Source organism: Nycticebus coucang, chromosome X (assembly GCF_027406575.1).
Source record: "Nycticebus coucang isolate mNycCou1 chromosome X, mNycCou1.pri, whole genome shotgun sequence".
NCBI classification, from domain to species: Eukaryota; Metazoa; Chordata; class Mammalia; order Primates; family Lorisidae; genus Nycticebus; species Nycticebus coucang.
Genome location: NC_069804.1, coordinates 23,373,012 through 23,517,190, shown reverse-complemented (window position 1 = coordinate 23,517,190; position 144,179 = coordinate 23,373,012). Strand labels below are relative to the sequence as shown.

The following is a 144,179-nucleotide window of genomic DNA, read 5'->3' as shown; positions in this document are numbered from 1 at the left end:
TATGCCGGAGGTGGCAGGTTCAAACCCAGCCCCGGCCAAAAACCACAAAAAAAAAAAAAAAAACAATGAAAACACATTGCAGCATTAGGAAGGTTGAGAACCCCTGCAGATGTTACCCTATAAACGCTGCTGGAACGCTAACAGGAATCATGTGTTCGGAAGGATGGAAAGAAGACTTTTAGACCCTGTCTCCAGCTTCCTCCCCTGGACTCACAGGAACAGGAGTCTTTACAGAGCGAGGAGATTGCTGAGAACTAACATTCACTGTCCTCTATTGGGCAGGGTATGTGTCATTCTACACACATAGCCCAGGCGCTCTGCAACCTACTAATTGCCATTTTCTCCTCCATTTCCTGCTCTCATGCCCTAATCTTACCAAGCAGGGACTCTCTACCATCTACCCCAATTGCAGCCCCCTTCCCTGCAGAAGAAGCCTTCAAATGTCCATGCTGAAAACTACGTGGGTAAAAAAGGCCATCTAAGTCCTGAGGCCAACATTAGGAGAGGGGAGACCTGGCCGCATACTGCCAGTAAATCCCACTTTACTAAGGAGCTATTCTACTCCGGTAACAGAACACCTGCTTTTGGCTCATTCCTCTGAACGTACTCTTCGCAGCCAGAACCGGAAGGGTAAAAGAGGCAAGTGACAGCAAACCCCACCCTGAGCTCCCCAAAGCAGTGGAACACCACTGCAAGTCTTGCTTTCAACTGGTGAAAAGTGTGAAGTAAACCACAAACAGGTGACCTAGATATTGATTCCCCAGCACAATTTTAGTGAGAAATAAGAAATAGTTGGTCAACACGGTTAACATGGGTTAATTAACAGATTCCGCATGGAGTGACAGAATTAACACTAGCTACAGAGCCAGGGAAGGTAGGTCCTATCGGAATGATTCCATCCCCTGCTTACATGGCCTCCAACAGTGACTTCACTCTCTCATCCTCAGTTTCCTCACCTAAAAAGGCTTTTTTAGCTTTGACTCTCTAACTTTTCTTCCAACTCTAGGGTTTCAAAGTACATGTTTAAAGTCATATGAGCTAACTTTCTTTGAAAGGAAGCACCTCTTTTGGGAGGACAATACTTACTATCCATTTTTTCTGCCTATTTTCTTTTTTAATTTCAGGTTAACACAAAGGTACGAACAACCAGGTCAAAATATTTGAATTTGGCAGGTAGAGTCCCTCTTATACTTACATCCCGCACCCAAAAGGTGATTCAAACACCCCATACCAAGCCCATTCATTGGGAGAGCACACAACATAATATTTACCATTTTAACCATTCGTAAGTATACAATACAGTGGTGTTAAATATATTTGCACTGTTGTGGAACCATCACCACTATCTATACCCAAAATTTGTCATCATCCACAACAAAAACTCTGTATTCATTACCTAACTCCTGCTTCGTCCTCATCCCAGCCCCTAGTAAACTCTATTCCACTTTCTGTGTAGATAAATTTGCCTATTCTGGGTACCTCATCTAAGTAGAATCATATATTATTTGTCCTTCTGTGTCTGGCTTACTTCACCAAGCATAACATTTTCAAGGTTCCTCCGTGTTGTAGCATATATCCAGATATCATTCCTCTCTACGGCTGAATCATTATCCACTGAATACATATGCCATCTTCTGTTTGTCCACTCATCTGCTGATGAGCATGTTTTGACCTTTTGGCTATTATGGATAACGTACGTTACAAACATCTGTATGAATCCCTGCTTTCAACCATTTTGAATTGAAAATACCTTGGAGCAAGGGGTGTTGCCTGTGGCTCAAGGTGTAGGGTGCCGGTCCCATATGCCGGAGGTGGCTGGTTCAAACCCAGCCCCGGCCAAAAAAACACAAAAAAAAGAAAATACCTTGGAGTATGGGGGCAGTGCCTGTGGCTCAGTGAGTAGGGCGCCGGCCCCATATGCCGAAGGTGGCAGGTTCAAACCCAGCCCCGGCCAAACTGCAACAAAAAAATAGCCAGGCGTTGTGGCGGGCGCCTGTAGTCCCAGCTGCTCGGGAGGCTGAGGCAGGAGAATCGCAGAAGCCCAAGAGTTAGAGTTTGTTGTGAGCCATGTGACGCCACGGCACTCTACCCGAGGGCAGTACAGTGAGACTCTGTCTCTACAAAAAAAAAAAAGAAAGAAAGAAAATACCTTGGAGCAGAATTGTGGAATTATATGGTAATTCTATGTTGTATCTTTTTTTTTTTTTTTTTTGAGACAGAGTCTCACTATGTCACCCTGGGTAGAGTACCATGGCATCACAGCTCACAGCAACCTCCAACTCTTGGGCTTAAGGGATTCTCTTGCCTCCACCTCCCAGGTAGCTGGGACTACAGGCACCTGCCACAATGCCTGACTATTTTTTGGTTGTAGTTGTCATGGTTGTTTGGCAGGCCCGGGCTGGATTTGAACCCACCAGCTCTGGTGTATGTGGCTGGCGCCTTAGCTGCTTGAGTTACCGGCACTGAGCCTATGTTGTATCTTTTGAGAAATCACTAAACTATTTCCCATAGCAGCTGCACCATTTTACATTACTACCAGCAATGAACAAGGATTTCAATTTCTCCACATCCTTGCCAACACTGTCATTTTTCTTTTGTCCCTCCCTTACTATAGTCATTGTAGCAGGTGTAAAGCGGCATCTTATTTTGGTTTGAGGGAAAACATCTCTAGACTTATCAGTTAGAGAAACGTTGTATATTTCATGTGTCTTGTTTTCAACAAGGGTTTGACATCCTTTTGGACAAGAGGCAGACGTGTAATTGGATGTTTCCTTCTTCCCTCCACCTCCACCTTTCCAAAAGGATTACTTCTTCCTGAGTGACTCTTTCCTGGCCTCCTTTAGCCCCCAAATCAACAGGCCCTTTCTTCTGTTTCCAGCTGCCCTGGAGTTCAATACAATCATCAGTTATATTAACAGGAAGAAAGTGGAACTCAAAGAAAGTTTGCCTAATTTGTAAAGTAAAATGAGTTTCGATCCCAGTTGCTTATGTATTATTCTTGTGAGATCATCTTTTCTATGCCAGTCAAGTGTGGAATATGGTGAAGTGAAAAATGTAACTGTGTAGACATAAAAAATTGCATCTCGATAACCATCATCGGGACACTTTTCTCAAGATGCTATCTCTGTGTCCTTCAGAGCAATAATGGTATCAATTGAGAATGTACCAGGGCGACTTCAGTGTTCTGCCTCGTTTACTTCTGGTAAGCCTAATGCACCACAGAGCTATTGCTCATGACCTAAGTTTCTCTCAGAGAGGCTGGAAATGCTTCAAGACCATTAAAAGAAAATGCCAGCCATTCCTGCTGTTCAAATATTCTTCAACTTCTAATTTAAGGCACCAACACCTAAGAATGTCATTGTGTTATTCTCTCTGATAGCTGGAATCTATCTAAGCCAAATGCCTGGGAATTATGCACTATTGGGGCTACGGGAGTCCAGAAGACAAATGAGGTAGATAAAACATGTTATTTTGTACCGGCACGTTCAACGTTTGTGCTCCCTTATCATTTATGTGTTAAAATGTATTCAAAGACTAAAGTGCCTTAAGTGTCGTTCCTCGGCTGCATTGAAGAAGAGGTTGGGAAAATGCATAAACCTTCTCAGGATCTAAACTTAGAAATCTGAAAGAGAGAGAAAGACTTACACACCTGGACTCAGAATTCTGTTCCACCCTAAATCTTCTCTAGAGTCGATTGTCCATTTTTGAATCAGAAGTTGTCATCTGGATAAAGCAGTCCTCCCATAACTCACACTTCTCTCCCTGATGAGCAAGGAAGACCACAGTTTGATAAAAGGCATGCTGGATCAGAAAAGGGCAATTTTAAAAGCAAACGCTGTGAAAGGTGACGCATCCCTGTCACACGGGGAAATGATTTCTGTTTAATGCCTGCCTTGAGAGGGATACACTTTAGGTTCAGGGACCTCATTGGCACATCAGGGCTGTGACTGGGACACAGTGCCAATTCAAACTGTCACATAGTACGGGGAGGGAAAAAAGCCCAAATCAGTTTCTATTCTTTAATAGAAAGCAATACTGTAGTTTAAATTAGCAAGGCGCTGCTGAACCGCTATTTAAAAAGCGTTTGCACTGACACTCCAAGAAAGGATTTTTTTTTTCTTGTTTAATTGCACTGTCAGTGTGGAACGCTTTCACTTAAAACCATTCTGAGGTAGACCTTTTAATAGAAAGTGACAATTTAAATTGCCATGATAGCAGCGTAAATGGTGCTTAAAGTCATTACTAAACTGATGTCGCAGTTGGCTCCAGACCAGTTTGTTAAAGCTGAAGAAAAGGTGTTAGGGGAAGGGAGGAAAGTAACTAAATGGCGAATCATTAATTCCTTTTATATTCATTGTAATAACATTAGCTGTGATGAAGTCATCTAGCTCCCAATGGATGTAATGTACATTTCTATTGAATTCCACATTATTCCATTCTAGCATTGCTCTGATTAATGCTTATTACTGTGGAACGGTACCAGTCACAGGCATCTATTTCTCTGCAGTTACTTTGTTTTCTTGTCTTCACTCCCATGATCCAAAGAGAGGGACTATAGCTTCCATTTGCTGGTTTGAGTCTAAAACTCAAGTACTAGATTTATCCACACCCTTTCTTTACTCTTGCTGAAATAAGTTAGATTCTCCAGGCAGCCCTACAGAAATGACTTTCTCTAGCTTTCATGAAGAACTGGACATGCCATGTGGAATGAAGTCAAGGCCACCAGAGTGGCGCCATTGCTCAAACCTGATCGGTTTAAACAGCCCCATTGGTGTGCTAAATCAGCATGGCAGCATCTCAAGGCCCAGTGGGTGGGGGCACCATAAAATCTCAGGAGGTACGGGATCTGTGAACCTGAAAAGGAGCTCCTTGGTGGATTAAGGTTGAGTTTGAAGCGTTGGGGACAGTGGGAGGATTGTGGCTGTGAGTTAGGGCCCACTCAGTCACCTTCACAATCTCCCACTCGTTTGTCTTGGTTCTAAAACATACCCCCTTAAAAGTAACTTAATCATAAGGTGTTTCAGGAGCAATAGGTAAACTAGTTTATTATAGGATTACCATTTTAAAACACGCGACACACTCCTTTTCATTATGAAAAAATTACCTCAAAGAGCCAACAATTGTAGTTGGGCTCACAGTAGGGAGAGTTCATACTTCACATTTTAAACTTAAAACATTATATTTAGGATGGAGTTTCTGAATAGTCTCCTGAGGCTATACAATTTAAGAGCTCTGGGAACAACTCTACACTCTTCAAATTTTCCCTACATCAGACATTACAATTTCTGAAATTTTCACTATTCAAAATCCAAGGCAACCATGGTGATCATCTGGGGGGTGACATTAAGGTCTTAATTTGGGGTCTGGGAATGAGTTGCAGAGAGGCCATTAAGAACTCGAGTTTTGTATATACGTGTAGAGGTACACAACTGAGCAGAGAAAGCTCATTTCTTTCACCAGGTTTGTAAAGGAGTTTGAAAACCAAAATAGTTAAGAATTACTAGTCCAATCTTGCTTTACTAAAAGATTAGTAATTTCTAATTACTTAGAAAATCAAAGCCCAAACAGATGGTTGACTTACCAAAGTCATGCTGATAGCTATTAGCCAGTCTACAGAATCCTGGCCTCTAGTTCTTGGTCCCAAACAGCCTTTTCAATTTTTTACATTCTTCCTTCTGCAAAACAATAGATATTGCAATGTTGTACTTTTCTGAAAGCCACTCTCCCGGCAACCTCAACTCCCTCGGACACAACTCTCCCTGATGGAAGCAAAAGAGCCACCAAAATTACTGTCACGACATTCACGTATGCAGCAGCCATGGGAGATCGGTGTTCTCTATGACGCTGGGAAGCATCAAGAACCAACTGCAGCAATGCCAGCACCAGGTGACAGTCATTTGGGATCTTCCACTTAGACTGTGTAAGGCCCACAGTGTTCTCAGAGGAGAATGGAGGAGCCTGAGAGGTTGATGTTGGCATCGGTCATGTGTGGGCCTAAATCCAATTTAACTAAACTTGGAAAAATGAAAAGAGATGTGACCTGGCTGGGGGCCTGTAGCACAGTGATTAGGGCGCCGGCCACATGCTCTGGAGTTGGTGGGTTCGAACCCGGCCCAGGCTTGCTAAACAAAAAAAAAGGCCAGGTGTTGTGGCGGGCACCTGTAGTCCCAGCTACTTGGAAGGCTGAGGCAAGAGAATTGCTTGAGCCCAGGAGTTTGAGGTTGCTGTGAGCTGTGATGCCACAGCACTCCACCAAGGGAGACATAATGAGACTCTGTCTCAATTAAGAAAAAAAAAGAGAGAGAGAGATGTGACCTGGCTATACCCTGAAGTTTGTGGAAAAGTTCATGCTGGTTACAATGAGCCTGAAAAGCTGTGCAGAACTTGGAATTTACGAAGTATTTTCAAAGCTTTGCCTCATGTGGTCCTCATGGAAGTCCGTGAGATAGGTATATGGGTAACACTATTCTCCCCCTTTACCAGATGAAAAAATTGAGGCTTTTTGAAGCCAAATGAATTGCTCCAAATCACATCATTAATAAATAGTGAGGCTCTGGCTAGCAATCAGACATTTTGACCTTAGTCCAATGGCCTCCTATTATACCGTGATACCTGTCAAATATGGTGGAAGAGATCCTTTTGTGGTTCATAATTGTGATGATTGGTTTCTACTCTAGTACATGAAATACACCCCCCTTAAACCTTGTCATGATACCAGCACAGTGCCCATCCAACAGGAAAAAAGGGGGGAAAGTCAGGGATATGTGAACCCCTAAGAAAATTTCAGAATTCTCCGTAACACCAGAATGGAAAGAATGATACAGTCCAGGGCTCTATTCCTAAATAAGTTCAGCTTGGCCCTAGCTGTTTTTCTTGCATTAATCCAGGACTGTCACTCAAAGAAAGCCTCCCTCCACACACCTGGGCTGTCCAGCTGCTCCTGAGTAAGGTGGGCCCAGCCCACGCCTGGATCACTGGCACCCTGACCAAGCCTGCCACCTCCACATCCCACATCGATTGCTTCTGAGCACACCACTTCACGTCAAAGTGGATGCTAAGCTTGATTCATTGGAAGGGCTCCAATATTACCACTGTCTTGCACCACGAGTTATCAGGGTCATTGGTGTAGATTTTGTCTTCCCGACTACAGTGGAAGCTCCTTGAGGTCAGGGGCCTTGTTTCACTCGCCTTTGATTCTCTATGGTGTCTAGGGCCAGTAAACCGCGTCCAATAAATGTTTGTTCTCAGCAAATATTTAGTTGTCTGATTGGCAAATGTCCTATTCTGTAATCAAGTCCTTGTGCCCCCCCCCAAAAAAATCAAAACTTCTCAGTGCCTCTGCCCACCCTGACCGTGACTCTGACAGACTTATTTTCTCAGCCAGTGACACACAGTTGATACCTTCTCCCTACAGTCAAGAGCAGGGGCCCTGGGGTGCCTTAGTTCAATCCTATATTGGCTGAGTGCACTCAGGCAAGCATTCTCCTCTTGTTTCCTACCTGTGAATCGGGGATGATGAGGACAGTAATAATTCTTGTTGCTTTGGGGTGCTATGGGGATGGTGAGTAAACTGCCAGAGCACATAGATCGTGCTAGATAAGGACAAACTGCTATGGCTACAAGTTTAGGATCACAACTGCCTGTGGAAATGTGATGTCCCGTCCACAAACACCACGGGCTTTCCTCTCTCCCCTCAGTTGAGTTGAAAAGATACAAAAAGCAGATTCTAAAAATCACCTCTCAAAAAGAGGAAATCAGGTTTTAACAATTGTTTTTCTCTGGCTTTCTAAAGCGCTAGCCACATACACCTGAGCTGGTGGGTTGGAATCCAGCCCAGGCCCGCCAAACAACAATGACGGCTGCAACCAAAATATAGTCGGGCATTGTGGCGGGCACCTGTAGTCCCAGCTACTTTGAAGACCAAGGCAGGAGAATCTCTTGAGCCCAGGAGTTGGAGGTTGCTGTGAGCTGTGAAGCCACGGTACTCTACCCAGGGTGACAACTTGAGGCTCCGCCTCAAAAAAAAAAAAAAAAGAAATTGTTTTTCTGGAAACATTTTCCTTCCTCTTTAAGATGGGTCTTTAAGAAGGCGATATTCGGTGACTCAGTTGAGCTGTTAGAGGCACAAGTTGTGCCGTATTTCACTCAGTGGCAGCAAGTCATCTTAGTCCAGCCACTGCACTGAGAATTTTCTGATGCCTGGTTCAAACTGTCAAGAACTTGGGAGGCTTGGGCAGGTGTCGTTTGGGGGACCACTTCACCATCATTCATCCACTCATCAATCACTCATACATTGATTTATTCATTTATTCATTCATTTGTTTAACAAATATGTAGTGACTACTATGTGTTAGACATGATAAAATGTAACTGCTGGCTTGGCGCCTGTAGCTCAGCAGCTAAGGCGCCAGCCACATACACCAAAGCTGGCAGGTTTGAATCCGGCCTGGGTCTGCCAAACAACAATGACAACTACAACCAAAAAATAGCCGGGCATTGTGGCGGGCGCCTGTAGTCCCAGCTACTTGGGAGGCGGAGGCAAGAGAATCGCTTATGCCCAAGAGTTTGAGGTTGCTGTGAGCTGTGACAGTACAGCACTCTACAGAGGGCAACATGAGACTTTGTCTCAAAAAATATACATATATCACTGCTATTTTCGTTATCTACCCTTGGTCTTCTGGGATCCCTAAGTGGATAAATTTTCTAAGAGCTTACATTTTAGCCACTTACGAACAATAAACAAGACAAGTGAGTAAGATATGCAGTATTTTAGGTAGTGATATGTGCTAAGAAGAAAAAATAAAGCAAGAAAGGGAACATGGAATATTAAGGGATGGATATTAGAATTCTAGATAAGTTGGCCACAGAACCAAAACCTGTATTAGTCGGGGTTCTCCAGAGAAACAGAACCAATAGGATGAAGAGAGAAAGAAAGAGAGAGAGGGAGAGATTAAAATCTGCAGGGCAGGCCAGCAGGCTGAAGACCTAGGGAAGAGTTGATATTTCAGCTCAAGTCCAAAGGCAGTGTGGAGGCAGAATTCTTTCTTCCTAGAGGGACTTCAGTCTTTTTTTCCTCAAGGCCTTCAACTGATTGAATAAGGCCCACCCCCATTCTTCTTTGCTCAAAGTCTACTGAGAAGGTGACTTTTGAGCAAAAAAAAAAAATCTATAGAAAATGAGGAAGTGAGTCATGCAAATAAATATCTGGGAAAAAGAAATCCAGGTAGAGTGAGAAGCAAGTGCAAAGGCCCTGAGGTAGAGGTGCACCAGACATGTCACTGGAGGAGAGGAAAATCAGGTGGAATCTAATGGAGAAGAGATCAGAAGTCCAGGGGGCAGGTCACCTGGGACTTTGTAGGTATTAATAAGGACTTGGATGTTATTATGTGTAAAATAGAGGGGAGTATTGGAACCAAGGAATAACATGATCTGACTTATGTTTTAACGAGTGTACTGGCCACTGTGTTGAGAAGAGCACGAAGGTGAGCAAGGACAGAAGCAGAGAGACCAGGTGAGAGACGATGGTAGTTTAGGTTTTGGTAACAGTCAGAAGTAGGCAGAAAGGTCAAGGGAAACAGTTGAATTCTGTTTATAGCGTCTGAAGATGTACCAAGAATATTCACGGCCAGACTGGATATGGGTTATGAGAGAAAGAAAGGAATCAAGGATGACACCAAGCTCCTGAAACAGTGAAGCTGCCATTACCTGCAGTGGGGAAGTTTCGCGTAGCAGCTGGGCATGCCAGAGAGTACATATCACAGACTCGGTTTGGGACAAGTGAGGTGCCTAACACATATCCAAGTGGAGAAGTCAATAAGGCATATTTGGAGGAGCACAGATCCAGGCTGGAGATGTAAAGTGGGGAGTTATCAACATATCGATGGAATTTAAAGCCCTGAGACATTCAATGAGATCACCTAGAAAGTGAGGGAAGATACAAACAAGGTTGAAGGACTAAACTTTGGGGCACTTCAACACTTGGAATTTGGGGAATAAGGAGGAACCAGCAAATGGGACAAGAAAGAGTAATCAAAAAGAGAAGACAGGGCAGTGCCCATAACTCAGTGAGTAGGGCACCGGCCACACACACCAGGGCTGGCGGGTTCGAACCCAGCCCAGGCCTGCTAAACAACAATGACGACTGCAACCAAAAAATAGCTGGGCATTGTGGTGGGCGCCTATACTCCCAGCTACTTGGGAGGCTGAGACAAGAGAATGGCTTGAGCCCAACAGTTGGAGGTTGCTGTGAGCTGTGACGCCACAGCACTCTACAGAGGGCGACATAGTGAGACTTTGTCTCAAAAAAAAAAAAAGAGAGAGAGAGAGAAGACAGTCAGGCACAGTGGTGCATGCCTGTAGTCCCAGCTACATGGGAGGCTGAGACAGGAGGATGGCTTGACCCTGGGCGTTCAAAGCTACATCAAGCTGTGATCACTACTGTGAATAGCCACTACTCTCCAGCCCGATGACATAGCAAGACCCTGTATCTAAATAAAATAAATAAGTACAAGACAAAAGAGGCGAAAGACGTGTTGTGGGAGCCAAGGAACAAAGCATTTCAAGGAGAAAGTGGTTTAACATCAAATGCTGCCACCGAGGACTGAGAAGTAACCACCAGACTTAGCAATGTGGAGGTCTTTGCAACTAGGACAGTTTCAGAAAAGAGATGGGGACAAAATCTGGTTGGGTGGGTTCATGGGAGAATAGAAGCAGAGAAATTAGAGACAGTGCACAGAAGCAACTCTTATTTAATATAGAAGAAATAACAGCACATGTGTGTGCTAATGAGAATGAGCCAGTAAATAAGAGAAAATCAGTGATGCAGTAGAGGGGAGAACTGCCACAGCCATGTCCTTGAGAGGGGATGGAATACAATGCACAGGTGAGGAGACTGTCATTGGCCAGGAGCATAAATAAGTCATTTATCTCATTGGAGAGGAAGTGGAGGATCCTGGTCTAATGCATGTGGGAGGGTAGTTGCTGTGCTGGGAACTTGTGGGTGTTCTGATTATTTCCATTTTCTTCCTGGAGTAGGAAGCAAGGTCAAGCTCAGCTGAGAGAGTGAAGATATGGGAGGGGAGGTTGGCGGTTTGAAGAGAGAGTTTAAAAATATCCAGTACACAATTTTGCTTGAATTTCTGTGAATTGAAAGCAAGTTCGTTATTCAGTAGTTAGAGCACAAGTACCAAAGCACAGGAGGGAGCTAACTCAAAGGCTTAAGTTCAAGGTAAGCGCAGTGTTTATACAGAATGTAGGGAAGGGATAGAGCTCAACAGATGCCAAGATGCCTGCAGCCAGACGGGAGGTACCCCAAAGTGGACAAAAAGCATACCAGGTGAGAATTTGGGATACCAGTAATTTACTATGTTGGCCAGAGGTACATCCTGTTGTGAGGTCTGCCACTGGCTCCAGGGAGTGATAAATGAAGAACATTCTCTCCATCCACCCCATTTGCTACCTTCAAAAGGAAGAGAGGATATAGAGGGTCAAGGAGGCTGAGAAAAAACATTTGTTTAGAGGGCTCCCCATCTCTGAGTGGTTGGCCCAGTTCTTCCATTAACACAGAGTGAACATGGCAGTGGTTGGGCCAGGGGGATGCTATGTGGAAGAAGAAAAGAATGACCTGCATTTCCAGGAGCTCCTTGTGCAAAAAGGCTGTGATTCTCAAGTGTGATCTCCAACCAGCCCTGCTGGTTTCACCTGGGAAGTTGTTAGAAATGCAGATGCTTAGGCCCCATCCAAAACCTACTGCTATATACTTAATACTAATATGAATCTAGTAGACAATCTAATATATCCCACGTAATAGAAAAACTCAAATCAATTCGGGGGTGGGGTGGGAGAATGACAGCAGGGAGGAGGAAAGGAGGTGTGCTCCCACTTAATGGGCACAATGTTAGGGTGTATAGCACATCTCTTGGAGGCAGGACACAATTATAAGAGGGACTCTACCTAACAAATGCAATCAGTGTAACCTAATTCTTTGTACCCTCAAATTAACCTGAAACAACAGTAATAAAAAAAAAGACTACCAAAAAAAAAAAAACAAACACACACACACACACAACCTATTGCTATGATTTGAAGGTGCCCCTGGCAAAACACATGTTGAGACTTAATCCCTATTGTGGTGCCTGTGGCTCAAGGAGTAGGGTGCCGGCCACATATACTGGAGGTGGCGGGTTCAAACCTGGCTCCAGCCAAAAAAAAAAAAAAAAAATCGGGCAGTGCCTGTGGCTCAAAGGAGTAGGGTGCTGGCCCCATATGCCAGAGGTGGTGGGTTCAAACCCAGCCCTGGCCAGAAACTGCAAAAAAAAAAAAAAAAAAAATCCCCATTGTGGTGTTATTAAGAGGTGGGGTCTTTAAGAAGTGATTAAGCTATAAAGGTTCTGCCCTCATGAACCAATTAATGCCTTATAAAAGGAGTGAAGGGAAGAAACTAGTTTTTATGCCCTTTTTGCTCCTCTACTTTCTGCCATTTAAAGATGCTGTCAGGAAAAGATGTCATTGATGGAGCAGCCCTCACCAGACACTGAACCCATTGGTGCCTTGATCTTGGACTTCCCAGCCTCCAGAACTGTGAGAGATAAACGTCTGTACTTCATAAATTACCCAGTCTCAGATATTTTGTTACAGCAGCACTGACGGACTAAGACACTCACTAAATCAGAGACTGGAAGTGTAGGACCCAGCAAGCCGTATTTTTAACAAGGTCATTGTTAAAAACACACAAGTTTGCGGAACACTGGCTAAAGGCAGCCTGGTGAAGTTTCTGTCTGCTCTTATCCAGTACTGCCACCTATTGGGCAAGCTCTTCAGACACTGCAAGGTTAATAGAAACACCTGAAAAATTAAAAAGGCATTTCCTTTTCTTTTTCAATATTAAACAACTTTATAAATCAAAAGCAAAGAAAAACCTCCTTATGACCCTTTGAATTATATAAATACTAATTTTACATGATTGTGATTACTATATTTAGACTTATTTTAGTTTTTTCATAAAATATTTTATACCCACTTTCCATATATTAGCCTAGTAAAATATATACCCATTATTTTTATTATGACATTCCATCATAACAAAATTATGTAGTCATAGTGACCACATTTTTCAAGGTCAACTGAATACATGATCGTGCATATGCAGATAAAGACATGTAACCTAATATTTGGAATTAATGCCATCCCAGGAAATATTAGAAGTTTGTTATCATATCACAAATAAGTCAGTTGTTTCATGGTTTTATATGCTTGAGCTATTTCCAGTTTTCAGTGGTTATAATTAATAAAGCAGTAAGTACCATTGTACTATAGACTGGGGAAAAGGGGGGTTATTTCTTTAGGATTATAATCTCTAAAATAAAATTTCTAGCTCAGAAGGTATAATAACATCACAGAATTATTTCAAGTAAGTTTTTCAAAAACTAGCCTGGCATGGTGCCTCTTGTCTGTAATCCTAGCAATTTGGGAGGCTGAAATGGGATAATTGCTTGAGGCTAAGAGTTTGAGATCAGCCTGAGCAAAAGTGAGACCTTGTCTCTACAAAAAATTGGAAAATTAGCCAGGTGTCATGGTGGGCTCCTGTAGTCTCAGCTACTCAGGAGGCTGAGGCGGGAGAATCACTTGAGCCCAGGAGCTCAAGGTTGTACTGAGCTATGATTGTGCCACTGCACTTCAGCCTGGGCAACAGAGACCCTGTCTCAATTTTTTTTTTTTTTTTGTGGAGACAGAGTCTCACTGTACCGCCCTCGGGTAGAGTGCCGTGGCGTCACACGGCTCACAGCAACCTCTAACTCTTGGGCTTAAGCGATTCTCTTGCCTCAGCCTCCCAAGCAGCTGGGACTACAGGCGCCCACCACAACGCCCGGCTATTTTTTTTTGTTGCAGTTTGGCCGGGGCTGGGTTTGAACCCGCCACCCTCGGCATATGGGGCCGGCGCCCTACTCACTGAGCCACAGGCGCCGCCCCCTGTCTCAATTTTTTAAATAAAGTGTTTTAAAAAATTAAAAATACTCCAGATGTATTAATGAAAGAATTAGTAAAGTTATCATGGGTTATTCTGCAGCCATCATAAATTATGTTTACATTAAAAGGAAATTCTAAGGTACCTGTACTGAGTCATCCTGTATGAAAAAGAACGTCAAGCTTGTTAAAATACGTAACAAAAATGTACTTTGATTTGTATTTCAGAAACTAAAAAATAAAATGTTGAAAGTAAAAAAATTAAAATAAAAGATAAATAAATTATGTTTATAACAAGCTTATAACAACATATGGCCAGGGAATTTTGTCAAGTTTCCTAGCTTCCTAGACTCTTTGGAATACCCTTTCTTAGTCCTGCCTCCCCAGTAGGAGCCAGAAAACTTTCTTTCTCAGTTTCCCTTGCAGATAGTATCACACATGACCTCGGCCTCATCCATCAGACATCCCAAGGTCAGACTGATTCAGAAGTGAGCAACGTCAAGCAAGAAGCAAGAAACACATGGAATCAACTTTCTGGTGAGAATGGCATTGGGATCCAGCATTAAGAGATCCTAGAATCCAGTTCTCAGACTCATAGGTGCAAATCGTGGGGCCTGTCCAGTGGTCTTCACTGATCATCCAATGGTATGATTCGATCATTACTCTTGGCTGAGTAGCTGCCGCGCCCACGGCATTACCGCGGCAAGTAGCCATTAAGCCCAACACTCTGGTCCTCTCTGAGATCTGCAAACTATCTAATTTTCTTTAATAAACTCCTTCTCTGCCTGCATGCTTGTTCCAGTACTTTTGCTGTGTAACAAATCACCCTAAAACTTAGTGGATTATGTGGCTTAAAGTAGGGCTTCTCAGCCTCAGCATAACTGACATTTGGGGCTAAATAATTCTTTGTTATGTGGGGCTGACTTGTGTCCCATAGGGATGTTTAGCAGCAGCCCTGGTCTCTACTCATCAGATGCAGGTTCCACTCCTTCCCAAGTTATGACAATAAAAAATAGCATCTCTGGACATTACAACACGTCCCCAATAAAATCTCCCTCCATTGAAAACTATTGGCTTAAAACAACTTTCAAGTATTAGGGAATGTATCAGCTGGAAGGTCTTGGCTTAGGCCAGTGGTTCTCAACCTGTGGGTCACGACCCACAGTAACTGTATCAAAGGGCCACGGCCTTAGGAAGGTTGAAAACCACTGGCTTAGGGTGATTCAGCCAGTTGTTGTCAAATGGTGGTTAGAGCTGGGACAGTGGGAGACCAGAGCAGCCAGGGGATGACTAGGAATCTTTCTTTTCTCATGTAGTCTCAAGGCCTATCCTCATGGTCTCTTTGTATAAGCCTGTTTGAGCTTTTTCACAGCATGGTGACCTCAAGTTAACTACTTACATGAAGTTCATGAAGTTCTCAAAAACCTGGGTATCACCTTCTACAACCCAGCCTCAGAGGTCCCATGTAACCACTTCTACCATAATCACAAGATTCAAGGGGAGGGGACACAGACTCCACCTCTCCATGGAATGAGTGTCATAATTCTGCTGTAAGGTCATGTGAGATGGGAAATGTTGAGACTTTCTTGGAAAATCTCATCTGTCACAGTGAAGAGCATCGCTGCTCATCAGGGAAATGCAAATTAAAGCCATGAGACACACTACACAGCCCCAGAATGGCTAAAAATAAAGACTTACAGCAGTGGGTATTGACAAGGATGCGGAACAACTGGAACTCTTCGTACACTGCTGATGGGAATGTAAACTGGTACAACCACTCTGGAAAAACTGCTCATATCTACTAAAGCTAAACACATGCCCGTTCTATGACCCAACAGTCTCTTCCCTAGGTCTGTACCCAAGGGAAATGAATGCATACGTACATGACTGAGAATGTTCATAAAAGTTTTTTGTTTTTTTTTTTTTTTGAGACAGAGCCTCAGGCTGTTGCCCCGGGTAGAGTGCTATGGCATCACAGCTCACAGCAACCTCCAACTCCTGGGCTCAAGTGATTCTCCTGCCTCCGCCTCCCGAGTAGCTGGGACAACAGGCACCCACCACAACACCCAGCTATTTTTTAGTTGCAGCCATCATTGTTGTTTGGCGGGCCCAGGCTGGATTCGAACCCGCCAGCTCAGGTGTATGTGGCTGGCGCCTTAGCGGCTTGAGTCACAGGCGCCGAGCCCATAAAAGTTTTATTTAGCATAATGGCTGAGTATGTGGCACATGCCCATAATCCCAGAACTCTGGGAGGCTGAGGCAGGTGGATTGCTTGAGCTCAGGAGTTCAAGACCAGCCTAAGCATGAGAGAGACCCCCATCTCTAAGAACAGCCAGGCGTTGTGGCAGGCGCCTGTAGTCCCAGCGACTTGGGAGGCTGAGGCAAGAGGATCACTTGAGCCCCAGAGTTTGAGATTGCTGTGAACTACTTGAGGCCATGGCACTCTACCAAGGGCGAAAGTGAGACTCTGTCTCAAAATAAATAAATAAATAAAAAGTTTTAAAAAATTTTAGTCATTGGCTCAGCACCTGTAGCTCAGCAGCTAAGGTGCCAGCCACTAAACCAGAGCTGGCGGGTTCTAATGCAGCCCGGGCCTGCCAAACGACAATGACAATTACAACAACAACAAAAATAGCGGGGCATTGTGGCAGGTGCCTGTAGTCCCAGCTACTTGGGAGGCTGGAGCAAGAGAATCGCTTAAGCCCAAGAGTTTGAGGCTGCTGTGAGCTGTGACACCACAGCACTCTACCCAGGGTGACAGCTTGAGACTCTGTCTCAAAAATAAATTAATAAATAAATACAAGTTTTAGTCAGCATCAATAAAAACTGAGAAAGAACCAAACCTCCTATCAAAAGGAGAATGAATATGTAAATTGTGATCCCTTCATCCAACAGAAATGACACACAGCCGTACAAAGGAACAACAGTACACACAGCAAGAAGGGTGACTCTCATAGCTGCTGTGTTCAGCAAAAGACTTCAGACACGCACATACGGTGTAATTCCATGTATATAATGCTTAAAAACAGGAAAACTAATCAATAGGAGAGAAATGGTTACTTACAATGAGGGGAGGGGGCGGCGCCTGTGGCTCAAGGAGTAGGGCGCCAGTCCCATATGCCGGAGGTGGCAGGTTCAAACCCAGCCCCGGCCAAAAATCACAAAAAAAAAAAAAAAAACAATGAGGGGAGGGGATGAATACTGACTGTGAAGAAGCAAAAAGAACTTCTAGAAGGCTGGGGATAATCTACGTTTTGATCTGGGTGGCGATTTCCTACGTAAAAGTTGATCAAGGCATATAATGTATTAGTGCCACTTAAGCACTAATATTATTTATTGCACTAATTCCACTAATATTATTTATTCCACTCCTCAATAAAATGTAGACATAAAATTCTTTTTCTGTTGAAAGGAGCTAGTGGGTTCTATTAGTTAAACTATGATTCTCATCTAAGGAAGATGGGAGCCCTCTTCCCTGGAAGGCCCAGCTCACATGGCAGCTACAATGCTTTTCTTGACCAACTTCTCTGCCAGTGAGGTTCACTGGAAAGCCATCTCTGCCTGGACACCCAAGAGAATTTTCCTGGAAGAGAGATGTACACCACAATCAAGCGCTGTAACCACAAAATATTAAAAGCTTAAGAATGTATCAGTGAATAGCTGACTATGTACAGCTGAAAGATAAGTTAGGAAGATGAAAGTTTACGTTAAGAAATTTTCCCAGAACACAGCACAGAGATAAAGGGATGAAAAGAATGAAAAAAAATTTCAGTGACGCATGGAGGGAAGATTTCTCTAAAAGGATTTTCAGAAGGAGATAATTGAGGCAATATTTGAAAAAATAGTCAACAAATTCTCAGAACTGAACCAAACCAGAATCCTTAGATTAAGAGAGACCTCAGAATGCTAAACAGGATTAAAAAAGAAAAAAAAAAAAAAAACATGTCTAGACACTGCGGTAAACTTTCAAAACAAGGAGGATGAAGAGTTACCTAAAAATTACTCGAACAAAAAAAACTGGAAAAAAATGAAAATGAAATTGATGTGAGAGTTCCCATCAGCAAATTGCAAAAATATTGATAATTGCTGATGTGAATAAGGGGTACTTGGGGGTTCGTTGTATTATTCCCTTTACTTTTCTGTAAAATTTTAAATTTTCATAATAAGAAGTTTTCTTTTTTGTTTTTGTTTTTATGCATATGAGAAGATCATGGAGTCATAGATTCAAAGTGCTGAGGGAGAATATCTTTGAACTTCCAATTCTGTACGCATTAATATTGTCCTTCTAGAATGAAGGCAAAATAAAGATATTTTCAAATTACGAAGACTCAGAAATTTTATCACACCAGATGTTCCAAGAACACTTCAACAAGAGAAAAATGAAACTACAAGAAGTAATAGGAGGCGGCACCTGTAGGTCAACGGGTAGTGTACCAGCCACACACACCAAGGCTGGAGGGTTTGAACCTGACCTGGGCCAGCTAAAAACAACAATGACAACTGCAACAAAAAAATAGCTGGGCATTGTGGCAGGCGCCTGTGGTCTCAGCTACTTGGGAAGCTGAGGCAAGAGAATTGCTTAAGCCCAAGAGGTGGTTGAGGTTGCTGTGAGCTGTGACACCACGGCACTCTACCCAGGGTGACAGCTTGAGACTGTGTCTAAAAAAAAAAAAAAAAAAGAAGAAGAAAAAGTAATAGGAGGCAGGAAGCAATGGAGAGCAAAAAAATCAATAACGTATGTGGTAAATCTGAATTATTATTGCTGATAAACATCATTGTCTTTAATACCAAACTGTAACTAAAATTCAGGATATAACAACCTGGGAAAGTAGGAGAGGGAGAAGGGAAATAAATGCTTTCTAAGGCTCTTATTTTTTTTTTTTTAAACTTTTCTCTTTTTTCATTTATTTATTTTTTTTTTTTTTGTAGAGACAGAGTCTCACTGTACCGCCCTCGGGTAGAGTGCCGTGGCGTCACACGGCTCACAGCAACCTCTAACTCTTGGGCCTACGTGATTCTCTTGCCTCAAACTCCCGAGCAGCTGGGACTACAGGTGCCCGCCACAACGCCCGGCTATTTTTTGGTTGCAGTTTGGCCACGGCTGGGTTTGAACCCACCACCCTCGGCATATGGGGTCGGCGCCCTACTCACTGAGCCACAGGCGCCGCCCTCTAAGGCTCTTATTTTGTTCAGGTTGGTTATACAGAAACTGTCCCTAGATGACTGTTCCTCAAAACTTTAATAAGTATACAAATCAACTGGGGATTTTTGTTAAAAAGCAGCTTCTGATTCAGTAGGTATCAGATAGGCCTGAGATTCTACATTTAAAACAAACTCCACAGACCACACTTTGAGTAGCAAGACTTATATTGACTCAGGGGGTGTATATGATAAGCTTTTCTCACTCTGTCTCACTCTGTTTCAAAAATGTAAAAGTGAAAGTGTTTGAGGAAATGCTCACAAACATGATTTTTTAAAATCACAGGCCAGAAACTTAATGGAAATTCATAGTTGTAAGTGGGAGCTTAATGCATGGACCCAAAGAGCCCGGGAGCTGACACGAACAGCAAAGCCTGGAATTTCAAGTCCAACTAAAGAATAAGGAACCTCGCTACTTGGGAGGCAGAGGCAAGAGAATCGCTTAAGCCCAAGAGTTTGAAGTTGCTGTGGGCTGTGACGCCACGGCACTCTACCAAGGGTGACAGCTTGAGACTCTGTCTCAAAAAAAAAAAAAAAAGGAACCCCGACACCCCTTTCACAGTGGGGAAACTGAGGTACTGACCTCATGCTCCACCAGCTATATTTGAAAAATCCCCACCTAGCTGCTAGGGAGTGCAGTGAGAAAGAAACTTCTTGCCTGTAATAGAAAAAGCAGAGATATTTGCACAACATCCACCAGGTACACACGTCATGTGAGCTCCTGCTTTGGAATTATGATATACCCACAGGGCAACTGTCCTGAGCCACTGAATTCTGTCTACAGGACCCTGGGCTTAAAGCAATCATAAGACCATTTTCTAGGGAAAGTGAATGGGAGAGGGAAAAAAAAAGGGCGGTGCCTGTGGCTCAAGGAGTAGGGCGCCGGTCCCATATGCCGGAGGTGGCAGGTTCAAACCCAGCCCCGGCCAAAAAAAAAAACCACAAAAAAAAAAAAAAAAAACTCCATGTAAGATGAGCACTCAAAAAAAAAAAAAAAATTACATGGGTGGCACCTGTGGCTCAAAAGGATAGGGCGCCAGCCCCATATGCCGGAGGTGACAGGTTCAAACCCAGCCCCGGCCAAAAACTGCAAAAAAAAAAAAAAAAAATTACAAAGGCTAAGTGAAATCCAACACCACAGAAGGAATCTAACAAACCCAACATATAGGAGGATTCATATAAAAGAAAATAGAAATAATAGAGCAATCTGGAACTGATTTTCAAATCAATTCATTTAAAATCAACAACTGAAAGCAGGTGGTTATGAATCAGAAACAGATGAAACTCTTGAGAATTTCTTAAAAGCCAATGAAATCAGTTTTACATGTGATATCAGTCAGGGTCCAGCTAGGGAAAGAAAAATCTCTCTAGATCAGCGGTTCTCAACCTGTGGGTCGCGACCCACACAAACTCTATTAAAGGGCCAGGGCCTTAGGAAGGTTGAGAACCACTGCTCTAGATAGTATCAATAGAGGGAATTTCATACACAGGGCAGAGAGGGACTGAGAAGCTAAGAGGGGCTGGTGAGATTCAAAACAGGAAGCTGCTACCACTCCTGTGGCTGAAGAGACAACAGGAGGCTGTGTTACGTGGGTCATTATGAAAATTTTGAGATACACAAAAATCAAGAAAAGTCCACATGGATGGAAACAAACGAAGCCCTCCTAGCAACAGTGATAATAAGCCCAGCAAATTGAAACTTCAGAAAGGATGCTGTCGACTGTGTTTCTTGGCACAACACAGTCTGTCTCAAAACTTTCGTAAGGACCCAAGGACCAGAACCCAGCAGTTAGAGCCATCTGATGGGGGCTAGCACCACAGCAGGAGCTGGGACCATGGAAGATGCAGCTATCTGGCAGGAGATGGGGGCACAGAAGAGACACGGTCTCTTGCAGAGACACTGCCCAAAGCAGAGACAGAGGCAGAAAAACACCCTTGTTCCCCTTGGCACTCTTCCGCATCCTCTACCAATACTCCCCACTGGCCAAACCTACCCAGAAAGAAGCTGGGGCATAGCGTTCCTTCTAATCTGAGAACAAACTGACACAAACAAGTGCCCGGCGTCATGGGATACACAAGAGAATGGGCACAACGTGAGTTCATGGTTTGGAAGGCTGAGTGGAGGAAGTCATTCGGATGCAGCACAGTGGGAAAGAGATGAAAAATAAGAAAAAGTAATTAAGAGCTAGAGGGACAGAGAGGCACTAAAATATGTTTAATGAAAGTTCCGGAGAGAGAGAAGCTAAAAAGAATCAGGAATTAGCAATATTTATGGAGATAATGTCCGAGCATTTGCCAGAACTGAAAAAAAAAGAAAAAACAGATTGGAAAAGCTATTTGTAGGAAAGATGGGCTGTATTATTTACCAGTCATTCCACTGAAAACAACTAAATGCGTGAATAAGAGAATTTTAAATCTTAAGATTTAAAGGGCAGCACCTGTGGCTCAGTGAGCAGGGCGCCGGCCCCATATACTGAGGGTGGTGGGTTCAAATCCAACCCTGGCCAAACTGCAACCAAAAAATAGCCGGGCATTGTGGCAGGCGCCTGTAGTCCCAGCTGCTCAGGAGGCTGAGGCAAGAGAATCACCTAAACCCAGGAGTTGGAAGTTGCTGTGAGCTGTGATGCCATAGCACTCTACCGAGGGTGATAAAGTGAGACTCTGTCTCTAAAAAAAAAAAAAGCATTAAAAATAAGTAAATACCAGGCTAACAGTTAGCCAAGTTAACCAAGAGAAAGCAGGAGCCTACAGGAAAAAAAAAACAGTATGTCCATCAGGTGGGAAGAGTGGAGACAGAAGGTCAAAACGGAATAGCAATTACTTTCATCAATGATAATGCAAAAAGACTCTTCTGGGATATTGCAAAAAGAATAAAATCTACAGGATCCATTCTTCCCCCTTATTAAATTCTCTTACCTTAATGACCAGAAGAGAAAGGAACAGCAGGAAGATAAACAGGTACAGAATGGTCTGGTTACAGGAGCTAATCTGATGGACATTATTAGAAAACATGATAAAAGCAATTCTCAAAAATGATTTGTTATGCCACTTTGAATCAGGTTTTATTGTGTATCGTCAACAAAATTGCTGCAAATTACTACTGGGTGGTTTGAGTAAATGTACATGAAACAAAAAATATTTAAAATATGATTTTTTAATTTAATAATATTTATACAGCAATATCATTAAAACAAACCAGAAAAAAGCACAAATCCCCTTTACCCCAAGGTAATTGGCTAATAAGGAACAGTTGTGCTTCAACTTTAGTGGCTTAGTGTCATAATGAGGAAATCTGGAAATAAAATAATTGAAGAGCTGGGGACGGTGACTCAGGCCCATAATCCTAGCACTTTGGAAGGCCAAGGTGGGAGGATCACTTGAAGCCAGGAGTTTGAGGCCAGCCTGGGCAACATAGCAAAACCCCCTTTCTACAAAAAGAAAAAAAAAAATACCAGGTGTGGTGGCACACCCCTGTGGTCCCATCTATTTGAGGAGGGAGGAATACTTGAGCCCAGGAAGTTGAGGTTACAGTGAGCTATGATCACACCACCACCTCCAGCCTGGGCAACAGAGCAAAATCTTATCCCCAAACAAACAAACAATATGCCAGAGCCTGCCAAAGGTGGAGAAAGTAATACAAGACCTTCCCCACGTTAAACTGGTTAAGTTGGGATTGTACTGGTTTGGTGACATTTGGAGAAGGGGGAAAAAGGAAAGGACAAAACAATCTTGTGACCAGGATGCATGAATTTGCAGCTCGGGTTCACACCATCTGGGCAGTTCAGAGATATTAAAATTGTGTTCCTGGCCCAAGGTAGTCCCAGGTTAGGAGTACCCCAAGAAGAAAAAGCAAATGCAAAACAAACAGCTTCAGGTTACTCTCCAATGCCAGTACAATGCCAATGCCACTATAAAGTAAAAAAGAAAAAATCAAACATACAGGAGAACGAGGCATCATGAGTAGGAATCAGTTGAAACAACAAACCACAGAAACAGATTAACCAATACTTCAGATGGACATTAGTTTTTTAAATGTTTACTTTACCTAAAGAAGTAAAAGATATGATTAAAAATATTGACAAGATGAAAAAGCTATAAAAAGTGACTTTTCTGGGAAGCGCCTGTGGCTCAAGGAGTAGGGCGCCGGCCCCACATACTGGAGGTGGTGGGTTCAAACCCCGCCCTGGCCAAAAACTGCAAAAAAAAAAAAAAAAAAGAAAAGAAAAAGTGACTTTTCTGGGTTTCTACTTCCATTCTCCAATAAAAGAACCAAGATCCCTTGGAGAATTGGCTAATTCTAAAACTGGGGCAGGAAAATACAAGGTGAATCTGGAGCACCTTGAAGTGCCAGAAAGTAAGGAAGGGTTCAAAAAACAAAATAACGGGCTTTGTCAAAGGGATACAGGAGAGAGCCTGAGGTAGCTTCCAATGGCCACGGCTGGAACAATTTGGACAAGGTAAACAAAATTTAAAATATAGTACTGAATTATAATGTGAAGTATAAAATAAATATCCATGAGTCTATACAAATATAAACAACGGAAAAAAATGATGGGGGAGAAGACAAATCTCCCATGCAGAAGAATTCCGCATAATTTATGTAGATACAACCCCTTAAGGAGGTGAAGCTTAAATCCCCGCCCCTCAAGTATGAGCTATGCTTAGAGTCTTGTATCCAATCAGTACAGCTAAAAAGGAGAAAAAAGTGGGCAGTGCCTATGGCTCAAAAGGATAGGGCGCTGGCCCCACATGGTGGCGGGTTCAAACCCAGCCCTGGCCAAAAACTGCAAAATAAATAAATAATAATTTAAAAAAAGAAGAAGAAGAAAAGAAAGGCTTTTTAAAAAAGGAGAAAAAAGTAATTTTATAGTGGAGAAACCTGGCAAGCATCCCCTTGCCCAGGTGATCAAGGTTAACACCATTAGGGATAATTCACATTGGTAGGATAATGCGATAATGAGAGCACTTCACTTCTGTGGTCTTCCTAAAAACCCATAGCCTTAGTCTAACCATGAGAAAAATATCAAGACAAACTTAATTTGTGGAATAGTCTACAAAATCAGCACTCCTCAAAGTAGTTAAGGCCACCAAAAATAAGCCTGAGAAACTCACAGTGCAGACGAGGCTAAGAAGACATGATGACTACATGTCACATGATATCAGGGATGGGATCCTGGAACAGAGAAAAGATATTGGGGGAAACTAATTAAATATGAATAAAGTAGGATGTTCAGTTAACAATATCAATATTGGTTCCTCAGTTGTAACAAAGGTACCATAATAATACATGTAGTGAGATGTTAACAACAGGCTAGACTGCAGACAGGGAACTCTCTGTATTATCTTTGCAACATTTCTGTAAATCTAAAACTATTCTAAAATCAAAAGTTTACTTTAGGGCGGCGCCTGTGGCTCAAGGAGTAGGGCGCTGGTCCCATATGCCAGAGGTGGCGGGTTCAAACCCAGCCCCGGCCAAAAACCACAAAAAAAAAAAAAAAAAAAAAGTTTACTTTATTAAAAAAAAAAAAAGAGGTTACCCAAAGTCTTTGGAAAAGAGCAAAATAGAACTTCTAAAAATAAAAAAAATACTAAGTAAGTAAAACTGAAAATTCAGGTTTGGCTCCTGTAGCTCAATGAATGCAGGTTCGGGCCCAGCCTGGGCCTGCTAAGCAACAATGACGACTGCAATCAAAAAATAGCCAGGTGTTGTGGTGGGCGCCTGTAGTCCCAGCTACTTGGGAGGCTGAGGCAAGAGAATCGCTTAAACCCAAGAGTTTAAGAAAATGCCAGGAAGGCCATATTAACCAGTGTGATGAAAATGTGTCAAACTGTTTATAAAACCAATGTATGATGCCCCATGATCGCATTAATGTACACAGCTATGATTTAAAATTAATAAAAAAAAAAAACAAGAGTTGGAGGTTGCTGTGAGCTGTGACATCATATCACTCTACCCACGGTGACAGCTTAAGGCTCTGTCTCAAAAAAAATATTTATTTGAAAATTCAATGGAGAGATTTAACAGTAGGCAACTTACGTGAAGAAAGAATGAGCCAATTGGAAGATTTCAAAAAGCATTATCCAGAATTTAACATACAGACAAAACAAAATACAAAAGAGAAGTTAACATAGGAAATGTAAGAAATCTAACATATGTTTCCTTCGAATTCCAGAAGGAAAAGAGAGAGCAAGAATTAGGTAGAGGCGGGTGGCGCCTGTGGCTCAACGGGTAGGGCGCCGGTCCCATATGCCGGAGGTGGGGGGTTCAAGCCCAGCCCCGGCCAAAAATAAAAAAAAAAATGAAAAAAAAAAAAAAAGAATTAGGTAGAGGCATATTTGTAAGTGATACAAACTGAAATGAAAGACATTAATCACAGATTCCAGAAGCCCAACACATCCCAAGAAGATTTTTTTTTAAAGAAATCCATATCTAACACATCACACATTAAAATTGCAGAAAAAAATCTTTTAAAGTAAAAATTCATAAACAGTCATAAAAAAAAAATGTTACCTCCAAAGAAGCAGCAGACTGACAGAGGACTTTTCAACAAAAAACAAAATGAGAAGATAAATTCAATGAACTGAAAGAAAATAATCACCCTAACAATCTGTATTCAATCACAGTATTGTCAAGAATAAAGGAAAAATAAAAAGGAAGAAAACTAAACCATAGAAATAGAACCACGGAAGAGCCAGACAATGAAGTTATTAGATCCCAATTTAAAAATAACTACGGTTAATATGTTCAAAGAATTAAAAGAAAAGATTTTAAATTTCAGTAAAAAAAAATCAGAAACTGAAAAGAATTAAATGGGACCCTAGAACAAAAAATATAGCACTTGAAATTAATAACTTCATTGGATGGGTTTAACAGTACATTATACACAGCTAAAGAGATAATTAGTGAAGTGTTAAGATAGGTCAGGGAGAAATAATCCACGACCAAGTGCAGAAGACAAAAAAAATGAAAGAAAGTTGGGCAGCGCCTGTGGCTCAGTCGGTAGGGCGCCGGCCCCATATACCGAGGGTGGCGGGTTCAAACCCAGCCCCAGCTGAACTGCAACCAAAAAATAGCTGGGTGTTGTGGTGGGCGCCTGTAGTCCCAGCTACTCAGGAGGCTGAGGCAAGAGAATCGCTTAAGCCCAGGAGTTGGAGGTTGCTGTGAGCTGTGTGATGCCATGGCACTCTACCGAGGGCCATAAAGTGAGACTCTGTCTCTACAAAACAAAAAAAAAAGAAAGTACAAGAAGCAGTGTAAGAAACATGGGTTCCAATGACCAGATCCAACAAAAAGGTCATCAGAGTTCCAGAAGGAAAGAAAAGACCATATGGAATAAAAAGCAATATTTGAGGAGATAGTAATGACTGGCAATTCTGTAAAACGCATGAAGCCCATAAGCCATATGTTGAAGAATCACTATTAATCTGAAGCAGAATAAAAACAAATAAAATCACCTAGGCACAGGTGGTGCCTGTGGGTCAAAGGGGTAGAGCGTTGGCCCCATATGCTGGTGGTGGCAGGTTCAAACCCAGCCTTGGCCAAACACTGCAAAAAAACAAAAAAATCACACCTAGGTACATCATAGTCAAACTGCTGAAAACAAAGGAAAATGAAAGAAATCCTTACAGAAGATACACAAAAAGGCCATTGCCTTCAAAGGAGCAGTAAGACTGATAGCTAATCTGCCAACAGAACAAGTCAGGAGAAAACAAAACAATATTGGGTGGCGCCTGTAGCTCAAAGGGGTAGAGCGCTGGTCCCATATGCTGGAGGTGGCAGGTTCAAACCCAGCCCCGGCCATAAACTGCAAAAAAAAAGGAAAGAAAACAAAACAGTATCTTCAAAGTGTTGGGAGACAATAACTGTGCATCCCAAATTACATATTTGATTAAAAAAAATCCTTCAAGGGTGGCGCCTGTGGCTCAAAGGAGTAGGGCGCTAGCCCCATATACCGGAGGTGGTGGGTTCAAACCCAGCCCCAGCCAAAAACCGCAAAAAAAAAAAAAAATCCTTCAAAAATGAAGGTAAAATAAAAATATTTTCAGGCAAAACACTCATGGAATTCATCACCAGTAGAATTTCCTTTAAGAAAATACTAAAAGGTGTAGGCTCAGCGCCTGTGGCTCAAGTGGCTAAGGCGCCAGCCACATACACCTGAGCTGGCAGGTTCGAATCCAGGCCTGGCCTGCCAAACAACAATGATGGCTGCAACCAAAAAATAGCCAGGCGTTGTGGCAGGCGCCTGTAGTCCCAGCTACTGGGAAGGCTGAGGCAAGAGAACTGCCTAAACCCAGGAGTTGGAGGTTGCTGTGAGCTGTGATGTCATAGCACTCTACCAAGGGTGATAAAGTGAGACTCTGTCTCTAAAAAATAATAATAATAATAATAATATCCTCCAAGGTATAAAAGACATGACTCCAATGGCATATAGGTCAGGAGAGGGTATAAATGGAATGTTCTAAGGTCCCTGCATTGTCTGGAATGTAGGTAAAAATGCCAATTAACATTAGACCTTAATAAATAAAAAATAAAAACTGGGTGTTTTAATCTCTATTACAACTACAATCCAGCTACTTCTCTCCCAGGTATGTGACCAAGAGAAATGTGTGAACATGTACAAGAATGTTCTTAGCAGCGGTATTTGAGATCACCCCAAATATCAATAGAGAAAAATAAATTGGAGTATATTCATCAATGGAACCAAATAGAATCAGAGACTTCCGAAGAGTCTCTGCAAACTGGGGTAGCTTGACAGTCTTTCCCAGCACTGCCTCTGGAATGAATAGACTTGCTTCACTCTGTTTAGGATTAAAGGATTAAAAGTTCCAGAAGAGTGAGTCACCCTCACATACTTTAGGCTATATGCAGGCACCTTGGTTCCACTCAGAGATTAGAAGAAGAATCTGGCAGATGGTGCCTTCAGGGACCACTTTAGTTTCTGTAGTGGGAGTTCTGCCAGATTCTGGATTTATCTATCATTCCACCAAGACTGTATTCACCTAGGGAATTGCCCAGAGGTAACCATGTGGGCTGTCAGGAAGGATGAGTGTTGGGTGATACCCCCTACCCCCAACAAAACAGTCCACCCTTTGGACTTATCTTCCCATATACACACTTCCAAAAATTCTATTGCCTAAACAAATGTGATTCCCCCTCCTTACAATGTAAAGTGTACTCACACTTCCCAAAGAAAGATATTTCAAAGTCTCAGTTTCTTTTCTTTTCTTTTTGGGAGGGGGAACAGAGTCTCACTATGTCACCCTCAGTAGAGTGCTGTCGCATCACAGCTCACAGCAACCTCAAACCTTTGGGCTTAAGCGATTCTCTTGCCTCAGCCTCCCAAGTAGCTGGGCATACAGGTGCCCATCACAACACCCGGCTATTGCAGTTGTCAGTGTTGTTTAGCTGGCCCTGGCCAGGTTCGAACCCGCCAGCCTCAGTGTATTTGGCCAACACCCTACCCACCGAGCGACCGGCTCCTCCACTTTCTTTCTTTTTTTTTTTTTTTTTAATTAAATCAAGTTAATATAAGGGTACAATTTTTAGGTTACATTGTTCTCACTTCCAGGGTAAAGTTCTATTTATAGAAGAGCCCCTCATAGCGGGGCATGTTATACCCCGTCACAATGTGCACCAAAGTCTCAGTTTCTGCATCCAACCCCAGGATAAAGATCTTTGGAGTAGACCCATGCCTCTGCTGATTCCATCACAATCACATCTTCATCTATATTGAGAAGAAAGAGCCAAAGAGATGGAAACAGTTTAAAATACAGGGTGTCCATAGAAGTTCATGTGTGATTGAAAATCTAATACTATTTCAAATTGAAAATTTAAAACTGGGGCGGCGCCTGTGGCTCAGTGAGCAGGGCGCCAGCCCCATATACCGAGGGTGGAGGGTTCAAACCCAGCCCCGGCCAAACTGCAACAAAAAAAAATAGCCGGGCGTTGTGGCGGGCGCCTGTAGTCCCAGCTACTCGGGAGGCTGAGGCAGGAGAATCGCTTAAGCCCAGGAGTTGGAGGTTGCTGTGAGCTGTGGGATGCCACGGCACTTTACCGAGGGCATTAAAGTGAAACTCTGTCTCTACAAAAAAAAAAAAAAGAAAAAGAAAATTTAAAACTGAGGCTGTGCCTGTGGCTCAAGGAGTAGGGTGCCCACCCCATATACCGGAGATGGTGGGTTCAAACCCCACCCTGGCCAAAAACTGCAACAACCACAAAAAATTTTAAACTGGCTCAGGGGCTAGGGCACCAGCCACACACACTGGTAGGTTCAAACCGGCGCCGGGTCTGCCAAACAACAATGACAACTACTACAACAATAAAAAGCTGGGCATTGTGGCAGGCACCTGTAGTCCCAGCTACTTGGGAGGCTGAGGCAAGAGAATCGCTTAAGCCCAAGAGTTTGAGGTTGCTGTGAGCTGTGAGGCCACCGCACTCTACCGAGGGCGACACAGTAAGACTCTTAGCTCAAAAAAAAAAAAAAAAAGAAAAGAAAAGAAAAGAAAATTTAGGGCGGTGCCTGTGGCTCAGTGAGTAGGGCGCCGGCCCCATATGCTGAGGGTGGCGGGTTCAAACCCAGCCCCGGCCAAACTGCAACAACAACAAAAAAAAAAAAAAAAGAAAATTTAAAACTATTTAAAATTGCACACGTACTTTTATGGACACCCTGTATATAAACATACGCATTTAACAAGGAAGAAAATTCGACAATCAGCAATGGTCTTTGTATTTGCAAATAGTTATGAGGCTTCCGTCCCTCATATAATCGCAATTCTTATTGCCTTGCTGGTGTGAGGGATCCCAAACTGAAATTCCCGATGACCCATGCCCTTGTTACTCCTGCCTATTTAGGCATCCCGGGGTCTTCCCTTCACCTTTACCCTGGGGAGCCCCCCGGGTTCCAACCCTCTGCCCTGCCTCCACGGTGCAGCAGCAGCTTGCTTTGCATTGGTCAGAGGCAAGACTATGTCCCAGCCCCCTCATCTTTGCTTTCACACGGTAGTGTTGTGAAGAGGCAAGCAGTTTGTGTACTGTGTGACCCCGCCGCCCCCACCCCGCCCCGGGGCTCTCTCAAGATTAGTGACCTCGCTGAAACCAATGGCCCTTTCTTACCCAGAGGGAGAGGCTCTACGTGATCTCATTTTCTCACAAGCTCTCCCAGTGCCATGAGCAAGGGCAGCTGATGTTCTCAGAACTGATATGCATCTTTCTCCCCGCCCCCCGAGTAGTTGACGCCAAGGCTCCAATCCACTGCCCGCCTCCCACGCTCCCACCCCCCATCCCCCTTCCCGCACGCACAGACACACAAAACTCCTCTCCAGGGAGCCCGAAACAAATGGAGAGGACCTCCCAACAGATACATGTGAACATTTTCACCAGCGCTAATAGGCAAGGGAATGCAAAGTGCAACAATTCATCATTTTTCACCTACCAGACTGGAAAATATGACCTTTGGCAAGGTTTAAGGCAAACAGGCACTTTCGTTACTGCAGGAAGTGTAAATTGGCACAGCCATTTTGGTGAGCAATTTGGCAGTGTCTCTAAGACTTTAAAATGTGCGTACTACCTCCCTTCTCCAGCACTTCACCTTCTAGGTGTCTGCCCTAGAAAATCACTCTGGGCTCAGCGCCCGTCGCACAGTGGTTATGGCGCCGGCCACATACACCAAAGCTGGCGGGTTCGAACCCAGCCCGGGCCAGCTAAGCAACGATGGCAACTGCAACAGAAAAATAGCCGGGTGCCTGAAAAATCACACTCTGGCAGAGACAAGTAGTTCAGGCCGGGCGCGGTGGCTCATGCCTATAATCCCAGCACTCTGGGAGGCCGAGGCACGGTGGTTTGCTTGAACTCCTGGCCTGAGCAAGAGAGAGACTTGTCTCTAAAAACAGAAAAACGAGCCAGACGTGGTGGCAGGTGCCTGTATTCCCAGTCACTGGGGAGATGGAGGCAAGAGGATCGCTTGAGTCCAGGAGTTTGAGGTTGCTGTGAGCTATGACACCACCGCACTCTACCCGGGGCGACAAAGTGAGACTCTGTCTCAAAAAAAAAAAAAAAAGAAAGAAGGAAAGAAGACTCTGCGGCCGTAGCAGGGTGGTTAGGGCGCCAGCCACATACACCGAGGCTGGTGGGTTCGAACCCGCCCAGTCTGCTAAACAATGACGACTGCAACAAAAAATAGCCTGGTATTGTGGTGGGCACCTGTAGTCCCAGCTACTTGGGAGGCGGAGGCAAGACAATCACTTAAGCCCAAGAGTTTGAGGTTGCTGTGAGCTGTGACGCTACAGCACTCTATCCAGAGCAACATAGTCAGACTCTATCTCAAAACAAGAACAAGTTCACTGCAGTGAAAATCTGGAAACAGCCTAAAGGCCATCAGTAGGAAAACAGATAAACAAAATGCAGTGTTTTCATTCTATAGCTAAGAATGAACTAGAGTCACATGTACCGACAGGGATTTCAAAACTGGGTGAGATAGTTGAGTGGAAAAAAAGCAAGGAGTGGGAAAAAGTGAATAATATGGCAGGAGAGCATCATTTTTGCAAAAACAAATGCATGGGTGGTGGCGCCTGTGGCTCAAAGGGGTAGGGCGCCAGCCCCATATGCTGGAGGTGGCAGGTTCAAACCCAGTCCTGGCCAAAAACTGCAAAAAATAAAAAAATAAAAAACACACACGCATGTTTAGTTGTTGGTATGTTTTTTTTTTTTGTTTGTTTGTTTGTTTGTTTTTCTGTCTGGAAGGATTTACTCCAAACGAGGTGGAGAGGAAAGAAACCTAGATTGGATGACAGAGGACTCTATTTACAATGTACTTATTTTCACAAGAAGAATGCGTTCATGTTATATTCCTCCAACTGAAAATTAATAATAAATAATGCATGTTATTCTGGAAAGTATAGTTAATCTTCAAATGCTCACTCAGGTCATAAATAATAAAGATATGCCTCTCCTGAGCTCTTCTTGCAGGACTACAGATTGAGTGGCCCCAGAAACTTCCAGGAGTACTCCCCTAAGAACTCAAGGTCTAACAGGTTATATAGGCAGACACTGTAGAAAGTCTTTACCCAGGCTTAATAGGCCAAATTCAAAGAGGAAACTTCTAAACCCTTTGAAAATCCATCAAATTTATTGAGTTTTGGCTCCTGAATTACATTATCTACTGCTGCATAACAAATTATTCCTCAAAACAACACATTTATTTCCTCACGGTTTTGTGGGGCAGGAATCAGTGTCTCTCCCAGAGCTTCCATCTCATCTGAACGCTTCACAGGGGAAGGGTCTGCTTCCAAATTTACTCACGTGGTTATTGCCATGATTCCATTCCTCACAAGCTGTTGACTAAGGGCCTTGTTTCTCCTGAGGGCCTCATACTTTCAATGGTTGTTGGCCAGAGGCTGCTCTTGGTTCCTTGCCCCATGGACCTCTCCATGGGGTACCTGACAACATGGCCGCTGGCTTCATCAGAACAAGCAAGCAAGAAGCACCAGAAAAAGAGAGTTTGGGATCAAGACAGAAGGCACCTAATCTCAGAAGGGACATCCTGTCATTTTTGTCATATGCTGTTCATTAGAAACAAGTCACTAATGCAGCTCACACGCAAAAGGATCCAGCTCAGAAGCAGCCTGCCACAGCTCCATGGGAGTTCTGTTCTCTGTTTATGCTCTGTTTATTTATCTTTTTTCAAAACTAGAAATATATATTTATTAAGTGCCAAGTCCGCATTCCAAAACCCAGCTTAATACACAATACAAATGAACTTCAGGTTGACAGAAAAATGGATAGACATTAAATGTAATCAAATTTACAGTATATTGTCTTGATGTGAGTTCTATTCTCTGTTTATGCTCTGTTTAAATGGGACCAGTGGGATGGGGCGAATGTCCCAGGAATGGAGGAAATATTAATATACAAGAGTCCTAAAGGGAATTGCTGGTGATGTTAAAGAGAATATTAGTAAATGCAGTAGGTAGCACCCATCATTATGAGCAAGAGCACTCACCCCTGAGAACAGCACCTGACACCACAGACCCTGGAAATAAAGAGACATAAGTAGCCCATTAAATATTCTTGTTAATAGGAAATTATCACTATGCCATATTGACGAGTAAATTTCAAAGAACAATAATACAATTCTGCTACCATCCTAAGTGATTTCTGTATGTTGCAGATTTTGACATGTATGGCGGTAAATTATATCCTAACATTTAAGTTTTGCATGTAAGCCAGGATCTAAGTTTTTTTAGGAGTGCAGTCACTTTAAATTAAGGGTCCCTCAGCTGGTATGGTTGCTCGCATCTGTAATCCCAGCCAATCAAGAGTCCGAGGCAGGAGGATCGCTTGAAACCACTGGTTCAAGATCAGCTTAGGCAACATAGCAAAACCCCATCTCTAAAAGATGAAAAAAAATAATAGCAAGCATAGTGGCACGGGCCTGTACTCCCAGTTACTTGGGAAGCTGAGGCAGGAGGATCACTTGAGCCCAGAAGTTTGAGGCTGCAGCCACTGCACTCCAGCAGAGCGAGACTCCTTCTCTACAAGTGAATGAATAAATTAATAATAAATAAAAAACTGGGTGGCGCCTGTGGCTCAAGGAGTAGGGCGCCAATCCCATGTGCCGGAGGTGGTGGGTTCAAACCTAGCCCCGGCCAAAAACCAAAAAAAATAAAATAAATAAATAAATAAATAACTAAGAGTCCTGCGCGGCGCCTGTGGCTCAGTGAGTAGGGTGCCGTCCCCATACACTGAGGATGGTGGGTTCAAACCCAGCCCTGGACAAATTGCAACAAAAAAATAGCCGGGCATTGTGGCAGGCACCTGTAGTCCCAGCTACTTGGGAGGCTGAGGCAAGAGAATCGCCTAAACCCAGGAATTGGAGGTTTCTGTGAGCTGTGATGCCATGGCACTCTACCGAGGGTGATAAAGTGAAACTCTGTCTCAAAAATAAAAAAAAAACTAAGAGTCCCTGAAGTCAGCATCACAACTGATAAATTCAAATAACATGTGCCTTAGAAATATTGCACTTCAGCTCACCCCTGTAATCGTAGCATTCTGGGAGGCCGAGGCAGGTGGATCGCCTGAGCTCAGGAGTTCAGAGACCAGCCTGAGAAAGAGTGAGACCCTGTCTCTACTAAAAATAGAAAAACTAGCTGGGTATTGTGCGGGCACCTGTAGTCCCAACTACTCAGGAGGATGAGGCAAGAGGAGCTCTTGAGCCCAATAGTTTGAGATTGCTGTAACACCAGGGCACCCTACCCAGGGCAACCAAGTGAGACACTGTCTCAAAGAAAGAGAAGAGGAGGGGAGAAGGAGGGGAGGGAAGGAGAGGGGAGGGTAGAAGAAGGGAGGTGGGGGAGAGAAGAAATACTGCACTTCAAAAAAATGGGCTGGGCTGGGCACCTGTAGCTCAGCGGCTAGGGCGCCAGCCGTATACACTGGAGCTGGCAGGTTCGAATCCAGCCCAGGCCTGCCAAACAACAATGACAATTACAACTAAAAAACAGCTGGGTGTAGTGGTGGGCGCCTGTAGTCCCATCTACTTGGGAAGCTGAGGCAAGAGAATCACTTAAGCCCAAGAATTTGAAGTTGCTGTGAGCTGTGACATCACAGCACTCTACCCAGAGCGACAGCTTGAGACTCTGTCTCAAAAAATAATAAATAAATAAAAAGTCTGTATCATTCATAATGCATCAATTGCTGTTAAATCTTTTTTCATACTGTTAAAGTATATGGGTTCTGTAATCCTAGCACTTGGGGAGGCCAAAGCAGGAGAATCATTTGAGGCCAGGAGTTTGAGACCAGCCTGAGAAATAGCAAGACCCTATCTCGCCAAAAAAATTAAAAAGTTAGTTGGGCATGGTGGTGTATACCTGTAGTCCCAGCTACTTAGGAGGCTGAGGCAGGAGGATCACTTGAGCCCAGGAGTCAGAGGTTGCAATCAGCTATGCTGATGCTACTACACTCTAGCCTGGGCAACAGAGCAAGACCTTGTCTCATAAAAAGAAAAGTCTAGATTATTATACATATTAAAAGCCAGGGAAAATATTAAGGGTCATCTATCAGTGCTTTTCAACCTATAGCATGTGACATATTAATCGTGAAATCAACTTAGTGGATTATACTCAGTAAATTTTTCATATCACAATTTTTCTTGTGGTAAAATACACATAACATAAAATTTATCAATTTAACCATTCTAAGTGTACAATTCAGTGGCATGATGTATATTTAAAATGTAGTTTAACCATAACCACTATCTGTTTCCAGAACCTTTTCACCATCCCAAACAGAAACTGCAGTTCAGGCAATAACTTCCCATTCCCTCTCCCCTCCTCCAGCTTCTGATTACCTCTCGTCTACTTTCTGTCTCTAGATGTTTCATATAACTGGAATAATATACTATTTGTCCTCTTACATCTGGCTTGTTTCACTGAGCACAACGTTTTTGAAGTTCATTTATGTTGTAGCATGTACCAGAACTTCAGTTCCTCTTTTCAGTTCTTTGGGGTATAGACCTAAGATTGGAATTATCAGATCGTATGATAAATCTATGTTTAATTTTTGAGAACTGCCAAACTGTTTTCTATTTTGCATTCCTACTGGCCATGTACAAGGGTTCCAGTTTTTCCACATCCTCCCAACACTTGCTAGTTCCCATTTTTTTGATAATAGCCAACCTGGTGGGTATGAAGTGGTATCTCTTTGTGGTGTTTTTTATTTGCATTTCCCTGACGACTCCAGGTGTTAAGCTTCTTTTTGTGTGCTTGTTAGTGAAGGGAAGTCCCAGGGAAACTGGCCCTTTTCCCCTAGGTTGGTTTGCTGAAAAGATCAACTCACAGTTATGGTAGATTAATAAGAGAAAGGTTTATTTCCAACTCCCAAGCACATGGGGGAACCACAAGAATGATATCCCAAAGTTTCAGTGATAGTCAGAGGCTCTTAAAGATGCCTTTTAGAAGGGGGGGAGGAGAGAGAAACTAGAAAGTATCCACGCAGCAAGTGGTTGCTAAGCGGGGATAAGTAGATGGAGGGAAACCAATTGATTAGTAAATTAACCTAAGAGACAGGTATTGTGCTTCAAATGAGCTTAGGGCCAGGTCTATTAGCATGTGAAAAGGAGTCTAGCAGCCCTTTAAGATTTTAGGCAGAGAAAGGAAACTCTTCCTTTTGGGTTTCCTGATTATGAATAGCCTTTAATTCAAAATAATCTTTATACCACGGAATCATATTTTAGGGTGAAATTTTCTTAGCTCCTTCCTTCGCCATTTGTCTATCTTCTTCGGAAAAATGTCTATTTAAGTCCTTGGCCCATTTTAAAATTAGGTTGGTTGTTTGCTGTTGAGTGTAGGAGTTCTTTTTACATTTTGGACATTAAACCCTCATCAGATATATGATTTGCAAATATTGTCTCCCATTTTAGGGTTGTCATTTCATTTCTCTTGATAGTGTTGCTTAACACATAAATTTTTTTCTAATTTTGATGAAGTCCAATTTATCTATTTTTTTCTTTGGTTTCCTGTGCTTTGGGTGCCATTTTTTGTGTGTTTTTGTTTTTTGTTTTTTTGCAGTTTTTGGCCGGGGCTGGGTTTGAACCCGCCACCTCCGGCATATGGGGCCAGCGCCCTACTCCTTTGAGCCACAGGCACTGCCCCTAGGAGCCATATTTAGATAAATAAATGTCTTTAACTATTTTCTTTTCTTTCTTTTTTTTTTTTTTTGTAGAGACAGAGTCTCACTGTACCGCCCTCCGGTAGAGTGCCGTGGCATCACACGGCTCACAGCAACCTCCAACTCCTGGGCCTAACGCGATTCTCTTGCCTCAGCCTCCCGAGCAGCTGGGACTATAGGCGCCCGCCACAACGCCCGGCTATTTTTTTGTTGCAGTTTGGCCGGGGCTGGATTCAAACCCGCCACCCTCGGCATATGGGGCCGGCACCCTACTCACAGAGCCACAGGCGCCGCCCAATAAATGTCTTAATGAAATACAATAGAAAAACCATAATTCAGGGTGGCGCCTGTGGCTCAAGGGGTAGGGCGCCAGTCCCATATGCCGGAGGTGGCGGATTCAAACCCAGCCCCGGCCAAAAAAAAAAAAAAAAAAATAGAAAAACCATAATTCAACATATAGAGGACAAACATTGTGTATTGAAACTTTTGGTAAGTTATATGTATATATGATGTGTGCATCGTGAATGAATTTCTGTATAAATAGTATTTCTTCTGGCCGGGTGCAGTGGCCTAGCACCCTGGGAGAATGAGGCGGGAGAATCCCTTGAACTCAGGAGTTTGAGACCACCCTGAGCAAGAGCAAGACCCCCAACTCTACTAAAAACAGAAAAATTAGCTGGGCATTGTGGTGGGCCCCTGTAGTCCCAGCTATGTAGGAGGCTGAGGCCAGAGGATTAGTGGAACCCAGGAGTTTGAGGTTGCTGTGAACTATGACACCATAGCATTCTAGCCTGGGCAACAGAGTGAGACTCTGTCTCAAAGAAATAAAAAAAATATGTATTTTTTTGATATATATATATTTTTTGAGACAATGTCTCACTATGTCACCCTCGGTAGTGTGCCATGGTGTCACAGCTCACAGCAACCTCCAACTCCTGGGCTTAAGTGATTCTCTTGCCTCAGTCTCCCAAGTAGCTGGAACTACAGGTGCCCACCACAATGCCCAGCTATTTTTTTTGTTGCAGTTGTCATTGTTGTCGAACCCGCCAGCTTCGGCATATGTGGCCGGCACCCTACCCACTGAGCTACCAGCGTCACCAAAAAATATGTATTTTAAAATGTATTTCTTATAGGTTACAGTCAAAAACATTTTTTTTTTTTTTTTGGCCGGGGCTGGGCTTGAACCCGCCACCTCCGGCATATGGGACCAGCACCCTACCCGTTGAGCCACAGGCGCTGCCCAGTCAAAAACATTTTTATTTTTATTTATTTATTTTGCAGTTTTGGGCCAGGGCTGGGTTTGAACCCGCCATCTCCAGTATATGGGGCCAGCACCCTACCCCTTTGAGCCACAGGCACTGCCCAAAAACATTTTTAAAAATCACAGAGTTGGGTGGCGCCTGTGGCTCAGTGAGTAGGGCGCCGGCCCCATATACCGAGGGTGGAGGGTTCAAACCCGGCTCCGGCCAAACTGCAACAAAAAAAAAAAATAGCTGGGCGTTGTGGCCGGCGCCTGTGGTCCCAGCTACTCATGAGGCTGAGGCAAGAGAATCACCTAAGCCCAAGAGTTGGAGGCTGCTGTGAGCTGTGACGCCACAGCACTCTACCGAGGGCTAAGAAAAAAAAAAAAAAAAAACACAGAGTCATGGCCCAGTGCCTGTGGCTCAAGCAGCTAAGGTGCCAGCCACATACACCTGAGCTGGCGGGTTCAAATCCAGCCTGGGCCTGCCAAACAATGACGGCTGCAACCAAAAAATAGCCGGGGGTTGTGGCAGGCGCTTGTAGTCCCAGCTACTTGGGAGGTGGAGGGAGGAGAATCGCTTGAGCCCAGTAATTGGAGGTTGCTGTGAGCTTTGATGAACCCAGGGCGACAGCTTGAGGCTCTGTCTCAAAAAAAAAAAAAATCCCAAGAATCATTCCCTATCACATACTTGAATACTCTCTGTCTCTTCTCTGCTTAAACATAAAAGCCTGTAATGATGGGGCACTTACTCCCTTCCTAGGCAGCCTCCTGGCATTTAGATAAAATTGCAAACTGATCACACGCACCTAAATCTTTTACAAACGTTTGAAATGACAAAAAAAAAATTTTTTTTTAATTATTTATGAATGACACCACCAGAAAGCCAAACACTGCAAACCAGAAATTCTGAGGAACTCTTGAAGGAAAAGCAGAAGGGGGGATCAAATTTGTGACCCAAACAAACCCAGGAGAGGACCGAGGGCGGGGACTAGAAAAATTTGGAAGCTCACTCAGGAGGCTGAGGCAAGAGAATCGCCTAAACGCAGGAGCTGGAAGTTGCTATGAGCTGTGACGCCACAGCACTCTACCGAGGGTGATAAAGTGAGACTCTGTCTCTAAAAATTAAATTAAATTAAATTAAAAAATGTGGAAGCCCTGGATATAAGGAATGTGAGCCATAGAACAATCTTCTGGGTGGTTAATATGGAGTTTCTCTCTCTCTCTTTGTCAAACAGCAACTTGTGCACACATACAAAAAATCACAGAACATCTGAGGCAATCCATTGTCATCAAAGGCAGGCACCAAGGTCAACAAACACAAGAAATATCAGCATTTCCTCTGGCATTTATGGAGGGATAGGGTGTGTGTGTGTGTGTGTGTGTGTGTGTGTTTTCTTTCCACACCAGTTTGAAGAGCCTGCCGCATCTCAAGGCCGAGATAACAGGAGATGCTTTTTTTAAAAAAAAAAAGAAAGATCAGTGTAACCTGGCTTATTGTACCCTCAATGAATCCCCAACAATAAAAAAAAAAGAAAGAAAGAAAGAAAGAAAAGAAATGTATTAGGCGGGGTGCAGTGGCTTGCGCCAGTAGTCCCAGCAACTTGGGAGGCTGAGTCAGCAGTGTCATGTGGGCCCAGGCATTCAAGACAAACCTGGGCAACATAGCAAAACTCCTGTGTCTAAAAAAGTAAAATAAAAAGGTATTACGTACTGCAAAAGGGACGTGAACTCTCAGCAAAACTAGGTTCAAAATATACAAAATGTCTGATTGCTTTGCAACTATTTCACACAGACGCCAAGCACCATGATGAACACTGTCCACTTCCACCTTCAGGACCTAGCACTTTCTCCCCCATCCAAGAAGAGGGGAAGTGGATGGAGTATAATGTAACCGACAGCCCATGACAGAAGACAAGACAGGAACATGGAGGGGGAATCAAAGGTAATAAAAAGACCAAGGAATATAGGGAAGAGGGGAAAATGGAAGGGAAATGGCTCACGAGTCTTTTCTCTGCTAGCTGAAGGACCAGACACAGGTGTGTGAATTGAATGGCGGAGAGACAACCTTCCCAGATCTTCTTCAGACTCCATATGGCGTAGATAATTAAGTAAAGAATTGACTTTGTGCGTTTGCTTGGCTATGGGTGTGCTATACATTTTACCTCTCCAATCACCCACAAAACTTTGCTTTTTCCCGGGCGGCGCCTGTGGCTCAGTGAGTAGGGCGCCGGCCCCATATGCCGAGGGTGGCGGGTTCAAACCCAGCCCCAGCCAAACTGCAACAACAACAACAAAAAAAAAATAGCCGGGCGTTGTGGCTATTTGTTGTGGCGGGCGCCTGTAGTCCCAGCTGCTCGGGAGGCTGAGGCAAGAGAATCACGTAAGCCCAAGAGTTAGAGGTTGCTGTGAGCCATGTGACGCCACGGCACTCTACCCAAGGGCGGTACAGTGAGACTCTGTCTCTACAAAAAAAAAAAAAAAAACTTTGCTTTTTCCCAAGTACAAAACAAAAAGAGGAATTGGCCATGCATGTGATAGTTACTCACTGTCCTGTCCCTTCCCCCAAGAAAGCAAGGGACATAGGGCCTAATTTATACATGGACTATTAGCCCTCTCAGGGTTTTAAGATGTGATATTTGGTTGGACTTCAGATTAAAACTTCATGCTAAATCTGAACCAGGAAACATTTTCACCGTAAACGTCAGACTATCAGAGCAATGATATCAAAGAACAAGAGTTGCCTAGGTCCAAGCCATGACAGACCTGACATTGACCTGAGATAGTTCATGAAGTCTGAAGTCAGAGTGGTAAATTTGGGGAAAATATGCTGTTAGAACTCTATATACCAAAGACAAAAACCACACACCCATGATACCATGTAAGTCTGCCAAATTGAGAAAAGATAAAGTTGTAAATTAGATGTCCTTTAAAACTTGATCTCCATACATGCCCAGTTTCTTAAGAAATTGAAGATGTTCCTGGATGGGGACAGGGGATCTGTGACCAACATGTTTGCATTCACTCAGAGCCTTCCTAAGCTCCACTAGTGCCATCAACTCCCTGGGACTTTGCAGCCTCTGTGAGGCTTGTGACAATATAGGCTCACCAAAAACCAAATGAATTTGTGAGAAATACTTCTTAACGTACCAGATCAAAGGACTTTGGTCTGGGATTAGAAATGCGAATAATAAACAAATAGAAGCCCCAAGGCATCAATTAAGTTGTTCCCATACATGAACTTTAGGTCACCAAAATGGCTTTTTGTTTTTGTTTTTTAGGGTTGCATCACAGCCCTAGAGAGAAGAGCAGAATGCCATCTGCTGCAATTCGTAGGCCCAATTTATTAGAACATGTTGGTGAGAAGGAGGAAATGACATTCCCTATTTCTTCAGACTGTAGCAACTATCACAGCAAGTTTCTAAGGGGAAAGAAGCCAGAAGCACCAGGAGCAGAGGTTCTCAACCTTGGGTGCACAGAGTCACCCGGGAAGCTTTTTATACTGATGCTTGGCCCCCCTCCTTCACATATTCATATTCAGCTGGCCTAGCCTAAGTCCCGCACGGGATAATCGCATGTGAACCTAATATGCAGCTAGAACTGAGCACCTCTGATCTAGATTAAGGGCCTATAATCCTAATTTATAGTAAAGATGTACTCAATCTTCTTGAACTTCATCATGATCTTCAGAATTCTCACTGTTGGTGCAGCTAATCTGAGGAAGAGGAAACATTTACCCTATCTGTTCTCCAAAAGCAAGATTAAATAATAAAGCTCACATGGAGGAGCCTGGTGGAAATTTAAGGAAGAGAAATGATTCAAAATACGAACTGGCCCCAAGATGAGCAAGATCCCAGTGATCTGAGAAACCAAGTTCTGAAACCTGAGCAGGACCCCCCTCCCAGGAGTTCATTTGGAAGACTGAACCCACTAATTTGATTTCAGTTGGGCAGGATGAGTTGGAAGGGGAGTGGCACGGAGTTTTTGGCCACTCGTACCCTGGCAAGTTGGAAACCAGACAAATGGTAAACGAAAACTAAAGTGCTACCTCCAAACATTGGGAGGTTCTGAGTGCTCTGGGTTTGCTTCAAGTTGGTCAAGGTGATCAAGGTCAAGAAGGTAATCCAGCAGCAGCCTGGCAAACATGAAGATGATTACTTGGTGAGCACATCCTCATTTTTACATTACACGAGACAGAAACTGTGTTGTGCCTACCGCTCCCTGACTCTGAACTCTGTGAGAAGAAATCATGATGCATTTGGTCAGGCTCGGCATGGCAGGGACTTCAGGATGCCAACAAAGTAATTCACCTCACCCTAAAAGGAGAAAAAGAGAGGTGGAACTGACTGGGGTAGAACTGCAGGAGAAGTAGTCTCTGGCACCACCATCAAACACCAGGATTCTATTTAGAGAGACTTTCAATGACTTCCTTGGGAAAAGTGTAACGGGGACAAAGATTTTGTAATATGAGTATTCACAACCTTCCCTCACTGTATTCAGTTTCTAAGGGAGAAAGATTCTTCATGTTACAGCTCCGGGGTTTCCTTTGTTGTGGAGAATCCACAGGAGAATCCACGGGAAGAGTGTTTTTGTTTTTGTTTTTGTTTTTTTTTAATTTTTTTTATTAAATCATAACTGTATACAATGATATGATTATGGGGCATCATACACTCACTTCATAAACCATTTGACATATTTTTATCACAGTGGTTTACATAGCTTTTCCGGCGTTATCTCAGTTACTGTGCCAAAACATTTACATTCTACATTTACCAAGTTTCGCAAATACCCCTATAATATGCACCACAGGTGTGATCCCACCGATTCCCCTCCCTCTACCAAGAATGGAAGAAAAAATACCCAATGTACACAGCCCTACTATGAAACTAATTTGGGACTCTCACATGAAAGCTATAACCCAGCTACAACTTAACAATAGGGGGAAGTGTTTTTGTTTTTTTAAGTACATAACCTGGATATTCCAAGTTGGAAGAAGTTAGGTGAAGAGGGGAAAATGAAGCTGTATGGACTAGATACTAGAGGACACGTGGGGAGGGTTGGAAAATGCTAGTGGATAAGATTTTCAGAGCCCTATTGCCAGCAATGTAGTGTATTGGGGAGAAGGAATATTTAAGATGTTAGGCAGGCATTAAAAATGCATTTCCTCTTTGGCTCTTCTCAAGAAACAAAATAGAGCTGCAAATTACTTGTCATGAATTTTAGCTGCTGACCTAGATTTCTTTGGATGGATGCCTTGAAATAAATGAATCGCATAAGGCCTTGACTTACATTAAAATTATTCAGAGTACCGAATAGAAGATGACTTAAAATTAATTACAATTAATATCCAGAGAAAGATTAGAGAGGCTGTCACCTTCATAAAACAAGAATTGGCTGTTAAGAAACAAACCAATTAAAGATTGGAAAATAAAAATTTGAATATCGTAGAACTCTAGCTTGAGAACAAGTTCTCTGAGTGATTTTGTTTTTAGAACACAGGGCAAAGGAGAGAACAAAAGAGATAAAAATGCAAAAGAAAAGTTAAGAGAACAAGGACAGATCCAGAAGTAGCAGCACTGATCTAATGAAAGTTCCAAAGGATATAAAGAAAATAAAGGGGGAGAAAATAAGTTTTAAAATGGGATAAAAATTTCCCAGAGGTGAACAAAAAAAAAAGATACCAGTTTTCATATTTAAAGAGTGACTTAAATCCAAGGAAGATAAATTTTTAAATACATATCTGGACCTATTGTTCACCAAGAATAAAGAAAAAATATCGGGCGGCCCCTGCGGCTCAAGGAGTAGGGCGCTGGTCCCATATGCCGGAGGTGGCGGGTTCAAACCCAGCCCCGGCCAAATAAAAAAAAAAAGAAAAAATATCCTTAAGTTTTCCAAACAAGAAAACATACACTTCAAAAGTAGAATAAGTTTGTCCTTAAGGTTCTCATCAGAATCTCTAAATGCTATAAGAAAGGGAATAACATAGCTTCAATTATCAAGAATGAGAATAGAAAAAAGACATATTCAGACATGCAATGACTTAAAGTTTACCTCCCCAAACCCTTTTCAGGAATTTAGAGGATGTGTTCCAGCACGTGAATGTGTAAGCCTGGGAAGAGAAAGACATAATACTAAAGAAATGGTAAATATAATCAGGAAAGTAAGAAGTAATTCAAGGACAGCAGCTGCACAAATAAACCTGGAAAGAAATCAAGCCGGTTAGAACAGAGGAAGGAAGGTCCCAGAGAAAAATTTTGATGAATAAAATCCAACCAACCAAATGCTGAATCAAAACAAATAGCTAAAAAATAAAATAGCACTGCCATGGTGAACTGACCAGTGGTGAACACTGCAGCTATGTAAGTTTAGAGCTAACCCTAATCAACTGTGGAAATGATGATTAGAGTACAGGATGCAAATTTCAAACACATTGACAGAGTAAAAAAGTAACCAACAAAAAAATAGAAGGTAGTTTCTATTTCTAGCAAAAGTGGACTAACTTCTCGCTGCTAAGTCCAACCAGAAAAATTAGGTAAAATTCTATTTAAAATTATATGGAGGTAGCAGAGAGCTATGAATGCAATGAGGATTTGAGAGCCAAGATAAAAAAGACGTGAGAATCACACAAAGATGAGACCAACATTCAATGTTGCTTTTCCCTTCAAGGAATTTATTGATTTTAAAGGAGTAGATGAAAGGCTGAGAAACTTAACAGAAAGTGATGATTCATGGACCGAAGAGCTGGGCAATTCTTCCAATAATCTCAAAGGGATAGACAGGAAATTAGAGTTTAGGTTTCACCAAGGAAAAGAGACCATGATAAACACTTCATGCTTTCACCTGGAATCTCTGAAGAGCCATAGATTAGGGAAAAGGGTGAATCAAAAATGAATAAGCCCTCAAAAAGACTTATTCCCAGCTTCAAATCAGTTGAATCCCTGATTGGGTTAAAAACTGCCCCACTTTCAGCTGTCAGCCAGAAGCTGAAGTAAAACTGTTCTTTAAGAAAATAACTTTGCACAAAGAATCAAATGATCTCTATTGTTTTTCATATGCAATATCAAACATTCAATCAAAAATTAGGATTCTAGCCAAGGTGGACTAAAAGGGCTGAATCTTCCCAACTGAGACAACCAAAAAGATGGAAAAAATAAATGAAATAATGGGTCACAAGACACTGGACATTAAGCAACAAATGGGAGTGATAGGGAGAGCTGGGAAACAAAGTAAGCCCTGATTCCCCCACATCACTGTCTCAAGAGTTTCCAGGTTGTGGTGCAGGGAAGGCGAACTCAAACACAGCCTGACACACTCCCTGAGTCAAGGAGACAAAGCAGAGAATCTGGGCAGACAATGCACCTAGAATCTGCAGGAATAAGTACCAGAGAAGAGAAAACTGCAGAGAGAGAGAACTCCAGATATCTGCAGAGGGTACCCCTCGAGTATTCAGCAGCTACTAATCAGTGCAAGCATGTCAGGAAACTACCCAAGGCCAGGAAACAAACTGAAGAGATCAGAGGGAACAGAATTCAGAGCTTACACAGGACCAAGAATACTGACTATTCCCACTAACCAGACAGGAAAACCTCCAAATTCAAAGGGACTTTGGTAGGGTACTCAGAAGAATCTTGGGTCCCGGGTGGCGCCTGTGGCGCAGTGAGTAGGGCGCCGGCCCCATATACCGAAGGTGGCGGGTTCAAACCCAGCCCCGGCTGAATTGCAACCAAAAAATAGCCGGGCGTTGTGGCGGGCGCCTGTAGTCCCAGCTGCTCGGGAGGCTGAGGCAGGAGAATCGCTGAAGCCCAAGAGCTAGAGGTTGCTGTGAGTCCTGTGACATCATGGCACTCTACTGAAGGCGGTAAAATGAGACTCTGTCTCTATAAAAAAAAAAAAAAAAAAAAAGAATCTTGGGTCCCTTGGGGGGAATAAGGAATCCTAGACTAAACACTCTTCTGGTCCTGCCTAATGGATTTTAAATGCAGGATCTGAAAGGATCAAACTCTTTTCAAGTAATTTAACTGTGTCCCAGAATGAAGCTAAAGAATGTTTATAGGAATACAAAATTATCCTGAATTCAACATGGTAAAATTCATAATGTCTGGTATCCCAGTCAAAAATTATTAGGCATGGAAAGAAGCAGGAAAATACAACCCAAAAGTCGGGGGGAGGGAGAATAAATCAAAACCAACCCCCAAATGAACAGCTGTTACAAGACAAGAATATTAAAAGAATTATAACAGGGGCGGCGCCTGTGGCTCAGTGAGTAGGGCGCCGGCCCCATATGCCGAGGGTGGTGGGTTCAAACCCAGTCCCGGCCAAGCTGCAACAAAAAAATGGCCGGGTGCTGTGGTAGGCGCCTGTAGTCCCAGCTACTCGGGAGGCTGAGGCAAGAGAATCGCTTAAGCCCAGGAGCTGGAGGTTGCTGTGAGCTGTGTGAGGCCATGGCACTCTACCGAGGGGCATAAAGTGAGACTCTGTCTCTACAAAAAAAAAAAAAAAAAAAAAGAATTATAACAGTACTTCATATGTTAAAAATGTTAAGACATGGAAGACATAAAGAAAAAAGACCCCCAAAAGAACTTTAAGAGATGGGCGGCACTTGTGGCTCAGTGAGTAGGGAGCCGGCCCCATATACCGAGGGTGGCGGGTTCAAACCCGACCCCAGTCAAACTGCAACAAAAACTAACCGGGCATTGTGACTGGCACCTGTAGTCCCAGCTACTTGGGAGGCTGAGGCAGGAGAATCGCCTAAGCCCAAGAGCTGGAGGTTGCTGTGAGCTGTGACAGCACAGCACTCTACTGAGGGCAACAAAGTAAAACTCTGTCTCAAAAAAAAAAAAAAGAACTTCAAAAGATGAAAATTACAATATCTGAGATAAGATGAAATGATACTGGATAGGTTTCATAGTAGATTAATAATAGCCAACACTTTTCCAGGGTAAAGACTAGTAGAACATATTTGGAAATCACATACCCAACCAAAGATTTGAATACAGAATATATAAAGAAACTCATAACTCAACAATTTTGTTTAAAAAACTCACTAAAAATGGGCAAAATGCATTAACTAAACCAAAGAGGATCTATGGATGGTAAACGAGTGTATGAAAAGATGCTCAACATTAGTAGTAACTAAGGAGATGCACATTAAAACCACCAGGAGATAGCATTGCACACCTATTAGAATGGCTAAAAAAGAAAAGACAACTGACCATACCAAGTGCTAACAAGGTTGCAGAACAACCGGAACTCACACGTATTTTCTGCTCCAACTACAATATGGGACAGTCACTCCTGGAAATAACTTGACAGTTTCTTTTTTTTTTTTTTGTAGAGACAGAGCGTCACTTTATGGCCCTCAGGTAGAGTGCCCATATGGCATCACATAGCTCACAGCAACCTCCAACTCCTGGGCTTAAGCAATTCTCTTGCCTCAGCCTCCTGAATAGCTGAGACTACAGGCGCCCGCCACAACGCCCAGCTATTTTTTTTTTGGTTGCAGTTCAGCCGGGGCCGGGTTTGAACCCGCCACCCTCGGTATATGGGGCTGGCGCCTTACCGACTGAGCCACAGGCGCCGCCCAACTTGACAGTTTCTTATAGAGTTGAGCACACACTTGCCACATTACCCACAGTCCCTCTTCTAGGTATTTAACATAAATGAAAATGTATGTTCACAAAAACCTTTACGTGAAGTTTTTAGCAGTTCAAATTGTAATTGCAAAAAAACACGAAATTCCAAATGTCTTTCAATGGCTGAATGAATAAACAATTGTGGTATTACCTTGTAATGGAATTGTACTGTACACTATAAGAAACAAACTATTGGGCAGCGCCTGTGGCTCAAAGGGGTGGGGCACCGGCCCCATATACCGGAGATGGCAGGTTCAAACCCAGCCTCAGCCAAAAACTGCAAACAAAAAAAAAAAAGAAAAGAAACAAACTATTGATAGACATAACACCACAATGAATCTCAAAGGCCCTACGCTGAGTGAAAGAAGCCACTCTCAAAGATTACATACTGTATGATTCTATTATATGACATTCTGGAAAAGAGAAAACTATAGTGATGAAAGAGATGAAGAATGATGACTGGTTGCCAGGGCTTAGAGGTAGGATGAGGATGTGATTACAAGAAGCAACCTAAGGGAGATTTGGGGAATTCACTATATCCAGTTTGTAGTGGAGATTATACAAATACATACTTTTTTTTTTTTTTTTGGCATTTTTTTTTTTTTTTTGGCCTGGGCTGGGTTTGAACCTACTACCTCCCGTATATGGGGCTGGCGCCCTACTCCTTTGAGCCACAGGCGCCACCCCTACATTTTTAAAAACTCATAGAACTTTACACCAAAAACACAGTCAATTGTATTATATGTTAATTTCTGGGGTGGTGCCTTTAGCTCAATCAGCAAGGGCACTGGCTACATACACCTAGGGTGGCGAATTTGAACCCGGCCCAGGCCTGCTAAGCAACAGTGATAACTGCAACCAAAAAACATAGCCAGGCGTTGTGGCAGGCACCTGTAGTCCCAACTACTTGAGAGGCTGAGGCAAGAGAATCGCTTGAGCCCAAGAGTTTGAGGTTGCTGTGAGCTGTGACGCCACAGTACTCTACCGAGGGGGACAAAGTGAGACTCTATCTCAAAAAAAAAAAAATTCTAAATGCTCATTGACTGTACACCAAAAAAATCTCAATTTTATTGTATATTATTTATAAGTAAAATAAAAAGAGAAAAGACACAAGATATCATTACATACCCACTATAATGGCTAAAATTTTAAAAAGACTGACCATAATAAGTGCTGGTGAGAATGCAGAACTACTAGAACTCATAACACTGTCAGTGGAATTGTAAAATGGAAAAAAACATTTTTCCTATATTTCCTACACCTTTCTTCCTACATTGGAAAAAAAGTTTGGCTGTGTCTAAAAATGTTAAACAAACCAGTCATTTCACTTACCCAAAAATAATTGAAAATGTATGTCCCCACAAATGCATAAATGTTTGTGGCAGTTTTATTTGTAATAGCCTAAAACTATGAACAATCCAAATGTCCATCAACAAGGTGAACGTACAAATTGTGGAATAACACTCAGCAATTAAAGGGAATAAACTATTGATATAGCAGCAATATAGAAGAATCTGAAAAAAAATCATGCTCAGTGAAAGAAACAAGACTGAGAAGGAAAAAAAAAAGGAGTAGTAGAGTTAAGAGATTATATGCAGTCCATACTGAAATTACTGAACTGGAAGTTAGGTCAAAAGAAATTATCCAGAATGGAGTATGGAGAGGCATAAAGATGGAAAATATGTTTTCCAGGCCAGGCCCGGTGGCTCACGCCTGTAATCCTAGCACTCTGGAAGGCCGAGGTGAGTGGATTGCCTGAGCTTACGGGTTCAAGACCACCTGAGCCAGAACAAGACCCTGTCTCTAAAAATACCCGGATGTTGGGGCTGGTGCCTGAAGTCCCAGCTACCCAGGAGGCTGAGGCAATAGAATCGCTTAAACCCAAGAGTATGAGGCTGCTTTGAGTTATGACGCCACGGCACTCTACCAAAGGCAACATAAGGAGATTCTGTCTCAAAAAAAGAAAGAAAGAAAGAAAGAAAATATGTTTTCCGAAGTGTAAGAGCTGAGACAAGAGGATCACTTCAGGCCAGAAGTTCAAGACCAGCCTGAGCAAGAGTGAGACCCCTGTCTCTATGAAAAATAGAAAAATTAGCCAGGTGTGGTGGTACACGCCTATAGTCCCAGGTACTTGAGAGGCTAAGACAGGAGGACTGCTCCAGCTTAGGAGTTTGAGGTTGCAGTAAGCTATGACGATGCCACTGCTCTTTAACTTGGGTGACAGAGCAAGGCCCTGTCTCCAAAAAGAGTGTAAGAGACATCAAGAATACAATATGGGGCAGCACCTGTGGCTCAGTGACTAGGCACCACCAGCCCCATATACAGAGGGTGGCGGGTTCAAACCCAGCCAAACTGCAACCAAAAAAAATAGCCGGGCATTATGGCGGGCACCTATAGTCCCAGCTACTTGGGAGGTGAGGCAAGAAAATCGCCTAAGCCCAAGAACTGGAGGTTGCTGTGAGCTGTGATGTGACAGCACTCTACCGAGGGTGACAAAGTGAGACTCTGTCTCTAAAAAAAAAAAAGAATACAATATGAAGGCCTAACAAATATTTCAGTGGACTCCCAAAAGGAGAGGAGAGAGATGACAGGGAAGAAGCAACTTTTAAAAAGATAACAGAAGATATTAATATCTGGATTCAAGAAGCCTGACAAAACCCACACAGGTAAATAAAAAGACATTCACACCTAGAGCCATCATAAGTGAAATTGTATTAGGGGAAAGCAAGCACGTAGAAGAAGGAAGTTTTTCTTTCTTTTTTTTGTAGAGACAGTCTCACTTTACCACCCTTGGTAGAGTGCCATGATGTCACAGGACTCACAGCAACCTCTAGCTCTTGGGCTTCAGCGATTCTCCTGCCTCAGCCTCCCGAGCAGCTGGGACTACAGGCACCTGCCACAATGCCCGGCTATTTTTTGGTTGCAGTTCAGCTGGGGCTGGGTTTGAACCCGCCACCCTCGGTATATGGGGCCGGCGCCCTACAAACTGAGCCACAGGCGCCACCCGGGAAGGAAGTTTTTCACACTCCTGGTTACTTTTCTTTCTTTCTTTCTTCTTTGTAGTTTTTTTTTTTTTTTTGCTGGGGCTGGGTTTGAACCCGCCACCTCCGGCATATGGGGCCAGCGCCCTGCTCTGTTGAGCCATGGGTGCCGCCCACTTTTCTTTCTTTCTATCCTCCCTCCCTTCCTTCCGTCCTTCCTTCCTTCCTTCTTTCTTTTCTTTTGACAGTCTCACTCTGTGCCCTGGGTAGAGCGCTGTGGCCTCCTAGGTCACAGCAACCTCAAATTCTTGGGCTCAACAGATCCCCTTGCCTCACTCCTAATTACTTTTCTTTTCTTTTTTTGTTTTTTTTTAAGAGACAGAGGTTCACTTTGCCACCCTCGGTAGAGTGCTGTGGCATCACAGCTCACAGCAACCTCCAGCTCCTGGGCTTAGGTGATTCTCTTGCCTCAGCCTCCCGAGTAGCTGGGACTACAGACGCCCGTCATAACGCCCAGCTATTTTTTGTTGCAGTTTGGCCAGGGCTGGGTTCAAACCCGCCACCCTTGGTATATGGGGCCGGCGCCCTACCCACTGAGCCACAGGCACTGCCACTCCTGATTACTTTTCTTTTTTTTTTTTTTGTAGAGACAGAGTCTCACTGTACCGCCACTCGGGTAGAGTGCCGTGGCGTCACACGGCTCACAGCAACCTCTAACTCTTGGGCTTATGCGATTCTCTTGCCTCAGCCTCCCGAGCAGCTGGGACTACAGGCGCCCGCCACAACGCCCGGCTATTTTTTTGTTGCAGTTTGGCCGGGGCCGGCTTTGAACCTGCCACCCTCGGCATATGGGGCCGGCGCCCTACTCACTGAGCCACAGGCGCCGCCCCTCACTCCTGATTACTTTTCAAGGAGCAAGAATTGGAGGGCGGCGCCTGTGGCTCAGTGAGTAGGGCGCCGGCCCCATGTGCCGAGGGTGGCGGGTTCAAACCCGGCCCCGGCCAAACTGCAACAACAACGAAAAAAAAATAGCCGGGTGTTGTGGCGGGCGCCTGTAGTCCCAGCTATTCGGGAGGCTGAGGCAAGAGAATCGCATAAGCCCAAGAGTTAGAGGTTGCTGTGAGCTGTGTGACGCCAGGGCACTCTACCCGAGGGCGGTACAGTGAGACTCTGTCTCTACAAAAAAAAAGAATTAGAGCAGGGCGGCGCCTGTGGCTCAAAGGAGTAGGGCACCCGCCCCATATGCCGGAGGTAGCGGGTTCAAGCCCAGCCCTGGCCAAAAGCTGCAAAAAAAGAGTTAGAGCAATAGCTGACTTCTCATTAGCAACAATGGAATCCAGAAAACAACATAATAAAAATAACTGCCAATGAAAAGTCTGTATCGAGCAACAATATCATTCAAGATTAAAGAATAAAGATGACACAAAACCTTTTTTTTGTTTTTTAGAGATTGGGGGTCTCACTCTGTTACCCAGACTGGAGTGCAAAAGCACAATGATAGCTCAGTGCAGCCTTAGCCTGGACTCAAGCAATCCTCCGGCCTCAGCCTCCCAAGTCCCTGGGGTTACAGGTATGAGCCACCATGTTTGGCTATGACACAAAGACACTTTCAGACAAAAGAAAAACCTGAGCAAATTTTCTACCAGTAGGCTTATAGTAAAGGAAACTATAAAGCATATTCTTTTGGCAGAACAAAAATGATTACAGAGGAAAGATCAGAGATGCAAGAAAAACAGCATGAATATGGGCAAAAATGAACTCATATATTAAAAATAATGTCTGGGCGGTGCCTGTGGCTCACTGGGTAGGGCACTGGCCCCATATACAGAGGGTAGTGGGTTCAAACCCAGCCCCGGCCAAACTGCAACAAAAAATAGCCGGGTGCTGTGGCGGGTGCCTGTAGTCCCAGCTACTTGGGAGGCTGAGGCAAGAGAATTGCCTAAGCCCAGGAGTTGGAGGTTGCTGTGAGCTGTGTGATACCACAGCACTCTCCCAAGGCTGTCTCTACAAAAAAAAAAAAAAAAAGTATATATATATATAGCACTTAAGTCATAGGGCTAGTGTAGTTAAGGTGTTCCAAGGTGTTGTGCTTCTCAGAAAAGCATAAAAGCATGAATGAACATTTGACTTTGGTAAGTTAAGAAACCACACTACAGGCTCGGCACCCATAGCACAGTGATTATGGAGCCAGCCACATACACGGAGGGTGGTGGGTTCAAACTTGGCCCGGGCCAGCTAATCAACTGCAACAAAAAAATAGCCGGGAGTTGTGGTGGGTGCCTGTAGTCCCAGCTACTTGGGAGGCTGAGGCAAGAGAATTGCTTAAGCCCAAGAGTTGGAGGTTGCTGTGAGCTGTGATGCTACAGCACTCTACAGAGGGTGACACAGTGAGACTTTGTCTCAATTAAAAAAGAAAAAAGAAAAAAAAAAACGACGCTATAATGACCAGAGAAATCATTATTGAAATATTGAAAGAAACGTCTTTTAACTTTTAGACTAACAGAAGGGAAAAATAGAACAATAAAAAAATCCAAAATAAAGCAAATGAGTAAACGAAAGTTATATATCAACATACCTCAATTTATCAACACTCTTAGCATCACTGAAAGTAGGAAAACCAGATCTTATGCCTCGTGGTGTGATAACAACATGAAGAATGCACAGCACCACCTATAAAGTTGTCTTACCAAAAGAATTGAACTTGAATCTAAACAGGGCTGCACATCTAACTACTTATTTACAGGAAATCTGAGCAATAGAACAAGTTAAATGACCTCATGAAGAAGCAAGCAGCCAGATATAGTCTGTGAGACATTTTGCATGACAAATACCTGGTCTCTCTGAAAAATCAATGCACAAAAAAGGGTGAGTGCGTGGATGAAGAATAAAACAGTCAATCTGAGAAAACTGAATATGGCTTGGATAATGTATAATATCAAGTAATCAATGCAAACATTTATAGATCTGATGATGATATGGTAGTTATATTTTTAATGTCACCTATTTGAGAAACATACTTAAGCATTTATTGATGTAACAACATAATATCTAGGATTTGCTTTAAAACACTATAGCATAGGGCGGCGCCTGTGGCTCAAAGGAGTAGGGCACCAGCCCCATATGCCGAAGGTGGTTGGTTCAAACCCAGCCCTGGCCAAAACTGCAAAAATAAAAAAAAGAAATTAAAAAACAACAACACTATGGCATAAAAATGGGGGTGCAGATGAAAGGAGATCAGCAAGAATGTTGATAATTACTGAATCTGGATGATGGATAAACAGAGGTCTAGTATCCTAGTCTGCTTTCGTTTATGCTTGAAATATTTGGGGAATAAAATGTAAAAAGATACATGCCCTGTTTCCCCGAAAATAGACAGTGTCTTATTTTAAGGTGTGCTCCCAAAGATGCGCTAGGTCTTATTTTCAGAGGACGTCTTATCTTTCCTGTAAGTAGGTCTTATTTTCGGAGGATGTCTTATTTTCGGGAAAACAGGGTAGCAAAGTGGATAAATATAAAATGTATCAGTGATTCTATTAAAAACAATTATGATCAAAAGCTGAAGATTATTGCCTTGAACTTTTAAAATTTCTCCATATCTTTACAAGAAATTGATCCAGTCCTGGCACTGGCTCACGCCTGTAATCCTAGGACTCTGGGAGGCCGAGGCAGGTGGCTTGCCTGAGCTTAGGGTTAGAGACCAGCCTGAGCAAGAGCAAGACCCTGTCTTTAAAAATAATAATAATAATAATAGTTTGAGGTTGCTGTGAGCTATGATGCCAAAGCACTTACTGAAGGTGACAGAGTCTTACGGTCTCAAATAAATAAATAAATAAATAAATAAAATAAAAAGGAAAATGTTCAGAATGATACATTCATAAGCACATGATAAGTCCCCAAGATACATATGGAAATTACAAAGGATTGAGAAAGCCAAGACACCCTTGAAGAACAGCAAAATTGGTGGACTTGCCCTAAGAAATATAAGAATTATTTTAAATCTATGTTAATTCCTAATTCGACTAAATAATAATAAGACAGATAAACCAATTTTAAATGGGCAAAGGATTTAATAGGCATTTCCCCAAAGAAGATATACAAATGGCCAAACAAGCACATGAAAAATGCTCAACATCATTAGTCATGCAAATATGCTAATCAAAACTGCAATGAGATGCCACTTCACACACACTAGGATGGAGATAATAAAATGACAGGTAATAACAAATACTGGTAAGAATGTGAAAGAATTGGCACCTTCATACCTTGGTGGTGGAAATGTAAAATAATGCAGCTTCAGGCTCGGTGCCTGTAGCTCAGTGGCTAGGGCACCAGCCACATACACTGGAGCTGCCAGATTTGAATCCAGCCCAGGCCTGCCAAACAACAATGACAACTACAACCAAAAAGTAGCGGGACAGGGTGACGCCTGTGGCTCAAAGGGAGCCCCATACGCTGGAGGTGGAGGGTTCAAACCCAGCTCCGGCCAAAAACTGCAACAATAACAACAACAACAAAAAAGTAGCTGGGAGTTGTGGTGGGAGCCTGCCATCCCAGCTGCTAGGGAGGCTGAGGCAAGAGAATCGCCTAAGCCCAGGAGTTGGAGGTTGCTGTGAGTTGTGACTCTACCAAGGGCGATAAAGTGAGACTCTGTCTCTAAAAAAAAAAAAAAGAAGAAAAGAAAAGGAGTGAAATACTAATACACGCTACAACATGGATGATGCTTGAAAACACATGCTAAGTGAGAAAAGCCACTCAGAAAGAATACATAGGCTCGGCGCCTGTGGCTCAAGCAGCTAAGGCACCAGCCACATACACCTGAGTTGGCGGGTTCAAATCCAGCCCAGGCCTGCCAAACAACAATGACGGCTGCAACAACAACAAAAATAGCCGGGGGTTGTGGCGGGCACCTGTAGTCCCAGCTACTTGGGAGGTGGAAGCAGGAGAATCACTTGAGCCCAGGAGTTGGAGGTTGCTGTGGGCTGTGATATCACAGCACTCTACCCAGAGCGACAGCTTGAGGCTCTGTCTCAAAAAAAAGTACATAATAGCAAATCTACAGAGAGTGAAAGTAAACTAGTGGTTTCCAGGAGCTGGGAGGATGGGAGTGAGGGGTGACAGGTGGGGAGGAGTGACTATTTATGGGTACAGGATTTCTTCAGGGGGTTATGAAATAGTCCAAACTTAGATCATGTTGATGGTTGCACAATTCTGTGAATATACTAAAATTTAATTGTACACTTTAAATGGTTGATTTTTTTTGTTTTTTGAGACAGAATCTCACTCTGTTGCTCTTAGTAAAGGGCTATGTCATCATAGCTCACAGCAACCTCAAACTCTTGGGCTCAAGCAATCCCCTTGCCTCAGCCTCCAGAGTAGCTGGGACTACAGACGCCCACTGCAACACCTGGCTAATTTTTCTTTTTCTTTCTTCTTTTTTTTTTTTTTTCAGTTTTTGGCCGGGGTTGGGTTTCAACCTGCCACCTCCGGCATATGGGCCAGCGCCCTACTCCTCTGAGCCACAGGCACTGCCCTAATTTTTCTATTTTTAGTAGAGACAGGTCTCACTCTTGCTCAGGCTGATCTCAAACTCCTAAAGGATACACCCACCTAGGCCTCCCAGAGTGCTGTTGGCTCGGTGCCTGTAGCTCAAGCAGCTAGGATGCCAGCCACATACACCAGAGCTGGCGAGTTCGAATCCAGCCCCCGTCCACCAAACAACAATGACAACTGCAACAAAAAATAGCCAGGCCTTGTGGCAGGCACCTGTAGTCCCAGCTACTTGGGAGGCTGAGGCAAGAGAATCGCTTAAGCCCGGAGTTTGAGGTTGCCATGAGTTGTGACGCCACAGCACTCTACCCAAGGTGACAGCTAGAGACTGTGTCTCAAAAATAAAATAAAATAAAGATGTTTATTTTAAAAACTACAGTAATTCAGGGGCGGCGCCTGTGGCTCAGCGGGTAGGGTGCCGGTCCCATATGCCGGAGGTGGTGGGTTCAAACCCAGCCCCGGCCAAATTAAAAAAAAAAAAAAAAAACTACAGTAATTCAAATAGTGTGGTACAGGGCGGCGCCTGTGGCTCAGTCGGTAGGGCGCCGGCCCCATATACCGAGGGTGGCAGGTTCAAACCCGGCCCCGGCCAAACTGCAACCAAAAAATAGCCGGGCGTTGTGGCGGGTGCCTGTAGTCCCAGCTACTCGGGAGGCTGAGGCAAGAGAATCGCTTAAGCCCAGGAGTTGGAGGTTGCTGTGAGCTGTGTGAGGCCACGGCACTCTACCGAGGGCCATAAAGTGAGACTCTGTCTCTACAAAAAAAAAAAAAAAAAAAAAAACAAATAGTGTGGTACATTTGCAACAACAAATGACAAATGGAATAAAACAGAGATTCTAGAAACAGGCACACATACATAGGAATATTTTACATAACACCAAGCTTGCTCTGCAAATTAGTTGAGGGAAGTATTTTATTCAATAAAGAGTTGAACTGTATCAAATTGAAGTTGAAAAACTTAAATTGGATGCCTGATTCATACTACATGCTAAAACCGATGCTATGTGAGTTAAAGACATAAATGTGAAAAGTCCAAGTATAGAGCTTTTTTTAAGAAGGTAATATCAGAGAATATCATCATTACTATAGGGAAAGGCAGGATTTCTTAAGATACATAAAGTGCTAATCGTAATGAAAAGTTTTCAGTTTTGCTATGTTAAAACGATGAACTTCTGTTCATCAAAAGGCACAAGAAAAAGAGTAAGATGGCAAACCACAAAGCAAGAGAAGATATTTGCAGGGATTTTAAAATTACAGATAACTGACAAAGGACTAATATCAAGAATAAAAAATGTGGCCAGGTGCGGTGACTCACGCCTGTAATCCTAGCACTCTGGGAGGCCGAGGCAGGTGGATAGCTTGAGCTCACAAGTTCAAGATCAGCCTGAGCAAGAGCAAGGCCCTGTCTCTACTAAAAATAGAAAACCTGAGGCAAGAGGATTGCTTGAGCCCAAGAGTTTGAGGTTGCTGTGAGCTATGACACCATGGTACTCTAACCGGGGTGACAGCTTGAGACTCTGTCTCAAAAAAAAAAAGAATAAAGAATGTTTATGGAACAATAAGAAAAAGGCAAGCAATCTAATAGAATATGGGCAAAAAAATATCTATTCAGCCATGTCACAAAAGAGGAAACGAATAATCAATAAATATGTGAAAAGATGCTCAATATTATTTATAATTAGGAATACATTAATCAAAGCATCAATGTAATCTTTTTATGTGCACAAAAATTGGCAAAACTTAAAGGTATGACAATATTCTCATATATTGCTGCATAATCTCACTAAAACTGTTTTCCAATTATGCTGGTAAGAGTGTAAATCGGGCCATTGAAACAAAGCTTAGAGTTGCATGTTAAATTTGAATAACATGAGGAAAAACATTCAGGAACAATGGTGATGTCTGCTATAACGCTCTCATTTTTGCTAATGTAACAAGATTTGTAATATGCAAGGGAAGGAAGAGGTGGGAAACTGTTATCCAGCACTATTATGTGCTAAGACTTTTTTTTTAGCAGTTTTTGGCCGGGGCGAGGTTTGAACCCAGCACCTCCGGTATATGGGGCCGGCGCCCTACTCCTTGGAACCACAGGAGCCGCCCAAACATTAAGACTTTTTTGCATATTTCTTTATTTGAATTTGAGGCAAAGAAGGTACCCCAAATGTTTCTTATGAAAGGAAACTTTTGGCTGAAGTTTCTCCTACTAGGGAGAAGTAACTCAGGAGCACTGTTACTCCACCGCTCTCTTGATTTTTTTCTTCAAGGGTCATCAATTTCAAACATTTTAATTTTTCAGTACAATAATGATCACACGCTAGGGTGTGGGATTGAAGTGTCATTTTATGACAACAGGACGAATCCAGGAGATCTCCTATGTTAATAATAGGAACACCCAAAGATACAACATACCAGTCAGAGAAGTAATAATTATACGCAAAATGTAAGCAAACTTCCTTCGGCTGAAGAGAGACTTGACTTGTCAGAAAGAAAGGGATCAACAAATAACAAATTCTGGACATAATTTAAATAAAATACAAACCCTGGGTCCTCGTGAACTTTCTGATTTTCAAAAATAAAAATATTATATAAACATCAGGAAACAAAGGAAGAGGCATCAGACTTTTCATAACACTGAAGGTGAAAAACAGTGAAATGTCTATAAACCGTGAAAGAAAAGAAACTGTGACCAAACGTTTATACCTCCCAACTAAGATCATTTGTCAAGGCAAAAGCAGATGTTTGGGAGTAGTCGAGGCCTAGAAAGAATATACACCCACATACCAGATATGAAGGAACAAACATAAGGCATGCATCAATTGAATGAAAATTTATTCAGCACAGAGATGTCAAATGGGGGAAAATGAAATAGACAAGTAACAGCAGGAGCAAAATGTCCTGCAGTATACATTTATGTCTAAACAGATTATGGTAACACAACAGAGAATTTGTAATACAAGAGAGAAGTCTTGTTGAGACACAAAACACATATCAGACAAAGCAAAATTCAAGACCAAATATGTAAAAAGAGAACAAAAAATAAATACCCTATAAAAGATGCAGTCATGAAGATCTTTCAAACAACTATATGACAAAAACCTATAGAAGCCAAATGCATAAAGCAAAGTTTGAAAGGCAAGGGAGCTGCATAAAACACACTGAAGGTAGGTTTTCCAAGAACTAAAAAGTAGTCAAAAAAATAGAGAATTTGAATAATAAAATCAAAAGTTTCCCGAAAAGAAAACTTCAAAAATTTCAAAAAGTGTAGAGGTTATACAGGCCATATTTTGAACCCAAACCAATAAGACAAGAGATCAACATTAAAGAGATTAATAAAAATGTTTACTAGCTGGAAGTTAAACACAACTGTAAAGAGGAAATTAAAACTGATAGGTAAAACTATCTAGAGAGTTATGAAAAAGAACAATTCATACGCAATGGCATACAGCTAAAGTTGTATACCAAAGGAAATGTACAGCTTTCAAGGATTTCCTTTAAAAAGAAACAAAAATTAATGAAGTGTGAAACATAAGACATTTTAATTTGATAACAAAGTAAACCAGAAGAAAATAGGAAGAGAAAATTAAGTAGAAAACCAAAAACTATAAAGAATAGACGAAAATAAAAGCAGTTTCTCTGATACTACCTATGAAATAGCAAAACATCTGAAAGGCTGTTTAAAGACATATGAGAGATAACAAAACATACAATATTTAAATGAGAAAGGAGACACAGCCAGAAATATAAGAAAATGAGACTACTAAATAATAAATAAGAGAATATTGTATACATCTCCACGGCAATACATTGAAAATCTAGAAGAGTGGTTCTCATTCCTGGCTACACACTGCAATCACTTCAGAAGCTTGAAAAATTATGTCTGAGATCCATTCTAATTTGATTGGCCTGGGGTGTGGCCTGGACACTGGGAAGTTCAAAGGCTCTGTTTAAAAAAAAAAAAAAAAAAGGCTCTGTTTTGTATGATTATGTTGTTCAACCAAAATTGAGAACCACTGAATTCTTTTTTTTGTTTTTTTTTATTTTGGCCGGGGCTAGGTTTGAACCCGCCACCTCCGGCATATGGGACGGGCGCCCTACTCCTTGAGCCACAGGCGCCGCCCACTTTTTTTATTTTTTTTAATTTTAATTTTTTTTTTATTAAATCATAGCTGTGTACATCAATGCGATCATGGGGCACCATACACTGGTTTTATAGACCATTTGACATATTTTCATCACACTGGTTAGAGAATCACTGAATTCTTGAAGGGTTTGAACCATGTGGTCTATGGACGCATCACCAGAGAGCTTCCAATAAATGCAGAATCCAGACCCACTTAATCATAATGAAATTTTCACAGCATTCCCCACGTGACATGTATGCACATTAATAAATGAGAAGTACTGATCCAGAGAAAATGGACATTTCCAAGGGAAATATAGATACTAAAATTTAAGAAAAACTGATGGATCAACCAATGTAGAAGAGATCAGAAAAGTAAAGATTTATACAGAGGCATCAGGCCCAAATGCTTTTACAACTGAGTTCTCTCTAATCTTTAAAAATTAGATAATGCCTCTAGTTTTTAAACTCATGGAGATTAAAGTCTCCAAGCTTATCATATAGAGCTAGTGTTACATTAAAACTGAGTTTTTAATATTATTACTTTTGAATAATTACTATTCAAACCTGGTAACAATAGTACAAAATGGGAAAACATTGGAATTATGAGCATAGATACAAAAATTCTAAATAAAATGTTATCCAGTTTAAGCAACAATATATTTAAAGAATAATAAAAATTGCTGAAGTAGGGTACTTTTATCCTAGAAATGTGGCAAGTTTAACTTTAGAAAATCTATCAGTGTATCAATGAATCCCCAACAATAAAAAAAAAAAAGGAAAAGAAGAAAAAAAAAAAGAAAATCTATCAGTGTAATTCAATGTACTTTACCTACATCAACAAACAGAAAAGGAAAACCAAGTAATTATTTCAATAGCTAGTAAAAGACAAATTATATTAGTCATTCCTGATAAAATCGCTAAGTAAAATAATAATGGAAGGAAAGTATCTAACTTTGCTAAATGCTATTTTCCAAAACCAATATTATATCAAATGGTTAAATACTGAAGTACTTTCATTAAAATCAGAAGTAACACAAAAATGCCTGCTATTATGCAGCATTGTTTTAGAAGTTCTGGCTAATATAAGACACAACAAGAAAATAATTGGCATCTTTTGCCACACATAGAAGTTTAAGACTCCTAAAACACAATTAGAATTGGGAAGATAATGTGGTAGATTAACTGGGTATATGGAAAATATATAAAAGTCAAAAGCTTTTCTCTATAATCTAGAAGTATCTAGGTAGCTACAAAAAGTATAATGTACTTGTGGAAAGTATGGAACCTATATGAAGAAAGCAATAATATTTTATGGAAGAATGTAAAACAAAACCAGACTAAATGGAGGAACATGGATGTGAAGACAATATGATGAAAATGTCAGTCTCAATTTAATATTAAAAATTCTCAGGTGGCGCCTGTGGCTCAAAGGAGTAGGGCGCCGGCCCCATATACCAGAGGTGGTGGGTTCAAACCCAGCCCCAGCCAAAAACTGCAAAAAAAAAAAAAAAATTCTTGCAATTGGAATCAAAAATCCCAATGGGGCTTTTAAGGGCAACTGGGTAAAATGATTTCTTTCTCTTTTTTTTTGTAGAAACAAGAGTCTCACTTTATCACCCTCGGTAGAGTGCCGTGGCGTCACAGCTCACAGCAACCTCCAACTCCTGGGCTTAGGTGATTCTCTTGCCTCAGCTTCCCGAGTAGCTGGGACTACAGGCACCCGCCACAGCGTCCAGCTATTTTTCCAGTGCAGTTTGGCCGGGGACGAGTTTGAACCCACCACCCTCGGTATATGGGGCGGGTGCCCTACCCATTGAGTCACAGGTGCTGCCCGATTTTTTTTTTTTTTTAAGAGACGGAGTCTCACTTTATCACCCTCGGTAGAGTACCAGGGCGTCACAGCTCACAGCAACCTCCAAATCCTGGGTTTAGGCAATTCTCTTGCCTCAGCCTCCCGAGTAGGTGGAACTACAGGTGCCTGCCACAATGCCCGGCTATTTTTTTGTTGCAGTTTGGTCGGGGCTGGGTTTGAACCCACCACCCTCGGTATATGGGGCCGGCACCCTACTCACCGAGCCACAGGCGCTGTCCTGGGTAAAATGATTTTTTTTTTTTTTTGTGGAGACAGAGTTTCACTTTATGGCCCTCCGTAAAGTGCAGTGGCTTCACACAGCTCACAGCAACCTCCAACTCCTGGGCCCAAGTGATTCTCTTGCCTCAGCCTCTAGAGTAGCTGGGACTACAAGCACCCACCACAACGCCCGGCTATTTTTTGGTTGCAGTTTGGCCGGGGCCGGGCTTGAACCCGCCACCCTCGGCATATGGGGCCAGCGCCTTACCGACTGAGCCACAGGCGCCGCCCCGGTAAAATGATTTTAATATTTCTGTGGAAGAATAAATGTCAAGAAAACGATGAAAAAGAATAGAACTAAAGAAGGGTTTGCCTGCCTCCAAGTTCACCAGACTGCCGTGAGAAAAACAATATGGCATCAGTACAAGAAAAACAGATCATTAAAATAAAATAGATTTCAGAAAGAAATCCAAGGATATATATGATTACCACATAAGGTGTCATTTCAGTTCATGGGAGTAAAGAATGACTGACTGGGGTGGCGCCTGTGGCTCAAAGGGATGGGGCGCTAGCCCCATATGCAGGAGGTGGTGGGTTCAAACCCAGCCCCTGCCAAACTGCAACAAAAAAATAGCCAGGTGTTGTGGCAGGTGCCTGTAGTCCCAGCTACTCGGGAGGCGGAGGCAAGAGAATCACCTAGGAATTGGAGGTTGCTGTGAGCTGTGATGCTATCGCACTCTACCGAGGGTGATAAAGTGAGACTCCGTCTCTTAAAAAAAAAAAATCCAAACAAAATTAAAACAATCAAAATATCAAAAGATATATACTTGATAGAACTTTAGGATAGAAAAGACCTTGTTTTTTTTTTTCTTGTTGCAGTTGTCATTGCTGTTTTAGCTGGCCGGGGTCAGGTTCGAACCCGCCACCCTCTGTATATGGGGCTGGCGCCCTACCCACTGGGCCACAGGCACTGCCCAAAAAGACCTTTTTATGCAGGACAGGAAACTCCCAGAATCATAAAGGAAAAACAAATAAATATTTGCTTTTTTTTTGCAGTTTTTGGCTGGGGCTGGGTTTGAACCCACCACCTCCAGCATATGGGGCTGGCGCCCTACTCCTTTGAGCCACAGGCACTGCCCAACAAATAAATATTTGATCACACAAATATTAAAGATTTCCATGTATCAAAACATTATATAAATAAGAAGATAAATTATAGACCATAAAATGGTACAGCAAATGTATTACAAAGTTAATAGGCTTAGTGTAGAAAGGACTCCAAATGGAAAACGGGGCACAGGATTTGAATAGGTAATTTATCAGTGTGAGAATTCAAAGGGCTATTAGATGTATTGAAGTATTAAACTCCACTGCAGTTCAGTCAAAGCAATGGAAACAATGATATATTCTTTTATTTTTGAACTTGTGAGATTAACTATAAGACTCACTGTTTAAAGATAAAGGGAATGGCTGAGAGGAACAGACTCTCCCATATATAGTTATGGGAGTATGAATTGCTACAATCCTGCAAACTTCACCATGCAAGAAATATTTCTTCAGCATCACTGTGTGCTGCTGTATTCTAGGTGAACAATGAATAGAACAGACACAAATCCCTGCATTCTTGGAATTTGCATTATAGCAGAAAATAATTTGATAATATCTGATAACTTTTTTTTGAGACAAAGTCTCAAGCTGTTTCCCTGGGTATAGTGCTGTGGCATCATAGCTCACAGCAACCCCAAACTCTTGGACTGAAGTGATCCTCTTGCCTCAGTTTTTCTATTTTTAGTAAAGACGGGGTATCACTTTTTGCTCAAGCTGGTCTCTAACTCATGAGCTCAAGCAATCCACCTGCCTCGGCCTCCCAGAGTGCTAGGATTACATATCTGGTAACATTTTTAAAATAGCGTATCTTGAGAGAATTCATTCTATATAAATCACATTACAGTATCTAAGAATTATATAGCAAGGATAGTTACTCCAGCATTCTCGTAGCAGGCAGAAAACTGGAAACAACCTAAATGCCCATCAAAAGGGAATGGTTGACTAAACAATGGTAGGCTCCATCTATGAAATGTTATTGAAGGCTGGGTGTAGTGGATCATGCCTGTAATCCGAGCACTTTGGGAGGCCAAGGTGGGAGGACTGCTTGAGGCCAGGAATTTGAGACCAGCCCAGGCAACGTAGGGAGACCCTATCGCTATAAAAAAAATTTAAAAATTAGGCTCGGCGCCTGTGGCTCAAGCGGCTAAGGCACCAGCCACATACACCAGAGCTGGCAGGTTTGAATCCAGCCAGGGCCTGCCAAACAACAATGACAACTGCAACCAAAAAATAGCCGGGCATTGTGGTGGGCACCTGTGGTCCCAGCTACTTAGGAGGCTGAGGCAAGAGAATAGCTTAAGCCCAGGAGTTAGAGGTTGCTGTGAGCTGTGATGCCACAGCACTCTACCCAGGGGGACAGCTTGAGGCTCTGTCTCAAAAAAAAAAAAAAATTAAAAATTAGGTTTGGTGGTGGACACATGTAGTCCCAGCTACCCAGGAAGCTCAATCAGGAGGATTGCTTGAACCCAAGAATTTGAGGTTGCTGTGAGCTCTGATGATGCCACTGCACTCTGTCCCAGGTGACAGAGACCTTGTCTCAAAAAAAAAAAAAGACAGAGAGAGAGAGAATGGGATAGAGCTTGGTTTACTGTCCCAGAGGGATAGACATATTAAGTGAATGTGTAAAGATATGTAATCTTTATTTTGGTCAAAACCCCTGAAATCTCCCAAGCCTCTTCTAGCTTTCTTTACATATCTATCTTTGTACAAGTTACATGACCTCTCAGGAAAGGTGTGTAGTCTGTTACCTATGATTAAAAGGAAACTAGCTTAGAGGAAATATGGGAGTGAGATCATTAATTTTTTATTTATTTTGTATTGTACATTTGTTACAATACCATGTACTTTGCAATTGAAAAAATCTAATAAAAATTAAAACTCAGTATAAAAAGGATAATACTGTTCCACATAATGGGATTGAGACGGGGGTGGGGTAGGGGAAGGCACTTTACTTTCTTCTTTGTACCATTCTGAATTTTCCATATTCTTTCCAAGAAGAATGTGCATTTTAAAACATGTTTAAAGGCAGGCTAATAGATATGGAAACACACTTGATCTTTGAAAAGCAAATCGCTGAACCCAGAATAAAATCAATGCTGTGATTACAAGATGGATAAAAGATTTATGTGTATAGGCTAAGATCAGAAGAGAACAAAGACGAGCAATCCCTTTAATAAAGAAGTTGGCAATGAGGGTGATCATTTCCTAATTTTTGTTACAAAAGCATGTCATAAAAACAACTTGCAAGATTTCCATCTTTGTATAAGTAATTTGGCCTTTAAAAATCCTTCTTCTAAAGAACTAAAGCGTGCTGCCTTGGGAGAAACAGGAACTAAGCCTTTGAAAGTCTGCCACAATCGCCACTTCAAGAGGGAACAGTAAAAATCAATAGAAGAAAAATGGACACAAATATGGAAGGCTAAAGGGAAAACCCTCACATTTTGCTAGTGTGCTAATGCTAGAGGACAATCCAGAATTGAACTAACCTTTATTAGGATGGCATAACAGATCCTTCTCCCCTTTTCCCTGTATCCCAGCCTGGGAGGGCTGGGGAAGATACTTCTTTGGTGGGAGACCAACTAGTCTCTCTAGCTCACAGAGGAGTGGAAGATAGGCCCCATGCCTTCAAGTAACTGGCTGCATCAGTCAAGGCCTAGATTGGAGGCAGACTCATCTCAGCTTCTGGGTCTCCAATCCAGCTTTACTAGAGTAAGTCTCACACTCGGTTGGTGGTTTCTTGTGTCTATTCTCAGCAGAATTAGAACCCACAAGGGAGGAAGGGTATGATTAGAACCTCCAAAACTCCAACAGATGGCTTTGTGATACTTCCTCTATTTCAAAGAATCTCAAGCAAAAGGAAATGGGTTCTGCACTTAATAGTCAAATACAAGCAGAAACTAGGTCTAGTAAACGATCCTGTAGTCTTAGTGTGCTTAGATATTTCTGTGGTAGTTCACATAGCTAAATGACATCTAAATTCTTAGGTGTTAGCAGTGAAGTCTCCTAGTGGCTTTACATTATCAGCAGTTCAATATAATGCCAAATCCTTTGTGTTTACCAATACCAGCAATACAAGTAACACAGGAGAGTAACTGAACAGGTAAAACCAAGTAAAGAGAAATAATTCTTGATGTTGACCTCAAACTTGATGAACTAAGTATTTCCATCTCGGAGGTCAGAAAATGATTTGAAAATCCAAGTAGGTACAGATGCTATGCCTATATGCAACAGTGATTCATCCCTTGGTGTCAGAACTAATGAGGGGGTCACATCACTTCCAGCTTGGAAAGAGCTGGGGATTTAAAACTGTGCTTTAAGTCTCATTTCCGTGTGTGTAACTTGTCTACAGCCAACACTCCACTAGGGTAACTTAAAACAAAATAGGAATTTATTTACAATAGCAAAGATGTCAAAAATAACAGGAACAATATATAACAAATCCAAGAATTATTTTATGAAAAAGGCAAACAATATATACACGAAACAAAAGATCAAACAAAATCCATAGGGCAAACTTAATTTTGATCTTATCTAAACAGCTGCAGAATGTGGTAAAATGATTTTTTGAATATGAATTACTTATGTAACCCCAGGCCAATTAAACACACATGCACACACACAAGTTTTGTCAGCCTTCTCTTTTACTTGCTGCATCATCCTCTGAACTGTTTACCTTTGAGGAATGTAACTATGGGAAGCCATAAAAGATTTAGAAAGTGTAGGCTATTTTTTACACGTGCACTAAAGGACATACTTATTGACAGGCAGGCTCACACTTCAAAAGGACAAACTGAAGGTATAAACTGTCTGGGTCTTACTTTTATTTTCACTGCCCAATTCTGGTTTTTAGTTTCATTTTTGTGATCTCATCTACCACACATGTTGCACCAGTAATTGAGCTCTTCAAGTGCCCTAGAAATGTTTCCTAAACCTGAGCATCCATTTGAATTACTTGGAAAACGTTAAAACAAAGATGGCTGTCCCACATCCTGCTTCCCAATTAGTGGGGATGGAGTGAGACTGAGAATTTGCATCTTTTAAAAAGCCCCAGGTGATTATGCTGCCAGGCCACACTTTGAAAACCACTGCTCTGAAATATCACCCTTTTTAAGGTATTCATTGGCCATGCTTTTCCTTACATGAACCTTAGCAATTTTGGAAAATGCAATTGGTAATACTAAGATTCCAGAGAACAGAGCAGCAGATTATCTGACTGGCTAAGATCATGGACTGGTTGGATGTCATTGGTGGGACTTTCTGTTGTAACTTAGGTTTTTCAGCATGCTACAGTTTTCTGATTTTATGGGTCTGGACAGTGACATTCACCACATTCTCTTGATCATTTACCTCAAATTTTGATTATTTACTATCTCAACTATCAAGCAAACACTTGTTTATTCAGTTAAACTGCATAATCTCACCTTTAAAATCAAAGATAGCAGAATTTGTTCTCTTTTGACTCTGGGTAACTTCTACCTAACTTCTGATGTTTATGATAGCAATGACCATTCTCTTAATATGTTAGCATCAACTAGAGACCTCCAAACTGGGCACAAAGGGGTAACCTGAGGACAGGGCTTCTGCTGTGGAGGAAGTGACGGTCCCCACTGATGTACTGTGAATTGATCCTGAAATGAACTTTAAGTGCTCTCAAAAACCACTTTATGCATGGGTAATTTATCTCAGGAGAATTGGAAATGCTAATAAAACAAATCCTTTATGAAGATAAAAGAAAAAAATAAATTTCAAGGACATGCTCATCAAAGAACTCACCAATCACCTCTTAACTTCTCTGAAATATTACTTGCAAATTCACAGGACTGAAATATCAGTATTTGCATCTGAGTCACAAAATTCAAAGCAATCAAGCATTTTGCATTCCGCTGCTGCATAAAAGGAATTAAAACTGGGGGGATGAAAATAATTCACTGCTTTTGATGTTTATTAGGTTTACAAAAACTGTACATTTCTTTTTCTTAAGAAAAAGCATTAACTTAGTACTGGTATCAAATAGACTAAACATTCATTAACAGGAAAATATTCTGATTTTTATTTTTGCACGTTATTCTCAAGTACACAATTACAATAATGTCACACATCCCTATATGATCTTTTTATGTATTTTACTTTTTTTACAAAGTGTACAGAGGGCGGGACATACAATATTTAATAGGATATTTCTACAGAACAATAACTTATATTATGTCCTTGTAAAAATCTGTACCTCTTTAAAACATTTAACTGAAACATCCATTTTTTTTAGCTTTGCTAATCAAAATTGTTTTAAGAATTAAAACTAGGTTGTAACTAATGTCAGTACATAACAGTGACTACAATTTCATTTTCTCTTTATACAGACAAATACATTTCATCATATTCACTTGACCAAACCCTTAAATACCTTTTAAAGGTTTCAATATTGTGCTTTAAAAAGAAAAGAACTGTGTATGATTCCAGAGTATGTACGAGAAATATAAAGTGTGTAAAGTGTTGTGTTCTTTATCTTTCAGCTCATTTAAAAAAATATAGTTAAATGACCCAATCATTTATATTTTCTGTACTAATTTTATAGGATGTTTTAAAATGCATAAATTTCCACTTTCATTTAGATGTTTTACATTCTTTTGGGGAAAAATAAAAATTAAGGGAGATTTTAAAAGTTAAAAAACAAATATGAACAGAGCTTTCAAGAATACCAGGGCAATGTATCACATAATGTTAAGTTACTTTAAAGGGAAAAAAAGAAGCATGTTACAGGGGCCAAGAAGATACGGGAATTCTGTATGGGATAGGCTAGGAAAACCCATGCCTTGGCTTTGACTGGTAGTTAGGCTGGAGTTCATCACACCAGCCTAAAGCACTTGATTTAGAACTAGACTAAATCAATCTAGCACTCCAAAGGGTTGCCAAACACTGAATATTTCATTTACTAACCCTAAAAATATAACTCTCGAGTACAAATATCGGTGGCAAAGAAAAAGATGAAAGGTAAAAACCTAACAGCCCAAAGGGGATGGAGCACCATAATGCAGTGGCAAGGCAGCTATCAAGTGGGAAGCCAATTTAAGGGACCCCCAAAATTGTATTGTTCCCCAAGATTCAACTTAACACAACCAAATTCTAATTAATCAAGTTCCTTTTATGAATTTATGACTCTGATTTAGACCTGTTAAAATATGCCTACTCTGAAAGAAAGAACTATGAAAAGCTTGGTGATATTCCAAATAAGGCCTCAGACTTTCCGTATGCACTTACAACATCATGCCTTTATCCTGTAATGAAAGCCAACTTGAGGTTAAGTTTTTAAAAGTTTGCTAACTGTAACTAAGAAATAACAGAGCAGGCTGAACTTGCCAAGTGTAAGTCATAATTAGCACCCATTCTCTGGTCCACAGAGAGCCACTGTTTCCTCTCTGTCCCCCTCACTTGGTGAGACAGAGTTGTCTCAGAGAGAGCTGTGAGAGTTATGTCTGGATACTCATTAGCTTTTCAGAAAAATATAAAGGCATGGAGCTGAAATTGTACGAAACATTCTATCTAGAAACATCTTAACTTCTATTTTTTAATTACCAAAGATATTTAAAAGAAAATACCTTTACTCTTCAAAAATACTAGTGTCCTTATTTTCCTTCTAATTCTTAACCTGAGTAGTCTCTCTGAAGAGCATGACTTACAAAATGCTCTCTCATGCATCCCTGGATCTTTCATGTTATTGTAAATTTAATACTTTTCATTATAGATTTTAAACAACTACTACTTGGGGTTGTGTGTATAAATATGTAAAATAAGCAATACACACAGATACATGTTTTATATATGTGTATACATATAATTCAGGGTACATTTACATATATAAAGTTGCAAAAGATCCTATAAGCCACAAGTTACCTCTAGGAGATTCCAAAATGCGGTCTTCAGTAAGTCTCATATGTAGCACACAACCATTCCAAGACAAAGCAGCACAGACAGAATAATAAAAATACAACAGGATCAAGCAAAATTTTTCAATAAGGTTTTCTAAAATTTTGCTACACTGACAAAAGATGTAAATAGTCCAAAGAAAGCCAAAGATGTATATTTTATTTGCTCAACAAAATGAAAAGTAAACACGAACCCAGCCACTGTTCTTTACTCAGCAATGCCAGGGACGCAAAAGCTCAAATGGAAACTTTCATTATCATGTGGTCTGAAAATATTAAGCAAGACAAGTAAATGACTTCCATGTTATAATTAGACCTGACCATAAAATCTCCCATTTGTATTAGTAGATGTCTTTGATAATTTTATTGTGAGAAATTTATGGGAAACAAAATGAGTCAACATGAATATTTTCAGAGTTACCAATCTAAAGTTACCTTAAGGTAAATGGTCTTAGAAGAGTACCATCAAGGTAAGCAAGGTAAATATTTAAATAAATATAAAACGTCTAGGATAGAAAAATTCAGTATAGAACCAGGGATTACTTTATTAAAAGCAACAAGCTTGTTGCCATTTTTCCCCATTTATTAAACAAACTGAACAGAATTCAGAACACACTATTGAACAAAATGTAAAAAAAAAAGTCAACTAGAAGCAATTAATTCTATTTGTACACAGCATAAATCGATATACAGTATTGTATGTGAACAAGACTGGTTGGCTTTAAAATGAATTTTCTGTTTCAAGGCCAACATCTCTACAAATGCCTGTAGAAGTACTGTCAGGGCAAGCCAACTTCTTTATGATGCCGCATTATGTGCTGGTTCTTTTCTGAAGGTCTTCGGAACCCTTTCTTGCAGTACTCACACCGGTGAGGATAGTCTTTTGTGTGAATGGAAATAACGTGCCGCTTAAAGCCTGAGGCATCTGTAGTGCTATACTCACAGTATTCACACTGATACACTTTCCGGCCACTATGTGTCTTCATATGCTTTTTAAGCTCATTCTGTTGCCTAAATCCCTTTCTACATCTCTTACACCTAAATGGAAGATCCTTTGTGTGAACTGAGAGAATATGGCGGCTTAGAATAAATGGATCTGCAATCTTAAAGTCACAATGTCTACACTGGTGCATTTTTTTACCCTTGTGGGCAGCCACGTGTTTCTTTAGTTCTGAAGGCCGGTGGAAGCCTTTCTCACACATATCACACTTATGGGGGTAGTCCTTCGTGTGAACTGAAATTATGTGTCGTTTCAAATCACTTGAGTTTGAACTCTTATGGTCACAATGCAAACACTGGTGTGTTTTGCTTTCTTGGTGGATCAGAGCATGTTGCTGCACCTCTTTGGTATCTGAGAAAGTCAGAAGACAAATGTCACACTTGAATGGCATCTCTTTACTATGCTTAGTCTTTACATGTGTTTTCAAGTTAGAAGAGTCTGCAGACCTATACTCGCAGTACTGGCATTGGTACGGCTTCTCCCCAGTATGGATTCGCATGTGCTTTTTGAGCTCTGATGGGTGACGAAAACCTTTACCGCATTCCACACAAATATGAGGAAAGTTCTTGCTGTGGACTGCCAAAAGGTGGCGATTCAATAACCCTTGTTCAGCTGTCTCGTATTCACAGAATTTACATTTGTGCATTTTGTTGGCTCCTTTTTCTTTATGCACCATTTTGTGAGTAAACAAAGCCCCAGCGTGAGAGAAATGCTTCCCACACTCATCGCATTCGATGGCCTTCTCTGCCTTGCTGGTCAGCTTATGACTCTCCAGGTGGTTGTGTAAACTTATCTTCTTGTTGGTAGTGTAATCACAGTCAGTACAGCGGTACTTCTTCTTGGCAAGATGTTCAGGATGGTTTTTCATGTGCCTTTTCAAAAAACCTCTCGACTTAAACTTCTTCCCACAAATCATGCAAGGATAGACAGTCAAAGGATGTCCATCAGGGCCAATAATTATTGCTAAGAAAAGAAGAGAAAAAATATGAGTTATCAAACCAAGTTCTTTCTGGTTTCTCTAGGAATTTAAAGTGTGTATTCTGACCACTGTTGGCCAAGGACTCCTAAGGTAGGCTATTTGCTACATAACCTTTCTTCTACCATTTTCAACGTGAGAGACACAGCAACCAAGTCATAAAGAGGAACTAGTCTGTAAACTTCATCCAGTAATACCGCATCAATCTCACTCCTTCAGTTTAAAAATATTAATGAATATGTAACTTCTATCAAGTAGTGATTAAAAGCTGTAACAATTTAGAGATTAAGAATTTATTTATAAAAGTGAAGTTTTATAATCAAAATTTATGCTTTAGTTATTCTAAAAATCATAATTTATGTTAATTTTCAGTAAAGCTTAAACATACCCATATAATTTTTAATTTGCAAATTATACAAGAATAGACAGGAATATGTCATATGAACTGAAGTACTTATCCTGCTGCTCTGTAAATTATGCCCACTTTATGCTGACATAATTATTTATTTAAAAAGTTAATGCTTATATTTGAGGGGTTTCTTTTCATTTCCACATAAAAATCATTTGAGCTTTGAATTTTTGTTTAATCCACATTTGATCCATCTCCTATTTCTTTTTATCCAAGGAAATCATTCATGAATATCACTGAATTCTGAAAATTATGTTTTTAAATTCATACACAAAAGATACATGTGGTCTAGCAGCTAAAATGCCATCATGTCACCCCTGTGGATACATAGTAGAGTTTCATCTGAGAGCTCGCAGAGCATGCTGCGCCATGGAACTCGTGTGCCCTCACCTGTTTGGTACTGCCTGGAATCAGGTCTTCTCCTTTTCTTTGGTTTTTGTTTAGCCAGTCTGCCGAGGCCAGCAGACTCATCTATGTGCAAGAGGGCACTTGCAGTGCCATTCCGGTTTTCAATTCCATCAGAATTATTACCTAACAATGCGCATTAAAAAACAAAATTATACAGTATTATAAATTCTAAAGAATTAGGAGTTCTTTATTAACTACAACAATGAAAAGCCATGATACTCATGAATGACAGAAATTCCCCATTCTAGGTAATGGGTTTTATGAACACATTTATTATAGAACATAGGAAATGCCTAGCTTCCAAAGCTAAAAAACATATGGACTCCCTTGTTGTCTCCCAACATTGTAAAATCATGGGCCAAACAGAATCAAGATGGTAAGTTTCAGCTTGAAAGCCCGTGTACTTCTTGCAGTACTTCCTTCTACGTAATATACACATGAAGGAAATTCCTGTTAAAAATAAAGACAAAAAGTTGACTTTATAATCTTCCTCTACTCTTATTTAAATCAAATAATCCTTATGGGGTACTGGTATCTCAAATTCTGAAACCTAAGACCACAGAAACAGTTTTTCAATCATGAATTCATGTTCAAAAACCAATTCAATCAATCTTAAAGCTGCTAGGTGACTTACCATAAGCTGCTGCCCATGCAATCGGCATGAAGGTTTTGATTTCATTGTCATCCATTTGCTGCTCATGCACAGCAGCTGCTGCCGCCGCTGCCGCCGCATCCTCCTCTCCTACAATCACTTCCATATAAACTTCATCAGCAATTTCGGCAACATCTAAATAGAAAAGTTATAAAAACTTTTGTGACCATTTTTACAGAGCTCATGGGAAACATATTTTTATTTGAATGCAGTTAACAGACAAAAAGAAAGAAGGTCCAAACATTACATACCTAGAAGATAGTTTTCACGTAGTAAGCACTCAATAAATAACTGTTGAATTAATCATTCACTCCTTGGTGTTCATCACCATAATTTGGTTTTAAAGCAACATTCTCAGCATACATAAAGAGTCATTGATGTTTCCCTTGGCATATGGTAACACAGTGATCTCTCAAATAATATTACTTATTTGTTTCAAATACTGGCCATTAAAAAAAAAAAAAGCCACAGAATCATAAAATTTTCTCCCACAGAAAGTCCACCTACTTACTTAAATCTTCATCTTCTTGTTGAGAGTCATTGACAGTCATATAAACCATTTTTTCCCTGGGAACACGAATACTGGTGTTCTGATCAAGCAGTTCAACGCCATGATCATTCTCAGGCTCGCTCTCCACAATGTCTACTGTTCCACCTATCAGGGAAGAAGACAGCTCCAAGAGTTTATTTGAAAACTTCATTTCCATTTGTTTCTTTTTATATACTTTTTACATACTTTTTTATTACTGCATTAGAATTCTTATACAAAAGTTATCTTCAGAAAAGATTTCAAATGTTCTCAATCTAAATAACCTAAAAGTATTCAGGTTGCAGCATTTGGATGAAGATGTATAATGTACTAATGGTTTCCTCTTACCTAAGTCATCCTCTCCAGGGTCAGCTTTAAAAATGTACACCTTGATGACTTCAGGGCAAGTGCCATCCACTTTACAAGGATCGATTTCTGACTCTGCATCAATGGTCATTCCAGAGGAACCGTCATGTTCTATTTTACCAGCATCATCCACTAAAAAGGCAAGACATATGTCACAAATAATAATAGCAAGTACTTAAATAAAATGTTACCATTTTCAAAAGTCCTTCTTTTTTTTTTTTGGCCAGGGCTAGGTTTGAACCTCAAAAGTCCTTCTTAAAAATATAATTTCCAGGGCGGCGCCTGTGGCTCAGTGAGTAGGGCGCCGGCCCCATATGCCGAGGGTGGCGGGTTCAAACCCAGCCCCGCAAACTGCAACAACAACAAAAAAATAGCCAGGCGTTGTGGCGGGCACCTGTAGTCCCAGCTGCTCGGGAGGCTGAGGCAAGAGAATCACGTAAGCCCAAGAGTCGGGGGTTGCTGTGAGCCGTGTGACGCCACGGCACTCTACCCGAGGGTAGTACAGTGAGACTCTGTCTCTATTAAAAAAAAAAAAAAAAATATATATATATATATAATTTCCAGCTTGACTCACATAAAATTGGATGATTTTACCTAGAGAAGTAGAATATTCAATAAATGCATTTCTAAAGACTTCTAAATGCAATCAGATATTAAAGTGAAAAATAGTATACACAGAGAAAACTCCTAGTAGTCCAGAAAAAAAACTAAGGAATGAAGACTAGACTTAGCCTTTGCTAAGCCATAGGGTAGAAGCATCCCAACATGAAAGATATTATTATTATTATTATTATTTTCTTTTTTTGAGACAAGGGTATTACTCTGTTGCCTGGGCTTTATTAGAGTACAGTGGGATCATCCTAGGTCACAGCAACCTCAAACTCCTAGACTCAAATGATCCTCCTGCCTCAGCCTCCTAAGTAGCTGGGACTATGCTACAATGCCTGGCTAATTTTTTTTTTTTTTAGAAATGAGATCTCACTATGTTGCTCAGACTGGTCTTGAACTCCCAGCCTCAAATAATCCTCCTGTCATGGCTTCTCAAGGTGCTATAAGGATTCTAGGCATGAGCCCCTGCACCTAGCCAAAGATAATGATACTTTTAACATTTAAAGTAAAAACTTTGAAAGAATGTCCTAGCTGTAAAATCAAGACATACAGTCTTCATATAAATATTTCATAAGCAATACTTCATAGAACATCATTTGATCTATTTCCATTAGAATAATGTATTTAAAAATAATCAAAACATCACTGCCAAAAACATACACCGCAATGAGAAGGCCAATGGAAATTCTAATTCAATCTCTTTAAACTTAAAACTACACGCACACACTTTATTTATATATATACACACACACAAATGCGTAACATATACATACAATGTTATGACAGTAATGACTCTAGGTCCTTGCTGACAAATGCACTAATATGTGAATTCAAACATATTTTCATATACCCACTGCCCTCCTTAATGAAGATAGCCTATGTTTAAGAAAAAAAAAAAAAAAAACAAGACAACAAAACAGAGGTATACATGATTTTCACTAGTAGAGATTCAGGGGATATACAACAAATATTACATTTTTTTTTTAAGCAACAAAGATTCCATCTTTTAAGACTTGGAAAATAAAATAAGAAAACTGGTATCTTAAAATATAGACGCTGGATTTTAATAAATACCCAAAATATAATCCCCATATAATGTAACTTTACATTACACATCACTGATGAGTGTCGATTCCTATCTCTAGCACAACAGAAAGGGTGGCTAAAGATAATGAAAACTTAGCAGTTGGCATAATTTATCACAAAAGTTGGATTTATCGATGTTGAGACCATTAGAGAAACACTAAAGAAATGTTCTCCCTGCTATAGGCCCAGCTGGCCTATGTGGCACACAGGAAGATCAACCAGAGCAGAGCAGGACCAAAGGCCAGAAAAGACGACTCATTTAGCTTACGTTTAATACCACCACCAAACCTTTTCATTTCCTTTAGTTCCCTTTCTCATGTTCTCTGCTGGATGTATTTGTTTTCCTTTTGGTTGGACATTTATGTTTCATTCAATTCAGCAAACAGTAAATCTACACTAGGTATTAGAGATACAAGTATGAAAAAGTCAAGGACTCATGGCTCCGCACCCATAGCACAGTGGTTACCATGCCGTCCACATACACCAAGGCTGGTGGGTTTGGCCCACCCGGGCCAGTTGAACAGCAATGACAACTGCAACAAGATATGGCCAGGTGTTGTGGCGGGAGCCTGCAGTCTCGGCTGCTAGGAAGGCTGAGGCAAGAGAATCACTTGAGCCCAGGAGTTTGAGGTTGCTGTGAGCTGTGATGCCACAGCACTCTACCAAGGGCAACAAAGTGAGACTGTCTCAAAAAAAAAAAAAAAGGAAAAGGACTCCAGAAGTTTACAATGTAAGTGGGAAAGTGGACAAGTAAACAGAAGATTATGTTTAAATGTAGTAATAATAGTGCAACTACCATTCATTTATTAAGTGACTGTGCTAAAGTACTACTTAACACAACAATCCTGTGAGGGAGGTGGTACAGTATTATCTAATTTTATAATAGAGAAAACTGAAGTTTAGAGAGGTCGAGTAACTTAATTGCAATCACTGAGAATTCAAATATTAAGCCACTTTAGTCCCAGTCAGAGTTTGGAGAATGGGGTTTAAATTGGTAGAAGCAACTGTGATTTTTGAGAAACCAAAAAACTATGTTAACTATCTCAAGATACCTTTAGGGGAAATCAGATTCATGTGTTCATGACTCAAGTAAGGATGGTACTGCAACAAAGGCTAGGTGGTGGTGGGTTTGATTGCTGTAACTTTTTAAATTCATAGTGTAATATGTACCCATTATACTGAGATAGAACTCAGATTCCAACATCTTTGAAATGATAATTCCACAAAGTCCTGTCATACTCTATATCAACTCCAAAAACTGAATTTATCTAACCAAAATTCTTACATAGAACATCAAGATGAATCTGGTATTTCAAAGGCCAACATTAAAAAAGCAAAATGATAGTGACAACTTACCAACTTGGCTTCTGACTTATTGAGAATCAAGATCATCCACATCCCAAATAAACTACTTACAGAGAACTGCTTGTAAACAGCATCCCCAAACCTCTTATTTGTCATGTACAAACACAAAAATTATAAAATGTAATCAGCCCGCCTCAAATGCAAAGTGTAAAAATCCCAGCAACAATGCTGGCCCACTGAAAGCCATTGTTGTTTTGCTCTATTTCTGACAGTGTTAGCATCATTAAATAGCAAACTACACTTTAATACACCTTCAATTTTGAAACCAAACAAGTCACCTGAAAATACACTTGTTGACACCTTATACTTTTCCTTACAGAATTTAAAGTAAATTTAGATGGAGGTCACTTGTAAGGAAAAAGCAAAAGCTTGTTTATGTAGACTGTAAGACGATATTAAAGTTGAACTCTCTAATGCAATTGTTAGTAATAAACTGATACTGAGCATGGAAGAGGATTACAGAGTCAGAAATGATTGGCAAACATCACACTGTGTGTTGGTAGCTGCCATGGGAATAAAGGAAGGATACTTCATTCCTGCTGAAAGAGAAGGGCATTTATTTCAGGAAAAGGACACAGCAGAGACAAATGACTGAGACAGGGAATGTCATAATGGTAAAGGAAAGCTTTGGCAAACAAGAGCAAAGAGTAAATAAACCAGAGTGGGAATGGCGGGGAATTGAGAAAATAAATCACACAATAGACGTAGATTGCATCAAAGATAAAGAGATGGGAACAAAAAATCTGGCGCAGCTGATGACTACAGCTAGCACCTAATCATGTGAACAGCTTTATTTATATAGTACCTAAATAAGGTTGCTTATCACCAAGGAAAGTGGGAATATTTTCATCTTACAAGGTTGAGAAGTAATAGTACATGGGGTAAAGATTAACTTTAGGGAGAGAAGGCTATGCACTTTTAGGCAAAACACAGAAAAGTATACAGAAGCTACATGACTTCTGGCAGAGGGAACAAGGAGAAAGGACTATTGTTTTAGGAAGAGAGGAGAAGCAGTTGGGGGTCGTTCCTTGAACACGAGACCTCCCAGGCTGTAGGGGTCTTGCCATCTCACAATTCGCACTCCACAGAAAGCATTCTTCAATAGTGCTGAAATGTGAGGGCAAAGGCTGGTATAGGACATGGTGGGAGATGCAGCTGACTGCTGAGCTGAAGCTAGGTCATGGAGGGCCTCGTGCACAGAGAGAGGGGTCCAGACTTGATCCTGGTAGGCTGGAGGGTTCTCAATCAGGTCAGACGTCAAAAATCTCTTAGGGAACTTAAAAACATGGGCTCCAGCCCAGCAGTTCTAAAACAATCAGAAGCTGTAGGGATGGGGCCTGATATATAAAGGCAGATTTAGAGGTACACTGTCCCTCAAGAGTCTGATCAGGAGTTTGAACGCATCTGCTTCAGGTGATAGGAGACTTTTTTTTTTTTTTTTGTAGAGACAGAGTCTCACTTTATGGCCCTCGGTAGAGTGCCGTGGCATCACACAGCTCACAGCAACCTCCAACTCCTGGGCTTAAGCGATTCTCTTGCCTCAGCCTCCCGAGTAGCTGGGACTACAGGCGCCCGCCACAACGCCCAGCTATTTTTTGGTTGCAGTTTGGCCGGGGCCGGGTTTGAACCCGCCACCCTCGGCATATGGGGCCGGCGCCCTACGGACTGAGCCACAGGCGCCGCCCGATAGGAGACTTTTTAAGCAGAGCAAAGACAAGGTCAGATGTCTATTTTTGCTATACTACCCTGCTGGCCTTGGAAAGGTGGATCCAAAGGGATCAAGACATGAAGCTGGGACACTACTTGTGAACCTGCTGCAATAATGCAGGTGACAGGTGGCAGATGGCAAGACTTTCAATCAGCAGAGAGAGTAGAGATGGGGAAGTGGCCTGGACTTGAGACTTGGTGTCTAAATGAAAACTGAATGTGACAAAGGAGCCAAGGATAACTCTGGGGATTTTAATTTACGTGACTGAGTAAGGTAAGAATGTGAGAGAAATCAGGAAAGGGATCTCCCTGTATATTTATTAACTTAAAGTCCCAAGGGTAACTAGTGCCCCAAAACTCCCAGCCAGTGCTTATCCCTACCACTCTGTGCTCACAGCACCTTGCAGAGTACATGATTCACTGTGCCGTCACTATCAGGTTTATCCATCTTTCCCACTGATACAGCAGAACCTGCATTTTCTTACTCATTCTTTTAAGACAGAGTCTTGTGATAGTAGACACTCAGAATATTGATGAAGCAATGATTCGATGAATGACTGAGATGTGAAGCTAGCTACTGAGTCTGAAAGCTGACACAAATTTGGGAGCCATCAACTCTGAGTTAACTAAGCCCTGCCACCACACAGGGAGAATATGCAGTTTAAGGACAGAGTCCTGTGAATGTCATAGGTTTGAGGGGCAAGAAGTGTTCACAAAAGAACCTGAGAAGAGAAAGCTGGAGGGTGGTGGAAGAGTATGAACAAAGTAGGGAGTTAAAAGTTGCAGGAATCCTAGTAAAGCCCATCAAGGAGGAATGTCTGCACTGACTGTAGCAACCCAAAGTCACTGATGCTCTTAGTGAAAAGTGGTGAAATGAAAGTTGCAAGGGGCCATACTGGAGTGGTCTGAGGATCTACCAAAAGATGGGAATTTCTTCAAGTCTTGTTTTAAAAGGCAAACAAAGGTACAGTGACTATAATGGGTTGCAGGGTTGAGGACTTTCCTGTTTAACTGATAAACAATACTCAAGTATGCTTATTCTGTGGGAAAAAACAGAATAGAAAATGAGGCGAAGCCAGAGGACACGATGAAATTTCTAGATGCATATCTCAGAGGACTAAGAGCAAAGATGAAGAAATTTTCCTTAAATATCAGGAGAAACTATCCTTCTGAAACTTAGGTGAGACTGTAGCTACATTGTGTCCAGAGAAGAGGGGAAGATTGTAATGCAGAAAGTTGTAGGAGGTCATGGCTAGTGGCTTCAACCATAAATTCGAAACAGGAGGCAAAGACTGGTAAACAGTGAAAGAATGGTTGACTGGGTTAAGAGCTTGAGAAGCTAGAAAAAATGAGCTGATCCAGGATATGAAGGTTCAAAGAGTCCAAGTGGTTAAACTCTGCAGCTGAAAAAAACAAACAGTTCTCTGAACATAACCACCTAAAGTATGTTGATTCACTTTATAAAAATGATTTGTAGGGGGAAACAGTTGGCTTTATGTTCTTATTTCTGGCCTGATGGGTACTTACCCTTTTTCAAAGCTAAATATTCTTATGACATACCCAGCTAACTGGGCCACGGTTATTTTCTTAAAGGTGGTATGAAATTAACTGAGGTATCATTAGAAGGATGAAGATCTCACCAAACCAGGCAGAAGAGTCCAGAATAAATCTGTAACATATTCAGAGAACTCAACTCTGAACAGTTTGATACTATCGATAAAGCTGGCCTCTTTTGGCAAGGTTTGTCAAAACAGATTCTAACAGGTACTGGAAAATCCAATGTCCCTGTGTTTACAAAGAACAAGGCTAGGCTTGCTGTTTTTGTATATGCTGGTTTGTCAGTACCCTTAGGATAAAACCTTTTATGATTGAAAAATTTAATCATTTCAGAGCTTACAAAATGTCATGCCTTTATCTGGAACTTGGAGTAAAAGACCTTTGTTTGTTTTCATAAATGTGTGGAAAAACACATTTCAAATATATACAGGTTTAATTGATAGCAAAGTTATTTTATTAATTACCGAAGTAGAATTCACCTTCAGATTTTCACCTTGAAAATTTGCTCCACTAACTCAACCTATAAAATTATTCTGAATATAAAATATTACAGAAGTGATTTATTTTCTGAAAGACACTTTGATGGTCCTGTTAAGTACTCAAAATTTCACTGTGATTTTAAAGCTACCGTTAAAAATGAATTTCTAAAAACAGACAAAGAAGGCGTCTATAAAATTGAGTCATCATATGTATGATTTCTGCATAAGTGCCTTCTTCTAATGTAGTAATGAAGAACTAGAGCTTTAGAATAAGGCCTCTCCAAAATAGAAGAGCATAATTTCTAGAAATTAAGACTACTTCTAATAATAACTACCATTTGCATGGCATTTTGCAATTTCCTTAGCATTTCTACGTATTTTTTATTTCACTTGATTTTCATCTTTTCCAGATAAAGAAATAAAGGCTTTGAGATGGTATATGATTTGCCCAAAGTCTGTGAGCTACCAAGTGAGGGGTGAGAGAGAGAATAAGAAGGTGGCTATCTTTAGAATTCAGGCCTTTGTTTTCATCTTCTGATTTTTTTTTTAAAGAAATGTGGGTTCATTCGATAATATTTAGCATTAAAAAAAGTACTAATAATCCCATCAACCTGAAATTCCATAATTACGTTAGCAAATTTCTTTCCCATGTTTTGGTATTCTTTTTTAAAAAGTTGAATTGCCAGCAATGCTTCCTCAGGCTTTATAGAATATTTATTTCTCATCCAACATTTTAAACCTCAAAATGGAAGTGAAAATTCGACTTCTCAACAATCTTATTAGTAATGGTAAACTATAGCAAAAAATAGGTATATATTATACTGCTTTACAAGGACGCTTTAGCAAAACCCCCTGAAGACTGAAAAGTGGTGGATGATTATCTGCAATGTTCAAAGATACTGTGTTTTGGGCAGTGCCTATGACTCAGTGGGTTGAGCACCGGTCCAACATACTGAGGGTGGCGGGTTCGAACCCGGCCTTGGCCAAACTGCAACAAAAAAATACCTGGGTGTTGGGCGGCACCTGTGGTTCAGTGAGTAGGGCATCGGCCCCATATGCCGAGGGTGGTGGGTTCAAACCCAGCCCCGGCCAAACTGCAACAACAACAACAAAAAAATAGCTGGGCGTTGTGGTGGGCGCCTGTAGTCCCAGCTGCTCGGGAGGCTGAGGCAAGAGAATCGCGTAAGCCCAAGAGTTAGAGGTTGCTGTGAGCCGTGTCACGCCACAGCACTCTACTGGAGGGCGGTACAGTGAGACTCTGTCTCTACAAAAAAAAATACCTGGGTGTTGTGGCGGGCACCTGTAGTCCCAGCTACTCGGGAGGCTGAGGCAAAAGAATCATCTAAGCCTAAGAGTTGAGCTGTGATGCCACAGCACTCTACCGAGGGTGATAAAGTGAGACTCCACCTCTTAACAAAAAAAAAAAAAGATACTGTGGTATCTAAAAATAGTTAATTAAGATTTCAGAAAATTCACTAGTTTCTGGCAAAGAAATCTGTGAATGGGAAGAACACACCTCTTCAAATAAATTGTTAAAGGAATGTTGATCTAATGAAAAACAAAAGAGGGCGGCGCCTGTGGCTCAGTGGATAGGGCTCCGGCCCCATATACCGAGGGTGGCGGGTTTGAACCCGGCCCCAGCCAAACTGCAACAAGAAATAGCTAGGCGTTGTGGCAGGTGCCTGTAGTCCCATCTACGCCAGGAGTTGGGAGGTTGCTGTGAGCTGTGATGCCACAGCACTCTACCGAGGACAATAAAGTGAGACTGTCTCTTAAAAAAAACAAAACAAAACAAAACAAAAGAGCTAGTTCCTATATGGAAAATTAACAAAGAATGATGGTGGTCATGATGGATGACAAGAACAAACATTTACTGTGAGCATTTACTTCTCACAACCTTATGAATTAATAGTGTTTTGTTGTTCTCATCTAAACTTCTAGACAAATTTCATTATAATCCTGTCAAGATAAAAAATATATAGTATTGGACTGGATTTGCACTGAAATTGCATTTTGTCTAAATTAACATAATAAAAATATCTTTATCATTCTCAGTCTTCTCATGTAAGCTCTTGGTCATCTCTCCTAATTTCTCAAGATCAGGTTGTAGTTAAGTTTACTTTCCTTCCCCAAGAAACAAAATAATTGCCTTTTAGTTGATTTCCTTCTCTCCAGGTTTTCCAAACACCCTCAGACACTGCCCTCAGCCAGCCTTTGTAAAGCAAACATCCAGGCACATTACTCTATGGCAGGGGTCCTCAAACTGCAGCCCGCTGGCCACATGAGGCGTTGTGATTGTATTTGTTCCCTTTTTGTTTTTTTTACTTCAAAATAAGATATGTGCAGTGCATAGGAATTTGTTCATAGTTTTTTTTTTTTTTAAACTATAGTCCGACCCTCCAATGGTCTAAGGGACAGTGAACTGGCCCCCTGTTTAAAAGTTTGAGGACCCCTGCTCTATGGCATAGAAGGACTCAATTTCTTACCAAATAAAATACAACGCAGACAGCAACTGACCTCTCACCAAACTGCCTTCTACCCCATCTCTCCCAGCAGCTCCCATATGACTCCCATATACCTAAATTTAAACAGTATGTTTTTATTTCCATCCCCTTATGCTTCTTCAACTTTGCTCAAAACAGGGGGTGGAGAGACTAGGCACAGTGGCCCACACCTGTAACCAACACTTTGGGAGGCCAAAGCAGGAGGATGGCCTGAGGCCAAGAGTTCAAGACCAGCCTGGGCAACATAAGACCTCATCTCTTAAAAAAAGACAGAAAAATTAGCCGGCTGTGATGGTGCACAACTATAATCCCAGCTACATGGGAGGATGAGGTGGAAAAATTGCTTGAACCCAGAAGTTGGTGGCTACATTGAGCTATGATCATGTCACTGTACTCCAGCCCAGGTAACAGAGTGAAAGTCTAGCTCTTAAAAAATAAAAATAAAAAGGACTGCTTGTTGGAGAAATGATACGGCTTATAATGTTAAGTATTTAAAAAAGTATAAAAGGAAATTAAAATGTACTCAAAATCCCACCAAACAGAATAGAATTTATATGGTTCATTGGATATTTCTCTACACATATTTACAAACAATAGGATGAAAGAATGAACAAAGATTTCTAAAATGAAAATTAGATATTTAACATGCAAACAAAAATTATTACATTAGAATTTCCTTGAACTCAACAAGAAAACTTTAATTCCACAGTGATCCCATTTCCTGGCACTGGCCCTAAATTCCCTTGCCCTACTCCTCTTTTGTGTCACATGCTTGGCAGAACCACAACTGGCAATTTGCCTCCACACCAGTACCTATGTTAAGTAAATCTGGTTTGAAAAACATAGAAACACACACACACTCCTCTGATGGCTTCACTTTGAATTCATTACCATGAACCTGAAGTAGATCTTTTCTGCTATTGCCCCCTCTTCTCTTTTAAAAGCATATTCTTCTCTCCTGTCAAATCTGTTAATACCACCTCTCCACCCTAAGTTGCTGAACTTATTTCACTCAGAACAAGTGAAACATTCAGAAGATTCACTGACTACCACCTCTATCCACCCACCAGCAACTAAAGCCCCAAACACTGTCTTTCCACCCATTACAAGTCATGTGTTCCCAACTAACACCCACACCCTTTTTAGGAAGCCCCATCTCCACCTCTTTACTACTCTAGCACCTGTCTTCTCTTCTTATACCCTTTACTGAATCTTCCTCATCAGCATACAAACAAGCTATTCTTTTTCCTCCCTTAATTAAAATAAGCAAAAACTTCCCTTGATCCCCTTTCTCACCGTCTCCATTTCTCTAATTTGCCGCATTTCATATGCTCTAACCTCCCTTCACTAGGGCCTTTCTTTCCTCATAACCTCTCCAAAACTTCATCAAAGTCACCCATGACCAATTCTCAGCCCTCATATGGCCTGCCCTAGCATTTGACAGGCAGGCACTTTCCTCTGTGATTCTTTTCTCACTTGGCTTCCATGCTCCAAGCTCTTAGTTTCCTCTCACTTCAGTGGCCACGCCTCCTCAGGCCTTTGCTGGGGGGCCTCTTCGTACCTCTTAATGCTGCCAACACCAGGGCTTAGTCAGTCCTTGGTCTTGGTGATCTGCAATGACTCCTTTGGTGATGATTCTGTCGTATAGCTTAAATTTCATCTATATACTGACAAAGCCCAAATTTACATCTCTAAACCAATCTCCCGAACTTGGTTTGTGCATGTCTCTGCTCGAATATTATCTTCTCAACAAACCATGACTATACCTGTAACCTAAATCCTCCATTAACCAATTTTTTTCTCCCTAAGCCTGTATCACCTTATAATATACCATATCACCTATTTATGTCTGTGTACCTTTGCTAGAATGTAATCTCCACCAAGGAATGGAAAAACATTTTAAAAAAAACATTTAATTAATTAAAAAAAAACATTTTAATTAATTAATTTTATTTCTTTTTTTTTTTTTTTTGTGGTTTTTGACTGGGGCTGGATTTGAACCCGCCACCTCCGGTATATGGGTCTGGCGCCCCACTCCTTGAGCCACAGGTGCCATCCGGGAATGGAACTTTTCATCAGTTTTGTGCACTAATGTCCTCTGTCCTAAGCACCTATGAGGTGGTCAACATAAAGAATTAGGTCTAATATACTGATAAGTACGTCTGGCCTATGCAAATTAAGTCAACTTAAAAGGTGGTCAGTGTAGGGTGGTGGTCAACTATGGAGGTCCTATTATACTACAAAAGCATTAAGAGTCATATTTTGCTTATCATACACACAAATTTTAATCAGCTTTTACTGCCACCCTACTTTAAAAGATTTGGGAATTAAAATTCAGACATCTTCCCTTCCCAAATATCACATATTTTACAGTTTTATATTAAGTGAATTCAATACTCACTACTGAGTATTGAATAATCACATTTTCTCCGTTCTAGGGTTCTTCCTATTGATTGATCCTTTGGTCTGCTAGATTTGTTACCAAATAGCTCTCCCATCCCTATCAAGAAAGGCTAATTGGTGCTATAATCCCTGAGTTCCTGAATACTCGAAAATGTCAGTTCATAGCCTTAAAAAACTGATTGGCTGGGTATAAAGCTCTTAGGTTAATACCTTCCTCAAAACTTTGTGAACAGTGTTCCATTGTCTTCGAGCATTGAGTATTTCTGTGTGAATATCCCTGTAATTCTTGATCCCTAAAGTTCACTAATGATTTGGTTGTTTTATCATCTTGTCAATTTCTTAGACCAAGAAAGAGTCCAATCTTTATTTCAAAAAAATTTTCTTCTATTCTAAATATTTTCCTATTTCATTAGTTGTTTTCTTCTGGAATTTCACGTATGTATGTATGTCTCCTTTGTCTGTTTCTTACATCTATCATCTTCTCCATAATCATTTTTATATCTATTTTTAAATTTTGTTATTTCCTACAGCCCAGTCCCTCTTTCCCTGGTTATACACTAAGGTACATTTTTATCTTATTGCTTTGATGGTGGCTTTAACGTTGATCATATTTTTCTTCCGCTCTTTCTGAATTCTGTCAGTTTACTTTCTAACTGCCTCTATTGTCTTGTAATATATTCTTTGAACCTTTGTATGTCTTTAATTTAAAAAAAAAAAGAGATGTATGCAATTCCATTGAGCCTACAGAAAAGCACAAACCAACAGAACTTTCTATGATAAAGGAAATGTTCTTTATCATGCCTGCACTAACCACACTGACTACTGAGCACTTGAAATAAGGTTAGTGTGACATAGGAACCATAAATTTAATTTTAGTTCATTGAAACTTAAATTTACACCCAGGTGCAGGGGCTAACACCTGTAATCCCAGCACTCTGGGGGGTCAAAGTGGGTGGACTGCCTGAGCTCAGGAGTTCGAGACCAACCTGGGCAAGAGCAAGATCCTGTTTTTAAAAATAGCTGAGCACTGTGGTGGGTACCTGTAGTCCCAGCTACTTGGGAGGCTGAGGTAAGAGGATCACTTGATCCCATAAGTTGGAGGTTGGTGTGAGCTATGATACGACAGCACTTTACCCAGGGTGACAAAGTGAGACTCTGTCTCAGGAAAAAAAAAAAAATTGCTTACAAAGGAAAAACTAATTCAGGGACTTTTCTAAATAATAAAGTTAATGATAATAAGGGCTCTAGAGTACTGCTGCTTGGCCCATTTGGCTTTTATCATTGACATGTAATTCACATAACAAAATCCCCCATTTTAAAGTGTACACATAAGTGATTTTCAGTATATTCACTATGTTGTTCAACCATCACCAGTATCTAATTTCCTGAAAAGAAATGCCATACCTCTTAGCAGTCAGGCCCAACTGGCTCCTCCCCAATCTCCTGGCAACCACTAATCTGTATTCTATCTCTATTTGCCTATTCTAGACATTTCATATAAATTAAATCATACAATAATATGGTCTTTTATGTCTGGCTTCTTTCAGTGAGCAAAATGTTTTTAAGGTTTATCCATGTTGTAGTGTGTAGCAGTTAATTAATTCCTTTTCATGACCGAATGACATTTCATTGTATAGATATACCACAGTTTAGTTATCCATTCATCAGTGATAGACATTTGGATTATCTCCATGTTTTGGCTAATATAAGTAACACTGCTATGAATATATGAGTACAAGTTTTTCTGTGACCATATGTTTTTAATAGCCCATTTGGTTTTACATTTAAAAAATTATATAATATTGGTACCTGCTACTGACAGGGAATAATATGGAAATACAAGCCTTTCAAAATTTTTTCTTTTTTGGAGACAGAGCCTCAAGCTATCACCCTGGGTAAAGTGCCGTGGTGTCACAACTCACAGCAACCTCTAACTCCTGGGCTTAAGCGATTCTCCTGCCTCAGCCTCCCAAGTAGCTGGGACTATAGGTGCCCGCCACAACACCCAGCTAACCTTTCAAAATGTAAAAAAAAAAAAAAACCCTCAACAATGAGAGATGATCTCTTAACTAAAACCCAGAAAAGGGACCTCAAGAATATTTTTACATTATTTCCTTAAAATATCAGCCTAGTGTCCTTCCTAAAGCTAACAAAAGTTTACATAAGTGCTAAGAGTCATTAAACAGGATCATTAAAAATAAAGTCAAATAAAAATCTTAACACTGCAACTCTGCTACATTTCAATAAAGATTTAAAAGATCTTGTGCTAGTCCTGAGAAGTGAATCATCCAGGAGGCACAAACAATTAAGAGGAAAATCTAAGATATGAGGACAGAATCCATCTCAAAGAACAATTCTAATGAAGTTTGAAGTCTATAAACCTATAGCCAATACCCACAAAGTAAATGTGGATTCATTCACTAAATCCCAGCCTCCCAGAACTGGGAGCTACCTAACAGATCTTTAAGCAGGCTAATTTGAGAGAAAAATAAAGACCAATTTTACTTCCTAAGTTACCTCAAGGGGAAGTCTGAATATATAAATCTTTTCTAAAGTTTTAACAAGATTCACAGGTGTGATTCTTGAGGTTGATGTCAAGGAGGGACATCATATCATACACCATAGTATTGGTGTTTAAGAGAAAATAAGGTTCTTTGAATATGAGCCTCTTCTACCTTAATCTGAAAAGTCTAATAATCTTACTACCTAATCACCTCAATGTTTATTAATGCCCCCAAACCCAAATCCAATCAAAAGAAAACTGTAAAATAAGGAATTGATATTATTCAACATCACAAAGGTTTCTGTGTGGTTGGGTAGCTACTAAACACCCAATGAAGGTTACCAAAGATGGGTATTTCCTCTTAAAAGGATGGAACAGTTATGTCCCAGGCAATGTAAGTTTGCCTATATTTATTATGAAATCAATAACCTGACACACGTGAAACCAGAGTGCTTAAAAGACTAACTTGGTTTGGTGACTATAGGACAGTGGTTACAGCACCAGCCATACACTGAGGCTGGTGAGTTCGAACCCAGCCCACCCCAGCTAAACAACGACAAATACAACAAAAAAATAGCCAGGCATCGTGGCAGGCACCCGTAGTCCCAGCTACTTGGGAGGCTAAGGCAAAAGAATGGCTTAAGCCCAAAGAGTTTGAGGTTGCTGTGAGCTATCACGCCACGGTACTCTACCAAGGGCAACAAAGCGAGACTCTGTCTCAAAAAAAAAAAAAAAAAAAAAAAAAAGACTCAGTAACTTGCAGTAAGCATACTGTCAAGAAGGCAAATGTTCTAGGAGATAAATTAAATTTCACTTTTAGACCTTCCTCTCTTAACTTCCTTCTCAGGAACCTTCTTTATGGGGTTAAAATTCCACCTTATTTTTATTACTTGGTCTATAAAAGACTTTCCTGGAGAGATTCAAGGTTAAATGAAATTAGCCTCATTCTGTAGATGGGGAATTAAAGGATCACAGTTATTTAAGTGCCAGTCCTAAAATACAGTGATCTGTAGCATGATGTCAGAGATATAAGTAATGAAAAATAGTTGCCAAATTGCACTGAATTGGTTTAAAACATAGCCAACTAACCCTAGTTAACCAAGAACTGATTTCTTTTTTTTTTTAAAGACAGAGTCTCACTGTACCGCCCTTGGGTAGAGTGCCATGATGTCACAAAGCTCACAGCAACCTCCAACTCTTGGGCTTACATGATTCTCCTGCCTCAGCCTCCGGAGCAGCTGGGACTACAGGCGCCCGCCACAATGCCCGGCTATTTTTTGGTTGCAGTTTGGCCAGGGCTGGGTTTGAACCCGCCACCCTTGGCATATGGGGCCGGCGCCCCACTCACTGAGCCACAGGCGCCGCCCAAGAACTGATTTCTTAATTATTATAAATGTAGGGGAAAAAGGAATGACTGTTACAGTCTCAACCTGTACCTGCCCTTACCCATGAAGAATTTGCTGGTGTAACAACAGAAAGGGCATAAATGAAACTAGTCTAGATTGAACCTTGCTAGCCCAGGGGACGCCATCCACGGAAAGCTTCTTTGTGGATAATAACAATAGCAGTGGCTAGCAGTTACTGACTGACAGACTCTCTCATTCTCACAACCACCTTGCAGGTCAAGTAGTAGGACTGTCATCTACAAAAAATGGAAACTAAGGGCAAAAAGTTAGCTAACTTGCCCATAATCTACTGACAACTCTTTAATTCATTAATTTTAGTGTTGATTTCTAAATAAATTTCGGAGTACCTACAGTAAAGATATAAAAATGTTAGGTGGATTGGGCGGCGCCTGTGGCTCAAGGAGTAGGACGCCGGTCCCATATGCCGGAGGTGGCGGGTTCAAACCCAGCCCCGGCCAAAAAAACCACAAAAAAAAAAAAAAATGTTAGGTGGATTAAAAGAAATCTTTTTGAATTTTATTAGAACAAGCTTTAAAAAGATGTTCAAGTTGACCACAGTTAATAATGATGTACCATATACTTGAAAATCGCTCAGAGTAGATTTTAAGTGCTCTCACCACAGAAAAAGTACATGAAGTAATGCATATGTTAATTATCGTGATTTATCCATTCCAAATATATATATTTCAAAGCATGTGATACACCATAAATATATACAATTTGTATTTGGCAATTAAAAATTAATTTTAGCAAGGGTGTCAGCATCTCTTTTCATTAATAATTGTTCTCAGTTTGGGTTCATGAGGAATGCTTAGTTTGTTAATCTGTGATGTTGCTTAGAACTGTATTTATGTGTTTTTATTTATACTAGTGTAGTAAACCTGCATATTATTACAGTAAACATGATTACTGTGATGAGTTAATCAGAACACCTATTAAAATCTGTACAATGAAAAAAATTAATTTTAAAAATTAAATGAAAAGATGTTCAATACATCTATTCTAAAATATCCTTAACCAGCACATTGTACCCCACAATTGCATTAATGTACACAGCTATGATTTAATTAAAAAAAAAAATCCTTACTTCAGTAAGACTTTTCTCACATTTTTCATATTCCTACATTGATATGTATTTTTTAAATTCTGAAATTTTATTCTATGTTTTATCAAATGGTTTAAAAAACAAAACTAGTAGGGTATATAACACAAAAAGATACATACATACCCAATATTTAGCCCATAGAACAAAGAAATAAAATATTTTACCATCTCTTCTGTGCTAATAGCCCCTAGAATGAATAAACTATTATACTGTGTTGCTCCTCAGGGTTCATGCATTCAACACAGGAGTTTGGACTTCATGTATTCATTTATTATCGGAATCGCTTTTTATTGGATGGTGAAAGCCATGTTTAATTAGGAGCTAACATTAGACCCATTGGTCAAAACACTTATACCAGATAGCCAGGCCACCCTGTTCCATGTTTGCAGGGGTCCACTTACATTATAGTTGTACAGTGGACAGCTGTATGCAGCAACCTCGTAAATAAATTCTACAGCATCCAAACCTGCTCCTCTTTAGAAAATGATTAAGCTCTAACAATTGCAATCAGTGTAACTGGCTTATTGTACCCTCAATGAATCCCCAACAATAAAAAAAAAAAAAAAAGAAAAAAAAAAAAAAAAAAAAAAAAAGAAAATGATTAAGCCATCTTCCCAGCTGTATGAGCCTGAAAATGGGGGTAGGGAGGGGAACGACTGCAAAACACCTCCTTTTCTTCAACTCTAAATCTAATACAAATTTTACTTCCTAAATACAGAATGTCATGAATCAGTTTCTGCCAAACTACTGATACAACCTTATTTTGAACTGTTATCTGTTTATTACCTGGACTACTATAAACATCTCCCCAAATGTACTTTTGTTTCTCATTTCCACTCTTATCTTGCGTCTGACCTCAAAGTTCTCTCTCTAAACTAAACATCTAAGCACGTTATTACTAATCTAAAACCCTTGCACAGCTTCCATCAAAAAGGTACAAGAGGCTCCGCAGTATATTCAAAAGCCTTTTTATCTTGGGCCCTGTTTTGTCAAGCTCACTTTTCACCAATTACCCACCCTCCCACCAAACACGTTATTTGTAACCCAAAGAATAAGCCTCTGATGATGATCTTTCACATTTGCCTTTTATCCCTCAACCACCTACTAGACATTTTATTCATTTTTCAAACTGAGTTCACCCCAAATTATTGTTTTAAGATGTGTTAATTGTATTATTGTTTCATTTTTAAAAATCCTTATCTTTGAAAAATAAATACCAGAATATTTATGAAAGAAATAACATGTGGAATTTGCTTCAAAATGCTGGAAGCCGGGAAATGGATAGGAGATGAAATAAATTTAGGCATATCTTCAACTCAGTTTCCACAATGCTTTCATAGCATTTATATCCCTCAAGTATATTAAAAATTTCCCACCATTTTCTCCCTTTGTGCTTCCAAAATACTTCACATGTCTATTTATGTGCCTTTTCACACTCAACTGTAATTTCTCTTTCCTTCAAGACTGAACTCTTAAAAAGCCAGAGACTTCACTGTTTAACACCTAGTAAAGTTTATAACTCATTGTGGCTAATCAATAAATGTTTTTTAAAAGAATGAAGACACAAGAAAGGTTAAACATAGGCAAGGGTAAAAAATAAAAGTTTATCTATGATTACTTTTTCTCAAGTAAATACAAATTTGAAAAAAACTGACACTTTTTAGTTAGAAAAACAACAGGATGGAGTTTGGAGGCTGTCTAGATGGCTTTTATGAGAATGAGTTAAACAATGTTTACCCCTCCCCATCATTTCAACATTGTTGAAATTTGGTATTCAATAACACTATAAGTTTTAGTAATCACTAAACTTCTTTTCATCTCCCTCACCCACCAATAAGCACTGTCCCAAACTGATACTGCTTTGTAGTATTACCTTTATACACAGATACGTACAAACACACACACAAAGAGAAGCAGTAAGAAAATGAAGAGTAGACACTTTGGAATAAAACACACTTGGTTTCAAATTCTCACCCTAATGCTACCTGGAGGTGTAACAGTACACAAGTTACTAAAACTAAGCGTCAGTTACTCAAGTCTGTAAAATAATGACAACACCAACATTATAAAGCTGTTGTAAGAAAAATAATATATATTAAATTCTGGCACTTGGATATCATTTACTGAAGGTTTACTATTACATATTTTTGTTATAAAAATGCTACCGATCTCTAACAAAGTAATCTTTCTTGGGGGAAAAAACTTAAATTTTTAAAAATTAGAAGTGAACTATATTGATTTGTAACAATTAAAATAAAAATATAATTCTAAACAGACCACTCCTACCAAAGCAGAGCTTTTCCCTCTTTTTGGAGACTCAGTCTCACTCTGTTGCCCTAGCTAGAGTGCAATGGTATCATCATAGCTCACAGTAACCTCAAATTCCTGGGCTCAAGCAATTCTACCACCTCAGCCTCCCGGGTAGCTGGGACTACAGGAGAATACCACCACGCCCAGCCAATTTTTACATTTTTAGTACAGAGAGAGTCCTGCTTTTGCTCAGGCTGGTATCTAACACCTGACCTCAAGTGTTCCTCCCGTTTTGGCCTTCCAGAGTGCTAAGATTACAGGTGTGAGCCACCATGCCAGACCATAACTTTCTTAACAAACCTCACTAAACAAACTTCATTATGTCTTCTGATAGAACAAATGATTCAAGTGTCAGATGGGTCTAATGAGTCAGAAAGCATTTTGCCTCTGGGAGGCCAAGGGAGGTGGATTGCTTGAGCTCAGGAGTTTGAGATCAGCCTGAGCAAAAGTGAGACCTCATTCATCTCTACTAAAAATAGAAAAACTGAGGCAAGGGGATTACTTGAGCCCGAGTTGAAGGTTGCTGTGAGCTATGACACCATAGCACTTTACCCAGGGTGATAGTTTGAGACTGTCTCAGGGAAAAAAGAAAGAAAGAAAGCATTTTGCACACATTAACACCTGAACGTTGCCTTAAAACATTAATTCAAATATATATAAATTATACATGCTACTAGACCAAAATAGTTTAGTAAGCATTAGTTAAGAAATAATCAATATAATGATTCATTAACATTCAGCTTTTACATAAACAGTTGCATAATGGTGGGTGAGGGAGGCAAATATAAGTTCAGTGAGTCCTGTGCACTCAGTAAGCAGGTAACAAATGTTTACCAGATAGAAAAGCTTTAAAATGTTAGCTAAATTAGGCCAGTCAGAAGAAACTGGGAATCTGAGAGGATTACTGAACTTTGGAAAGTTTTCTGCCATTTAAAAGTTGTATCAAAGGCAGATACAACCAAGTAGCATCACCTGACTAAAAAAGTTGATTTCATGGTACAAAATCTATACTCTGCAATTATAAAACACTGTTGAAATTAAAAGATCTAAATAAATGGAAAGACATCCCATGTTCCTGGATCTGAAGACTTAACACTGTTAAAATAGCAATACTCCCCACATTGATCTACACATCAAATTCAACTTAATCCCTACCAGAATCCCAGCTGGAAATTGAAACGTAGAGCCTAAAATCATATGGAAATTCAAGGAACCCTAAATACCCCAAAGAATCTTGAAAAAGAACTAAATTGGAAAACTCATACTTCCTGATTTCAAAATTTACTACAAAGCTATAATAATCAAGACAGTGTGAAACTAGCTTAAGGACAGACATATAGATCAACAGTACAGAATTAAGAGTCCAGAAATAAATCCTTACATTTATAGTTAACTGGTTTTTACAAAGAATGCTGAGCATATTCAATGGGGCAAAAATAGTTTTTTTTTAGCAAATGGTGCTAGGACAACTGAATATCCACATGCCACAGAACAAAGTTAGATCCTTAGCTTGTATCATATACCAAAAAATACTCAAGATGGATATAAGGCATAATTTAAAAGCTAAATCTGTAAAATTCATAGAAGAAAACATAGCTATAAATCTTTATGACCTTTGGTTGGGCAACAGTTTCTTCCATGTGACACCAAAAGCATAGCCAACAAATATAAATATATATATAATTTAAAACTTCTGTGCATTGGGCGGCGCCTGTGGCTCAGTCTTTAAGGCACCGGCCCCATATACCGAGGGTGGCGGGTTCAAACCCGGCCCTGGCTGAACTGCAACCAAAAAATAGCTGGGCGTTGTAGCGGGCGCCTGTAGTCCCAGCTACTGGGGAGGCTGAGGCAAGAGAATCGCTTAAGCCCAGGAGTTGGAGGTTGCTGTGAGCTGTGTGATGCCATGGCACTCTACCCAAGGGCCATAAAGTGATACTCTGTCTCTACAAAAAAAAAAAAAAACTTCTGTGCATTGGCTCAGTGCCTGTAGTTCAGGGCACCAGCCACATATACTGGAGCTGGTAAGTTCAAACCCAGCCTGGGCCTGCCAAACAACAATGACAACTACCAAAAAAAAACAGGCGGGCGCCTGTAGTCCCAGCTACTTGAGAGGCTGAGGTAAGAGAATCGCTTAAGCCCAAGACTTTGAGGTTGCTGTGTGCTGTGACGCCACCACGCTCTATGGAGGGCAACATAGTAAAACTCTGTCTCAAAAAAACACAAAAAAAAAAACAACAAAAACTGTGCATCAAAGGACACTATCAAGAAAAGCAGAAACAATCAAATGAATGGGAAAAAAATTTGCAAGTTTCATAACTTATAAAGGCCACATATATATATATATATACACACACACACTCTTTCAACTCAAAAATAAAAAGGCATATATCTCGATTTAAAAATGGGCAAAGGATCTGAATAGATTTTTCTCCAAAGAAACACAAATGGCCAATAAGCATATGCAAAGACGCTTGATGACATTATACATCAGGGAAATGCAAATCAAAATCATAATGAAATATTTTCTATCCACTAGGATGACTATGATCAAAAGACAGATAATGAGTGTTACAGAGGGGATGCAGAGTAACTGGAACCCTCATACACTGCTGGTGGGAATATAAACTGGTACAGCTGCTTTGGAAAACAGTCTAGTAATTTTTCAAAAGGCTAAACACAGTTACTGTATGATTCAACAATTCCATACCTATAATATATACCTGAGAGAAATGAAAACACAAAAGCCTATACACAAATGTTCATTTTGTATTTGTAACACCCCAAAAATAGAAACAACTGAAATGTCCATTCAAACTGAGAAATATTCATACAATGGAGTATTATCTAATAATAAAAAGAATGAAGAACTCATACAAGCTACAAAATGGATGAACCCTGAAAACATGACTGAAAGGAGCCAATCACAAAAGACCATATATCACAGGATTCCATTTATACAAAACTTCCAGGCAAAACCTATCAAGACAGAAAAGTAGATTAGTGGTTGCTTAGGTCTGGAGTGGAGGGAGAGGGTTGGTGGGAACGACAACTTAAGGGTATGGCGGTGTCCCATTTAAGTAATGAAAAAGTTCTAAAATTGATTGTGATGAGTCACATAAATTTGTAAATATACTGAAAACCACTGAACCATACTTTTTTTTTTATTTATTATTATTATTTTTTTTCTTTTGGCCGGGGCTGGGTTTGAACCCGCCACCTCCGGCATACGGGACCGGTGCCCTACTCCTTGAGCCACAGGCGCCACCCTGAACCATACATTTTAAATGGGTGAACTGTATGGTATGTAAATTATATCTTGATAAAAACGTTACCCTTGAAATTTATTTCAACACTTAAGTTGAATCTAGGATTAGGAAGGAACACCTAAGTCCTGTCCATTTTCTCCCTAACTGTACTAATTAAAAGGCATAGGAGAGATCAACAAGATCTAAGAAGTGATACCTCTCATGATTTGACACTGATCATGTTAACATCAGAGGCACTCAAAGAATATTTTGTTAACTGCTGCTTTTGTAAGGCAGTGCCTGACTCATCACCAACAGATGTTCTCCCAACTTTTCCTATTGCACAAACTGATGTTACACAAAATGGCATCTTGACTATTCTAGCTGCAAAGCATAACTCCAGAAAGCTGAAGACTACTTGCAAAGAAATTAGGGGCAGTCTGTCAGCTGCTTCAGATTAAAGGAGAACTAAGAAGCAACCTGAGTAATAAGGAAATGACTCAAACCCTCCGCTTCTCAGACATCCAGAAAACTCCTAAGGGTCATGAAGCAGTACCACCATATCTAGTCTGACCAGATGGAAAAGCTATACTGGTAGAGAAGACAGGTATCGCTAATATCTTGGATGAGGCATGATGTCCACAAATTTTTAGCTATAACATTCATATATTCATTTATTGAACAATTATTTCATATTTAATACTGCATATGGTTTGACAGGAAGATACATAAGCAGGTAAGACACCAGGGGATAGTTCCTGTCCTCAAGAAACATATGATCAATTTAAAAACAATCATTAACATCTAGACCGCAAAGACTAAATAAAATTTGTCTTCCTGGCCAGGCACAGTGGCTCTCACCTATAATCCTAGCACTCTGAGAGGCCAAGGCAGGTGGATCGCCTGAGCTTGGGAGTTTGAGACCAGCCTGAGCAAGGCTATAGTCCCAGCTACTTGGGAAGCTGAGGCAAGAGGATCACTTGAGCCCAAGAGTTTGAGGTTTCTGTGAGCTGTGACACCACAGCACTCTACCAAGGGCAACAAAGTGAGACTCTGTCTCACTTTCATGTATACATGAAACAAAGGTTATATACACTGAGCTGTCAAAAAACAAGAGGTGTCACGTATGGAATTTTCCACTTATGGTGTCCTGTTGGCACTCAAAAGTTTCGAATTTTGGAGCATTTTGGACTAGGAATGTTCAACCTAAATTCAAAAATAGCATTTTCATACTAACTAGAGCATCTTATTTATTATTATTATTTTTTTGAGACAGAGCCTCAAGCTGTCGCCCTGGGTAGAGTACCGTGGCTTCATAGCTCACAGCAACCTCCAACTCTTGGGGCTCAAACGATTCTCCTGCCTCTGCCTCCCAAGTAGCTGGGACTACAGGCGCCTGCCACAACACCCGGCTATTTTTTTGGCTGTAGTTGTCATTGTTGTTTGGCAGGCCTGGGCTGGATTCAAACCCGCAAGCTCTGGTGTATGTGGCTGGCGCCTTAGCTGTTTGAGCTACAGGCACAGAGCTGGCAAGAGAACCTCTTAAGCCCAAGAGTTTGAGGTTGCTGTAAGCTGTAATGCCACGGCACTCTACCGAGGGTGACATAGGAAGACTCTGTCTCAAAAAAAAAAACGAAAACCTTCCTTCTCTTCCTTTTCCCAAAACCTCCTTTCTTGCATGGGCTCTTCTCCTCTGCCTACTTCTTAAATACCCAAAGGAGCCATATTAGACACTCTTAGTTTTATAAGCACTCTCTAGTACCACCATCCATTTCCAATATAGGACACACTTCCTAAATTCTGTTGTGCCACATTTCTTCCTCCAGCCACAAACTCTCAAAATTCTTATTTTCAACTGCCTAGAAAAAACCACCACCAGACTGTCCCCAGCAAAAAATTCAAACTTTTAACAGGTCTTAAATCCTTCCCCCCACCACCAAATCTACTCTACCTCTCAAGCAATGGCATGACCAGGCACTTAATCTCCCAAGGTAGGAACCTTAGGGTCATCCTTGAATTATCTTTCTCCCTTAAATCCTTCCTCAGCCCTGTTTTATCTGTCATCAAACCTCATCCATTTTACTTCCTAATCTCACTTGAAACACTCCCCCTCCCCCACTCATCCCCTTTACTGTCATTGAGGTACTTTGGATCGTCTTTATCACATACACAAATCATTTCAACTACTCTCTACCACTAATCTCTCCCACACTAATTCTTATTCCACATTACTATCAGGATTATCTTCCTAAAATAAATTCAAAATTAAAACAGGATATCATTTTTTTCCTATCCAGATGAGCAAAAACTAAAAAGGAAAATAACACTCTGTGTTCGTTAGCATGTAGGGACATGGACAATCTCAAAAATGTGGTGAGGGAAATTGTATTAAGCAAAACACCAAGGCAATATAACCAAACTTATAAATGTGTGCACTCTTTAATCCAGCAATTAATTCCATTTCTAAAAATTTATTCTAAGAAATAAAACAAAGTACACAAAGATATGTAAGTGCATCCTGAAGTTCATTCACATCATTCCCTTTTTCATAATATATCACTTGCCTGGAATGTCTTCCTGCCACCCAAGTCCTTCTTCAGCTTATAAAACTAGGACCCATCCTTGAGTTCAAAGGTCATTCACTCCATCCTGTCTCCATAGCAATTTAGTTGCACCTCTGTATCATACCGCAACCTTTCTCTCCCACAGTAGACTATAAACTCTCCAGCGACAATAGTTTGATACATGTATTTAGCACATATTCATATCTGTACTGCCTACAACATCTGATACTACCTATAACATCTGATACACAGGAAGGGTCCAATAAACATGTGTTGAATGAAGACGTTTCCTTCCTCTTTCCATAAAGAATTCTTCGATTTTCAAAATCTCAAGAATTTTTAAAAGGGGGCGGCGCCTGTGGCTCAAGGAGTAGGGCGCCGGTCCCATATGCCGGAGGTGGAGGGTTCAAACCCAGCCCCGGCCAAAATCCAAAAAAAAAAAAAGAATTTTTAAAAGGTATTTCCTAAAATGCTGGTAGACTCCAATATATGTTATAATACATTCCTGTATTAAAACAAGTATTCAAGCTTTTTTTTCCCTCTTCCAGGGACATTGTCTAGAGGCACTCAGAATGGTGCGTTTATGTACCATCGTAGGCTTTCCGACAATATAGCCTCTACCAACAGCAGGCTGTCCCGAACCCCTGGTAACAGAATTGTTTACCTTTATACAAAGAAGGTTGGGAAAATACCAAAATCTGCATGTGGCGTGTGCCCAGGCAGACTTCAAGGGGTTCACACTGTAAGACCTAAAGTTCTTATGAGGTTGTCTAAAACAAAAAAAAATGTCAGCAGGGCCTATGGTGGTTCCATGTGTGCTAAATGTGTTTGTGACGGGAATAATTTATGAGGTGATTATTGAACCTCCACGTGTTGGCTCTATGACTGATGAACATGGACATCAGAGGCCAGTAGCTTTCTTGGCCTACAGAGTAAATGGACAATATATTATGGAAGGACTTGCATCCAGCTTCCTGTTTACAATGGGAGGTTTAGGTTTCATAATCCTGGAATGATCCAATGTACCAAATATTCCAAAACTTAATAGATTTCTTCTTCTATTCACTGGATTCGTCTATGTTCTATTGAGTTTTTTCATGGCTAGAGTATTCATGAGAATGAAACTGCTGGGCTATCTGATGGGTCAGAGTGCCTTTTGAGAAGAAATCAGTGGATACTGGATTTGCTCCTGTTAATGAAGTTTTAAAGGCTATACCAGTCCTCTGATATGAAATGTGGAAAGAACGAAGAGCTGCAGTAGAAGAATTATCTAGTGAAGTGTACTCAAGCTTGGACTAAAATTTCTTCTTCGTATCAAAGACAAGTTTATCACAGTCTCTTTTCTTGCAGACCTATACTGACTGATGTACCAACGATGTTAAGTGGCGTTTTCCTCTTAGTTTTTCGTTTCTTAAAAGTATACTCCATATCTACACCTATAGTACTGAATAAAATTATCTTTTACAACCCCATTAACATTTTTTGGGATATTTCCGATTTGCGGAAATTCACATAAAATCAGGAAGCGAGATTCCATAAGCTGAGAACTGTGGACAGCTGGTCAGCTTTACTTATGGTGCTTTGCCTTTAAACAGAGGGTGTGATAGTACATTATTTAAGATATGTCTGTGACTGAATAAGATGTATGAAAGGAGCAGAAATAAATAATGTTTATAATTAAAAAAAAAAAACCCCAGGTATAGTCCTTGTAAATTTATAGTCTCTTGAGTCTTTACCTATTTGTAATAGCTCCTTAAAGTAAAGTTATAATCCACACTGGATCACAACTGTGGTCTATCCAACCCAGAATTTTATCTCTGAAAGTGGTATCAAGAAATACGTTGTGGCTTGGTGCTTGTAGCTCAGCGGGTTCGAAACCAGCCCAGGCCTGCCAAACAACAATGATAACCACAACCAAAAAACAGCCAGGTGTTATAGCAGACACCTGTAGTCCCAGCTACTTGAGAGGCTGAGGCAAGAGAATCACTTAAGCCCAGGGGTTTGGGGTTGCTGTGTGCTGTGACGCCACAGCACTCTACCAACGGTGACCTAGTGAGACTCTGTCTCAAAAAACAAAACAAAAAAACACATTGTAAGAAGACACTGCTGTCCTCCCAGATGCTAAGACATTTAGAAGTGTATTTCCAAACACTTTACTTTTCTTTAATAACCTAATATGAATCTATCATATTTGAAATCATGTTTTGAAAAGTTTCAATTCTATGCCATAGCTCTTTTTCATGCTCTATTATATAAATTTTTTACATATTAAGAACTTAAGTATTACATAATCAGTACTGTGTATCCATATGCAAGAATTTAAGTAGCTTGGTTATACATTTTTTTTTCCAAGTTGAATTCTTTTCTAGTTTCAAAGAGGGTCTCTGCTTCTAATAAAGGCTGTTAACAGCCTAATCTCATCTTTCATGATTTTGCAAAGTTCAGTTCTATTCCTTTCAGCTTTTGTCTTTCTAAACTGAAGAAACCTCATCTTCCTACTGTGTCCTTATATAAGAACAACTCTTTATTCTGTACCATTTCACTTTTCTTATTTTGACTTATTTTATGGGCTCCAAACTAACAATTCAGGTAGGCCTTAGAAATTTACTTATTTATTTGAGATACAGTCTCACTATATCACCTTTAGTAGAGTGCCATAGTGTCACAGCTCACAGCAACCTCAAACTCTTGGGCTTAAGAGATTCTCTTGCCTCAGCCTCCCAAGTAGCTGGGACTACAGGCGCTGGCCACAACGCCGGCTATTTTTTTGCTGCAGTTGTCATTGTTGTTTAGCAAGCCTGGGCCAGGTTCAAACCCTCCTGCCTCGGTGTATGTGGCTGGCACCCTAACCACTAAGCTACGGGTGCCGAACCAATTTACTTTCATTTTATAAAACATTTAAGAACATTTCACCCTTGATGTAAGTTAGCAAAGGCCGCCTTCAAAAACAGCTTTGACAATCACTGTACCCCCAAAGACTTACAGGAAATCATAAGGTAGTCCTCACAGTTGCTTTTGTCATCATCTTGCTGGTCCACAGGGATCCCGTTGGCATCTATGACAGCTTCAGAGGCACAGTCTGCTACCAATACTTCTTCTGAAACTACATCAGTGCTCAGAGGATCAGTGACAATTTCTGCTTCTACTACACTATCATGAACCACATGTTCAACATGCCCAACATCAGACATGTGTATAGATTCACTTGTCAAGACGTGTTCTGGCATAGATATTGAGGCTGAAGTGATGTCAGAAGCTAAAACATCATCTGGGACTGTGCAATGAGCTAACGAAACTTCTTCAGTTACATCTGAGTCCAGCACTTGCTCAGGAATGATGACCGTTTCAGTTACATCTGCTTCTTCCATGATATCTGGACACTGAACATCTTCTATAACAACGTCCTCAATAACATCTTGAATTACAACTGAGTCTGGGTCATCAGGAACAAAATTATGCACAGTTATGTCTGAATCCACAACATCTGAAACAAAAACAGTTTCTTGCACTTCCACAACAATCTGATCACCATCCATGTGTGCAGCATCAGCTCCTTTAAAAAAAAAATAAAATGACAAATTTTATTATTTTTTTTTTATTTTTATTTATTTATTTTTTCCTGCAGTTTTTGGCCAGGGCTGGGTTTGAACCCACCACCTCCAGTATATGGGGCTGGCACTCTACTCCTTGAGCCACAGGCACCGCCCTAAAATGACAAATTTTAGAGAGGCATGCATGACTATCTCATTAATGTAAACGTTATTTAATTTTTACCAGGAAAATAGACTAGCTCCTTAGTTTTCTCAAACATTAACATAGATTAAAGAAATAAAGAGGGGACCTGTTTTTGAATATTTGAAAGTCATTTTCAACGTAAGACCTTTTGTACTCATCCCAAATCAATTAATAGATTTAAAAAAAAATACTAGAACCAATTAAGGCAATCACAGAAAAAAAAAATTCATGAAAGGAAAATTCTAGGAACATACAATTAAACTCATATAAACTTAAGAGAAGAGTATAAAAATTAAGTGAGAAATGCATCTTGGGGCAGCAAATACACGATTTTCCTTCTTCAAATGTTTTTTCTTATTGCTTTGCCTTCGTGCTCCATCTCCCTCTGCTCAACTCCTCTCTCCCATGTATTTCTTTTACTTCCCTTCCCTTTTTTTTCATTTCTCCCTTCATATTCTTCTCCCTTAGCTCTTGTGCAATACATTACCAATACCCTCCATCTATGACTATGAAAATTTAGAAATCATCCTCTGAATCTAGGATATAAAAGCATTAGTGCATAAATGAAAAGAGAGAAGGCCACAGTTAAGGAGGAAAGACAATTGGTTGAGGAGGCTCTGGGGATAGATACATATGATGAATAAAAGCCCAGCTGCGCTGGGGTGGCAGAGAATAACTGTCCCAACTTCACCAGAGTACTCTCCCTCTAGCCTCCTCTTGTCCTCTAAGATCCCACCTTCCCCAAGACTATTCTCAGAATATAGGAAACCCTACTCTAGTCCATTTTGCAATTAAGGAATGAAGGTAGAGGACTGAATCAACTGAAGCCCAGTGAAATTAAATGACTTAACCAAGATCACAGTTTGTATAGTGTATGATGCTCGGTAAATATTATTCTGAATGAATACCACAAATGGCAATAGAGATCTTATATCCTTACCAAAAACAACATAAAATAAAACAAATCCAGGATCTTGGCTCCTACAAACAAAGTTTTTAAAAGGCTTACCTAAAAAGCTATTTCAGTAGATTAGTGCTTCTGGTTGTGACTCAGACCAGGCTGAATCCAAGCAGATGCCTAACTCAATAACTGTGTGTCACTGACCAGGCCCTAAGAGAAATACATGGCTTTGTCTACAAACAAAAATGATATAGGACTAAGGAATACCAAAATTGTAAGAATTTAAAGTCAATACATATCCATTTTATTTACATCTATAAAATAAAAATATCTGTAATTTCTTATAATTATACTTAATTCTATAAAATTTCTACAGAATGCTTTGTACTTATTTGTTTTCAATATTCTCAATATTATCATCAAGTAACAGATTACTGTAATCTCCATTGTGCAGATATGAGCACCAGTTACAAAATCTAAATCATAGAACAGGGTTGGACACTTATTAGTTTTGTGACCTTGGGCAAGTCATTTAACCTCTGAGTTTCAGTTTCCTCACCAGTAAAATGAGGACAGTAGCATCTGCCATGCATACCTCACAGGACTGTGGTGATGATCAAATGGGAATATATGAGAAGTGTTCTGAAAAACTGTAATGAGAGGTTTCATTATTATTATGACATATGAAAATAGAGGCCCTGGCAGATTAAGTGACTTGCTCAAAGATAAACAAATACCATAAGTGTTAACAATCAGGACTAAAATGCAACAACTTAGCCCATGACCTAGGCTTGTTTGTGGCAAGACTAAGTGAATAAATACTGTCCATTTTTCTCCAAAGAGCATAGTCTCTCTTTCATGGACATGAAATTAAATTTCATGGGGCGGCGCCTGTGGCTCAGTGAGTAGGGCGCCGGCCCCATATGCCAAGGGTGGCGGGTTCAAACCCAGCCCCGGCCAAACTGCAACAAAAAAATAGCTGGGTGTTGTGGCAGGCGCCTGTAGTCCCAGCTACTCGGGAGGCTGAGGCAAGAGAATCACGGAAGCCCAAGAATTAGAGGTTGCTGTGAGCCATGTGACGCCATAGCACTCTACCCAAGAGCGGTACAGTGAGACTCTGTCTCTACAAAAAAAAAAAAAAAAAAGAAAAGAAATTAAATTTCATGTTCCAATGAAGAATTATAAACTTTACAATTATCACTATCCAAATGAAATTACCAAACTTGAGTTAAAAGACTATTCCAAGTTGTTAAGAAAAGCACACGTATATCCTCCCACTGGATTTAGAGATTAAAGAAAATTTAAAAATTTAAAATCACTAATATTGAATTTCTTGATAAAACTGAATTGCTATTTCCTTAATATACTGCAATCTGATCATTCATAGTCCAATGGAAAACTTGTTAGCATTTTATTTATAAAAGTTACTAGCTTAGCTTGGTGCCTGTAGCTCAAGTGGCTAGGGTGCCAACCACATACAGCAGAGCTGGAGGGTTCGAATCTAGCCTGGCCTGCCCAACAATTGATGACAACTACAACCAAAAAAAAAAAAAAAAAAAAATCCGGGCGTTGTGGTGGGCACCTGTAGTCCTAGCTACTAGGGAGGCTGAGACAAGAGAATCGCTGAAGCCCAAGAGTTGGAGGTTGCTGTAAGCTGTGACACCATAGCATTCTACCCAAGGCGACAGCCTGAGACTCTGTCTCAAAAAAAAAAAAAAAAGAAAAAAAAAAGTTACTAGCTAGTATGATATAAAACCAAGTGTAAGCACTTTACAATATATATACAATATTGAGAACCATGGGTAATCTAAAATTGTGAATATCTTTTTCCCCTATTTTTAGAACTTCATGAAAACAATTTTCCTTGTATACTCTGGGGAGTGAGGAAAGACTCGATCTTCCTAAAGCAGAAAGCCCCTTTTGACAGGGGGGTTGGGGGGGTAATAAAAGTAGGATAAGACTAGAATGTCAAGGGCTTTCTTTATCTGTTGAGTAATGGAGAACAGAAAAGTGACAAGATCCACATGTTATTTTGCAATGAGTACTCTGATTGGTGGGCTAAAGAGACAGAAGGTAAAGAAAACAGCATAAAAGTTATTGCAGACCAAGAATGAGATGAGAGCCTATCTACATGGTAAGGGGTAGAATGAGGAGAAGCAAATGTAAACAAGGAATATTTTCAAAGGGAGAATATTTTTTGTGGGATAAATGGACAAGATGGGAATAACTGATTAACACTAAGGTTTTGATATTGCTGCTGTTACTGATAAGAATACGAGAGTTGGTTGTGAGGAAGCCAAATTTTTGAGGAGGGGAATAATAATGTGCTCACTTTAATATCTATAGATTTTTGACAGGATAACAAGATAATCTAAGTGTGAATATCAATGTGAGTCTAGTAATTCATCCATGTGATAATCAACTCCAAATGTGGTAGATGGGAAATGGAACAATCCAAGTAGTTATACCTGTTGCATCAAAAAATGAGTTTGGCTCTTGTGATTGTAATTCAAGTCCATCTTCATCCATGGCCTTTAATTCTCATCAGTCACAGCTCCTAAATCAGGGGGAAAAGTTAACCAGGCCATTAATTTTTTTTATATCATATATTAAAAACATCATATTTTCATTTCTGAGATACTCAAAGGTGAACATCTATCAAAAACTTATCTACCTAAAATAAACAGGAACATAATTAACTTACAATGATATATGGTCATCTATATGACAAGGCAAGGCAGATACCTGGTAAAGTCAATGTTGCCTAGATTTCCTCTTAAATAGAAGCAACAAACGTATTGCTTACACACATCAAGAGCACATACCTTGATGAATTTTGACACATACATAAACATTTGTAATCACTATCAAGATAAAGACAGAGAACATTATCAGGACCCCAGCACTCCTGTCTCAAGTCTGTAACATTCTATGCTCCCGTAAGGGTAACCAGTTAATGTTCAACTTAAACACATTCTGTAGCTTCCAGGAGGAAAATTTCTGCATAATTTTTATGTTACTTCTCTAAATTTAATGTAATCTGTTATATTTCAACCAATAAATTAAATAATGGACTCCCTTTGGGATTTCTGCCTAACCTCTTACCTAATCCTCCAATCTACAGAAGTAAATTCCCATAGTGAATTTATACTCTCCTGGCCATAGTTGATTGGCACTAGCTATAAAATGGCAAAAATAAATTTATCTTTGAGCAAAATAAAATCAAAGTCCCATCCCTACGAATCTGAAACCATGAACAAGAAAATATCTCTCTCTTCTCCCTGTCCCCCACCCTCCTTCTTTCCCTCCCTTACCCTCTATCTCTCTCCTGGTGGTTGCAACACAGGAGATTAGAAAGGTCATTTTCCAACTTCAGCTTAAACTAGTTAGATAAGATGTACCATAAAAAACTAAAAAGAATCCAGTGAGTGCCTTGAGAAACAGTACAGGAAGCAGGGAGGGGAGGCTTATCAAGGGTTTTTTAGCTCCTGGTTCTAGGCCCTTTAAGGTCCAGCTACATTCCTGCCTTAGGTTTTTGCAAGAAACCCCAACAATCTTAATTTTCCCTTTTCTACTTAACCCAAAAACTTACATTAAAAAGAACCTTAACCGGGTGGCACCTGTGGCTCAAGGAGTAGGGCGCCGGTCCCATATGCCGGAGGTGGCGGGTTCAAACCCAGCCCCGGCCAAAAAAAAAAAAAAAAAGAACCTTAACCAAGAATTTTATATCTTTTTGTTTGTTTGTATGCTGATTATTACAAGTATGATACACCTCTTACTAAAATTTCAAATAACAAGAACGGAAGCAGTGGCTCACACCTGTAATCCCAGCACTCTGGGAGGCCAAGGCAGGTAGATCACCTGAAGCTCACAAGTTCGAGACCAGCCTGGGCTAGACCGAGACTTTGTCTCTAAAAGTAGCCAGGCATTGTGGCAGGCACCTGTAGTCCCAACTACTCTGGAGGCTGAAGCAAGAGAATCGCTTGAGCCCAAGAGAGTTTGAGGTTGCTGGGAGCTATGATACCACAGCACTCTACCAGGGGCAACAAAGACTCTGTCTCGAAAAACTAAAAAATAAATAAATAAATAAAACTTCAAATAACAGTTGGGCGCAGTGGCTCACACTGTAATCCTAGCACTCTGGGAGGCCAGGTCGGGGGACTGCTTCAGCTTATGAGTTTGAGATAAGCCTGAGCAAGAGGAAGACCCTGCCTCTACTAAAAAATAGAAAAACTGATGCAAAAGGATCACTTGAGCCAAGAGTTTGAGGTTGCTGTGCGCTATGATGATGACATGGCACTCTACCCAAGGTGACAGAGTGAGACTGTCTCAAAAAAAAAAAAAAAGAAAAACATTTTTTTTCCAATAACAGAAATACGAGTCACTTTTCTTTCTTTCTTTTTTTTTTTTTTTTTTGTAGAGACAGAGTCTCACTGTACTGCCCTCGGGTAGAGTGCCGTGGCGTCACACGGCTCACAGCTCACAGCAACCTCTAACTCTTGGGCTTACGCGATTCTCTTGCCTCAGCCTCCTGAGCAGCTGGGACTACAGGCGCCCGCCACAACGCCTGGCTATTTTTTTTTGTTGTTGCAGTTTGGCCGGGGTTGGGTTTGAACCCGCCACCCTCGGCATATGGGGCGGGCGCCCTACTCACTGAGCCACAGGCGCTGCCCACGAGTCACTTTTCTAAAACATCAGCTAGGTAATATCATTCTTCTGTTCAAAAATGTGTAATGGGGCCATTTGTGGTGGCCATGCTTGCAATCCTAGCACTCTGGGAGGCCGAGGCAGGAGGATACCTTGAGCTCAGGAATTCAAGACCAGCCTGAGCAAAAAGCGAGATCCCATCTCTGCTACAACAGAAAAAACTAGCTGGGTGTTGTGGCCAGCACCTATAGACCCAGCTACTCAGGAAGCTGAGGAAGGAGGATCATTTGAGGTTGGTTGCTGTGAGCTATGATGCCACTGGTACTCTACCCAGGGCGACAAAAGGAGACTGTCTCCAAAAAAAAAAAAAGTGTAATGGCTCCCTGCTGCCTCCAAATAAAGTTGAAACTCCTGTCAAGTAAGTTTCAGCCCCAAACTACCTTTCCCATTAATATCTCCCCTTACTTTCCTTCAAAAACCTAACTCTACCACCACACACATGACCACACACTTCAGGCAAACAAAAACGCCCACATCCCTTTAAAACCCCAATTCTATATTTTGTTCAGGGTTCCTGACCACTTTCCTGGGACACTTTCCCCCCTTTTATCTCTGATCTTTCTCCCAAATCTCCTTCCCCACTAAAATAAAGAGAGCTAGAAAGAATTTCTCCCTCCTCTCCATTGCCACAGCACTTTACCCTTGCTCTCTTCTAAAACCACCCATGTAATTCTTTTTCCCCCTTTAAAAATGAAAAATGTAAATTCATCTTCAGAGCATAATAAAATACTACATGAAATTAATCCAATTAAGAAAAGCAACAAAGGAGATTCATTAAGCTTTTTAAGAAATTTCCCTATGCAAAGCTAATCTCACCAGGCACCATGGCTCATGTTTGTAATTGCAGCACTTTGGGAGGCTGACATAGACAGGAGTTGAAGACCAGCCTGAGCAAGAGCAAGACCCTATCTCTATAAAAAAAACAGAAAAATCAGCCCAGCACAGTGGTGCACAACTGTAGTCACAGCTAGTCAGGAGGCTAAGGCAGGAGGATCCCTTGAGCCCTGGAGTTCGAGCTTGCAATGAAGTATGACAAGGCCACTGCACTCCAGCCTGGGTAAGTGAAACTCTTTGTCTCAAACAAAGAAAGAAAGAAAGTAAAATTAAAAAAACTTAATGCCATTGAGCTCTAAGAATTATCCTCTTACAGAAAAACTTTTTCTTGGCATTCATCCTCCTTGGATTTTCTAGTAGAGTATGACAATTCCCTCAGTCTTGAAGTTCTCTCCTTCCTCCGTTTATTTAAGAGACATCCCAGTTCTCTTCCCACCTCCTTACCTGCTGGCCCAGGTTGTGCACTCAGTCCTCTTCTCTTCTGTTTTCTCTTTATTCTTACAGTTTCAACTACTATTTACACAAAGATCATTCCCAAAACCGACCTAACACTTTCAGTGGACTGTCTGCCGAATATTTTCATCTGGATAAAACTCAGCTTTTTCTGGACATGACCACTGTGGCCTTTTACTTCTTCTCTGCAATTACTTCTCCTCAACTTCTTGAGAATCTGTCCTTTTCTTTTTATTCCCAGTGACCATTCCCTCTCAGCTTCGTATTTCATCCCTAGAGGATGAAAATGGCCTCTGGGCTGGCCTTGCTCCTTTCAGCCACTCCCACAACAAATGACTAGAAACCATAGCTGGTGCCAAGTACTGAGGCATTCCTGCATCTGTGGGCAGATTAATCCTCTTGAAGCACTGCTTTGATCATCAGGCTCAGAACACTTCAGCAGTTCTCCAATATTCAGGGAGCTCTGCAATATTAACCCAAGCTACCACAACAAACTTATTTATTGCTCTCCCCATCCTTTTACATCACATGCATTTCCTAACAGATACTCTAGCCTACATGGGCATGCTCACTCACTTTAAGTGAGCAGTTATTAATTGTTCATCAAAAATTGTTTTGACTGGGGCGGCGCCTGTGGCTCAAGGAGTAGGGCGCCGGTCCCATATGCCAGAGGTGGCAGGTTCAAACCTAGCCCTGGCCAAAATAAAAAAAAAAAATTGTTTTGACTGGTTATTTTTCCTTCTATTTTATCATTATAAAAACTCAAAACATGGGCGGCGCCTGTGGCTCAGTGAGTAGGGCGCCGGCCCCATATGCTGAGGGTGGCGGGTTCAAACCCAGCCCCAGCCAAACTGCAACAAAAAAATAGCCGGGCGTTGTGGCGGGCGCCTGTAGTCCCAGCTGCTTGGGAGGCTGAGGCAGGAGAATCGCCTAAGCCCAAGAGTTAGAGGTTGCTGTGAGCCGTGTGACGCCACAGCACTCTACCCGAGGGCGGTACAGTGACACTCTGTCTCTACAAAAAAAAAAAAAAAAAACTCAAAACATTTTGGACTTCCAGAGATACCTCCCCCCACCCCAAGTTAGAACTGCTAATTCCCTCTGGCAATCAGAATCAAACCATGTTCTTAGAAGGGAACCTACTTGGAAAGAGTTCTCAGACTATGATAAAGTAAGGGTACAAAAAGGGTATTAATGTAACTGAAAGTGTCCATGCCTTTGCAGTAGGAATCAGGCCCAGAGACCAGCTGAACCTAAAGACAAGTAAGCAGAATGATTCAGAGAACCAAGATCTAAGACTTGGGTGAGCAAGTACTAATATTTAGTCTGATTACCAAATGCCCTCAAAATATTTCTGGGACTCCACTAACACTTCAAACTCAGTTTCAAAAGTCAAGATGCTAAAAATGCTTCTGAAAGAATTCACAGTAGAAAAAATGCAGGGTTTTAAGGGAAATAATGGGCTGAGAGAAACCCAGTAAATTCATAAAAACTTCCTTCCATTTCTTAAAATAAAGCAATAAAAGTTAACATGTATAGCAATAGCATTTTATCATCCTAAGATAAGGATCAGGAATATAATTTATTTGTTCTATATCACTTCATGCCTAGACACTTCCCTAATCTCCCTCGGGGGGCAACTTAACGGGATGCTTATATATTCACTTTGATTTTATAGCTAACGTGTATACAAAAACCACTTTTCTGCCTTTGGTCTTCCAAAAACTCAATGCCTTTTAACTCTATGACTCAACTCTAATTCTCCCTAAGTCATGCTTAGAGCACCGAATTTTATTATACACGGTAGATGGACTTGCTCAAGCTACAGTAAATGCAAACAAAAACAAATCTGTCTATAGTAGAATTCTTACAGAAAAATTAGAACTGATGAAAATTCACATTTAAAGCCTAATTAATATCTTCCTTCTTAAGCTACGTTTCTTTCCCAATTATTCCCCATGTTGTTAAATGTTAGACATCATTTCTCCAGATAATCTTATTTTCATATCTGGAGTCATATTTTACTTCTCTTACCATGTCTGCTCTTAAATTCGTCTCAAAGCCAGTAACTCTTAAATTCATAACTTCTTTATTCTCACTCCTACACCTCAAACAAGCTCTCATCTCAAATCCAGATCCAATGAGCCCTTTCAAACAAAAGACTTGAGCCCTTCTTGAACTCCGAAAAGTTTCTTCTATTGTTTCTATACTTCCATTTTCTCTATTCATTCTTATTAACACTTTTTGTTTTTTTTGACACAGAGTCTCAAGCTGTCACCAGGGTAAAGTGTCATCGTAACTCACAGCAACTTCTAACTCTTGGGCTCAAGCGATCCTCTTGCCTCAGTTGTTCTATTTTTAGTAGAGACGGGAGGGGGGGGGTCTTACTTTTTTTGCTCAGGCTGGTCTTGAACTCGTGAGCTCAAGCAATCCACCCATCTCGGCCTCCCAGAGTGCTAGGATTATAGGTGTGAGAGCCACTGCGCCAGGCCTTTATTAACATTTCTATTATAGGATGTAGAGACTCCTAAATCTAGCTAGCCTCTGTACTGCTTTAACTTTTCCCTCATATTTTCTAACTTTGTCTTTCTACTACATTCTTGAATAATATCTGAATTCTTTCTTCTAAGCTAGTTAATTTGATCTTCACCCATCTATTGAATTTTTATTTAAAAGATATTTTAATCCAAAATAAACTTTTATTTAAAAGATATTTTAATCCAAAATAAACTATGTGGGGTGCAGTGGCACATACCTGTAATCCTAGCACTCTGAGAGGCCAAGGCAGGTGGACTGCCTGAGCTCAAGAATCTGATACTAGCCTGAGCAAGAGCGAGATCCCCGGCTCTAGAAAAAATAATAAATAGCTAAGCATTGTGGCGGGCACCTCTAGGCCCAGCTGCACAGAAGGCTGAGGCAAGAGTATTACTTGAGCCCAGCAGTCCGAGGTTGCTGTGAGCTATGACACCATAGCATTCTACTAAGGGCAACAAAGTGAGACTCTGTCTCAAAAAAAAAAAATAATAATAATAAAACAAAACAAACTTGGTTCCCTTTTCATAGTAATCTTTCCTTTATTTTTTTTCTTTTTTTTTTGGTGGACATGTATCTCCCCAAATACCTCTGAGAATTGAGTTTATTCTGTACACTGTATTAAACTTATCTCCTCTGGTATTTCTTATTCAGTTGGTTGAATCTGGTCCCACTCTTTCACACTGCAGGTTTTCCTCAAAAGCATGGTTCTTCTTGGTTGTCCGTTCACATTTGTAGATGAGGGTATAAACTAGAGTTACATTCTGATAGCTGGGGTGGATTTCCCCAGCCCACGTGAGAATCTCAGTTTACCTAACAATGAACTTGAATTCTGACCACAGGAGTCTTATACTAGAATAAGTCCATAGGAGAAAGAAATCACAAAACCAGCCAGGCTCTCTTTTAATAATGGAGAGTATCCCACCCTCCAGGTACTGGAAGTTCACTATCCCTCAGGATAGCTGTAAGCTACTGAAAGTAATTTCCTATGGACAAATACACAATTCAGAGAGCTAAATTTTGGGCATTATCCCGGCAGAAACACCACTACAGACATCTATACTGATAGGTAAATGGCTTAGCTTTCCATAGCTTTAATTTATCCAGCTGTGCTTAAGGCTTGCTCTTTCTCCCAGGACCTCCTTGCTTTTGAAGCTAGTAGTACTGCAGGATGCCAAATCTTGGATGGTCCTTCTACTGTCTGAATAGGGCCATAGGGCTCACTAAGCTCTCTTGGGTTTTGCAATTAATTGACTCCAAATTGCCTTATTCAACCAGAAATTCATCATATTCTGATTCATACCTCTTAGGTTTTCTTGCTTCTTTGGATCTTGTATTTCTTCCTTAATGTGATTTTAGTAGGAAGGAAAAGTAAATGTGTATGTTTACTATCTACATTGAATTTGACACTATTATGAATTTTTGTGTGCCAAATTAAACAGCATGGAAATATGTAAAAACAAAAACGATAGACTTATACTGGCTCAGCGCCTGTGGCTCAAGCAGCTAAGGCGCCAGCCACATACAGCTGAGCTGGTGGGTTCGAATCCAGCCGGGGCCACCAAACAACGATGGCTGCAACCAAAAAATAGCTGGGCGTTGCAGCAGGCACTTGTAGTCCCAGCTACTTGGGAGGCGGAAGCAGGAGAATCGCTTGAGCCCAGGAGTTGGAGGTTGCTGTGAGCTGTGATGCCACAGCACTCTCCCCAGGGTGACAGCTTGAGGCTCTGTCTCAAAAAAAAAAAAAGAAAAGAAAAAGAAAAAAGATAAAGACCTGTAAGACTGAAGATTGGAGGGAAAAATCAATAGTAAGTTACAACAATTCTATCAACACTTGACAGATAAATTACTCAATAAGTGGCCCAGCGCCTATGGCTCAAGCGGCTAAGGCACCAGCCACATACACTGAGCTGGTGGGTTCAAATCCAGCCCGGGCCCACCAAACAACAATGACAGCTGCAACCAAAAAAAAAAAAAAAAAAAAAGCCAAGCGTTGTGGCAGGTGCATGTAGTCCCAGCTACTTGGGAGGTGGAGGCAGGAGAATCGCTTGAGCCCAGGTGTTGGAGGTTGCTGTGAGCTGTGATACCATGCACTCTACCCAGGGCAACAGCTTGAGGCTCTGTCTCCAAATAAATAAATAAATAAATAAATATAAATACTCAATAAGTAAGGAAAGAGAAGATGTGTGTAATTAATAATACTAATCTAATGGCTGTAATTCAAATTCCATTCCCTAAGAAAAGAATATTTTATTTTCAAACAACCTTGCCCACCCTGTATCAAGAACAGGAAGAGGAAGAGAACGTATCAGTTGTTGTAAATATCAGAACTCCATCCTTCCTTGCCCTGTCCCAATTGGAACTTTTGTATTCTTTGCTCAAAAATTCAATGCCAAGTTTTTGTTACAGATTAGTTTTTCCATAAAAGCATTTTCAGTCAATCAGTAATTTCAAGGCTGTTTGTTTAAAGTCTTAGAGTCCAAACTTTCACAATCTATTAAAATTTGGCCCTAAAATGACAAATATGGTATTGTTTTTCCATAGCCCCTATTCCTGCTCAGATTAAGAAATGGCAAAAAAAAAACCCTCTGAACTTAGTTGCACTGCTGAGCTAAGGAACACTATTAAGACTAGCTTGATGTCAGGAAATGCATACACTTTCTAACTAGTTTTCAGATATCTAAAGCAGTACAGTCTCCTTAATAAAATATTTCCATTTAATGCATCTAATAATTTATCTATATAACATTCTATTGTATATCATAATGGAAAGAGCATACCAACTCAACTTTTTGGATTACTCATTTTGATTTTATAGTGAAATTAAAAAAAATAGCTTATTACCTTTGTTGAAATTTGGAACAGAAATCCTATTCACGTTTCCTCTAATGAAGTATTCTGGCTTAAGTTGCGGGTATACTGGAGTGGTATGTGAAATACTTGATGTGATCAAAGGATGAAGACAGTATTTTGACATAACATGAAGTGGAGATTAATTTAGACTACGTTGCACATAAAATAAGCTAAATAAAACTGTCACAGGTAAAATTTTTAAAAGGTTAATTTCTGTCAAATGCAGTATATAATAAAGGCCAATACTATCAGAAACTGTTTTCTTCAACTTTTCTTTTTTTCTTGTACCTGTCATCTTTCCCAAAATTTGGGCATGTGATTCATCTCTGAACTGGTCTTTCCTATAGTTAACTTAGCAATTGCTTTTCCTGTCAAACCTCTTCTCAATGAGCAGTATGTCTCCTTGTATTAGAAAATATTTCTGGTTAGGTGTGGTGGCTCACGCCTACAATTGTAGCACTCTGGGAGGCTGAAACAGGTGGACTGCTTGAGCTCAGTAGGTTGAGACCAGCCTGAGAAAGAGTGAGACCCTATCTCAACTAAAAATAGAAAAACTGGGTGGTGCCTGTGGCTCAGTGAGTAGGGCACCAGCCCCATATACCGAGGGTGGCAGGTTCAAACCTGGCCCCGGCCAAACTGCAACAACAAGAAAAATAGCCAGGCATTGTGGCGGGCGCCTGTAGTCCCAGCTACTCGGAAAGGCTGAGGCAAGAGAAGTGCCTAAGCCCAAGAGCTGGAGCTGTGAGCTATAACGCCACAGCACTCTACCAAGGGCGACAAAGTAAGACTCTGTCTCTAAAAAAATAAATAAATAAATAAATAAAATAAAAATAGAAAAACTAGCCAGGCATACTGGGACACACCTGTAATCCCAGCTACTTGGGAGGCTGAAACAAACAGGACTGTTCAAGCCCAAGAGTCTGAGGTTGCTGTGAGCTATGATGATGCCAGGGCAATGTACCCAGGGCAACAGAGTAAGACTTTGACTTAACAAAAACAAAAAAAAAAGAAAATATTTCTGATAATGTATTAGAATTTGGGGTGCTTTTTATTAATATAGTCTTACTTTCAGGTTATTCAAGCTAATTAGTGCTTTCCTTAGTTTTCAGGTAACCAGTTGTAAAAATCATGTGTTGCAGCTTTACAGTTTTTAAAACATTGTATGTATTCCTTTTTTGTTGTTGTTGCAGTTTGGCCGGGGCTGAGTTTGAACCCGCCACCTTCGGCATATGGGGCCGGCACCCTACTCACTGAGCCACAGGCGCCGCCCCCATTTTACATATTCTTAAACTATAAATTTTCTTAACATCACTGCCTTGCCAGATCACCAAGAATGTAACCTATTACTGATCATATTCTTTATCCTACCTACATAAACACATGCTTCCTATTACTGCTTTTCCTAAATACATTACTCTGGGTCCACAAGGTTCTGTAAACTCAGTCCCAACACTAACAATAGTCTTTGTACATCTTAAGTACTGGCAAGAATATAACACTGGGACCTTCAACAACTAGAACAAATTTTTTAAATTACCAGTTGCAGAACTGAGAAGAGATTTTACATTGATCTTTTGCTAATGCAATTAGCAATGTGCTTTGCACATAAAACTTAATAAATCCTTTAATCATTAAAAAAAAAACAGGCTGGACAATGCAGGGGCTGGTTTGTAATACACCTGCTTCTCACAAGACCAACAATAGGCATGGCTTCAGGTTGAGTATCAGCAAGCATTAATTTCATCATCAGTCTCCAGAGCAAAGCTAGGGAGCCAGCTAATTTTTACCAAAAAAAAATAAAAAAAAAACCTCCAAACATGGCTTTCCCCAAGGGGTTGGGGTGACAATAAGATACTACTAGACAATAATCTAAAAGGGGAAGGGGGGATTGAGGAAAAAGCACAAGTATACATAATTTGCAATGAGAAAGAAAAAAAAAAGATATAGAAAAAATGGGGGAAAAGGCTTCTAAGAAAATAATCTATAATTCTACGTTAACACACTAAAAGAAAATGTAAATTACCAGCATTAACTCAAAATAAAAGATAGAAGAAAACCCAATCACACCATGAAATTTTATTTTTTATTTTTTGAGACAGAGCCTCAAGCTGTCACCCTGGGTAGAGTGCTGTGCTTATCACAGCTCACAGCAACTTCCAACTCCTGGGCTCAAGCAATTCTCCTGCCTCTGCCTCCCAAGTAGCTGGGACTACAGGCGCCTGCCACAACACCCGGCTATTTTTCAGTTGCAGCCATCATTGTTGTTTGGTGGGCCCGGGCTGGATTCAAACCCACCAGCTCAGGTGTATGTGGCTGGCACCTTAGCCTCTTGAGCCACAGGCGCAGAGCCACACCATGAAATTTGAAAAAAAAAAAAAAAAAAGAGGAAAAATTGTCTAATGTTACCCTTTCAAAAAGCTCTAAAGCTCTAGGCTTTCCCCAAAGCTTTCTAAATACAGAGGAAGAAAGCTTTCTCAATTCCTTTTACAAAACTAATTTACCATTTAAAACAAAACCAAACAAAAATAATTTAACCTAATTATAAACTTGGTTAATTGTGAATCTCAAGGCAAGTACTGTATTTGCAAATATGATTCATCATGTAAAAAAAATGCACATTCATGTCCACACACACACAATATGGCTTTCCAGAATTCAAGGATGGAGCTATATAATGATCCAAATTAATAGGTCAAAAAAGGAAACTCCTGATATTCTCCATTGATGTTGAAAAGTTGAAATTCAATACCTACTTTTGATTTAAAACCAACGATACAGTCAAACTGGGATAGGTATTTTCTTAACAGTTAAAAAACACAATAAATAGGAATGAAGTACTGATACATACTGCAACATGAATCAGCCCTGAAAACATTATGCCTAGTAATAGAAGTCAGACACAAAAGACCACATATTGCAGGATTCCATTTACATGAAATGCCAAGAAGAAGCAAACCCACACAGAAAGAAAAGTAGATTAGTGGTCACTAGGGCCTGAGGGGAGGGGGCAAAGGGAATTGACTGCTAATGGGATAGGCTTTCTTTTTGGGGTAATGAAAATGTTCTAATTAGTGGTGATGGTTGCACAACTCTAAATCTACTAAAAACCAATGAATTGTATGTGTTAAAGGGTAGATTTAATTACAACTTTATCTCATTATAGCTGTTTAAAAAATACACAAGTTGGCCGGGCACAGTGGCTGATGCCTGTAATCCTAGCATTCTGGGAAGCTGAGGCGGGTGGACTGCCTGAGCTCAGGAGTTTGAGACCAGCCTAAGCAAGATTGAGACCCCACCTCTAAAAAACAGCCGGGCATTGTGGTGGGCCCCTGAGTCCCAGCTACTTGGAACGCTGACACAAGAGGATGGCTTGGGCCCAAAAGTTTGAGATTACTGTGAGCTATGATATCAGGGCACTCTGCCAAGGAGAACAAAGTGAGACTCTGTCTCACAAAAAACAAAAACACACAAGTATATGTGATCTTAAACTGGTTTATGTAAGAACATAAATGATGTCAGTATCACTTTATAACAAAAAAACATTTATTAAACCTAAGGTAAAACACTAAAAGTATTCCCTCTACGTCAAAATTAAGACAAGAATGCCCACTAACACTATTATTATTTAGGATTGTATGAGAATTGCCAGCCAATGCAATAGGTAAGATAATGAAATCTAAGATATAATTATTACTTGAAAGAAATTAAAACTTATTTACACGTGATAGGTCTAGGGAAATCCAGAAAAATCAACCAAAAAACTAAAATCCAATATGAATTCATAAAGTGTGCTGGTACAAAACCCATGTACTTCAAGACAAAAGCTTTTTTTTTTGTAGTTTTTTTCCGGGGCTAGATTTGAACCTGCCACCTCCGGCATATGGGCGGGCACACTACCCCTTCGAGCCACAGGCGCCACCAACAAAAGCTTTTTTATATAGCACTTAAAATGAAAAATCCCCCAGCCTCTGTTGTGGAGCAGAGGATTCTAAATGCTCTCAGCACTGCCAAGGAGAAGAGCCAGACTTGCAGACTAAACTGGGCCTCTGGGAAAGCCCCATAGGCTTGGTTGTGCCTGACTCTGCCCTCCCACTCCTACCCTAACTCTGTCCTGCTTGGCCACCTTGGTCTATGTCATTAGTGGCCTCAACGTACCAGAGATAGACACCCAGGTATCCTCCACCCAGGCCCTGAATGAGGGGAGAGGACAGAATTTAAAAAACAGAGGCAGGGAATTTAGGCTGTGCTAACCTCTCAGCCCCACTCCAGGAGACACTTGGAACCCAGGACTTGCTGGGATTGAGGCGATACAAAATGATGCTAGAGGCACAGGAGATCTGCTGAGGCTATTTCTTTTCCCTGGCTGGCTTGTGGCAGGGGGCGCTGAGCTTGGCACACCCTGGAGAACAGAAGCTGAAGTCTCTGGGGCACTTGGCCCTGCTCCCCAGCACTTGGGTGTAGCCCCCCTCCCCCAGCTGCACCCCCACTGGTGCCCAGCCAGCCAGTACATTAAAGATTTAAGCTGGGCTGGGTGCGGTGGCTCACGCCTATAATCCTAGCACTCTGGGAGGCTGAGGTGGGCGGATTGCTTGAGCTGATGAGTTCGAGACCAGCCTGAGCCAGAGCAAGACCTCGTCTCTACTAAAAATTGTAAAACTGAAGTAAAGAGGATCGCTTGAGCCCAAGAGTTGGGAGGTTGCTGTGAGCTATAACACCACAATTCAACCCAGGGCAACAGCTTGAGAGTGTCTCAAAATAAAAAAATAAAAAAATTTTAAAAGCTGGAAAAAATAAACAAAAGTAAAAATCGGGGGGACAAAAAAAGAAAATTCCCACCGATGATAAGAGTAACTAAAAATTCTACTATGTAAGATTCAAAAAAAAAATACATTATATACAGAAAGCAATCTTGCTCTTAAATACGTAAGATCAGCAGAATTGATTCTTCTTTAATTAACCTCAATATTCAATGAAAATCCCAATACACAATTGTTTTAAATCAATTGACCTTAGACACATAAATCTATTCTGTGCTACTGGTCAATCTGGCTTTGTGCCCACTGTTTTAATCACTGTTGCTTTATAAATAAGCTTTGATATATGGTAGTACAAGTCTTCCAACTTTTTTTTTCAAGACTGCCATTGCCATTCTTGGCCCTGTACATTTCCATATAAATTTGAGCGCTAGTCTACAAGAGAAAAGACAGACCAGAAAGAAAACACATTTAGGAAGAACTAACATCTTTACAACAGTGAACATTTTCAATCCAATGAACATTATCTTTTTTTTTTTTTTTTTGTAGAGACAGAGTCTCACTTTATGGCCCTCAGTAGAGTGCCATGGCCTCACACAGCTCACAGCAACCTCCAACTCCTGGGCTTAAGCGATTCTCTTGCCTCAGCCTCCCGAGTAGCTGGGACCACAGGCGCCCGCCACAACGCCCGGCTATTCCTTGGCTGCAGTTTGGCCGGGGCCGGGTTTGAACCCGCCACCCTCGGTATATGGGGCCGGCGCCTTACCGACTGAGCCACAGGCGCCGCCCTAATGAACATTATCTTTACCCAATAATTTAGGTCTTCTTTCATTTCTCTTAATAAGGTTTTTTTAACTTAGTCTTAGTATTTTGTTGGTTTTATTTCACGGTATTAAATGTTCTTTGACCTTATTATATAAATGGTACTAGTTTTTAAATTTGATTTTCAAATTGTTTATTGCTGGTATAGAGAAATACAATTAATTTTTCCGTCTCAATGTTCTCCTACTATAATGAAATAAAATTAGAAATAAATGTCAAAGAGATAACAGCAGCAAACAAAACAAAATCCCATAAATCTGAAAGCCAAGTTCTAAATAATTTAGTGGACAACGGGAAAATGATAGGCAATAGCAACATATTTAGAGCTAATGTCAATAATATCAAAATATCAAATAATATCAATAATATCAAAGTATCAGCTAATATCAATAATATCAAAAACCAATTCATGTCAAAATCACAGCATCCAGGTATAGGGAGAAAGGCTGGTTAACAGATACAAAAGTACAACTAGATAGGAGGTCTAACTTCTACTGTTCTATAGCACTGCAGGGTTATAGTTAACAATTATTTATTGTTTATAGAGGGTGCCAAAAAATGTATAACATTTTAAGAAAGGAAAAAAACTGTATTAAAATTGTAAAACTCAATATATACAATAACAAAAGATGAATACAAGTCACATTTGACTTCTGTGATTACAAGAGGTGCTCAAAGTGGTTATTATTAGTGTCCAGACCTCAGCAAATAAAAAGTAATACACAGATAACATCTCGTAAAATGTGTATTCATTTCTTTGGCACCCGGTATATTTAAATACCTAGAAAATTCTGAATGTTCCCAACACAAAGAAATGATAAATGTTTAAGGTAATGGTATACTAATTACCCAGATTTGATCACCATACATTATATACATGTATGGAAATCACTCTATACCCATAAATGTGTATAATTATTACATGTCAATTTAAAAAATCATAGCCTCTAATTAGAGCTTAGAGGAAAATTAATCATTTTAAATGTATGTATCATAAAATAGAAATTAAATACTAATGAGCTAAACCTCTAACTTAAATTTTAAAATGTTAGAATAAATGCAAATAAAGCAGAAAGAAAGAAACATTAATCATAGTGGCAAATAGGGAATTATCAATAAAAAGAACTACTTTATTTATTTACTGTAGAGACAGAGTCTTACTTTATCACCCTTGGTAGAGGGCTGTGGCGTCACAGCTCACAGCAACCTCCAACTCCTGAGCTTAGGCGATTCTCTTGCCTCAGCCTCCCGAGCAGCTGGGACTACAGGTGCCCACCACAACGCCTGGCTATTTTTTGTTGCAGTTTGGCCAGGGCCAGGTTCAAACCCACCACCCTCAGTATATGGGGTTGGCGCCCTACCCACTGAGCCACATGCACTGCCCAAGACGCACTATACTTAAAAAGTCTAATAGTATAGGCAAGTTACTGGCAAGACTGATCAGAAAAAAGGAACAAATTATTGAAATTAAGATTTTATAAGGTCACCAGGGAAACCCATATTTTATACTATATATTTGAAAATTTATCTTTCTAGAAAAATTGTTCATTTTGCATAAATGACAAAAAAAAACAAGAATAGCCAAAGAAGATTTATCACCATAAAATAAACTATTAAAAAATCAAAAACCAGGCCGGGTGTGGTGGCTCACGCCTGTAGTCCCAGCGCTGTGGGAGGCCGAGGCGGGTGGACTGCCTGAGCCCGGAGGTTCATTACCTATATGAGCAGCAGTCAGCCAGAGTAAGACCCTGTCTCTACCAACAATATCAAAAACAGCCAGCACCGCAGGAGAAGGAAGAAAATCACCAGAAAAGGAGTACTTCAAACAAACATGAACAAGCACACCGAAATTAAAAATAAAAATAAAAAAATTAAAAAAAAAATCAAAAACCAAAACTCTATTCACTAAAGACACCAAGTACAGATGGATTGTAACTTGCAAGAAACAGGTAATCTCTATTAAATAGAAACTGTTTTTAAAGAGAGGGAATACTCCTCCAATCTACTTATGAGGTTAACACAACCTTGTTACCAAAACAAGGATTGCATGAAAAAAGAAAAGTATATGACAATAACAAAAGGATGCAAATTATCTTAGGAATCCAAAGTTAGTTTAAAATAGAAAATCCATTAATGTACTTCATCACACCAATAAGTGCAGCAAATGCTTTAGAAAAACTCAACTCCTATTCATAGAAAAAAGAAACTCTAAAGTGATAGCTGGAAGAGAGAACTTAAACCAAAAAAATAATAGCTATGGGCGGCGCCTGTGGCTCAACGGAGTAGGGCACCAGCCTCATATGCCGGAGATGGCAGGTTCAAACCCAGCCTTGGCCAAAAACTAAAAAAAAAAAAAATAGCTGTACCTCCCTCACAAAAAGCCCACTACAATATCACACTTAATGACAAAAATTAGAAGCAGGGGCAGTACCTGTGGCTCAGTGAGTAGGGCGCCAGCCCCATATACCGAGGGTAGCGGGTTCAAACCTGGCCCCGGCCAAACTGCAACAAAAAAATAGCCAGGCATTGTGGCGGACGCTGAGGCAAGAGAATCAATTGCCTTAAGCCCAAGAGCTGGAGGTTGCTGTGAGCTGTGACGCCCATAGTACTCTACTAAGGGCGACAAAGTGAGATTGTCTCTAAAAAAATTAATTAATTAATTAGAAGCATACTATTGAAGTACCTCGACAAGGATGCCCATTGTCCATGCTTCTATTCAACAGTTTACTAGAGACAAAAGTGATGCAGTAAAGATCAGAACAAGAAATAAGAAGCAAAAAGGAATGGAAAAGAATAAAATTGCATTATTCACAGACATGGTAACTATAGAAAATACAAAATAATTATAAATTGATATACTCCCACATTTCATTGACTCTAAAGATACCAACAGTTGTAAGATACACCCTTATTTTACACAAAACTGTCAATTATACTGATATTGTATTTTGTCATTATCTAGGATTTTCATTTTAGACTTACCAAAACAATTCTTTCAGACTTATTTTTATGTTATTTTGTGAATACACAAAGAAAAACAGAAGCAAAAGAAATCAGTAGGGTATTCCTAAAACTTCACATTCAGGGTTCTATTATAGATGGCTTTTCTACTCAAAGCTGTTAAATTGTTCCTAATAATATTGCCCTCTACCAACATACGTATTGGTGATGCAGTTTTTTTTTTAGGCAGAGTCTCACTTTGTCACCCTCAATGCGGTGCCATATCATCAGAGCTCACAGCAACCTCAAACTCTTAGGCTCAAGTGATTCTCTTGCCTCAGCCTCCCAAGTAACTGAGAGAGTATTCCCTCTCTTTACAGGCACCTGCCACAACACGCAGCTATTTTTAGAGACGAGGTCTTGCTCTGGCTCACGCTGGTCTCAAACCTGTGAGCTCAGGCAATCCACCTGCCTTAGCTTCCCAGAGTGCTAGGATTACAGGCGGGAGCCACCATGCCTGCCAATGCAGCATTTCTTAAAATGCTTCCATTATTATCTATTACACTTTGTTTCAAAGGCAGACATCCACTATGCAATTTCTTCTGCCTGCAGTTTGGTATGAAAGAACAATGAACAATACACATACTCATTTAGTATATGTGCTGCCGAAGCGAGCACAATACACATACTCATTTAAAGTGACGACAAAAGGAAGCTCCCTGACCAAGTTTGTGTGAGTACAGGTAAGGATAACCATATCATGACCGCCACCTGGACAAGAGTGATTGTAGGACACCATCAATTAAAGATCAATTATAGGCTTGGCGCCTGTGGCTCAAGTGGCTAAGGCGCCAGCCACATACACCTGAGCCGGCAGGTTCAAATCCAGCCCGGGCCTGCCAAACAACGATGACAACTGCAATCAAAAAATAGCCAGGTGTTGTTGGCGGGCGCCTGTAGTCCCAGCTACTTGGGAGGCTGAGGCAAGATAATCACTTAAGCCCAGGAGCTGGAAATTGCTGTGAGCTGTGATGCTACAGCACTCTACCCAGGGTGACAGCTTGAGGCTCTGTCTCAAAAAAACAAACAAACAAAAAAATGTAGAATCCACGGGAGCCTTGAACTTGTCTTCCTGCAATTATATAATCCATCCTGTATTTGCTGCTGCTGCGAGGCCATTAGATTCTCATAAGCAGCAGGCAATCAAGATCCCTCGAGTACAGTTTACAGTTGGGTTCATGCTCCTAGCAGAACCTAATGCTGCCGCTGATATGACAGGAGGCAAAGCTCAGGCAGTGATGCCAGTGATTGGAAGTATCTGTAAATACAGATAAAGCTTCACCACCACTCACCTCCTGCTATGCAGCCCAGTTCCTAACAGGCCACAGACCAATCCACAGCCTGGGGGTTGAGGATCGATCACAGATATAATCCATCCATATAACAAGAACACGTACCCCCCTAATATTTAAAGAAAAAAAAATTTTTTAATCTATTTATAATAACAAAAATTACATGGTACCCAGCAAAAAAAAAAATAATAAAATTTGTACAAGAGCTTTATGAAAAGCAGTTGTACATAACTAGATTCAAATCCCACCTCTACTGCTTAGCAAATGTCTGTATGAATCTATGTATTTATCCCATAAATTTGATGCAAATCAATAAAAATCTAAGTTTTCACAGAAATTAACAAACTGATCCTAAATAAGCAAAAAGAGGAAAATAGTTAAAACAATGCTGAAGAAAAATATATATTAAAAAAGCTGTCATTATTAAATCAATGATAATAGAGAGATAGGCAAACAGACCAATGAATCCAGAAAAGAGAAACTGAAACCAGATATGTTTATGTGGGAATATGATATACCTCAGGAGTTACATTATGAATTACAGCAGGAAGTCTGAACTATTTGATAAATTCATATGAAAAAGATAAAATTAGATCACATGTTAGACAAAAAAAGACTCCAGATGAATTAATAACCTAAGCACAGTATAATTATGACCTTGGGGTAAGAGAAGAACTTCTTGAAGATACCAGAAAACACAAACCATAAATGAAAAAAAAAAAAAAAAACCTAGAACACTGGCTACTGTCACATTAAAAAGGCCTACATTAAAAAACTTTCCATAGACAAAGCTAAAAGAGAAGCCACAGCCTAGGAAGAGATAGTTTTAGTATATATAATCACAAATTATTAGTATCCAGAATATAAAAACATCCATAAACCAACAAGAAAAAGGCAATGATCCAACAAAAAAATGGACCACAAAGATACACACAAGCAATTCACAGAAAACTCAAATAGCAAATACATGAGGGGAAAATGTCAACCTCACTAATAATCTAAGAAATGCAAAATGAAAATAGCAATGAGAGGCTCGGCGCCTGTGGCTCAAGCGGCTAAGGAGCCAGCCACATACACCTGAGCTGGAGGGTTCGAATCCAGCCCAGGCCTGCCAAACAACAATGGCAGCTGCAACCAAAAAATAGCCAGGCGTTGTGGCGGGCGCCTATAGTCCCAGCTACTTGGGAGGCGGAGGCAGGAGACTCCAACTCCAGGAGTCGGAAGTTGCTGTGAGCTGTGATGCTACAGCACTCTACCCAGAGTGACAGCTTGAGGCTCTGTCTCAAAAAAAAAATAAATAAGGGTGGCGCCTGTGGCTCAGTGAGTAGGGCGCCAGCCCCATATGCCGAGGGTGGAGGGTTCAAACCCAGCCCCAGCCAGACTGCAACAAAAAAATAGCTGGGCGTTGTGGCGGGCGCCTGTGGTCCCAGCTGCTTGGGAGGCTGAGGCAGGAGAATTGCGTAAGCCCAAGTTAGAGGTTGCTGTGAGCCGTGTGATGCCACGGCACTCTACCCGAGGGCGGTACAGTGAGACTCTGTCTCTACAAAAAAAATAAAATAAAAATAAAAATAAATAAATAAAATAAAAAGAAAATAGCAATGAGATACCATTTATACCCAACAGTTTAGAAATTATAAAATCTAATCTCTTGGCAGTGATCTAGAGAAACAGACCCATACATAGCTGGTGGGATGGTCAAACAGCACAATTTGGCACTTTGGCAATTACCAATAAAGCTGACAATGCACAGACTTCAATAAAGCAATTCTACTACAATTCCAAGAGAGAACGTGTGTAAGGAAGGATGTTCACAGCAGCACTGTTTGAAATTGCAGAAAACTGCGAACAGCCTACTCGTCCCTCCATAAGAATAAATAAGCCAAAGTATATTTATACATTGAAATACAAGTAAAATGAATAAACTTGATCAGTAGTTTTCAAACTTCTTGGTCTCAGGACTCCTGTGCACTCTTATAAATTAAAGACCACAGACAATTTTTATGGAGGTCCTATCTGTAGATATTTACCATATTAGAAATTAAAACTGAGACATTAAAAAACATCAATTCATAAAAACCAAACCCACTGGATATAAATATAAATATTTATTTTAAAATGATTGTTTTTCTAAACAAAAAATTAGGGAGAAGAGTGGCACTGTTTTACATTTTTAAACATCTCTTTAATGGCTGGTCTAGTAGAGGACAGCTGGATTCCCATAACTGTCTCCACATTGGAACTACTACAACATGTGTCACGTGGCCTGTGTATAGTGCTCACATAGTATACAGAAGAATAAGGGTGACAAGGGAAAATAATAATATTATGAAAACAGTTTTGACCTCATGGACCCTCTGAAAGAATCTTATGGATCACCAAAAATCCCTCAAGTACACTTTGAAAACCACTGAACTAGATAAACATATCAGTATAGATAAATTTCAAAAATACATTAAGTGAAAATAATATATAAAATTGACACACACAGTTATGATATTGTTTATGTGAAGTTAAAACACACAAAACAATGATATTGTTTTGGTACAAAAAGGACAGGGATTACTTCTGGCGAAGAAAAAAACAGGAATGAGATAGAGGGATCACCCTTTAACTGGATCTGAGACTATTTCTTTAAGCCACAACAACAAAAAAGATATGAAGCAAATAACGTAACAAAACATTAAGATCTGTTGAATCTGAGTGATATTTGCTTTCCAGTAATTTTGAAATTTTTCCTAATTTAAAACTTCTTAGATATATATTTTTAAAAGCCTAATAATGGCTGTACACTTCAAGGCCACAGTTTCCCTAAACTATATTTCCCTTTGAATAAAACAGAGTTGTAAGATACCAGGTTTTTATAAAATGCTGTCTGGGAAAATAATTTGACAGGAATAAGAAAAGGTGTGCCATATTCCAATGAGATAAGGGGGGAAGTAACTTAGCTCCTGGTCTGGGCCTGGTACCCTAGTAAGGTAAGTGTGCCTCCATACCTGCATATATATTCCTTGGTCAAAGAACACACTGATTGGTAGCTGGGCGTTGTGGCAGGCGCCTGTAGTCCCAGCTACTCGGGAGGCTGAGGCAAGAGAATCGCCTAAGCCCAGGAGCTGGAGGTTGCTGTGAGCTGTGTGACACCACGGCACTCTACCAAGGGCAAAAAAAGTGTCCAAAAAAAAAAAAAAACGAACACACTGATTGGATGTTTAATTGTGAATAGCTAAAACCTATTCAACTATATCAAATGCTCTATACTCAGTAACTAAAATAATCGCTTTTGGTTTTCTGAGGGTTTTTTGTTATTGTTGTTGTAGTTTGTTTTTAGTAGGCCTGGGCTGGGTTCGAACCCACCAGCCCCAGTGCATGTGGCCGGTGCCCTACCCACTGAGCTACGGGCGCCACCCAAAATAATTGCTTTTGGAGATAATGGACCATGTACCAGGTACCGCTCAGGGACAAAGATAAATGAGAATTTATCTCTATATTCACAGTTTAAAAGACAAAAATATAAACAATTGCTAAAATTGTTAAAATCCAATTGCTTAAATGCTAAATTAAAGATGTTCACATTGGACAGAAAAGAATGAGCCTCTAAAGATGATCGCACCATTAACATAAAGGAAGAAGCAAGAGTTGTTTTAGAGGCTCTGGTAAAATAAAATACAATAAATCAATAAGTATTAGTGGACATCTACAATGTACCAGATAAATCTGGTTTCAAAATCTTGAGATAGTTAAGTAAGATATCTGGGTGGATATGATCAGTAAGCAGTTGGAAATGCTAGATAAGAAACTAGAAGAGAGGGTGGACGTTAGGGGAGGGGAGAAGTTAGGGGAGAAGATTCCAGAGAAAAAAGAAGAGACTAACCTTGAGGGAAATCTCACCATAGTGCAGTGTTTTTCAACTTTATCTCATCGCACACTTGAACCTATAGTTAAACTTATGAGGCACACTTACGTTATGTTGATCAAAAAAAGAACATACTTACTGTGCTTTGAACTTCTTTGGTAAATAATTTAATTCATGATCTTTAAAAATTTTCATGGCACACCAGTTAAAAAATCACTGCCAAGGAGGACAGAGAAGATAGTTTCTAAAACCCAGAACACTTTTTTTATACAACACACCCATTAACATGCTGTGCAAGCTTCCCCAACCAGTGAAATACTGAACTTAGGAATAAGTGGAGTGGAAATAAAATTAATAGTGCAAGAAAAGGTTTTGTAAGATGAGCAAACCTAGAAATATTTATAAGGTGAGGGTAATGATGCAAAAGAGGGATGGCGTGGCTGCCAGAGATCCGTAAGGAAGCAGGCCAGAGCAAGGAGCGGAACAGTGGGGCTTTAAGGAGGGTGATCCTTCTTGCAGCAAAAAAGTAGGAAGGCCTAGATGAGGACAGAGGAAAGGCATGAATCCAAAGGAGGGAAACTCAGCTGTTAAAATCAGACCGTCAACTACCCCTCTCAGTGAAGTAAAATATTCACTGAGGATAACAGATTTCAAGGACCAATTGAGAAGTTTAACAGTGACAAAGTTTGGAGCTGTCAGTGTGCATACAAATAATACAAAGAGGATCACTAGTGACAATACCAGTCTAAATGGGGTCATAGAATAAGCATTTACAAAAAGTAAGGTGGAAAACACACTTTTAAAGCATTTGCAAGCATATTTTTTGAAAAAGGAAATTTGCATCTCTCTGGAAAAAAATACACATAAAAACTAACCCCTTTTTTACACGACATTTAGGTTGCATATCAAGGTCTACCCTTTAAGACAAAACAATTTTATATTTAACCATTTCTAGTGGCAACTAAACTATACACATTATCGGTCTTAATTATAAAACTTGAGTCTAATTTAATCTTAATCTTGAAGATTCAATGCTGCTATACTGTGCAGCAATACAACTCTACTTTCTTAGAAAGGCACAGAAAAAGGTCTCTTTCCCAACTGTCAAGATATAAAAGCAACTGGTTCTTCTAAGTTTATATTTACCCTTAACATCTCAACAACCACAATCCACCTTAGCAACCCGCTTTCTAGCCAGCCTCATGCAATACATGGTTTCTCAAATTTTTCTAAACCACCATCCTTTATAACAAACACAAAGCTTTCATTCTCTCCAGTCCTTTCATGAGGCATTGCCGTGCTCACCTACTGCAGTCTAAAAAAATGGAAAAACTGAAAGCGAATACCTATGCTACCTAAAGGCTTATATAATAAAATTCTAGGAAAGATATTTCCCACATGCACATCTAGATTAGTCAAATATTAATCAAAACTGGAAGGGTAGGCTTAGCTGACACCCTCAGTTACCTTCCCAAACCCAACATTATAGCTATTTTCACCAGGGAGAAGAACAAGGATTGCAAAAGGCCATCTGAAGGCCACTGTCTTTTTTTTTCTTTCTTTTTCTCTTCTTTTATTTTTTGAGACAGAGCCTCAAGCTGTCACCGTGGCATCACGGCTCACAGCAACCTCCAACTCCTAGGCTTAAGCGATTCTCTTGCCTCAGCCTCCCAAGTAGCCACAACGCCCAGCTATTTTTTGGTTGTAGTTGTTATTGTTCTTTGGCAGGCCCGGGCTGGATTCGAACCCGCCAGCTCTGGTGTATGTGGCTGGCCCTTAGCTGCTTAGCTACAGGCACTGAGCCATAAAGGCCACTATCTTTTTAACAATCACTATTCTAACCTACTTTTCAAAACAGACTTCTTACCATGGTAAATACTGATGGCTTCATTTCTCATTTTCTTTAAGTAATCCACAGCACCAGTCCTTTAATTTTCAACCATGGTAAATTAAACATTAGAAACCTCTTTCTATTTGTTTACTGTAGAAATTATAATAACCTTGAGCAAAAGGTTACTTGGGATGAGGAATTAGAATAGAAAAAGGGAGCAGTTATCTTGCAGCAATGAACAGTTCAAAACGTAGGAAAATATGTTTAACTTCTGGGCATTCTTTTAATCGTTCTGATAGTAAAAACATTGATCAACTTAATAATCATTTCTCAACTTTGGAACTTTTCCTAGTCCAGTGAAACTGTTAAGTGACTATAAAAAACACCTCAGATGTGTCATCACTCCACTAGGTGAAGGCACCCTAGCTGCCTCCCCGACTCCAATATTAAGCCTCTCCACGGGCAAACAAGCTCTTCTGCAATTTACCTTTTCTAGTCTGAATTCCCACTACTCCTCTACCTAAACCATCCACTTCTACCAATCTATAAATACTTGTTTTCTAAAGAAACTTCACCCTTGGGCGGCGCCTGTGGCTCAGTGAGTAGGGCGCCGGCCCCATATGCCGAGGGTGGCGGGTTCAAACCCAGCCCCAGCCAAACTGCAACAAAAAAATAGCCAGGCATTGTGGCGGGCGCCTGTAGTCCCAGGTGCTCGGGAGGCTGAGGCAAGAGAATCGCTGAAGCCCAAGAGCTAGAGGTTGCTGTGAGCCGTGTGACGCCACGGCACTCTACCCAAGGGCAGTACAGTGAGACTCTGTCTCTACAAAAAAAAAAAAAAAAAGAAACTTCACCCTTGAAATGTCCTCCTCGCCCTACACCTAACAAAGTCCTACCTATCCTTCAGTAACCTTCTAAAAATGCCACCTACTTCAGGGATCCTTTCCTGATGCTCCAAATGGAAATCTTGCCCTCCTCTGAAAACCGTCATTTATTGTACCTTTCCCGCTGCACTTAGTTCATTTCACCTTGTCCCATCTACCTCTAAACGATGAACTTTTTACAGCACCACCTGCATTACAAAAACTTTTAAATAAATCTTCCTTAGCACCTACCACTGTGCATCGCTAACACTTGGTTCCCATTTACCAGGAAAGTTGTATAGTGCGCAATAGAAAAGTACTTTGGGGATGGCACTCCACCTCAAAACTTCACAAACTGGCCGAGTGTGGTGGCTCCCGCCTGTAATCCCAACACTCTGGGAGGCCGAGGCGGGTAGATCGCGAGAGCTGAGGGTTCGAGACCAGCCTGAGCAAAAGCAAGACATCCTTCACCCCTGGCTCTTAAAAAAAAAAAAAAGATAGCTGGGCGTTGTAGCGGGGGCCTGTAGTCCCAAGCTACTTGGGAGGCTAAGGCAAGAGGATCGATCACTTGAGCCAAGAGTTTGAGGTTGATGTGAACTATGAGGCCATGGCACTCTACCAGGGCAAAAAAGTGAGACTCTTATCTAAAAAAAAGAAAAAGAAAAAGAAACCTTCACAAATGACAAACTCTACAGACAAATGCACAATAAATATGCACGTTACGTTGTCCTCCAATAAGAAAATAAAAACCATTCTGCCCTTTTCTTATTTCTCAAAAGAAGTAAATGCCACTAACAGATCACTAATAGCCTAGTTTTCCAAGAAAAATATACAAAAATGAAAACAAATGACTCCTTCGTAATTGTATTCCTCCACTTTTATGTTGTGCAATTTGCGCTTTTTTCCCTATTGGACAAAAGAGTGGTGAGAACTTTCCCATCAATGTTTATTTTTAGTTCTTCATTCAGATGCTAGAGGAGGCAAAGACTGCTGGAAAACAACCGCACCGAGGGGCACCCTAAGCCACGTAAAATTTTACTTAAGCAAAAATAAAACTTCCTGGGGTCCCATTTGCATTGGTGATCCCAGATCCCCGGACTTCCACCCGCCGCGACGGCCCCCCAGGAGACTACAAACGCACCGGGAAGGCTCGGAGGCGCCAAGGAGCTAGATGGCCCCCGCGCCCGGGCGGCGGCGGTGGTGGCCGCCTGCGGCAGCTCAGCTGAAATGCAGCGGAAATAGCAGCCAGTCACGGGGCCGCGGGAGACAAGGCAGGAAGGTGGCGCTGCCGCCGAGCGCCTGGAGCCCGAGCGCGCATCATGGCGGCAAGGGCAATGGCCGCTGTGGGGAGCGAGCACGCCCCTCCGCGCGCACACGCGACCGCGCCGGGCCTCCGGGACCCGTCACCGGCGCCGCTGCCGCCGCCACCCACTCTCCCACCCCCTCTCACGGGCTGTAGCGGAATTTTCTCTCCAGACACCGCCTTCAAGATGGCGGCCCCCCTCCCGTCAACCCCCTCAATCGTCCCCTGCAGCAGGCGCCGAGCCGCCGCCATCTTGTCCCCCGTCCCTCCCCCCCCCTCGCTGATATTTACATAGCGAAAATCGGCCCAGCCGGCCTGCGGCCTTCACCTCACGCCTGCAGCCTTCGCCTCATCGCCAGGCCTTGCCCCAGCGCGGTGCCCCGAGTCGGCCGTGGTGCAGACCCGGGGCCCCTCGGCCGCCGCCGGGCGACCCTCCCCCAACCCCCGCCCGCTTACGGAGCGCGCCTCCGCCGCCGCTCGGGGCAGCCGGGCTCCTCCCCGGGCCTAACTGCGGCCTCCTCGGGGCCTGCTCGGCGCCGCGCGCCACGCCGCCCGGCCTAGCGCGGGAGGGCGCCTTGCGGGCCGCCGACCAGGCCGAGACCAGGCCGCTGCGCGCGCACTAGGCCCCGCGGCCGCGGCGACACCCGAAACTCACCGGACAAGCGTGCGGGCGGTCGGCGACGGTGGCGGGTGCTGCAGGCCGGCCTTTCTCTGGAGCACTGGGCCGGGCTCCGGCTGGTGGGGCGGGCGGAGGGAGGGAGGAGGGGCCGAACTCGGAGCTGACAAAAAGCGGCCCAGCTCCCCGGCACGGGCCCGCCGTCAGCACGTCACGTCACCGCCCGGGAGAGAGACCCAGGAAAATGCGGAAGGGTAGATGGGCCCCCTCCTCTGCCCGGTGGGTCCCCCTGGAACCCTTGTGGGCGCCGCTCACGCCCCGCAACCGAGGAGCCCAGTGGCCTCGCTGCGGCGGGGTCTCCGGCGGCCGGAGTCTCCGTGACAGCGCCCCCCTTCTTTCCACCTCCTCCGCGCTCCCGCCCGCCGCCGCCACACACGCACCGTTGCCGCCGCCTTGGCCGTAAAACCCGCGCGGGGCCGCGGTCCCCCGACCCCGCGGAGAGGCAGGCGGCCGAGTTATCCCCCACCATCTCCCGAAGGCCGCGGCCGCCCCCCGAGGGCCTCCCCGGAGACCTACCGCCTCTCCGCGCCGGTCTTGGCCGAGGCGCCTGCTCGAGTTGTTTGCAGGCCCTCAGACCCCCGCCCGCAGTAAATGTGTTTTCTCCATCCCCGTAGCCGGGGAGGAAGATAAATTTAGCAACCCCCGCGGTCTCCAGCCTTTGCTTAAAAAAAAAAAAAAAAAATCTTTGAAATAAAATGAAAATGGGCTTGCCAGTCTAAATAGGTGTGCGGGCAAGAAGAGGGGGGAGAAGAGTTATCCATAGAGCAACTACCAAGCTGTTTTAATTTTTAAAACAAACCAGAGAGCCAAACTGATTTTATTAGTTGGCGGGGAGGAGGGGGTTACACTTGGAAACTGCTCTCGCACATTGCAATCAACAGGAATTTTTAGTGTATACGTCCTGTATACCTGTGTATCAGACCTTGGGAACCTATGAGATGTAAGTCTTGTGTAATTCATAAATAATGAATTTACCACATTCTTTAATAGCAGAATTGGGTATGGGTTTTTTTTAGACTGCGTAAGCCGTTTAAAATTTAAAAAGACTTGATTAAACAGCACTTATCAACTTCAAAAATGTGTATTTTGCATTTTCCTTATTTGAAATTGTTATGCTTTTTCCATACTGAACTTGGAACCCAGACCATGTTTAAAAGTTACTAGGAAAAAATTAAATAGTGTAGTCTTCACGTTAATCCAGAATCTGACATGCTATACTGCTGCAACATAGCACTAAATGTTACGGTTTATTTAAACGTTAAACAACAAAAAAATTAGAAAGCAGATAATATATTGGTGTGAAATCTCTGTAAATACAAAGACCATGTATTTCAGTTGCCTGTCATAACTCTTTAAAACTCTCAGAGTGCAATTTTTCCCTTCCCTCAGACATCTTAAAATCGTAAAATGGCTCTGGAAAAGGAAAAACGAAGGTAGAGTAAGAAGAAATCTCAGAAAACGTACTGGTTGGTAATTTTCCTGTCAGGGCTTTAGCTTCGATTTTTTTTTTAAGCAATTAAATTTCCTTTAATAAATAAATGACAACATGTCTTCATTGTTTATAGAAAATTCTAGCAGGTCATGATATAGACTATTCACAGAAAGGTAAATAAAACTAAGTAATACTGTATCAAGCCAAAAAAATGAGAAATTGCTTGTGTACCCAAATTAATATTTCAAAAAAATTGATAACCAGCGTCTAAGTACTTACCAAGGGTCTCGGTTTAATGCTATGGTATGTCAAGAATGGGAACTCACGTCGTCCAGGCAACTGTAAGCAGCATGTTCAGAACACAAAAACCTAATGTCAGCATTCTTATTAGTTCTTCCATAATTACCATCAAGTACTTGTAAGTCCACCAGTGTAAAGCAGTTAAGAAAAAAGTGTCCAAAGAGCATAAAGGAAAAAGATGTTTTCTCAATCAAGTAGTTTAGGTATTGATAGTTTCAAAGAGCCCCTTGTTTTTATACATAAAGGGACTATTAACTTTGTTGGGAAACAAGAAAAGGATAGCCTAGTTCTATTAATTACATGAGATAAACTCATATTAAAGTCCAACAAAGATTATTCTATAGATGACTATACAGATAAGGTCAACTATATTTTTTTGAGTTACAAAAAAAGGAAAAGTAATTTGTTGTTCAAATCCATTTATGGAAGGCTGTAAAGAGCAATATTAAACTGTTACAAGAACAATGATAATCATTTTACTAGAATAGGAAGTGTGAACAGCAGAGATGAGAAATTGTTTGATGTTCTAATAAAGTATAAAATGTAGTTTATGAAAGTACTCACAATAGGACCTCGAGGACAGCTAAGATTGTAAGCATTTGGAAATCAAGCACTGGGTGATTAAGCACCAGGCATCTTGTATTTAAAGTACCTGCTACAGCCAATCCTGCCTTGATACTTTTGATCATTGTTTTAGTGTTAGGGACCTATAGTATTGTGGGCACAGGGAGTAACAAAGAGGTTGTGCTTGCCCTTGGGGAACTCAAATAAGGAGGCGGTGTATGGCAGAATAAAAACATTCGTAAGTGCTTTCATTTTCTCACTTAAATAAACACATAATAAAAGGAAATTTTATCTAGGGAGATTGAGAGCAGAACATTTCAAAAGCATATGCTATGAATACAAAATAGCTGGTTTCAAAGCAGTCAAAGGAATTTTGATTATGTACTAAAATTTATTTGTTCCTTCAGAGCCATTAATGTATATCAGATAGTTAAAAGCATCTACTCACGGTTTTGACAGTGTTTTAATAACTTAACTAAAAATCTCTGACATGTTTATAGGTCCTTAAAGCCAGAAACGATAGAAGGCCTTTCAATCATTTTTCTAGAGAGACATTAGTCAGAAAAGAAGCTGTTGGTTTTCACTCCACATCACTGACTGATAGGATTTCAAATAGGAAACAAATTATTGGCTTATGAGAAAATACAGACCTTCTTAAATAAAGTTGTGGTGTTTCATTATTTTATATCCCAAAGGTTAAAAAAAATTTCACCTTCCCCTAGAAAATCTCTAGTTTTATTTATTAAACTAAAGATGCCCTATGAAAATTAACCATTTATCTGGTACTTGATATTTACCTTATAGGTAACACAAGCAACTTGCATCTTCAGTCGAAATCTGGTTAACTGTATATAATTAATGCCAAGTAAGAATGTTTAGTCTGAGTCTTTACGCTGTACACCTTCCCCAAGGAAAATAATTTTAAAGTGAACAATCACTGAAAATTAGGTGATTTTTCAAGCACTATTTTTCATGAGTCATTAGTTGAATAAGACTTTGTTTAATTCCTGAAAATCACCAATAGCAAAATTCTACCTCATGAATTATAAATCACAGGACAGCAGGGTGGCGCCTGTGGCTCAAGGAGTAGGGTGCCGGTCCCATATGCTGGAGGTGGCGGGTTCAAACCCAGCCCCGGCCAAAAACCACAACAAAAAAAAAAAAAAAAAAAAAAATCACAGGACAGCAAACAAACTAGCTCCGCTAAAGAGAAAAAAATTTTACACACGTAAGAGGCCTAGAAACAATGAGCAGTAACAAATGAGCACCCTTTGTGCCCATTGTGCCCAGATTGGGAGGGACCTCTATAGTTTTCTACGAAAGGAACCTTGGAGATAGGACTGATTTCTGGGCTAGAGCAGGAGTACAAGATGAGCCAGGAACATCTACTTACCACAGAAGGCAAAAAAAGAAAGTGTCATAGCTAACAAGAGCATGTCAAAGGACTCAGGAGCCAGTTTAAAGAAGCTCAGGTTGGCTAAAGTTGAGAAAATTTAAATGTCAAAACAATAATAATTGCCATGAATTGAAACGCAATGGATATGTTCATGAACTTATAAGACTTAAAATAAGCATCTACCCTGAACGCACCGGTCTCCTCTGATCTCAGAAGCTAAGCAGGGTCCGGCCTGGTTAGTACTTGGATGGGAGACCACCTGGGAATACGGGGTGCTGTAGGCTAAAAAAATAATGATAATAAAAATAAAAAATACATAAAAGCAACTAGTAGCGATGGCTGCACAACTTTAAAAATGTACTAGAAACTAATGGATTGTATGTACACTTTAAAAGGGTAAAATTGATGGTGTGAGAATTCTACCTCAATTTTTTAAAATTACAGTGTCTGGAGAATGCTGGGGAGCCAACTCATTATTTTGAAAACTAATAAAGGTAAAGATGAAGCACTTATCCCGTTAAGAACTGTTCCTCAGGGTGGAGCACAGTGGCTTGCTCCTGTAATCCTAACAACATTCTGGGAGGCCCAGGCAGGCGGATTGCTTGAGCTCAGGCGTTCAAGACCAGCCTGAGCAAAAGCCAGATCCGTCTCTACTAAAACTAGAAAAACTAGACGGCGGGCGGGGACGAGCCGAGGGTCGGTCAGGAGATGGTCGTCTCCGCGGCTAGCAGAGCACAGGCTGAGCCCAGGGACTGGGCAGGGGACCGCGAGAGGGCTGCAGTCCTGCTCACCCTGGCCACTTCCTATCCTCTTCCCCTCCCTGCAGGGGCATCTGGGGGGAAGTAAGACTGTCTTTTAGTCCTGGAAGGGCTTTATTATTAGTTGCGTTTACGTTTCACTTCATGTTACAGAATGTCCAAAGAGGACAGTGTTGGAGATTGTGTCCATGGAAAACCCTCAGTGGTGTACAGATTTTTCACAAAGCTTGGACAGATTTATCAGTCTTAGGCAGACAAGTCTACACCATACAAAACCATGAGATGGGTGGTGACTATGGGTCTGAGTTTTGTCTACAACATGATTAGAGTTTAGGTGTTGCAGGGTTGGTACATTGTAACTTATGCCTCGGAATCGACCATCTAAATCTTTTCCTAGCTTTTCTTTTTTCTTTTTTGTTCTTTCTTTCTTTCTTTTTTTTTTTTTGAGACAGAGCCTCAAGCTGTCGCCCTGGGTAGAGTGCTGTAGCATCACAGCTCACAGCAACCTCCAACTCCTGGGCTCAAGCGATTCTCCTGCCTCCGCCTCCCAAGTAGGTGGGACTACAGGCGCCTGCCACAACGCCCGGCTATTTTTTGGTTGCAGCCGGCATTGTTGTTTGGTGGGCCGGACTGGATTCGAACAGGCCAGCTCAGGTGTATGTGGCTGGCGCCTTAGCCACTTGAGCCACAGGCGGCCAAGCCTTTTCCTAGCTTTTCTTTCTCCCAAAGTGGATTCTTCCTTAATGGAAGACTCAGATGATGGTCCATCATTACCAACCCAACAGAATGCGGAATTTCGTCCCTTTATTAAAAGGCTTCTGGAGTTTAAATTTTGGCACACGGCTACCAAGGGTATCCATCCTTGTAGCAATGTACCTTCTTTGACGCATTCAATGTCCTGGTGTTCTGACTGGTTCTGGTGATGTACTTCATCATGCTCTTCTGTATCATGATGCAGAGGCAGATAAAACACATGATTAAATACTGGTACATACCGTTCACACAAGGGAAGAGGCAGTACAGAGGGAAGGGGGACGTGGGCACGGCCTTTGCTAGTTAAAGCCGAACTGAATCTGTCATGCATTGGAAGAACGGTTTTGAGCCATTGTAACAATGTCTTTTCTCTTCAGGTAAAGTAGTTGATTAGGAGGGCATTGGATTTTTTTTTAAAAGGACCTTCAATTATTTGTAACTCAAATATTAGGTTCTTGGGGCAGTGCCTGTGGCTCAAAGGGGTAGGGCGTTGGCCCCATATGCTGGAGGTGGTGGGTTCAAACCCAGCCCTGGCCAAAACATGCAAAAAAATAAAAAATAAAAATAAAAAAACAAATATTAGGTTCTTGAAGAAACTGGCATTTAAACCAAATTGCATTGAAAAAAAAAAAAAATAGAAAAACTAACCAGGCCTTGTGGCAGGGGCCTGTAGTTCCACCTCCTCTGGAGCCTGAGGCAAGAGGATCTCTTGAGCTCAAGAGTTTGAGTTTTCTGTGAGCTAGGATGACACCACAGCACCTTATCAGGGCACAAGGTAAGACTCTGTCTCAAAAAACAATACAGGCTCAGTGCCTATGGCTCAAGCGGCTAAGGTGCCAGCCACATACACCTGAGCTGGCGGGTTCGAATCCAGCCTGCCTGCCAAACAACAAGGACGGCTGCAACCAAAAAATAGCCGGGCACTGTGGCGGGTGCCTGTAGTCCCAGCTACTTGGGAGGCTAAGGCAGGAGAACCGCTTGAGCCCAGGAGTTGGAGGTTTGAGGTTGCTGTGAGCTGTGATGCTATAGCACTCTACCCAGGGCGACAGCTTGAGGCTCTGTCTCAAAAAAAAAAAACAACAACTGTTTCTGAGACTAGTTGATGAAGGAAATGTTCTTTTTAATAGAAGTATTCCAACTAATATATATATAGAAGGCCTGATAAAATTAGAATATCACTGTTTTTACAACCCCTAATGAATTAATGGATCTTGGCAACAATCATCAATGGCTACTAAGCAGTGAAACACAGAAATATATGCCTCAGGATGGAAGCACGCAATCCTACTAGCCAAAAATATCAAATCTGAGCCCGATCAATCCTCTAGCTCTAACTTTCAAATTATAGGAAATACAGGGGACAGAGAAACATATTAATGAAACCACAGGTGATCAACAAAATCCACTTGCTCGGAAACTCTACAGGACAAATGAACTACTTTTCTCTACAAATAAATTATAAGGAAAAAATTAGGGGTGAAACCAGTAGATTAGAAGACTTAAAAGACATGTCAGGCTCGACGCCTGTGGCTCAAGCAGCTAATGCGCCAGCCACATACACCTGAGCTGGTCTGTTGGACTCCAGCCTGGGCCCACCAAACAACAATGACAGCTACAACCAAAAATAAATAAATAAATAAATAAAAAATAGCCGGGCGTTGTGGCAAGTGCCTGTAGTCCCAGCTACTTGGGAGGCTGAGGCAAGAGAATCGCTTAAGCCCAAGGGTTTGAGGTTGTTGTGAGCTGTGGTGCCACGGCACTCTACCAAGGGCTACAGTTTGAGACTCTGTCTCAAAAAAAAAAGACATGTCAATCAATCACAATGTATGAACATTTAAACAAACAACTATAAAAAAATTACACAAATGGAGAAATGTGAACACTTGGATTTTTGTTAATCCCAACTGGATATGTGCTCATATAAAAAAAAATACTGTTCATTCATTTAGGTGTAATGATGGTGTTGTGATTATTTCTAAAAATGAGTCCTTCTCAGCCAGGCACCGTGGCTCACGCTTATAATCCTAGCACTCTAGGAGGCTGAGGCTGCAGGATCCCTTGAACTTGGGAGTTTGAAACCAACCTGAGCAAGAGACCCCCGTCTCTAGTAAAAATAGAAAAATTAGCCAGGGTATTGTAGTCCCAGCTACTCTGAAGGCTGAGGCAGAAGGGTCACTTAAACCCAGGAGTTCAAGGTTGCTTGCTGTGAGCTAAGCTGAGAGTGGGGGATATAATCAAAACGAGATTGGCTGTGAGCAGACAATTATTAAAGCTGGATGATGAGCCTGTGGGGGGGGGGTTGTTGAATTGTTGAATTATTTTCTTTGTGTATATATTCAGAATGCTCCATAGCAAGTTTAAAAATCCATATATGTGGGTAGCACCTGTGGCTCAGTGGATAGGGCGTCAGCTCCATATACTGAGGGTAACAGGTTCAAACCAGGACCTGGTCAGCTAAAACAGAAGTGGCAACTGCAACAAAAATAGCCGGGCGTTGTGGCGGGCCCCTGTAGTCCCAGCAACTCAGGAGGCTGAGGCAAGAGAATTGCCCTAGCCCAAAGCTGGAGGTTGCTGTGAGCTGTGACGCCACAGCACTCTCCCGAGGGTCACAACGTGAGACTCTGTCTCAAAAAAAAAACCAAAAACATATATGTATATATGTATATATACAGAGAAAAAATTACCTTTGAATTTCAAAGACTCTTTGGAGTGAGGTAAGCATTACAGGTATTAGTGGCTTCCTTTTTCACTTTTCTGCAGATCATGTAACACACCACTTATCTCCAAAACAATTAGCATAATTAAGCAATGAAATAAATAAAACTAGGGCGGCGCCTGTGGCTCAAGGAGTAGGGCGCCGGTCCCATATGCCAGAGGTGGCGGGTTCAAACGCAGCCCCGGCCCCCCCAAAAAAAAAATAAAACTAGACCACATAGGGTTAAGAAAACAGCAATGGAAGCTCGGTGCTGGTAGCACAGTGGCTACCGCTCCAGCCACATACACTGACATTTGCAGGTTCGAACCTGGCCCCGAACCCAGGCCGGGTCAGCTAACCAACTATGAAAACTGCAACAAAAAATAGCCAGGCATTGTGGCGGGCACCTATAGTCCCAGCTACTTGGGAGGCTGAGGCAAGAGAATGGCTTGGGCCCAAGAGTTTGAGGTTGCTGTGAGCTGTGATGCCGTGGCACTCTACCAAGGATGACATAGTGACACTCTGTCTCAAAAAAAAAAAAAAAGAAAGAAAGAAAGAAAAAGAAAACAGCAATAGTTTTCAAATTTGCAAGGGACACCTTGGCAAAAATGCAGATTCCTGGGCCCCAACTCCTAGATACTCTGATCTGGTAGATGGGAGAGCTTATTTATTTATTTTTTTTTTTTGTAGAAATAGAGTCTCACTTTATGGCCCTCGGTAGAGTGCCATGGCATCACACAGCTCACAGAAACCTCCAACTCCTGGGCTTAAGCGATTCTCTTGCCTCAGCCTCCCGAGCAGCTAGGACTACAAGCACCCGCCACAACGCCCAGCTATTTTTTGGTTGCAGTTCAGCCGGGGCTGGGCTTGAACCCACCACCCTCGGTATATGGGGCCGGCGCCTTACTGACTGAGTCACAGGCGCCGCCCGTGAGAGTTTATTTTAATGTCACAACTTAAATGAGCTAAAGGATGTCCAGATAGCTGGTAAAACATTATTTCTAGGCATGCCTGTAAAGGTGTTTTTCAGAAGAGATTAGCATTTGAATTAGTAGAGTGAGAGAAGAAGATCCTTCACCCATGTGGTCTGGTCTCATCCAATCCACTGAGGGCCTGAAAGGAACAAGTTCCACAGGAAGTGAATTCTCTCTCTTCTTGAGCTGAGATTTCATTTTCTCTTGCTCTCACCCATTGGAGTTCCTGGTTTTCTGGCCTTCGGACTCGGATCAAATTACACCACTGGCTTTCCTTGTTCTCCAGCTTGCCTAAGGCAGATCTGCAATTTCTCAGTCTCTGTAATCACATGAGAACAATTCCCATAATAAATCTCTTATATATCTGTGTTTATCCTGTTGGCTGTGTTTCTCTCTCTGGAGAAGCCTGACTAATACAGTAGGTATGTGATAGGGCCAAGGAATCTGCAGCATAGCTAGAAGCCCAGCTGATACACAAACAAATGGTTCACACACCAATGATTCTTTAAGAAACATTAGTACATCGACATATTTTTGCCACTTTTCTCTGGACTCCTTTAATGTTTATCGTGTCTTTTGTAAAGCAGAGGATATCCACTAATCTTTTATTGACCACTGATCTTTACCATCTGTTCACTCTGCTGGTACCTTAAAGGTGTTTCTGTGGCACAAACCAACAAAACTTTAGATTAAAAAAAAAAAAAGAAAGAAATATTAGTACATCCTTGTAAATGCCTCTTTGGCTGCATCTATAAGAGTTTTTCCTGGACTATAAAGAAGTAAATTGCTGGGTATGGCACATTTTCAATAATATTCTCCAAAATAATTATGCTAATGTACATTCCCTCCAACAGAATAAAAGAATTCCCATTTCCCCATTCCCTGATCAACTTTCGATGATGTCATGCTTTTAATTTTTTTGCCAATCTGATAAGAGGGAGAAATGGTAAAATCATTTTAACTTATAGTCCCTTGATAACAAGTAAAGTTTAAGATATCTCTGAACCTTTATTAGCTATAATTTTGAGAATTGCCTTGGAATAGCCTTTGCTTTGCTTTTCTTTCTTTCTTTTTTTTTTTTTTTTTTGAGACAGAGCCTCAAGCTCTCACCCTGGGTAGAGTGCTGTGGCATTACAGCTCACAGCAACCTCCAACTCCTGGGCTTAAGCGATTCCCTTGCCTCTGCCTCCCAAGTAGCTGGGACTACAGGCGCCTGCCACAACACCCGGCTATTTTGGGGTTGTAGTTGTCATTGTTGTTTGGCAGGCCCGGGCTGGATT

The 144,179-nt window shown here is 41.0% G+C and overlaps 1 protein-coding gene, 1 long non-coding RNA gene, 1 other non-coding gene and 1 pseudogene across 4 annotated transcripts; 2 read left to right on the top strand and 2 right to left on the bottom strand.

Moving 5' to 3' along the window:
• Positions 1-3,692: 3,692 nt before the first annotated feature.
• On the bottom strand, positions 3,693-30,340 carry LOC128578037 (uncharacterized). Its single transcript, XR_008377662.1, has 4 exons — positions 30,275-30,340; positions 24,274-24,334; positions 5,582-5,675; positions 3,693-3,762 (listed from the first exon to the last, which is right to left on the bottom strand). It is a non-coding gene; the product is annotated as an uncharacterized LOC128578037 (long non-coding RNA).
• Positions 6,634-6,736, top strand: LOC128578904 (small nucleolar RNA U13). The gene has a single exon (XR_008377994.1). It is a non-coding gene; the product is annotated as a small nucleolar RNA U13 (small nucleolar RNA).
• Positions 30,341-68,445: 38,105 nt separating the features above from the next.
• On the bottom strand, positions 68,446-135,036 carry ZFX (zinc finger protein X-linked). 2 transcript variants are annotated; one of them, XM_053579900.1, is made up of 8 exons: positions 134,544-135,036; positions 106,732-106,820; positions 102,611-103,180; positions 74,767-74,916; positions 74,401-74,544; positions 73,872-74,024; positions 73,220-73,360; positions 68,446-72,407 (listed from the first exon to the last, which is right to left on the bottom strand). In XM_053579900.1, the coding sequence occupies exons 2-8, from the start codon at positions 106,790-106,792 to the stop codon at positions 71,224-71,226; spliced, it is 2,403 nt and encodes an 800-aa protein (XP_053435875.1). In that variant the 5' UTR covers positions 106,793-106,820; positions 134,544-135,036; the 3' UTR covers positions 68,446-71,223. The 2 variants fall into 2 exon arrangements, with proteins under 2 accessions (XP_053435875.1, XP_053435874.1); XM_053579899.1 differs by lacking the exon at positions 134,544-135,036 and adding an exon at positions 134,007-134,113.
• Positions 135,037-138,631: 3,595 nt separating this feature from the next.
• LOC128578328 (protein RER1-like) lies at positions 138,632-139,624 on the top strand (annotated as a pseudogene).
• Positions 139,625-144,179: the final 4,555 nt, after the last annotated feature.

Bases quoted from the DNA above. Each gene is read 5' to 3' on its own strand.
- ZFX (XM_053579900.1), bottom strand. From the start codon at position 106,792: ATGGATGAAGATGGACTTGAATTACAATCACAAGAGCCAAACTCATTT. The intron at 74,545-74,766 runs GTAAGAGGAAAC...CTTCCCTGATAG, and splicing joins CCCTGGAGAGGATGACTTAG to GTGGAACAGTAGACATTGTG. The intron at 73,361-73,871 runs GTAAGTCACCTA...GCGCATTGTTAG, and splicing joins TGCATGGGCAGCAGCTTATG to GTAATAATTCTGATGGAATT.